This window comes from Callorhinus ursinus, unplaced genomic scaffold, assembly GCF_003265705.2.
Source record: "Callorhinus ursinus isolate GAN/ISIS: 27379988/994484 unplaced genomic scaffold, GSC_fseal_2.0 scaffold1, whole genome shotgun sequence".
NCBI classification, from domain to species: domain Eukaryota; kingdom Metazoa; phylum Chordata; class Mammalia; order Carnivora; family Otariidae; genus Callorhinus; species Callorhinus ursinus.
In genome coordinates this window covers 136119672-136263850 of record NW_027397063.1, presented here as the reverse complement: position 1 = coordinate 136263850, position 144179 = coordinate 136119672, and the positions used below count along the sequence as shown (strand labels likewise).

At 37.6% G+C, this 144179-nt stretch overlaps 2 protein-coding genes and 1 non-coding gene across 6 annotated transcripts in view; 2 read left to right on the top strand and 1 right to left on the bottom strand.

Moving 5' to 3' along the window:
• OSBPL10 (oxysterol binding protein like 10) overlaps nucleotides 1–16021 on the top strand; it is a 307228-nt gene extending 291207 nt beyond the window's left edge. For all 4 annotated transcript variants that reach the window (XM_073901191.1, XM_073901195.1, XM_025883402.2 and 1 more), the window contains 4 exons: nucleotides 7495–7681; nucleotides 9657–9839; nucleotides 12242–12395; nucleotides 14679–16021. In XM_073901191.1, the coding sequence (XP_073757292.1) occupies nucleotides 7495–7681; nucleotides 9657–9839; nucleotides 12242–12395; nucleotides 14679–14723 (569 nt within the window). In that variant the 3' untranslated portion in view covers nucleotides 14724–16021. The remainder of the gene's footprint in view (nucleotides 1–7494; nucleotides 7682–9656; nucleotides 9840–12241; nucleotides 12396–14678) is intronic.
• A 16836-nt stretch (nucleotides 16022–32857) lies between these two features.
• On the bottom strand, nucleotides 32858–140669 carry STT3B (STT3 oligosaccharyltransferase complex catalytic subunit B). Its single transcript, XM_025883384.2, has 16 exons — nucleotides 139850–140669; nucleotides 97702–97810; nucleotides 94036–94323; nucleotides 76716–76781; nucleotides 74919–75018; nucleotides 60277–60375; nucleotides 58568–58714; nucleotides 57598–57646; nucleotides 56104–56258; nucleotides 53898–54109; nucleotides 52008–52195; nucleotides 51246–51417; nucleotides 50199–50372; nucleotides 47234–47347; nucleotides 37533–37745; nucleotides 32858–34485 (listed from the first exon to the last, which is right to left on the bottom strand). The coding sequence occupies exons 1-16, from the start codon at nucleotides 140161–140163 to the stop codon at nucleotides 34405–34407; spliced, it is 2481 nt and encodes an 826-aa protein (XP_025739169.1). The 5' UTR covers nucleotides 140164–140669; the 3' UTR covers nucleotides 32858–34404.
• On the top strand, nucleotides 52964–53067 carry LOC112834528 (U6 spliceosomal RNA). The gene has a single exon (XR_003210940.1). It is a non-coding gene; the product is annotated as a U6 spliceosomal RNA (small nuclear RNA).
• Nucleotides 140670–144179: the final 3510 nt, after the last annotated feature.

The window sequence follows — 144179 nt, the reverse complement described above, 5'->3', positions numbered from 1 at the left end:
TTATGTTGATTGTGTGGGAAGGTGTGAGGTACTATGGAGAAAAATAAAGCAAGGGGGTTGGGAGCGGGGAGCAGTGGGGATGGGGCAGGGGGGCCTTGGGATGGGATGGGATGGTGTGTGTGGGTCAACCTGACCCACAGGTTGGTGGGATGGTGGCCTTCTGCCGGTTGCCAAAGGCCCACCTCATGCCCCATGGTCTGTACTGGTGAGGTCTTCCCTTGGCGTTAGAAACAAAAGTCCGGATTCAGACTTCAACCTGTTTCACTTCATTCCTTATCCTAAGTCGCCCACGGCGGGAATCCGAGGAAGGCGAAATGTTTGTGTGCTGCAGGGGGCGGAGCGTGGGGGCCGTTCGCACCTTCCCGTGCACCTGCCGCCCGCGTGCGCAGATGGCCGGCACCTTCTCCACAGACCCGTTTCCAGTGTGTTTCCTCCCTGCTCTCTAACGGGGCGGTTCAGTCTGTCGGCGGGGCTATTGGCTCACCTGGGAAATGCATGGTGCCGTGTCTGGTGGCAGGCACGCCGCCGTGCCCGGACCGGACAAGTCACCGAAGCACGAGGCACGTGCCGGCCAAGTGCCGGGGGACTGGCGCTGGCGGGACGGGGAGTGGGTGCCGCCACTGTTCCTAGGGCAGGCCTCCCCGAGAAGGCAGCCGTTGTTTTTGTTTTTTGTTTTTTTTAAAAGATTTTATTTATTTATTTGACGGAGAGCGTACAAGCAGCGGGAGTAGGAGTGGGAGAGGGAGAAGCAGGCTGCCCGCCGAGCAGGGAGCCCGATGCGGGGCTCGATCCCGGGACCCCGAGATCACGACCTGAGCCACCCAGGCGCCCCCAGAATGCAGCCTTTGAGACAGAGGAGCCGTGTGGCCGGCAGGAGGCAGGGCGCTCCAGGCCCAGAGAGCAGGAGGCTCGGATGCCCGGACGGAGCGTGTGAGGCGGGGCTGTTCTAGGAACTTCTGGCGGCTGCTGTGGCTGGAGCGGAGGAGACCGGTCAGAGAGGAGGCGCCCGGCCACCAGGGCTGGCTCGGGGGCTACAAGAACCCGGGCCTTTCCCCTGAGGGGGGTGCGAGTCCGGGGGCGGTGGACATGGCCGGACCGGCGTCCCCAGGGCTGCTGGGTGGAACAGACGGGCTGGGAGCGGGGAGGACCCGGGGGGCACAGGCGGGGGGAGACAGACAAGTTGTTTCTTTTCTCTTCCTCCCTCCCACACACACATACTTTCAGTCGGTGATTAGCCTGGCTAATCTTCCGGTAAAACCAGATGCATGTTCAGGTACACGGAGAATGTAGTCAAGTGCCTTTCTGGGGATTCCCCTGCGCTCCGCAGAAATCCCTGCTGCTCCGGGTCAAGGCAAGGCAAAGCCACAGATTCTTAAATAAGAGTACAGGGCAGGTACCTCCCAGTCTCTGGGCCCGGGAGTCAGGATTCTTGACTTTGGACAAAGATCTGGAAATTTCCCATAAAGGTGAAGATTTGCAAATCTAGGGATTCAGGGAATTCTTCAGTCAGTGAAACTCAGTCTCTCCCCAGCCATCCACCTCAGGAGTGGGCTCTGGTGAGGAGGCTGTGTACAGCCGTGTTGCCTTGTCGCCCTGTGTTGTCGTGCTAGCCCGGCCCTTCCAGCACATTCTGCGCCTCTCTCCCCTCTTCCCTGGGTCCTCTGTTACCCTGCTCCGTCCTGGGCTCCTTCCTTCACCCAGCCGCATACGGGACCTCCATTCCTCTCCTCTGGAACCACACTTGAGAATGGTGGGTCCTTCTGCCCCCACCATGTCCCTCACTCCCCACACCCTGAGGTGAGCCAACATCTTCACTTTGTCTTATTGCTGGTGGTTGATGAGTGAGAGTGTCTCAGGGTGTTCACTCCCCTGTCCCAACAGGCGGCGGATAGGGCCTGGGGCCTTTGATTCACTTGGCACAGCCCTGGGCCACTGGACGAGGCTCAGTGCAGTGGGAGGGAGATCACATAACACCCTCTCCTGAGACCCTCGCTGGAGCCGTCCCTGAAGTAGAATTAGAATCTGCTGCTCCCAGTTCTACCTGCTCGAAAATTCTACTTAGAACTTCTCAGTAGAATGCTGAAATCAGAAAGAAAATTCTGGAGGGAGACTCTGGAAGGGCCCTCCGTGGACATGGCCCTTTCTGGCCACCCAGTGCATTCCTACTGCAGATGGACCTGGGAAGGGTCAGGGGACAGACCCTTGGCTCATTCTTGTGAGGCCTTAAGTTTCCCCAAATCCTTCCAGAAACTACACCCCCCTTTCATATTAATTAAATGTGCACTCTGTAACACCCAGGATCCTTATTTTTCCCAGAAAATACTTAAAAAAAAAAGATTTTATTTATTTATTTGAGGGAGAGCGAGAGAGAGGGAAAGCACAGAGGGAGGGTCAGAGGGAGAAGCAGGCTCCCCGCTGAGCAGGGAGCCCGAGGTGGGGCTCGATCCCAGGACCCTGGGATCATGACCTGAGCCGAAGGCAGATGCTTAACTGACTGGGCCACCCAGGTGCCCCACCCCCCGAAAATACTTTTAAGAGTCCCCAAATATTGGAGCAAAAGGTTCTGGTTCCTGTAGTCAGAGCTCCTTTGTGGGGCTGGGGGAATGGGAAGCCAGGATGTTTTTCTTTTCCTCACTAATTCCTTGCCCTGATCTAGCACATTCCATGAATTTGTTGATTGGGTCTGAAGTAATGTTTTTTCCACCCCCTCATTTTAAAAATTAGATCTTCAGTGGGTCCACAGGAAATTTTTGTATGTAAATACATGGGCTTATCTTTTAAAATACTGCCTTTAGGCCGTGCCCTATTTGGCTACAATAAAGTGCCATTATACAGTGCTTCATTACACCTTGAACTCACTTAGGTGGCAGCTTAGAGACTGCTCCCCCCTGCCCCTCCCCCAGGTCCCTCAGCCCTGGCACTCAGACCCCTAACTGAGACACTGTTCAGTCCACCCCACAGCTCGGTCCTTGGGGAAGCAAGGTCCCTCTGCTCATCACCTGCCCTGTGGGGGAGCCGAGGCGCTTTCAGCTGTTCTTGCGACCTGCTCCCCCCCCCAAAACTCCAGAGCCAGAGCCCAGGAAATGGCATGGCTTCTTAATTAAAGCCATGAGTCTGTGGGGAGAGGCAATTCGTTCTAGCTAGTTCTAGCGAGAGAATGCCATGTGGGCCGGGTGCTTGGGAGTCCCGATGCTGCCGAGCCTGCAGACCCATGCCGAGTTCCTTTTTGCCATTTGGTGCTTCCCAGAGGCAGTGTCCTACTGGAATAGTTTGGTTCCTCAGAATGAAAGCGGGTGTGAAATTATTTTAAAGTATCAGTTTGAAAATCTTAATGCTTTGCCTTATGTTTACTGGTAAATCAATATGTGGGATTTAAAATGGAAATCTTGCAGCTTGAAGGCTAACCATGGTGTGGAAGTATTGATTATTTGGCATTTTTTTGGCTTCTCCGAGCTCTGAGGCTCATTAAAAAGGAACTTTCATTTGTGAGCCCATCTGTAAGTCTAGTTTTAATATAGTCTTTATTTCATATTAGGGACAGATTTTTTTTTTTTTTTTTTAATGCAGCCCTGAAAGAAGAGTTAGGACTGAGAAGGCCTAATTGCAGGTGATTAATGAGAAAGCACCCATTTATGGATTTTTAGAGACGAGCTAAAGGAGTGTGGTCTCCCCTGTGTTTTCCTACCAACTCAGCTTTGGGGCTCACTGATTTCTGCGGACTTCAGGTTTGCAAGAGATTTTTCCATTTTCCTTTTTCTTTCTTCCGTTTTCTTTTTCCTTTTTTAAGTAGGCTCCACAGTGAAGCCCGACGCAGGGCTGAACTCACGACTCTGAGATCAAGAGTCAGACGCTTAACCGCCCAAGCCACCCAGGTGCCCCTGCAAGACATTTTTCTAAAGATGAGTAGTAAGAGGATGCCTCCCACCTACCTCTTCACCCACCGTGTGCAGCCTGCTGCCACTTTGTGATTCACTCTTTATTCCCAAATGGAAATACCACAGCTCAGAGTTCACCCACCAAGAAAGCCACCCCAGAGAGCGAGGAGTAGTTAGGATATAAAACCTCCAGGATTCTGGCTGTTTGCCAGGCTGATGCTTTTAGCTGAGCTCTAGAATCACCTCCTCCTCCTCACCACAGCCCTGTGAGGTACATCACACATCCCTGTGTCATGGATAAGGAAGCAGGGACACAGAGAAGTTAAGGTTGCCAGGCTGCTGCGTGAGGGCTTGGAAGGACCCCGATGCCCCCTCCAGAGATCTCCATCTCATCCAGCTCTTTATGAAAATTTGGGGCACAGGATCCATGTGACTATGTTGTGAAGAGAGTATCAGCGGTAGAACCCTACACCACAAGATTTACGTTGGTGAGTAAGGCCAGGAAGGTGCAGCACGTGGAGCTCAGGATGTGTGGCCCTGGCCTGCAGAAAGGCTGCTGGTGGGCTGGGCGGCTGGGTGCGGGCCCCCAGGGCGCTCCCAGCTGAGGCCTGGAAGGGCTGACCACCCAGGGACGCTGTAGTCATCGGAGCCGAGGTGGGGCTCTTGAGGACACGGCCACCTTGGAAGGGTTCTACGAGCAAGTAGTCCCTTAGCACAGAGGCCGGGGATGGGGGACAGGGAAGCCTCTTGTCCGGGACCTCAGAGGCAGGCTGGCCGAGGGCCTGGCAGTCGCCTCTGCAGGGACCCAAGGTCCTCTCCCAGCTGCCACAGGCCCAGAGACCGTGTGAATGTGGCTGACCCTGGAGCACCTGGAAGCTTGTGGGTAGAACTGGGGCAGAGAGGAAAGCCTGAGATGGCCTCTCTCTCTCTCTCTCTCTCTCTCTCTCTCTCTCTCTCTCTCCCCAATTCTTCTTGTCTGTTGGCGTCCTGTGTCTGGTATTAGCTGCGATTTTCCACCTGCTCTGGGCTGTCTTCTCAAGCAGCCGAACATGAGGAAGTCAGACACACAAAGTGGGCTTCGAAACCAAAAGTGTGTCAGCCCCAGCTGCTCTCCTCCAAGGGTCCTGCTGAGAAGCTGTAAGAACTGAGCCAGCAAAGGGTATTTCTCTCGCCAGACACACTGTCCCTGTGTGCACAGGGCAGGGCCTCGGGCCATCTGGGGAGGCTACTCGCCGCCCCTTCGGAGGAGGGACGAGGGTCTGCAGGAGAGCATTTGATGGCCTGGGGGCTTTACTTTCAAGGGAGATGCCTTAATTCAGTTACCAGAGTTAAGGCAAGGTGGCCAAGTGGGGAGGAGGTCCGCTCTGATGTTCAGTGTATTTGGCGTAGTAGAGCCATGTTCTTTGTGTGTTTATGTTCTATATATTCAGTTATACTCCTGGGAGGAGGGGAGGGAAGGAGAGAGAGAGGTTGATTGAGATTTAAGTGCTGCCATGATATCTGTCCTCTAGTCCTGCCCACGTGATCATGAGTGACCCAGAAATCTGTTTTTCCCTGATGGTCTCAGCTCCTGCATGTGCCTGGCCACGTGTGTGAGCATCCCTCCACTCTGGGGGTGCTCGAGACCCCTACACACACCTGAGCATGTCACTCCGGATTTGCAGGCCAGTTCTCTGTTTCTGGGGGTTAGCAGAGCTGACTTTACTGGAGGTAACAGAGAGGGCTTCTGCTGGTTCCAGAAGAGCACCGTCGGTTAATCTGCAGATGGTAGCACATCCGCGAGTAAGGGGATGTCAAGGGTAAATTGAGTTATAGTTGTACACGCCTTCATGCTGACTTTAGCGACTCGGCATTCAGGACCCCTCTGTACAATTTAGTCCCATCTGTCCTCAGGCCCCTGGGCAAGCTCGTCAGTACTAAGAACCACACTGACTCTACTGGGCACATTCTAGCTCTAGTTGATACAGATGCTTGTCTTAGCCTGAGAGGGAAGTACTGACCAGCCAAATTACTTAAACCTGAATTTCTGTTTCCTCCTTCTTACTTAAAAATGATAATTATTGCCAAATGGAGTCGTCATGAAACTTAACCAACATAATGCATGGGAAGCCCCCAGGAATGCCTGGCAGCCAGAAAGTGCCAACACACATGGGCACCCCTGACCCACGGGGGGCTGGGGAGGGGCCACCACCAGGGAGGGGCGAAAGGGCAGCACGTTCCTTCCTGCGACGCACAGTGCACCTGCTGATTGCCAGGCTGGGAATGAGCTGGGAGAGAGGCGAGGCCGTGTGCAGGTCCCTGAGCCCCAGGGCTGGAGTGGGAGGCCGAGAAGTTTCCTTGCACGGAACACATGTCAGCTGTAGCCTGGTTCTTGGGGCCTCTGCCAGCCTGTCTGGGCTTCGGGGTGCAGCGAAATGCTGCCCGATTGTGGGTGCCCAGCCCGGCAGGCCATAGCAAGGGCTGGATTTCAGGCCTCACAGAACAGCACCTTGTGTGGCACATAAACTGTACAATAGTGTACAGCTAGGCTCCCAGCCCTGGGAGTCTGTGCATTTAAAGGCTGGTCATGCCAGCCTTTGAGAACTTGACGAAGACTGTGGCCCCTTTCCCTAGAAAATAGACAAACCCACACAATTTTGCATTGTTCCAGAAGACTAAGACCTGTCCACACCTAATGCTTGGATCCTGGGTTGGAGAAGCCCTCATCTAGAGGGGCGTTGCCCATGTGGCTAGTGCCTGCCCTGGGTTGCTGACAGCAGTGTCCCGTCTGAGTTCTCCAGCTTCATGAGAACCGTGAAGGTCTGTGCTGCTCTCAGGAAAAGGCAGAACTCCTTTACATGCTATTTCAAAGCCTTTTTTTTTTTTTTTTTAGATTTTATTTATTTATTTGACAGAGACACAGCAAGAGAGGGAACACAAGCAGGGGGAGTGGGAAAGGGAGAAGCAGGCTTCCCGCGGAGCAGGGAGCCTGATGCGGGGCTCGATCCCAGGACTCTGGGATCATGACCTGAGCCACAGGCAGACGCTTAACGACTGAGCCACCAGGTGCCCCACATGCTATTTCAAAGCTTAAAAGAAGGTCTGGCCCCTGCCGAATTGGCCAGCCTGCACACCCTACACCTACTCCCTCGCTTTGTGCACGTGGGCCCTTCCCTCAGCCTTTCCCTGCTCCCCAGGCTCCTTCCCACCACAGGCCCTTTGCACATGCTCTTCCCTCTGTCTGGACTATTTCCCTCTCCTCTTTACCTTCTCAACTCTTACCCAGTCCAAATGTCCCTTCCTTAGGGAGAACTCTGTTTCCAGGTCAACTCCCATCAGAGGCCCCCATGGCACTGGGCACTTCGCCTTCCTGCCTTCGTCACAGTTGGTGATTAATGGCCACCTTCCTGTTCTCCTTGGAGGAAGAAAGTGGGTCTGCTCACTGTTGTATTCGCAGCAGGTCTGGCACCCCGGAGGGCCGGGGATAACTAAATACGTGGCCAGTGAGCGGCCGACCTTTGCAGGGGTGGGAAATGCGACGTCTGTTGCCAGAGGCTGTTGGGTTTGTCATCTTGATGCCTTTTGATCCCTGGCTGCCCTCTTCTTGTGTGCCTGACTCTCTCCTCCTCTCTCCCTGGAGGTGTGCTGAGGCTCCTGGAACACGGGGAGGAGTACGTGTTCACCCTGCCCAGTGCCTATGCGCGCTCCATTCTCACCATCCCCTGGGTGGAGCTCGGAGGCAAAGTCAGCATCAGCTGTGCGAAGACCGGCTACTCGGCGACGGTGATATTCCACACGAAGCCTTTTTACGGAGGGAAAGTGCACAGGTGGGAAGGAGGTGGCCACCGAGGCTGTGTGTCTGTCTTCACTCCATGCCCTGATTTTCTTTCCTCCAGAGGGAGCTGGGCTTCCCACCCTGGGAGGAGCTGAAACTCAATATAAAGTTAACAGATCTTGTTTAAAAGAGGCGCCTCTTTCCCATCACCACCCCAGGCCCCCTTCATGTGGCAGTTTTTTGAAGCCCTCCCCAGTCTACTCTTCCAGTGAAATCCTTTGGTGATCGAGTCACAGGACCCACAGCGGGGAATGAAAGCTGCTTCCATTTCTCAAGATAACCTCTCCCTTCCGAGGCCACAGCCCGTTTCTCTGCTCTGAAGCAATTTCATCTGTGAGCTCAGACGCTGCCCGAGAGCTCTTTAAAACAACAACAACAACAACAACAAAAGATTGTATTTATTTGAGAGAGAGAGAATACAAACGGGGAGGGACAGAGGGAGAGGGAGAAGCAGGGTCCCCGCTGAGCAGGGAGCCCCACGTGGGACTCGATCCCAGGACCCTGAGATCATGACCTGAGCCCAAGGCAGTCGCTTAACCGACTGAGCCACCCAGGCGCCCCTGAAAGCTCATTTCATGTTAGGTTGGTTGCATGAAATATCTCGAACCCCGTATCATCTATGAAATCAGGACCACTTTAGAAGCTTGGAAGCCTGATCCTAGGAAATTGAAGGGAAAGTCTGTTTGAGGGGAGCCTTAAGTTGTTCTTATTGCTGCAGTTACAGATCACTGTATAAGCAGGCTCCCATCTTGGCCCTTTCTCCTGGGAAGTGTTCTTCCGTATGGCGTTCATGCGAGGTGTCCGGGTGCCCTCCAGGAACGGGGGTGCCCACGGTGGCCGTTTCCCAGGCACGCGTGCCAGCTCGCACAAGCTGACGGTGTGCGTTTGTTTCTCCACGGCTCCACCGTCCCTCAGACCCTGTCAGTAGCTTGAGATCAGCTGTGGAGGGCACCCCCGAAGATAGCAGACCTTGCAAATCAGGTGTTTTTCCCTTTGGAGAACCATTTATTAAAGCCCTGCCAGCGCCCCACTAGCACCCTTCCACTACATGCAGCCAGAAGATTCCTGATGCCGCCCATGAGCCTTGACCTCGGCACCCAGGAGCCATGGCTGTGTTCAGGCTCAGGGAGAGAGCTTCCAAGCCTGTGTTTGAAAACTCTGGGTTTAGCCTGAGCTGGGCCATTAGAAAGAGAGGAGCTTAGCCCCTTCCTACCCTTGGCTGCTTCGGAGCGGGCTGTCCTGTTGGCACTGCGTGACTCTGACCGAGGGTCAAGCTTCCAGGTGGAGAGGGAGCTGGGGTCAGCTTTCTCCCGGAGAGCTGCAGACCTGGACCCCCCTCGGGCCAGGCAGGAGAAGCAGGGGTGGGCACAGACCTCCACAAAGGCCCTTGTAAAGGTGGTCTCTCGGAGCTACTGCTGGGAGGAGGATGGTGTTCAGTGCCGAGAGTCGAGGTTTTTGCTCCGCTTTCGCTCAGAGGAATGTGCGGGTGCCAGGGTGAAGGGTTCCCTCCTTTTTCCCTGGGGTCTCAGGCCGATTGTGGGCAGTCCTGTTTGCCCTGCAGTTGTGGGTGTACTCTCAGGCCCTGTTGGTGGTTAAAATGTAGCACTATTCAATGCTATTTTAGGGAAAAGTATATACTTTGTTTCTACTGAATTGCCTGATTTCCACCCCAATAAAAACACACCACCTTTGTGTGTTTATCAAAATTAAGCAATTAGCATTGCTGCATTGGGATCGACTAACCTACAGACCCTCACCAGTTTGTCTACCAAGGCTTGCTTTCTCTGATCAAGAATAGTAGGTCACATTTTAAGAGCTAGTCTTTAAGCAAAGTGGCAAAACGCAATCCCTCCCCCTTGCAACCCCATGAAAAAGAATCTCTACATGTGAGTACAGCTTTTCAAGTGTGAGCCTCTGTTTTGATAATCTCGCAAAGTTGTGTTCATTTGACTCATTCATTCATTCAGGGTCACGGCCGAAGTGAAGCACAACCCAACCAACACCATTGTTTGTAAAGCCCACGGGGAATGGAACGGTACCTTAGAGTTCACGTACAACAGTGGAGAGACCAGGATCATCGACACGACCACGCTGCCAGTGTACCCCAAGAAGATCAGACCCCTGGAGAAGCAGGGGCCCATGGAGTCCAGGTGGGGCCCGGTGGGGTGTATCTTCGGGGCTGGGCTCTCCTCAGCACCTGACCCTAGGGACAGAGAAGAAGCTGCTGAGTGCTCAGCTGATGGAAATGGGCCAGGAATAGTGTTCTTGCTTGAATTTCTCACTGCGTGTGGCTTTGGAGTAGATCCTTTGTAGCTTTCAGCTCAGTTCTTCTGTAAGTAGGGGTGGGTTGTGAGGATAGTCTGCACTAGACTTTTAACGCTCGTCCTGAAAGCGTTTGTCCACTCAGCTGGTCTGTTGCTTGATCGCAGAGTTCGGTTCGGGGCTGCTGGTCATCAAAGAACTGTGCCTAGAAGCCATGAGAGCCTGTGTTTTTCTCACTAGATTAGCAACATGATTAATAAAAAACAATGCAGCAGTGGCAAGAATGGGATCAAATTGATACTCTGTACCTACCCTCCACTTACAGTGACAGTGTGTGCAGTGTAGCTGCATGGGTCCCTGGTTTCAAATTCATGAATTCACTTTAATTTTGTAGTCTCAAATTAAATTTGTAGGGATCTCTTCTGAAGGAGAATTCTTAAATTCAGAAAGGGTTTTAAGTATAAAACTGGGTATTTTTTTTTCTAAAAAGAAAACTAATAAAGAAGAAACCACCTACCTGTCCAACAATAGGAAAATGGTTAAAGTAAATTATGGAGTATCCCCCCAATTAATATGTCTACTCTATGCTATGAATATACTGCAGGCACTTAAAGGGATGTTTATGCAGGTACAGAAGCAGAATCTTCTTAGAATATGCCTTTTTAAATTTTTTAGTCCCGGAGGTTAGCAAACTATAGCCCATGGGCCACGTCCAGCCCATGGCTGATTTTTGTAAAATTTTGGGGAACCACAGCTGTGATCCTTAATTTACATACCGTTTATGGCTGCCCCTTTGCGCGGCACTTAAGCAGTTGCGACCAAGACCACACGGCCTGCAAAGCCTACCATGTTTGCTCTCTGACCCTTTAAAGAAAATGTTTGCTGACCTCTTTCAGGGGGCTCTGCCCTCTAAATTTGGGACCACTAGCTTACGATGAGACTCATCATGGGAGGTCCTGCCCTTGAGAGCACCCCCACCTTGGATGCCATTGTGCCCAGCTTGTCCCTCAGCTCTAGATGTGTGTGGGAGGTGCGGCTGATGAAAAGGCCATGATTTGACCCAGCACCCTTCCCTCACTCTTTCCTCCCCTCCCCTCGCTGTTTTGGCCGGTGGGACCTAGCTTTATAGTCCAATTCTAGAAGTTCCTCGTGCTGTAAAATGGAAGCCAGAGCATTGTTCTCCCTGGGGCTGTGTATGGTGGGACTCAGGACAGGTCCAGTGGGCAGGCTGAGCTTACAGCAGGAGCTCGCCCCTTGTCAGCTGCCTGATTCTGCTCCTCTTCAGAAGGGGTTGCTGGCAGCCTTGTCTGCCTTTTCTTGGCATCATCACGCCAGCACTCTGTGCTTCCCGCTGTTCTGGCCCTCCCGTGGACAAGGCCGAGGGTACTGTGGGAGTGCTCCCTGGCCGTGGATCTAATTATGGAATGTTTGCTTACTCCTGGCTGCAGAGGTGTCTTTTCCCCAAAGTCAGGGGGGGAGTCCTGGGCAGCTGAGAGTCCTTTTATGCAAAATCCCAAACTGCCCAGAAGCATTTACATGAGGAAGTGCCCGGGTGATAGTATCCTGCTCTACCTCAGTCCCTTTCCTCCCTCTCTAGAGCAGAGTATGAATCAGGGATGGTCCTGGGACATCCCGAGGCGGGGAAAGCTATCCATCAGAAGGAGCCATTCTAGGCTGCCTTCTGCAGTGAATGAATGAAGAGGCAGAGAAGTGATTTTCCATGTAGACATGGGTACGTGATGGATTGTGCCACATAAACACACACAGCCACTCCCCCCAGTCTACAACTCCTAATACCGGGTTCCCCTGTGGATCAATAGCCATTGTTCATATTTGTCAGCTTGCTGACCTTGGGCCCGTCACTTTACGTGCATCTTATTTTTCTCTTTAAAATGGGGATGGTAATATAGCATCCATGCCACTGGGTGGTTGTGATGATGAAATGAGCTAAGATATACGTACAGTGTTAGAAACATGTTATGCAGTGTGTCTGCTGTGACAGTTGTTGTGATAGTAGGGTATTCATACTGCTGACCACTGCTGTTATGACTAGATTCCACTGCTAGACACTCAGAGCCCGGAGAGAGGCATGCTGCTCAGGACAAGAGGGGACTGGAAACTTGGGCACCTGTTAGCCCTGGGTTCTCGTCCTGGCTCTAGGGGTCTTTGAGGCACCTGGGATGCGCTCCACTGCCCAAATGCCCTCCCCAATCTCAGGTCCTGCTGAGAACCACCCTTGTCAAGCCAGTTGTCCCTGCCCGACCACTTCCTCTCCTCCATGCATCCCCAGGAACCTCTGGCAGGAGGTGACCAGATACCTGCGGCTGGGGAACATTGATGCTGCCACTGAGCAGAAGCGGCGCCTGGAGGAGAAGCAGCGGGTGGAGGAGCGGAAACGGGAGAACCTCCACACACCGTGGCAGCCCAAGTATTTCATCCAGGAGGTAACTCTGCCACCTGCCTTTGGGGACTTGTCCCAAGCGAGAGGTGGATGGGTTTGTCTTGCCAGTGCAGCCTTTTGGATGGATGAGGTCCTGGGAAGGTTTGGGGTGGCTTTGCTCAGCCCCAGCTTAGGGGCAGAACTGAGCGCCTGACGCTTCCCCTCTGACATCTAATGTCAGAATAGCCCATCAGCCTGGCGGGGAGTGCAAGGAATGAATGGGGTGGAGATCTGGATGCTGTCCTGTTTAAAAAAACAAAACCAAAAACACACCCCCTGCTCCTTTATCGTCAGTAACAAATTAGCTGTGAAGCACCTCAAATGGGCCAAAGGGGATGGACATGCCAGGAAAGGCCAGCATGAGTCCCGGGTCCTCAGTACCTCTGCTGTCACCCGGGAAAGGGACACTGGAAGAGTTATAGCCACCAGGCTGCCCACCCCTTGGGCAGTTGGGCAAGGTACCCCGGGGCCCAATGAGGTTCTTAGCTTTTCAAGTTGTTTGCGGAGCAGTTGGGAAGCTTTCTGAGAACAGGATTAGGAACAATGCAAGTGTGGCAGCCACAATTTTTAATGCAGGCCCTCAGGAGCCTGGCAGCATCAATGAGAGAAGGACCTGTGAGGACTGGGGCAGACACAGGAGTCCATAAAGGGAGTGGAGGCCACTTAACCACCAGGCGATCACAGACTGTCCCGTTCTTCACAAGAAGTGAGAAATCGCATATTCACATGGGAGCAAGGAATTTTAGCAAGTTGCAACCCTGAGAGCCCATCGAAGTATGTCGAGGCTTTCTTTGGCCCAGGTGCAGCTCGTGTCTGACTTGAGCTACAAGGAAGGGTTACTCTGTGTAGCAGGAAGGCGGCAGGGCAAGTTCGGAGCTATGAGGTGGACTTCTGGTCGGGAACAGAAGCAGCGGCTGTTCTCCCCACAGGCAGGGACTCCGAGACTCCAAGGTTGGATTCTGGTTCAGACAGGAAGCCTGCTTGAGCAGACTGCCTTATGGAGGCTCTGAGCGAGAACCATGTTGGGAAGCCTTGCCTAGGTTAGGCGAATCTGTATTAGCCAGAGATTAGCCATTCTCTCCAGAGAAACAATAGAAACAGAAGCATGAGATGTAAATACATAGAGATTTGTTATGAGGAATTGGTTCCTGAGATGATGGAGGCTGAAGATCCTCAGGATCTGCCATTTGCAAGCTGAACCCTAGGAAGGCCACTGGTAGAATTCAGTTGAGTCCAAAGGCAGGAGATGTCCCAACTCAAGAAGTGAGGCAGAAGAAAAAAAAAGGGGGGTGGTGAATTCCTCCTTCTTTTACCTTTTTTTGTTTTCGGGCCCTCAGTCGATCGGATCATGCTCACCCACTCTAGGCAGGGAAATCAACTTGACTGAGTGCTTATTATCTGGAAACACCCTCACAGACACATTCAGAGATAATGTTGAATCTGGGGCCCATGGCCAATCAAGTTGATACACAAAATTAAACATCACAAAATCAGTCAAGGAGCCTTTGGTGAGGTGGATCTGGTCTCTCTGAGACAACTAGTTTGCCTGGCTTCTGGGAAAAGTTGGACATAGAAAAACCCATAAGATGACAAAACCAAACCAAACCCCAGAAACCCACACAGTTCTTCTGGGGTTTAATAAAAAGCCAGTATGTTCATAACAGAAAGCTTGAGGATATGTAAAGAATAAAAATCATCCCAATACCAGAATCGTTACCATTCAGTACATCCCCCTCTAGGTAAGCCCCAGATTGTGTATACCATTTTGATTCTTGCCCTTTTTCTGATACTTGGTATCCTTTCTTGTGTGTGCTGATTTGGCTAGGCACTCCCCTCCAGGCTGGTGGGCTGTAAATCACCGGTTTGGGCAAATTCCTCAGGGGCAGGCCTTGCCTTCTCTCTTCTGTCTGCTCATCGGACCACCCTCTTTTTTTTCTTTTGCTCCACTGTTTCAAAGAGCTTTTCTGGCCAACTAATCTTACGTGATATAAACCAACAAAGCCCCCCTTCTTATGTTATTTTGGTTATTTTGTGGGGTTTCCTCCTGAAATGCCAAGATGTGAGGATTTATGGTATCTACAGAGCAGCCGGGTGGAGGAGGGGTAGTGAGACCACCAGCATGGCGTGGCTGCGAGCTGCATTAATGGCAGTCCTGAACGGATGCTAAGGGAGCACTGCTTTGCTTGGTACTCGGCTTTTAACGTAGCAGAGGCTGGGGAAATAGCTTTGCTTCTCCCCTTGCCCAGCTGAGAGGTCTTCATAAAATGTCTCCTTCCTTCTCTTACAGGGTGACGGCTGGGTATACTTCAATCCTCTTTGGAAGGCACACTGATGGGGTGGAGGTGTAGAGCTTTCAGAAATAGCCCTGTTTTTGTAGGAATTAAAGTGGTACAGTATCAAGGTTCTGCTGGTATTCACTAAGACCTCTTGATATCATTCAAGAAATGGTACCTGAGAGAGAAATGATATACTGTGAAATATGCACCACCAAACCACTCTAGGATTGAGTTTATTTAAGAGCCATTTGGGGCATGTGTGTGTACCCAGGTCTGTGTGTGAGCTCTCAGTACACCGTATGTTCACACACATGCACTATATACACATGTCTCCTGGGTATGATTACACATGTAAATACTGCACTTACCAAGATTTAAGTGGGTAATTATGAGCTCCTTTTTATCAATGAGGTTTGAAGTTTTCTATTTTTCACTTTGCCAAAAATGTTTTGCACTCACAAAAGTATTCTCGTGTAGTCAGCTCCTGTCGAAACAGAGGTGAATTGGCATGGCCCAGGTGAGGTCCCTATGGTAGAAAGTGGCTCATTCCTGGGAGAAGTGTAGGGGGTTCTCACTTTACCATTAGTGTTGTGATTCTCACCTCTCTCCTCACTTGAGCATTTTGTTTGTCCTTAAGAAAGAGAAGCTATTTCCTGCTGAATGGCGAGTGGGCAAGAAGCTGTTAAAGGTTTATGCCAGAGCCTTCCAAGATGGAGCACCTTTGGGAGAAGCAGACCCATCTTGGAATTTGCCTCTCGTGTCCTTGCCCCAGAATCTTTCTGACAATTTCTCCTGCGCAAAGCGTTAGACGTTTTTCAGAAGCTGCTGCTTTTACAGTAGAAAACAAGTCAGATGAAGACTTCACTACTTTTGTGATGAAAAAGGGCTTTAGAAGTTAAATACACGCATGCATGTACAAAACTGCACAACCATAGCCTCAATTTTGTATTTAGTTTGGGGAAAGAGAAAAGAACTTCCTGTGGGTTTTTTTTTTTTTTTTTTTAAGTGTGCCTCTCTTGTTTGACCCAAACTCGGCAAGAAAACCACTGTGATTAAATGACACACGCATAAAGCCTGCAAAAGCGTTCCATGGTTTCAGCTGAATTTCAGTCCTCAGCCTTTACAAATGAGGTCAAGACATGACTAGAATATAAAGCAAGGAGAAAATGAAGAAGTATTTGATTTTTTGCTCAATGCTTAATTTATTTTTTACTGTGCCACTCAGAATATTTATAAAAATCCAGTAGCATGAATGCTTCTCTGTAGTAATACTGATTTTGTGCCTTTTGTCTGCTTTCTTAAGACCAATTGTTAACTTTGTAGATATTAGACAATATATTTCGATTAAGTACTATACCTGTGTGTTTGTATTTTATTTGTAGGGATCCAAAATTTCAATTGGAACTGGTGGCTCTGAATGAGCTCAGATTTTATTGGTTAGATATTGCTAATTTGATGTGAACAGCAATCATATTTAGATCAAAATGGTGTTTTAAACACAGTAAAAAAAATCTACCAGATAAACATTATTTATGGAAATGTTCTGACAAGTTGATATGAACATTTAACTCCTATCTAGTGAATTTTATGGTTTGTGAGAAGTAACTACTGGCCAAAGTCCTAATGTAGTAGGCCTGTTCAGGTTCATAGTCTTAAGACATCTGGGAGAATAAAGTGTGTGGAACCATTTTATTTCTGAGAAGGAAAACAGATGCTATTCTGAGGAAGAAAATCTTCAAAGAGAAGACTGCAAAATAATCACTGTGGTGTGTTTAAATTTTTCCACTCTTACATTATGCCAAAGTATGAACCATCTGGGAAATTAAACATGGACAAGGTTCACTTTCTTTTCTGTTTTGGGTGGGAGAGGGTTCAATTTGCCTTTTTAAAAAATTGTGAAATATATACAGAAGATTTATATAAAATATATTACAGTTCCAAGAATAAGCACCCACGTGCCCAGTGCCTAAGTAAAGACACCCAAGTTTGCTAGTACCTTAAACACCACATTTGTGTCCCTGGAAAACTGTATCCCCTCCTTGACCATGGAGGTAACACTACCACTGTCCTGATTTTTGGAGTAATTTTTTTTTTTTTTTTAAACCACCACACATGCTCTGTGGGTTTATAAAGAGCATGCTTGGTTTTGCCTATTAGAGCTAACATTTTGTTTATAGGTCAATCTATGTTATGAGTTACTCTATTTGTTCGCTTTTCTGTTTTTTGCTGAATTCACATTTTGTTTTATACTTTCATTGTGGCAAAATGTATGTAACATAAAATTTACCATTTTAGCAATTTTTAAGTATACAGTTCATTGGCATTAAATACATTCCCAATATTGTGTGACCAGCACCACCATCTGTGTCTGTAGTTTCCATCTTCCCGAACTGCAACTCCCTGCACATTAAACAATGACTCTGCGTTCCTATCCCCCCATCTCTGTAGCCCTTAACAACCACCATTGTACTTTGTTTTTATTGACTACTCTAAGTACCTCATATAAGTGGAATCATTCTACACGTATCCTTTTGTGTCTGGCTTATTTTACTTGACATGTGTTCAAAGCTCATCAGAATTTTCTTTCTTTTTAGGACTGAATAATATTCCATTGTATGTATACATATACCATATTTTGTTCATCTCTTTACCTATCCATGAACATTTGGGTCGTTTACATCTCTTGGCTATTGTGAATAATGCTGCTGTGAACATGCGAGTGCAAATATCTGAGTAATACCTGCTTTCAATTCTTTTGGGGATACACGTATCCAGAAGTAGAAGTACTGTATCATATGAAAATTCCTTGTTTAACTTTCCAGTACCTGCCATACTGCTTTCCACAGTGCCTCCATCATTTTGCAGTCCTACCAGCAATGCATAAGGGTTTGAATTTTTCCACAGCCTCCCCAACACTTTTTTTTTTTTTTTTTTATAATCATCATCATAAAGGGTGTGAAGTGCCATCTCATTGGGGTTTTGCTTTGCATTTCTCTAATGATTAGTGATGTTGAGCATCTTTTCATGTGCCTATTGGCCATTTCTGTATCTTCTTTGGAGAAATGTGTTTTTAAGTCCTTTGCCCATTTTCTAATTAGGTTTTGTGTGTTGAGTTGTAGTTCTTTATAAATTCTGGATATTCTTTATCAGATTATAATTTCTGATTTATAATTTTATCAGATATATAATGCTTCTTCCATTCTGTAGGTTGCCTTTTTACTCTGTTGATAGGGTTCATGATGTACCAAAGTATTTAGTTTTGGCGGAGTCCAGTTTATCTACTTTTTCTTTTGTAGCTTGTACTTTTAATTGTCCTATCCAAGAAATCATTGACAAATCTAACTTCATGGAGCTTTTCTTTCTTTCCCTCCCTCCCTCCCTCCCTTCCTTCCTTTTCTTTCTCTTTCTCTTTCTTCTTTTTCTTCTTCTTCCTTCCTTCCTTCCCTCCTTCCTTCCTTCCTTCCTCTCTCTTTCATCTTTTTCTTTTTTTTTTAAGATTTCATTTATTTATTTGAGGAGGGGAGGGGCAGGGAGGGAGAAGCAGACTCTCCCCGCTGAGCAGGGAGTCTGACATGGAGCTCAATCCCAGGACCCTGGGATCATGACCCGAGCCGAAGGCAGACGCTTAACCAACTGAACCACCCAGGCGCACCCCCATGTAGCTTTTCCCCTACGATTTCTTCTAACAGTTTTATATTTTAAGCTCTTATGTTTAGGGTTTTGATCCATTTTAAGTTAATTTTTGTATATGGTGTAAAGGGTCCAACTTCATTATTTAGCATATGGATATCCTGTTTTCCTAGGACCATTTGTTGAAAAGACTCTCCTTTCTCCATTGAATGGTATTGGTACCCTTAACAAAAATCATTTGACCAAGATGCAAGGGCTTATTCCTGGGCCCTTCATTCTATTACATTGGTCTAGATATCTGTTTTTATGCCAGTACCACAGTTTTGATTACTATAGCTTTTTGAAATTTTTGAAAATAGGAAGTGAGAGACTTTCAACTTTTTTCTTTTTCAAGATTGTTTTGGCTACCAGGGGTCCCTTGAGATTCCATATGAATTTTAGGATGGAATTTTCTAGATTTGTTAAAAACATCACTGGAATTTTGATAGGTTAGGCATTGCACTGACCCTGTAGATTACTTTGCACAGTATTGACATCTTAACAATATTGTCTTCTAATCCATAAACACAGGTGACCTTTCCATTTACTTGTTTCATCTTCCATTTCTTCAGAAATATTTTGTGGTTTTCATTTTCATTTTATTGCATTTTGCTTTATTGTGCTTTGCAGATACTGCTTTTTTATAGTTGAAGGTTTGTGGCAGACTTCCTTAAGGTAGGGCTATCAGCACCATTTTACCAATAGCATTTGCTCACTTTATGTCTCTGTGTCACATTTTGTAATTTTTGCAATATTTTAATCTTTTTCATTATTTTACTTGTTATGGTGATCTGTGATCACTGATCTTTGATCTTACTATTGTAACTGTTTGGGGGTGCCAAGAACTGCACCCAGTGAGGTGGCAGGCTTATTGGATAAATGTTAAAAGTTGTGTATGTTCTGACTGCTACACCAACCATCTGACCCCCCACCTCTCTTCCTCTGCTTGGACCTCCTTATTCTGAGACAGACAATATTGGAATTAATAACCTCCCAATGGCCTCTAAGTGTTCAAGTAGAAGAAAGAGTCACACATCTCTTATTTTAAATCAGAAGCTAGAAATGATTACCCTTGGCGAGGAAGGCATGTTGAAAACTGAGAGAGGCCAAAAGCTAGGCCTCTTGGACCAGTTAGCCAAGTTGTGAACGCAAAGGAAAGGTTCTTGAAGGAAATTAAACATGCTACTCCAATGAATGCAAATGATAAGAAAGCAAAACAGCCTTATTGCTGATGTGGAGAAAGTTTTAGTGGTCTGGGCAGAAGGTCAAATCAGCTACAACACTGTCCCTTTAGCCAAAGCCTAATCCAGAGCAAGACCCTACCTCTCCTTCTAGGAAGACTGAGAGAGGTTAGGAAGCTGCAGAAGAAAAGTCTGAAGCTAGCAGAGGGTGGTTCACAAGGTTTAAGGAAAGAAATTGAAGCCGTAACATAAAAGTGCAAGGGGAAGCAGCAAATACTGATGTAGAAGCTGCAGCAAATTATCCAGAAGATAATTAATGCTAAATAATGAAGGTGGCTACACTAAACAACAAATTTGCAGTGTAGATGAAACAGACTTCTATTGGAAGAAGATGCCACCTAGGACTAGTGGGGAGAAGTCAATGCCTGGCCTCAAAGGACAGGCTGAGACTCGTTAGGAGCTAATGTAGCTGGTGACTTAAGTGGAAGCCAATGCTCATTTACTATATTCTAAAAATCCTAGGGCCCTTAAGATCTACTCTGCTTATCCTCTAGAAATGGAACAACAAAGCCTAGATGACAGCGCGTCAATACAACATGGCTTACTGCATATTTTAGGCCCACTATTGAGAACTGCTCAGAAAAAAGATTTCTTTCAAAATATTACTGCTTATTGAAAATACACCTGGTTATCCAAGAACTCTGATGGAAATATACAAGACGTTTTTATGCCTGCTAATACAACATCCATTCTGCAGCCCATGGATCAAGGGGTAATTTTAATTTTGAGGTCTTATTTAAGAAATACATTTTGTAAGGCTATAACTGCTATAGATAGTGATTCCTTTGATGGATCTGAGCATAGTATATTGAAAACCTTGAAAGGCTTCACCGTCCTAGACACCATTAAGACCATTCATGATTCATAGGAAGAGGTAAAAATATCAACACTTAGGGGAGTTTGAAAGTTGATTCCAATCCTCATGGGATGACTTTGAGGGGTTCAAGCCTTCAGTAGAAGTAACTGCAGATGTGGTGGAAATAGCAAGAGAACTAGAAATAGAAATGGAGCCTGAATTTGTGACTGGATTGCTGTAATTTCATGAAAAAATTTTAATGGATGAGAAGTTGCTACTTACAGATCGTCAAGCAATCTTACAGATGGTTTCATGAGGTGGAACCTATACCTGGTGCAGATGCTGTGAAAATCGTTGAAATGACAATAAAGGATTTAGAATATCATAAACTTAGGTGATAAAGCCGTGGCAAGGTTTGAGAGGATTGATTACAATGTTCTACTGGTGGGTAAAATGGTATCAAATAGCATTAGATGCTACAAAGAAATTGTTCATGAGAGAACCGATGCAGCAAACTTGTCTTATTTTAAGAAATTGGCCACAGCCACTCCAATCTTCAGCAACTGCCAATCTGATCAGTCAGCAGCCATCAACATCAGCAACAAAGCAAGATCTTCACCAGCAAAAAAAATAGGACTTGCTGAAAGCTCAGATGGTTAGCATTTCCTTAGCAAAAAGTGTTTTTTAGTTTAGGTGTACGTACCTTGCTTTTTAGACACTATGCTGTTGCACACTTAATAAAATAGTGTAGTTTTAACTTTTATATGCACTGAAAAACCAGGAAGGTTATTTGGTTTGCTTTAGTGAGGTATTTGCTTTGTTGTGGAGGTCTGGAACTGAAACTGCAGTACCCCTGAGGTATGCCTATACGAGACTTTTGCCTCCTTAGGTTATTGCTAAGTATTTTACTCTTATGGATTGTTCATTGTTAGAATACAGAAACAATTGATTTTAATGTGTTGACTTTGTATCCTGCAGTTCTGCTGTATTTATTCCAACATTTTTGTATGGAATCTTTAGAGTTTTCCAGATATAAAATTGTATCTTTTGTGAAGAGTTTTACTACTACTTTTCCAATCTGGATGACTTTTATTTCCTTTTCTTGCCTAATAGCTCTGGATAGAACTTCCAGTACATGAAAGGAAGCGGCAAAGCTGGTATCTTGATTCTTAAGAGGAAGAACTTTCAAGCTTTCATTGTTTGCTGTGCTTTTTTCATATACAACCTTTACTGAGATAGCTTCCTTCTATTCCTAGTTGAGTATTTTTATCATGAAAGATTTGTGGAATTTTGTCAAATGGTTTTCCTGCATTTTATTGAGATGTGTTTTTCCCTTTGTTCTGGTAAAGTGTGGTGTATAACTTTGATTTCATATTTTGAATCATCCTTGCATTCAGAGAATCCCACTTTGTCATGATATGTAATACTTCTAATATGTTATGGAATTTACTATTAGGATTTTTTGCATCAATATTCGTAAGGGATACTGATCTATAATCTTACTGTAGTATCCTTTTTTGGCTTAGGTATCAGGATACTGCCTTCATAGAATGAGTTAGGAAGTGTTCCCTTTTCAGTTTTTTGGAAGAGTTTGAGGATTGGTGGTTAATTCTTATTTAAACATTTGGTAGAATTCACCAGTGAAGTCATATGGTCCTGGGTTTTTCTCAGGAGGTTTTAAATTGCAGTCCAATCTCATTCTGGATATTGGTCTTCTTCATATTTTGATTCTTGATGAATCAGTCTTGGGTAGGTAATGTTTCTAGGAATTTGTTCCATTTGTTGATGTATAATTCATCTAGATCATCCCAATTTATTGATGTACAGTTGTTCATGGTATTTATTCTTATAAGCCTTTTGCTTATACAAAATTGGTTGTAATGGCCCCACTTTCATTTGATTTTTTTCTTAGTCTAGTTAATGCTTTGTCAATTTTGTTGATCTTTTTTGAAGGAAGTTTTTAATTTCATTTTTGTATTTTTTTCTCTATTTTAGTTATTTCTGCTCTAGTCTTTTAATATTTCTTTCCTTCTGCTAGCTGTGGGTTTCGTTATTTTTTTTAGTTCCTTAAGGTTCAAAATTAGATTGTTGGTATTAGATCTTTACATGTGTTTACAGCTATATATTTCCTTTTAGCACTGCTTTCACAGCATCCCATTTTGGTGCTTTTATTTTTATGTCTTGAGATATGTTCTAATTTCTCTTGTGATTTCTTCTTTGACCCACTGGTTAAGAGTGTGTTTAATTTCCACATGTTTGTGGATTACCCAGTTTTCCTTCTGCTGTTAATTTCTAGTTTCATTGAATAGTGACTGGAAAAGATACTTTGTATGGTTTGTCTTAAAATTTATTGACTTGTTTTGTGAGCTAGCACATGGTCTGTCCTGGAGAACGTCCCATGCACACTTAAGAAAAATGAATATTCTGCTCTTACTGGGTGGAGCCATCTGTATAAGCATGTTAGGTCCAGCTGGCCTTACAGAGTTGTTCAAGTCTTCTATTTCCTTTTTGATCCTGCATAGTTGTTTTATTATGGATTGTGGGGTATTGAAGTCTCCTATTATTGTAGGGCAATTTCTCCCTCAATTCTGTAAATGTTTGCTTCCCATATTTTGGAGCTCTGATATTTGGTGCTTCTATGTTTATGTTATAGTAGCAAGTTAATTTTTATCTCTGTGTAATGACCTTGTGTCTTATAAATGTTTGACTTTGTTGTCTGATATTAGTATAGTCAATCCTGATTGTTTTCATGAAATATTTTTCCTATCCTTTCACTTTGAATGCATGTGTCCTTAGATCTTAAATGAGTCTCTTGTAGACAGCATAATTATTGGATCTCTTCTGCCAGTGTTGGTCTTTGATTGGTGAGTGTCATCTAAATTAATTACAGATAAGGACTTACTGTGTGTCATTTTATGTTTTCCAACTTCATTTGTCTCTCATTTCCTCAATTATCTTCCTTTGTATTTTTTTTGTAGTGCTACATTTTTATTCTCATTTTATCTGTTATCTAGTCGTCTCTGTGGTTATCAAGAGATTACACAGAACGTCCTAAAGTAACAGCCATCTATTTTAAATTAATACCAACTTCAGTGACATAAACTCTACTCCTTTACAGTTCTACCCTTGTTACTGATGTCACAAATTACATCTTTCTACGTGTATCCATGGACTTACTATTATTTTTATGCACTTTTAAGTCCTGTAGAATTACAGGACTGGAATTATGACCCAAAACCATAATACTGGTTTTCATATTTGCCCATGTATTTACCTGTGTAGTTTTGTATACCTTTGAGTTATCTAAAGCCTTCTATTTCTACTTAAAAGACTTAATTCCTTATAGGCAAGGGTAGTGGTTATGGACTCCATCAGCTTTTGCTATGTGGAGATTTCTTAACTTCTCCATTTTTGAAGGGCAGTGCTGACAGGTATAGATTTCTTGGTTTACAATTATTTTTGTTCAACACTACTGCTTCCTGACCTGAGTTTCTGCTGAGAAACCCACTGATAATCCAAACGCTTTTATGTTATAAATCACTTTTCTCTTGCTTCCAAGATGCTCTTTGCTTTTGGCTTTTGACAGTTTGATTATAATGTCTCAGTGTGGTCTGTGGGTTCCTTTGGGTTTAACGTACTTGGGAGTTCAGTGAGCTGCTTGAATTTGTAGATTCCTACCTTTCCTCAAATTTGGGGAATTTTCTGCCACAATTTCTTCAAATCTTGTTGCAGGTTTCTCTCTTTTCCTTCTGGGACTCCCATAATGTATTTTCATCCATTTAATGGTGGCCTGTAGGCGGTTTTCAGATTTCTAAAATTTTTTGTTCTCCTGAGACCAAATAACTTCAGTTGACCGGTTTTCTTGATTTTTCTGTTCCAGTGTTGTTAAACCCCCAACTTTTCATTTTTCAGCCACAGAATTTGATTTTCTAAAAAGATTAATTCCTATTTTAGTTGATATTTTGTTGTTTTCAGTTTAGTTTGTTGACTGTTTTTACTTTTAGCATATTTAAGACTGTTGGTTTAAAGTCTTTAGTGTGTCTGATGCCTGTTTGTTAACAGATGAGTCCTGTCACATTATGTTCTTCCTTTGACTAGGCCATGTTTTTGTTTCTTCATGTGCATTGTGATCTTTTGCTGAAAATTAGGCATCTGAAAAAATTGTCTCTTCCAGTCTTTTCAAACTGGCTCTGTGCCAGAAAGACCTTCATTAACTTGCAGTGTCTGAGCCTTGGGATCAGCCGAGGGGGAGACTGAAGGTCATCTCAGGTCTTCTCTGGCCATGTCTTCCTTAGGGCTGCGTGCTGTTTTTTTATTCCCCTTTTATACGTGGCCTTAGCTGTTCTCGTTCCTGGACCTGTAATTTCTCGCCTGGTCATCTCCAGGTCTGTAGTATCCCTGCAGCTTTCCCCAGCCTATAACACTTTTCCCTGAGCCAAGTTAGGCAAAAACCAGACCAGTTTTTCAGGCAGCCCTAGACACATGACAGTGTTGCAAATAAGGTCTGTCCTGTTCCCTGCTATTTGAGAAAGATCACTGGGAGCTGGAAGACTGCTTTCTCCTGATCATGCCACGAGGGTGGAGGGGGGGCAGACAAAGGTTGAATAAAAACATGACATTTTTGAATGTGACTTTGTCTTGATTGGACATTTACTCAGTGCTATCGACCACTGCTGGTTTTCTGGGAAAGTTAGTGGGTTTGGTTTTGTTTTTAACACTTTCATGAAAGAAATGAGCGCCTAGAGCCTCCTAGTCTACAACCTTGCTCTCATTTTGTGTGCAGTATAATACAAGCACAATACAAAAATCAAATGTACAGTGTAATAAAGCAGACACATGTAACCACACTCCAACTCAAGAAACAGAACATTATCACCACTCCAGAACCACTCTCCTTACCCATTTGTAATCAAAGCCCCCAAATTATCCCTTCTACCTCCACAAAAAAATAATCACATCCTGCCTTGCCTTATAGCTTTAACACTGTTACATTCCTAAACACCATATATTAGTTTTTTTGGAACTGTATATAAATGAAATCTTATATAATCCTTTAGTCTTTTAAACTCGTTTTTAAGATCAGTTATTTCTTATAAATGTAGTTCATTCTTTTTCATTTTATCCTATTCCCTTATATGAACATACTGCTACCAATCAGCTGTTTTTGCCAGACTTAGAATTACTGGGCAATGGGGAATGTGTATTTTCAGAGTGGTTTTAAGTTTCACCAACAATATGGGACACTTTTTGTACATCCTAACTTACTTTACGCATTTTAGCTAACCTGATAGTATGTTTCTTTACATATACTGCCATCTGGATTTCTTCTGTTCTTAAGAACGACACAAACTCTAGATATGTCAGTTGCAGGTTAGGTGATGATACATAACTGCGTTGCCCAAAATGCCCAGTGTGTTTGTGGGCCTAGGGTAAGTATTAAAAGGCCATTAACAAAGGTATAGGACTCATATTACCAGATTTCAAGACTTAAAGTTAGTATATAGTTTGTATGTGGCTCCTACATCAAGCCATATACAAAAAGTTAACTCAACAGATTACAAACCTAAAAGTTAATTCTATATAACTGAAAGATACAAAATGGAAAGTGGGCTTGCCTCCTGTAATGTTTGCTAGTGTAGTCTTTTTGTCAATAGGGCCATAAAAACATTTTAAAAAGTATGTATTTCCTTCAGCAGGCTGTAGGCCTGAGCTCTGATCCATGCTAATCTCAATTTGCAAAGAACAGAAGATGTTTTAATCTATCTAGCTTGTTTGAATAATTAAGATAGTGTGCTCAGTTTATAAGAGAATGCACAGTATCACACTTCGTCACTCTGGTTCCCATTTGATCTCCAGCTTTCACTGAAGCCAATTTCACAGAAGCAGAGACTTGATTTGACCTCCAGGTTCTTTTTAAGATTTAAGAATAACTCTCCAAGAAAATTCCATATTTTCTAAGTATTCCTGACAGTGGTGGATTAGGGAGTTTGGGCCAATTCCTGGGCTAAGGACAAGTAGAAAAGCTAGACAAGACATAACATCTGCTTTAAGACTTCATAGAACGAGGACAGTAATCACCAGCCCAGAATCTAGGAAAAGATGGAAATCCTGAGAGAGAAGCTTGGCATTTGGGGCCATTTCCTCCTGGAAATTGGGAGACACCAATTTCAGTAACTTTGCAGAACTAAGAGGATAAATGCTGATATTTAAATCTGCATGGGTACGATCCTTGAAGAGTTTCAATCTAAGAATAATGAGCTAGCCCTTACCTAGGGGCGGCAGGCTAGCTTTGTATATCATCCCTTAAATTGCATAAAGGTCATTCTGGCTTGGTTTCCTAGATAACCTAGCAGAAACCAAATCCTCTCTAGAAAGGAAAACAACCTAGGCCTGAACTTCCTCATACAATTTCTTCAATATGTTTAGAACACACAAAAACGCCTGCACTTTGGGAGATAAGATCACATGAATGACAGGAAAAAATCCCCACGCAATAGAAACAAGACCCACAGAGCTCTAGACCATGGATTTATTCATATAAGCTTAAAACAACTATGCCCACTATGTTAAATAAAAGATTGAAAATGTCATTGGCTCAGCTGTAAACCTTAAGAAAAAAAAAAAAAAAACCGGTTGGGATAAATTCTAGAACTGAAAAACAGAATAAAGTAAAATGAAATCAGTGAATGAGTTTAACATCAGATCAGCCATAAGTAATGAGAGAATTTAAGGAGAAAATACACAGAATGGAGGAGCAAAAGGAGAGACCCAAATAAAGAGGGTTTGTGTTTAATCAGAATCTCAGAAGGCAAAGAGAATGGAGGAGAAGCAATATTTAAAAAGATGACTAAGAATTTTAAACCTTGCTGTTGAAAACCCAACAAGCTTAAGAGATCCAAAGTAGGACTATTAGGAGTCTGAAAATGATACATCATGCAATCATCTTAATAAAGCTGATAAAACACTGTTATTTATCAGACAAAAGAGGCTGTAACAAAAAGTGTTACTGAAGATTTGGTATTCCCAAAAAACTGAAGCTTCAATTTACCAAGAAAGTTCCAAGTGTATGTAACACCTAATAATATAGGTTCAAAACACATAAAGAAAAATTGACAGCTCAAGGACAATTAGGCAAACTTGTTAATTGCCTACAATTTTAACACATCATCTTCAGCAAGTAATAAGTTTCAGGGACATTTATACACACACCTGTATAGACTATATGTTGGGCCACAGAGCAAATTTCAGCCATTTTCAAAGGGCTAAAGTCAGATTATCTGACCACGATGCAATTAAGGTAAAAACAATAATAAAAGGATAACTAGAAAATCACTACATTTGAGTATCAAGAAATGTACATCTAACCCATGGTTCAAGGAAAGTACAATGGAAATTAAAATATACATTAAACTGAATAATAGTTCACATCAAAAATTTGTAAGAATGGACTTAAGCTGTATTTGGAGTAAACTTCTAACTTTAAATTCATATATTGGGAAAAGAAATCAACACATTAAAAAGAACACCTCCTGTCCAAAGAAATAGAAAATTGACACAAATTAATGAAATAAAACACATACTGTAGAAAGTGTCAGCAAAGCCATAAACTGGTTTTTGAAAGGAAAAAAATTAACAAAATTGATTAAGAACTGCCAAAGCAAATGAACATGGTAATGAGGGAGAGAACAGACAGAGACAGAAACACACAGGGATGTGAGACAAAAAAAGAAAACCAATGTTAGGAATGAAAAGGACATCATTATAGAATCTGAAAACATTAAAATTAAGGGACATGATTTTAACTTGAAAATTTAGATGAAATGGACAAATTCCTTGAGAAACACAATTTCAACAAAACTGACAAGTAAAAAACCAAATCATCCTATGTCTATAAAATAACTAAATCTGCAATTACAAACCTTTACACAGAGAGAAATCTAGGCCCAAATGTTTTACTAGCAAATTTTTTTTTTTTAAAGATTTTTATTTATTCGAGAGAGTGAGAGAGAGAGAAAGCACAAGAGGGGGTAGGGTCAGAGGGAGAAGCAGACTCCCCACTAAGCAAGGAGGCTGATGTGGGACTCAATCCCGGGACTCCGGGATCATGACCTGAGCCGAAGGCAGTCGCTTAACCGAGCCACCCAGGTGCCCCTTACTAGCAAATTCTATCACTTTTATTTCAAGCATGCAAATTTAGTTTAACACTGTGAACAAAAAGTCTCTAATTCACTACATTAACAGAATAAAAGAGAAAAATCAGAATTGTCGCAGTAAATGAAAAAAAAAGCCCATGTGATAAGATTCATTCATGATAAAAACTCAGCATATGGAAAAATACCAAAAATTTCCCATGTGAGGTGCCTGGGTGGCTCAGTGGGTTAAGTGTCTGCCTTTGGCTCAGGTCATGATCCAAGGAACTGAGCTGGCATCCCTGCATCAGATTCCCTGCTCAGCGGGGAGCCTGCTTCTCCCTCCCCTCCCTGCTTGTTGCTCATTCATTCTCTCCTGTCGCTCTCTCTCTCTCAAATAAATAAAATCTTAAAAAAAATTAAAAAATGGGCGCCTAGGTGACTCAGTAGGTTGAGCATCTGCCTTCAGCTCAGGTCATGATTCTGGGGTCCTGGGATCGAGTCCCAAGTCGGGCTCCCTGCTCGGTGGGGAGTCTGCTTCTCCCTCTCCTCCCTGCTTGCGCTCTCTCTCCCGCTATCTCTGTCACTGTCTCTCTCAAATAAAATCTTCCCATATGAGACAGGACAAAACACAAATGTTACTTTTTTTTTTTTAAAGATTTTATTTATTTGAGAGAGAGAAAGAGAGCATGAGAGGGGGAAGGGTCAGAGGGAGAAGCAGACTCCCCGCTGAGCAGGGAGCCTAATGTGGGACTCGATCCCGGGACTCCAGGATCATGACCTGAGCCGAAGGCAGTTGCCCAACCAACTGAGCCACCGAGGCGCCCCCAAATGTTACCTTTTCTATGCAGTACTCTACTAGATGTCCTATCGGTGCAGCATAAGAAAAAAAAATGTAACCACTATAAAGGGAGAGATAAAACTGCCATTATTCCTCAATTATGATGGCACATGTTTATAATAATCTGAATTGTTAAGAATTTAACAGGTTGTGGAGTATAATTTCAACATACAAAACCAAACTTCCTATACGCTGACAATTGAAATATAAAATTTTGTAAGACATCAAAAAACAACATATATTGTAATAAAACTTATGAAAATGTGCAAGGCCTATTTAAAAACTGGAAATAAGAAATTAAAGATGACCAAGCCCTAAATAAATTGAAGGATATTCCATGTTCACACACAGAAGACACAATATTTTAAAGGTGTTCAGATTATTTTACAGTTTCAATGCCCAATCAAAAGCCTGACAAGATTTCTTTTTCTTTCTTTTTATGGTGTTACTTAACAACATGGTTCTGAAATTTATACAGAAAAGCAAAATAGGGCAATAAACAGCCAAGGAAGATTAAAGAACAAGGTTGGGATGGGAGAGGGACTTGCTTTACTGTATCTTAGTTATCTTAAGCCTACAGTAAGTCAAGACCCAAAGGTACGAACTCTCTGTAGACTCATGGACCCTTGGTTTATACCGCAGAGGAGTACTGCAAAGGTGTAGGAAAAGGATATTTTTTTTTCAAGAAATGGTGCATAATTATATATACATATGCAAAACAAAACAAAAAGCATCCAAAAACAGTTCACACTACTCAACAAATGAATTCCAGGTGGACTACAAAGCTAAATACAAAAGATAAACTTTCTGGAAAAGAATACAAGAGACTATCTTCACATCTCAGGTTTTTTATACAGGGTATAGAAAGCTACAGGCATACAAAAAATTGAAAAATAAGGCTACATTAAAATGTAGCCGTTTCTTGTCTGCGATGCTGAAACCTGGCCTACCCAGCACCACATAGAAGTCCAGGCCGTAGATACCAATGCTAGGGTCATATTTGATCCCCAGATCAATGTGCTCCTGGATCCCAAAGCCAAAGTTTCCAGTATCTTAGGCAGTTTGCAACACAAATGATGAAGGGCCTATATACAAGATATATAAAGAACTATGACAAATAATAAGAAACCAGAAAAATGGACTAGAATCAAAACCTATATAAAAGGATTTCCAAATGGCCATCCTCACCAGTAACCTGGAAAAGGCAAATTAAACAAAATGAGAAATCATTATTCACCCACCAGAAAGGGAAAATTAGAAACATTAATATGGGCTAATTAGGATGTGAGAATTGCAAGAACCTTCATATCCTACTTAACAATTCTACTTTATTAGGTAAATACCCACCAAAAAATGTATGCATATATGCTCTGAGAGAGAGGCAAAAGGATATTCCTATAGTATTTGTAATATCCTCAAACTGGAAACAATGCAAATATCTACCAACAACAGAATATGTGTGAAGCGGGGTGAAGAGAAAGAAAGTGACACACACAAGGAATACTATTTATCAGTGAAAATAAAAACATTGCATGCAACATTCTGGATCGATTTCATAAAAACTGAGGAAAAGAATACAAAAAATACTTTGATTCCATTTACGCCGTTTAAAATGTAGGTGCAATTAGTTATGTTTAGAAAGAAATACTTAAGTATTAGAATCAGAAATCCATAATTACTATGAAAGCTAGGGGAGTGGTTACCTTTCGGACAGGGGACTGGGACAGGCCCGTGACTGGATTACAGCCGAGGAAACTTCTGGAGTACTGGCACAATTCTGTTCTCTTGACCTGGGCTGTGGTTACAAAGTTGCTTATTTTGTGGTAATTCACTAAGGTATAGTTTTGTGTTATTCTGTGTTACATATTCACAGTAACAGAAGTTTATTTAAAGAGAATTAAACATCATGACATTTGTGTAGGGATGGTTTGTCTCAATTTCCTACCATCTCAATTGCAACTGCTGTTGAACTATCCATCTATCCACTATTCCACCTAAGTACCTTAATTGAGGATTATGGGCAGCAAGGTAGATGTCTGACAAAACCCACATCAAGAAGCAGCAGTTCCAGCAAGGTGAAGAGCATTCTGGAGACTGGCTGCATGACAGTGTACTCAAAAGTACTGAACTGTACATTTAAGAATGTACAGTTGTGAGATGGTAAATTGTTATATATTTTTTGCCACAAATATAAAAAAAAAAAGGAAGAAGGTGCAGTAGCTTCAAATCTCATCTTATGGCCCTTTAGCTATGAAAACAGTAATACTCTAGAAGATGCTTTTATACTATCTAAGCCCTCTGGCCTCTTGGTCATGGCTTAGGGACTCAAATGAGGTAAATTTCTACAAATGCAAACTCAAGTAGGTAATAATGTAAGTTTGAAAACTGAATTTTATCTTTGGATTTGCTGTCTCACGGACTTATTTTTATTCCAAAGCACTCAGCTTTTTCAATTCTAAAACGTGGAAAAACAAAAGCTGTTTTATAGCCTAAATTCAAAGCTATGATCTTTAATACGTCCCTCTGTGATGTGGGGTTAGTGATCACACATGAATTTAGAGATTTAAAGAATATTCTGAGCCAATAACTGTATATTCCAATGTATTTAAACTACTGTAATTTCACTTTTGTGCTACAATAAAACCACACATGCAGTTACAGTATGGTGTTTTACTGAACCACTGAACCAAAATGGTGTTCCGTAAAACTGAGAAAGGTGGAAGATCATTTCTGCTTTAATGAGAAAATTCTACAATGAAGACTTGACTGGTTATATACTTTATGGAGCCCCGCTTTTGTTAAAGACCTGTCCTCATTTAAAGGAGATAAAGTTCCTACTGGGCTATCTTCCCCCCTCCTCTCCCCTTCACTCATTCATAAAAAGTCAAAATGAGATTTTAATTCTTGAGTATAAAGAAGGAAAAATAAAATAGTAGGTCGAGGTTGAAGTAATCTAGAACTTCTTTTCTACAACAGTCCTCCCATTATCTGAGGGGGACATGTTCTAAGACCTCCAGTGGATACCTAAGCATGTGGACAGTACCCAACCCTATACATTCATTCTGTATTTCCCTACACATAATACCTATAATAAAGTTTAATTTATAAATTAGGCACAATGATTAACAAAATAGAATGACAAAAATCTACTGTAATAAAAGTTAGTGTGAATGTGGTCTCTGTCTTAAAAGATTGTATTGCACTCACCCTTCTCGTGATGATGTGAGATAAAATATCTACGTGATGAGATGATGTGGGGTGAATGATGTAGGCATTGTGATGTGAGTTAGGCTACTATTTACCTTCTGAAGATGCATCATAAGGAGGATCATTTGCTTCTGGATCACAGTTGACTGTGGGAAACTGAAACTGAGGAAAGCCAAACCACAAACAAGGGGGGAGGACTACTGTACACATATTCTCTAAAATCTTTGTAAAGGTGAACAAGGAAGGAATTACGCGTTCAGTACTCTGTAACTCCCTTCAAAAATGAAATTTTTATCAAAGACAACACTTAACACAAAATTTGAATTAACTTTATTTCCCCTACAGTCAACAACTTCTCTGCACTGAATTTTAAAGCAACAAAGTAAAATAAAATCCCCCAAATGACAAGGTATCAGAAATCCAGATTTAGTTACACTTTATTTGTGAAAATGTTCAGCCATTTTATTGGTCTGTAAAAGAACCATCATCTGGGTCAAAAATGAATTCTATAAATCAAAGAATATTCTACACTTTGGAAAAGAAAATCAGCAGTAACATTCTCACTGAATATTGTAAATTACACTTTTCTTCATAAAAGGTACATACTATTCTGCACTTTTCCACCAAAAGCAGTGGTAAGTTATGCTTGTTTATATAAAAAAAAGTTATATCCTGTGGCAGGAAAAACCCTTTCTCTTTCACTTACTAAACAACTGGAGAAAATTTTCAAGTCTATATAAAGTTGCCTATAAGCTGGAAATGAACATGTTCAATCTCCATTTATATTTTAGTGCATTTTTTGACAACTGTCACATTTTTAATAAAAGTAAGAAAATGCATATAGCATTAAAGAGTGTTTCATCAAATGCTTCAGGGATTAAAAAAATAAATGGAGCAGAGGATAAAATCATTGTGATGGATGAAACTATTATAAAATGAAAGAAATACAGGCAAAGTTTACAAATCCTTTGTCATTTTGAAGAGTCACAGAAAATGAACTTTGGATACCTGTCCACTTTAAGGGTTTTTTCCTTAATCTTTTGCATGTAAACATAGTGCTAATCTCAGTGATACCAAACCCCATCCTGGTAAGCAACATTCTGTGCAGTTGCCATGCCTTCCAAAGGATATAAATTTAGCCCTTGAATGAACAATGCATGAGATCTGCTCTGTTAAGTACCTGGTGAAAACAACTGCTAACAGCAGCAATGTGTCAACATAAAAGACTATTTGCATCAATTAGTTACTCAGAGGTCCACCTTTGAAACAGCAGCTGCTTCTTTGACAGAGCAAACAGTAAGCAACAGAAAATGTACATTTGATGAAACAATCTTTGCATTGGAGAAACATGAAAATAAATATAGTTCAAGGAAGTATAATTATTTTTCTAATACCTCTTTATCAGACCTGTACTAGTTTACTGGTTCAAGAAACTCACATCACATTTTGTCATTTGTATTTTACATATTGCTATTTGGGTAATTCAAATAAAATGTAGGTCTTGTAAAAAATAAAAACATTGACAAGTATGCATGTGCCAGGGACCAAATTAGAGGGTTCTTTGGTGCAATTAGTCCAAATTCTCAGATCTGAAGGATAATATGTACCAATAAAAAAAATCTGCTGTTAGACATTTACAGCAGTGCTCTGTCTTGCTTCACATTACAAATAGAAAATAGCTGTTCTCAATAAGCCAATTTTATTTTTTAAATCAGGCATTGCCAGAAAATTTTGTACATTAATCTGGACCAGTGATGGTTCTGTACCCTCTGTTGTGAAACATGACATGAGCTAAAGGCAAAGACCGGTTCTCACAAGGACAACTGCTTCAAGTTAGGAACCAGAACAGTGTATTTAAACAGTCTTCTTAGATATTTTCTTGCCCTTCTTAACAACTAGCTTATTTTTAATGTAGCCACGCTTCCTTTTTGTAGTCTAAAAAAGAAAACAGAACAGATGATATTAGTGTAGGTTTCCCACAGATTAAAAAATATATACACACATGGTTTATAGCATTGTGATGAAGACTGCCTTAATAAAGCCCTTAGTTTGTCCTATGACTGGACTGCTTGAACAATGAGCACCAATAATAGTTCTATGTGAAGTATGCTGAGAGATCCAAGGTAAACTGGACTAGGTTCCTAGCTTTAAGATGAAAGCAGTACCACAGCATGCCTCAAATGCATATCATAATATTCCTTACCATCAGGTAAATGAACTCTTCTTCCCCTCTCAACCACTAAATGCTTAGCTGTAAGCTAAGCCAAGCATGACAGAATATGACACTAGACTAAGGAATCAGGAAATGTTAATACGGCTCCTGGTTTGGCCTCTAAGAATTAGCTGTGTATGTGTATCGGAAACACAAATTAACTTAGGAACTTTCATTATGTGTAAGATGAGGATGATTGTACCTATCTACAAAAATGAAAGAAATAAAATTACTTGGCATATTCTCCCAATTTAGGTAGAAAAATAAGAACTTAAAACAAAAACCAAACACCAAGAAAAAAAAGCTGTAACACTGAGTTTCATAGATCTTTAAAAAATAACATTTTTCTAAACACTTCAGGATCCTACTAAAATACTTTCAACAGATGTTTTCTGGTGTAAGAAACAAATCACTACAAATGTTGTTAGAACTTATTGCAAAAATATTTGCTATGTTAGAATCTTAGAAGACAAATCATACAGACACATGTGTCTGCCACTCTGACACAGCCACAGATACTGAAAAGAGCAAATACTTTTTGCAAACAAATAATTTAAAGCACTTAGAAAAGGCTGAAGACTTAAAAACTGCTGCAGGTGGTTTCAGAAATTTAGGGTAAATGTTAAGTCATGTAATTTATGATGTCAGTTTAAAACAATTTATATTTTTTTTTCTAACAGGCACAAGAATAAAAGGCAAAATGCAGTCCTTCCTAAGGTTATAAAAATTAGCTTCTGCTAACTTGTCCATAATTTATGTTACTTCATTTTTAATTTATAAAGGCAAAAAAGTAAAAAATTTCAGAGGGCACAATTTAAAAAGATTCAAACCAAGTCAAAGTGTTAGTTTCCTTATCATCATCACCTAAAGATTTCTAACATGAAAGCTTTTCTATAAGATCTTGTAAAATGCCCCAGGTCTATGTAAGTATGTAACTAGACTTCAGTGACCCATGTCAAAAAGTCTTTTTTTCCAGCCCCGGACTACGTAACAATTCCTAATGCCTCAGCCTTGTCAGCTTTGTAGTAGCAGGAATAAGTCCTCAAATGACTATACAGCCCAAAAGTAAAAACTGGGGTGGAGAGAGGAAAGCAAATATTCCTCTAGTGCTAGTATAAAACAGAATATAAAGACATGGAAACCTGAAATTCAAAATCCATGTTGTTGGCTATTAGAATGTATGTTTTGGGCATACAAGGCACACTAATTTTTATTTATCCATTCATTTACTGATTTTAGAGAGATGATGGGAAGACAAAAGAGCTCAGATTAAGAAAATTCACTATCGGAGGACTGTAAAAAAAAAAAAAAAATTCACTATCATCACTTAGACAGCTAGTCCAGTGGCTTTGTTTCTCAGAAAGGGTAGACTTTAACTGGGCTTAGATGTCTCAGGAGTAAGTGCCTTGAGACTAGCAGCATTTGTTTTGACTTCACTGATGTGACTCACCAGTTTCTCCACCCACATGGCTATGAAAAACCAGATCATTTGATCTGTCATTTGATGTAAATACTGTTCAATGAATTTGATATGACTAACACATGCATGTCAGCTCCATGTGACATATTTTATCAGTCTAGATAGGGCAATTTATATCTGACAAAGTATTAGTTTAAAAAGTTTCTATTTATATATCATACAGTTCATATTTAGCCCTTTTACAATACACATTGAAATAATCTGTACTTTGAATATATTTTAAGTATATTTTAAGTAACGCAAAGGGAAAGACAATTGCTTTAATGATTTAAAAAAAACTCATCCAAGCAATGTAAACCTAAGCATTTTTCTAAGACTTAAGACTGAAATGGGTCTAATAATTAGTATTATAAGAGTAGTACCTTAAAATACAACCTTAATATTTTACCTGACTGCTCATTATTTCCCATCTCCCATAGAGAGCAACCTATATAAATACTCATTTTTACTAGCCTATTAGAGCAAAGATTAGATCTATTTGGCTTAAGTGAGCAATAATGACCTTCAATAAAATACTTCATATCTTATTAAATATTTATTACAAAAGGACTATAATAGTCTCATCATCATAATTCCCATCTACAACCTTTGTCATGATAATTACATTTAAAAGTAATTATCTTAAGATAAATGATTTTTTTAAATCCAAGACTCTACTAATTCAGACTTAGTCTTTACTCAGTGAGTAATATAGTAGCAACATACTAAGAATGGAACATGAAAATGCAATATAAATTTGCTTTGACCAAAAGATGAGAAACCAATTACATTTTTACTTTCACAAAAGTTTGGAAAGTGATGGCCACAGATATATCTTACTTTCAAGTAAGTCTTACTAATGGGAATGACCCAAACTAAAAGCCAGAATGCCTCTGGAAAATCTCAGCTTGGTTCACTGATAATCACAATGCTATCCAGAAAAGGCTGCTGCTTGGGATATCTCAAGTGCTCAGTTTGAAAGGAATGGCCCTAATAGGCTAGTTTGATACTTTGTATATAAGCTATAGTCTACACAGATCTGGCAAATGAAATTTTTTTTTTGTATAAAACTGTATCTTCTTTATTTTGCATACTCTAATCTCAGAACAAAACAAACAAACAAACAAAAAAACCCACAATACACATCCAAACCCTGTCAAGTATCGGAAGGGACAGGGCTTGAGGGCCTTCTTTCCCGCCTCAAAGACAGGAGAGACAAATGAAAATTAGTAACTTTTAGTAACTGTTTTCCAGACAAACCAACCAACTTTGAGTTACCCTTTTATAGACATGATTTCCCTTGGCACCCACCTTCTTTGACAAATACTTCTGTTTTGGGAAAATGTTGGTGACTCGAGGTTTATGGTCTAGTGTCTCCCTGTTATCAGGTGCTTTCACTTTATATATCCTCACAAGCCAGTGTTCTGATGTAAAGGCTTCCTCCAAATGTTTGAATTTAATGTCCTTGTTTCCAATCTCAGCATTACGTGTTCGGTCAAAACCTGGGGGTGTACGAAAATCCAGCTGCAAAAGTGGCATTAATATGAGATGTTAACTGTATTGGAAAACATTCGGTATTAGAAGATAGTAAATGTTATAATCAGAGCGAAACTCTCCGTTTAAACTAGGAAAACAAAATCAGAGCAATATATCATAACATTTCTCATATGTTGCTAACTAGATAAGAAGAAATCAGGAAGAGAGAAATTAAATAGAGCAGAATTAGAATTTCACTGAACCCTTAGAGTACATGAGCAGCCTACGGGCATAAAAAACCGAAACAGCCAACCAAAGGAAATCCATCAAAGCCCTTTTTATAGGTAACAGAAACACACAGAAGGGACTTCTTCTCTGTTTCAGGGCCTTGCTCTATCTACTCTCTCAGCCTTAAAGTTCTTCATTCAGCTCTTCTGCTAGGCTGGCTCCTTTCTATCTTTTGGTCTCAGCTGAAACACCCATCTATTTAGAGACATATTTTCTTCAAATTGGTGGTTGAGAAGTCTCCCTCTATTGTTTCCTCATCTTTTACTCTACAGTATTCACTGCTAAAGCTTGTTATTTATTTATTTTTAAAATTTTCTATTGTTATGTCAATCACCATACATCATTAGTTTTTGATGTAGTGTTCCATGACTGATTGATTGTGCATAACACCCAGTGCTCCACGCAGAACGTGCCTTTTTCTTGTTTTAAGATTTTATTTATTTGACAGAGAGAGACACAGCGAGAGAGGGAACACAAACAGGGGGAGTGGGAGAGGGAGAAGCAGGCTTCCCATGGAGCAGGGAGCCCGATGCGGGGCTCAATCCCAGGACCCTGAGATCATGACCTGAGCTGAAGGCAGACGCTTAACGACTGAGCCACCCAGGCGCCCCGTGCCCTCTTTAATACCCATCACCAGGCTAACCCATCCCCCAACACCGTCCCCTCTAGAAACCTGTTTATTTTTCAGAGTCCATCGTCTCTCATGGTTCGTCTCCCCCTCCAACTTACTCCCCTTCATTCTTCCCCTCCTGCTATCTTTTTTTTTCTCTTAACATATATTGCATTATTTGTTTCAGAAGTGCCGATCTGTGATTCAACAGTCTTGCACAATTCACAGCGCTCACCATACCACATACCCTCCCCAATGTCTGTCACCCAGCCACCCCATCCCTCCCACCCCCCACCACTCCAGCAACCCTCAGTTTGTTTCCTGAGGTTAAAAATTCCTCCTATCAGTGAGGTCGTATGATACATGTCTTTCTCTGACTGACTTATTTCACTCGGCATAACACCCTCCAGTTCCATCCACGTCGTTGCAAATGGCAAGATCTCATTCCTTTTGATGACTGCATAATATTCCATTGTGTATATATACCACTTCTTCTTTATCCATTCATCTGTCAATGGACATCTTGGCTCTTTCCACACTTTGGCTATTGTGGACATTGCTGCTATAAACACTGGGGTGCAAATACCCCTTCAGATCCCTACATTTGTATCTTTGGGGTAAATACCCAGTAGTGCAATTGCTGGATCGTATGGTAGCTCTTATTTTCAACTGTTTGAGGAACCTCCATACTGTTTTCCAGAGGGGTTGCACCAGCTTGCATTCCCACCAACAGTGTAGGAGGGTTCCCCTTTCTCCACATCCCCGCCAACATCTGTCGTTTCCTGACTTGTTAATTCTAGCCACTCTGACTGGTGTGAGGTGGTATCTCATTGAGGTTTTGATTTAGATTTCCCTGATGTCGAGCGATGTTGAGCACTTTTTCATGTGTCTGTTGGCCATTTGGATGTCTTCTTTGGAAAAATGTCTGTTCATGTCATCTGCCCATTTCTTGATTGGATCATTTGTTCTTTGGGTGTTGAGTTTGATAAGTTCTTTATAGATTTTGGATATTAGCCCTTTATCTGATATGTCATTTGCAAATATCTTCTCCCATTCTGTCGGTTGTCTTTTGGTTTTGTGGACTGTTTCTTTTGTTTTGCAAAAGCTTTTTATCTTGATGAAATCCCAATAGTTCATTTTTGCCCTTGCTTCCCTTGCCTTTGGCAAGGTTTCTAGGAAGAAGATGCTGCGGCTGAGGTCGAAGAGATTGCTACCTGTGTTCTCCTTTAGGATTTTGATGGACTCCTGTCTCACGTTTAGGTCTTTCAACCATTTGGAGTCTATTTTTGTGTGTGGTGTAAGGAAATGGTCCAGTTTCATTCTTCTGCACGTGGCTGTCCAAGTTTCCCAACACCATTTGTTGAAGAGACTGTCTTTATTCCATTGGACATTCTTTCCTGCTTTGTGAAAGATTAGTTGACCATAGAGTTGAGGGTCCATTTCTGGGCTCTCGATTCTGTTACACTGATCTATGTGTCTGTTCTTGTGCCAGTACCATACTGTCTTGATGATGACAGCTTTGTAATAGAGCTGGAAGTCTGGAATTGTGATGCCACCAGCTTTGCTTTTCTTTTTCAATATTCCTCTGGCTATTCAGGGTCTCTTCTGGTTCCATACAAATTTGTTCCATTTCTTTGAAAACAGTGGATGGGATTTTGATGGGGAATGCATTGAATGTGTAGATTGCTCTAGGTAGCATTGACATCTTCACAATGTTGGTTCTCCCAATCCATGAGCATGGAATGTTTTTCCATTTCTTTGTGTCTTCTTCAATTTCTTTCATGAGTATTTTATAGTTTTCTGAGTACAGATCCTTTGCCTCTTTGGTTAAATTTATTCCTAGGTTATCTTAAGGTTTTAGGTGCAATTGTAAATGGGATCAACTCCTTGATTTGTCTCTCTTCTGTCTTGTTGCTGGTGGATAGGAATGCCACTGATTTCTGTGCATTGATTTTTATATCCTGCTCCTTTACTGAATTTCTGTATGAGTTCTAGCAGTTTTGGGGTGGAGTCTTTTGGGTTTTCCACATACAGTATCATATCATCTGCAAAGAGTGAGAGTTTGACTTCCTCTTTGCCGATTTGGATGCCTTTGATTTCTTTTTGTTGTCTGATTGCTGTGGCTAGGACTTCTAATACTATGTTGAATAGCAGTGGTGATAGTGGACATCCCTGCCGCGTTCCTGACCTTCTTTTCCCCATTGAGAATGATATTCACTGTAGGTTTTCCAAAGATGGCTTTTATGATATTGAGGTATGTACCCTCTATCCCTATACTCTGAAGAGTTTGGACCAAGAAAGGATGCTGTACTTTGTCAAATGCTTTTTCTGCATCTATTGAGAGGATCATGTGACTCTTGTTCTTTCTTTTGTTAATGTATTGTATCACGTTGATTGATTTGCGGATGTTGAACCAACCTTGCAGCCCAGGGATAAATCCCACTTGGTCGTGGTGAATAATCCTTTTAATGTACTGTTGGATCCTATTGGCTAGTATTTTGGTGAGAATTTTTGCATCCATGTTCATCAAGGATATTGGTCTGTAATTCTTTTTGACGGGGTCTTTGTCTGGTTTTGGGATGAAGGTAATGGTGGCCTCATAAAATGAGTTTGGAAGTTTTCCTTCCATTTCTATTTCTTGGAACAGTTTCAGGAGAATAGGTATTAATTCTTCTTTAAATGTTTGATAGAATTCCCCTGGGAAGCCATCTGGCCCTGGGCTTTTGTTGGGAGATTTTTGATGACTGCTTCAATTTCTAGTGGTTATAGGTCTGTTCAGGTTTTCTATTTCTTCCTGGTTCAGTTTTGGTAGTTGATACATGTCTAGGAATGCACCCATTTCTTCCAGGTTATCTAATTTGCTGGCAAAGAGTTGCTCATAATATATTCTTATAATTGTATTTCTTTGGTGTTGGTTGTGATCTCTCCTCTTTCATTCATGATTTTGTTGATTTGGGTCCTTTCTCTTTTCTTTTTGATAAGTCTGGCCAGCGGTTTATCAATCTTGTTAATTCTTTCAAAGAACCAGCTCCTAGTTTCGTTGATCTGTTCTACTGTTCTTTTGGTTTCTATTTCATTGATTTCTGCTCTGATCTTTATTATTTCTCTTCTCCTACTGGGTTTAGGCTTTATTTGCTGTTCTTTCTCCAGCTCCTTTAGGTGTAGGGTTAAGTTGTATATTTGAGACCTTTCTTGTTTCTTGAGAAAGGCTTGTATTGCTATATACTTTCCTCTCAGGACTGCCTTTGCTGTATCCCAAAGATTTTGAACAGTTGTGTTTTCATTTTCATGGGTTTCCATGAATTTTTTTAATTCTTCTTTAATTTCCTGGTTGACCCATTCATTCTTTAGTAGGATGCTCTTTAGCCTCCATGTATTTGAGTTCTTTCCGACTTTCCTCTTGTGATTGAGTTCTAGTTTCAAAGCACTGTGTTCTGAAAACATGCAGGGAATGATCCCAATCTTTTGGTATCTGTTGAGACCTGATTTGTGACCTAGGATGTGATCAATTCTGGAGAATGTTCCATGGGCACTAGAGAAGAATGTGTATTCCGTTGCTTTGGGATGGAATGTTCTGAGTATGTCTGTGAAGTCCATTTGGTCCAGTGTGTCATTTAAAGTCTTTATTTCCTTGTTGATCTTTTGCTTAGATGATCTGTCCATTTCAGTCAGGGGGGTGTTAAAGTCCCCCAGTATTATTGTATTGCTGTCAATGTGTTTCTTTGCTTTTGTTATTAATTGCCTTATAAAAGTGGCTGCTCCCATGTTTGGGGCATAGATATTTACAATTGTTAGATCTTCTTGTTGGAGAGACCCTTTAAGTAAGATTTAGTGTCCTTCTTCATCTCTTATTACAGTCTTTGGTTTAAAATCTAATTTGTCTGATATAAGAATTGCCACCCCACCCCAGCTTTCTTTTGGTGTCCATTAGCATGGTAAATTGTTTTTCACCCCCTCACTTTCAATCTGGGGGTGTCTTTGGGTCTAAAATGAGTCTCTTGCAGATAGCATATGGATGGGTCTTGTTTTTTAATCCAATCTGATAGCCTGTGTCTTTTTATTGGGGCATTTAGCCCATTTACGTTCAGGGTAACAATTGAAAGATAGGAATTTAGTGTCATTGTATTGCCTGTAAGGTGACTGTGACTGTATATTGTCTGTGTTCCTTTCTGATCTATGCTGCTTTTAGGCTCTCTCTTTGCTTAGAGGAGCCCTTTCAATATTTCTTGTAGGGTTGGTTTTGTGTTTGCAAATTCCTTTAATTTTTGTTTGTCCTGGAAGCTTTTTACCTCTCCTTCTATTTTCAATGACAGCCTTGCTGGACATAATATTCTTGGCTGCATATTTTTCTCGTTTAGTGCTCTAAAGATATCATGCCAGTCCTTTCTGGCCTGCCAGGTCTCCGTGGATAGGTCTGTTGCCAATCTAATGTTTCTACCATTGTAGGTTACGTATCTCTTCTCCCGAGCTGCTTTCAGGATTTTCTCTTTGTCTCTGAGACTCGTAAGTTTTACTATTAGATGTCGGGGTGTTGACCTATTTTTATTGATTTTGAAAGGGGTTCTCTGTGCCTCCTGGATTTTGATGCCTGTTTCCTTCCCCACATTAGGGAAGTTCTCTGCTATAATTTGGTCCAATATACCTTCTGCCCCTCTCTCTCTTTCTTCTTCTTCTGGGATCCAATTATTCTAATATTGTTTTGTCTTATCGTTTCGCTTATCTCTCGAATTCTGCTCTCGTGATCCTGTAGTTGTTTCTCTTTTTCTCAGCCTCTTTATTTTCCATCATTTGGTCTTCTATATCGCTGATTCTCTCTTCTGCCTCATTTATCCTAGCAGCTAGTGCCCCCATTTTTGATTGCACCTCATTAAAACCCTTTTTGATTTCAACTTGGTTAGATTTTCGTTCTTTTATTTCTCCAGAAAGGGTTTCTCTAATAACTTCCACGCTTTTTTCAAGCCCAGCTAGTATCTTTAAAGTCATGATTCTGAACTCTACGTCCGACATCGTACTAATGTCCGTATTGAGTAGGTTCCTGGCAGACGGTACTACCTCTTGTTCTTTTTGCTGCGGTGATTTTTTTCGTCTTGTCATTTTGTCCAGGGGAGAATAGATGAATGAGAGAACAGAATGCTAACAGGTTAACAACATCCCCAGCAAATACACTCTATACAAATCAGAAAAGACCTGAAACCAGGGGAAAAGAAAGGGAAAGAAAGAAAAAAGAAAGAGAAATAAAAGAAAAAGATAAAAACAAACAAAAACAAAACAAAAAAAAATATGATCAAATATGATCAGGCTAGTGCATAGATCAGTGCCACACACTAGATTTTGGGTGTATTTTGGTCTGTTAGAAGAAGTGCCTCCTAAAATTTTAAAGGAAGAAAGACTTATATATGTGCAAAATAAGGGTTGATACAATGAAGGGATGGAAGATGACTATAAAGATGAAACTCATAAAAGGTTTTATAAACAGAATTGATAAGATGTTGTTTGAAAGAAGGAAGATTTTAAAAAAAGAAAAAAGAAAAGAAAAAACATGGGAGAGACTGATCAGGCAGGAGACTAGAACAAAGCCATACACTAGTGATTTAGGGTATATTTTGATCTGTTAGAAGAAACTGTATATCAAAATTTTAAAGAGAGAAGAACTTATATATATATATGCCAAAAATAAGGGTAACTACTATGAAGGGATAAAATACGACTGTAAAAATGGAAAATAAAAAATGTTTTTTTAAAAAAGGGATTGATAAGATGTTGGTTGAAAAAGGGAAAAAGAAAAATTAAAAAAAAAAAAAAACCCAAAAACAGTTAAAAAAATTAACTTTGAAAAACTAATGAATCATGGCAAAAAGCCATGAATTTTATGTGCAGTATTCCCCTAGCGCTGGAGTTCTCCCGTTCTCCTTGATCGGTAAACTTGGTCTTGGCTTGCTGGCTGTTGGTGCTGATCTTCTGGGGGAGGGGCCTGTTGCCGTGGTTTCCAAATGTCTTTGCCGGAGGCGGAATTGCCCTGCCCTTGCCGTCGGGGCTAACCAAGCTGCTCGGGTTTGCTCTCAGGAGCTTTTGTTCCCTGCAAGCTCTCGGTACGGCTTTGGAGGACAAGAGTGAAAATGGTGGCCTCCCAAACTCCGCCCGGAGGAGTTGAGAACTCGGAGCCCCGCTCCTCAGTGTGCCCCCAGAGAAAGGCAGTCAGTCACTCCCGTGTCCTGGTCTCCAGCCCCACTCCGTGCTCATCTGGCCTGTGACCGAGTGTTTCTCTCTGGCACCCGACCCCGTGTGGAGTCTCCAAACTCAGCAGATCCCTGCGGTGCGCTCCCGTGCCGCTCCTCCCGGGGGAGGAAGGGGAGTCTCCCCGGATCTGCCGCTTGTTGGGTCCCTGCTGGAGGAGCAGTGGCCTGTGTCACTGATCACAGTTTATGGCAACCCTGAGCTGAGAGCCCGCACCTCGGCTCCGTCTCTGCAGCCGGCTTCCCCGCTCCGATACCTGGGAGCTCTGGCGCACTCAGGCACCCCCGGTCTTTCTGTGACCCCAAGGGTCCTGAGTGAACACTGTCCTGCGAGGTTTCCACGTCCCGCTTAGCCACTGGAGCGACGTCCCTCTGTGGAACCGACTTCTAAAAATTCCGATTTTGTGCTCCGCGGCTCTATCACTTGCCAGAACTGGCCGATGGAGGCCCCCTCCCCCGCCGTCTATCCTCCTGAATATCGCCTCGGATTCACTTCTCCACATGTCCTACCTTCCAGTAAGTGGTTGCTTCTCTGTTCAAAGAGTTGTTGCTAACTCTCTTCTTCGATCTCCTGTTGAGTTTGTAGGTGTTCAGAATGGTTTGATCCCTATTCAGCTGAATTCCTGAGACCAGACGAAATCCAGGTCTCCCACTCCTCCGCCATCTTGCTCCGCCCCCCTATAGCTTGTTATTTATTTTTAAAATTACCTGTATCCTCCACCAGGATGTAAGCTGCATGATGACTTTATCTTATTCAGAGTGTGGCTTTATCTCCCCAGTGTTATTTGTTAAATAAATGCACAAGTAAGCAGCGATACTACATCCAGAAAGTGGAAACTATAAAGGAAGTTAGAAAAGCCAAACCATGGGAGGATTTATGAGGAATGAAAAAAGGAAAAAATGGGGGAAGGGGAGAAGATTTTAAGAAATTCTCAGAATAAGTTTATGTTCACACAGAGCATAAGCAAATTCAACTTGAAAGCAAAAACAAACACTAATAAGGGCGTAACTTGTTGCATATCTATATGAAAGAAAAGTTGTACTCATATCTCAAAAATTTATTTTTAATAGGGAAGACATCAGAATGAATGCATGCTAGAAGCATGACTTGAAACTGTTGATAAATTTAAAGGACATACACACGAAAAAGTCTTTTGATGCTATCATTATGACCAGAAAAACTAATCTTTGACCCATTTTCTTAGAGAGCTAATTATCATGGTTTAAGTGCTTCCTTCTTACATGAGTTTAGAGACCACACAGTTGCCTTCAAAGAAAACTGAAACACAAACAAAACCCTAAATCTTGTAGTAAAATTATTGTCTATTTTTTTAAAGCCACCTGTAGAGTATAGTCAATGGTACTGTAATAGCATTGTATAGTGACGATGGTAGCTACACTTGTGAACACAATGTCTAATCTTGTCCAATTACTACACTGTATACCTGAAACTAATGTAATATTATGTTGTCAACTGTACTTAAAAACAAAACAAAACGAAAAAAAAAACCAGAAACAGAAAAAAAGCCACCTATAGAGTAATTCTGAATGAATAATAATTACCTTGATCCCTGCATAAAGTTCAACAAGCAATTTTTCCTCTACCTTCTAGGATCAATCAGAAAGCAATATGAGATCAGGCAGTTTTCACTAAAATCTTAGTATGAAGGTCTAACTTGGCATTACAGTCATATAATCTAAGAGAGCTATGAAGAACCCCAGAAATCAAGTCATTAGTCCAGCACCTATATATATAAAGACAAGGAAAAAAATGAGTCCAGGGAGGATGTGACTTGTCCAAGGGTTACATAACCTGACAGAGCCAGATCTAAAACCCAGGTATTATGGCAGGAAGTCCACTGTTTTCATTTTGTCACAATGCCTCTTTGCATATTCACTCATTGTCGGGACCCTTAAGCTTTTGTACGCACATCATTCTAATATTCTAGGAAACTCTTACCCAGACAGTCCCAGCCAGCTGTGGTAACAGAACAGTGAGAGAATATCTGAAGTGACTATATCTTGACTCTTTAAGTTCAGGCTTTCTCCCACCAAACAGCAAAGTAGCCTACTTAAGATCATGTGGTTTCCTACCTAGAAGACTCTCCCCTACAGAAAAATGTCTTCCAAAAGCATGAGACCAAAAGGTAAGATGGCAAGCGAAGGCTGAATTTGAGCCTAGCGTTAATATTTTGGGAAGAAGTCTTTGCTCTAAAAAAATTTCCCCCCTTTTTACAAAGTAGTTTCAGAAATCTAAATTTAAGGGGGTGTGTGGAATCTTTAGATAGCATATTTTTCTTTAGAGCACAACTAAAACATTCATTATCCTGTTTTCTGAAGGCAAACAAGACTACTTTAAAAATATTCCTTTGAATAAAGATTATAGGAAAACTGATATAACCAACCTGCATTTCTCCAAATCTGTAGTACGACATTTTATACATAAGGCAATTCAACAACGTGGGGGATCCTGCTTTGTCCACACGGAATTCTCCTTGTGGGGTGAAATAGTCACTTTCCTACAAAAAAAAAAAAAAATCAAATTTCTGTGTCAGTTCAATTTAACACATTCAAAGCTACCAGTTTCCCCCTCTCAATTCCCCATAAGTAGCTCTTGAGGTATCTTCAAAAAGCCATTATTTGGTTATCTCAAAAAAATATGGTATTAGAAGATTAACTCATAAATTTAACATGACCACTAAAAGAAACCTGCAAAAACTATCATGGGTGTTTTTTTTTAAACTGAGTCTAGAAATCATGTATAAAAAATAAACAAAGAGTGTCTAAGAAAACACAAGAAAAGAACAAGTCTTTGTTGGATGAGAGAGGGCAGATTTTAAACCATGTTATAAAATCTCAATTATTTAAAAAGAATGGTGCCAATGCCATGGTTTAATACCAGGTAGGCTAGCTCTCTCCAACTGCTCCATCCTCAACCCCATTACACATTTTCAGAGTTTTCCTAAAAGTTACTTATTTTTCCTTATGAACTCTAATCAGTTCTTTGGTTGGAGAGGAGAAATGTCTAAAAAAACTGTGGTAGTTTTTATTGGGATTACATAAAATTTATAAATTAACCTCTAAGAGGGTCAATTGGCAATATAGATAGAAATTTCTCATCTAGGAATTTATCCTACAGAGATATTTATATATGGACAAAATAATGAGTATAGAAAGTTATTTATTACACCACTGTTTATAAGACTAAAAACCTGGAAATAACCTAAGTATCCATCAAGAGGGAAAGGTTAAATAAATCATGGTGCACACACACAACCGAGCAACCACTTGGAGAGGCAATCTGACAGAGAAGGGGACCTCAGGATGGCTCCTTGAATGGTGGTGGGTGAGGATAATGCCATTCCTTTAGGTGCAGATGTGCAATAAAGGAATGAAGAAGGCTCTCCACATATTCTAATATGGAAAGATCTCCAAGATATATTGCAAAGTAAGAAAGCAAAAACAAAGTGTATACTTTGCTACTAGTTACCTGCTTGAATAAGAATCATAAGAAAATAAAACATGGGCATTTTTTTTCTTTTCTTGGGGGAGGGGATACATTTTTATTGTATATCTCTTTATATTTTATTTATTTATTTTTAAAGATTTTATGGGGTGTCTGGGTGGTTCAGGTCATGGTCCCAGGGTCCTGGGATTGAGCCCCACATTGTCAGGCTCCTTGCTCAGCAGGGAGCCTGCTTTTTCCCTCTTCCTCTACTCCTCCTGCCAGTCGTGCTCTCTCCCTCAAATAAATAAATAAAATCTTAAAAAAAATTAACATTTTATTTGAGAGAGAGAGAGAGAGAGAGAGAGAGAGAGAGAGAGACAGAGCACGAGTTGGGGGTAGGGGGAGAGGGAGAAGCAGACTCCCCAACTCCCTACTGAGCAGAGAGCCAGATGAGGGGCTTGACCCCAGGACTTTGAGACAGGGACACTTAATTGACTGACCCACCCAGGCGCCCTTATATTTTATTTTTTGAACCATGTGAATGTATTATCTATTCTCAAAGTTCAAAGATACCCAGTTTGAAAGCATGGTAACTGGATCTATCATATGTCACAATTTTAACACTGCTAAAGCAAATAAATGAAAATCACATACTGGAAAAATTAAATTAATACAATGAAGTAGTGTTTTAAAATCATGGTTAAGGGAAAACATCACAGCATTTACATTTGAACAGAAAGTTGGGAGCTCTACTTCATCCCTGTCACATGACACACATACATACATTTTCCCAAAAGTTTCTTTTATTCTGGATCAGTGGTGAATCTTACTCTCCTCTTTTGTCCCTTCATCATGTAACCACAATGCTGGGTGCCCATCCTCTATGAACTCACAACTGAGAGGGAGAGATATCTTAGAATCTATTAACAAAACAGGCTGCATGTGATTTGATGATAAACACACAGATGCACCAGAGAAGGGCTTCTGGAGAGTGGAAAACCTGTGGTAGGGAAAGTATTCCAAGAAAGAGGAGAGTATATAAACCCAGGTATCACATAAGTCAAAGAAAGAAACCACAAGGCAAATTTCACAGGCTAGAGTAGATTGACGGATAGAAAAAAGTTGATAGAGGGACAAGATACCAGCAAAGGAAAGTATTAAGGGGTTTACATTCCAAGTGAAGGAGTTTGGATTTTATACCACTGTTTCATTACAGAGATTATTTCATATCAACCCCTAGGCTGAGCTTCATCTACATCCCTACAAATTTTCACAATAGCACCACAAATTAATTATTCCTGACCTCCCCATTAGTGACAATCTTATGCTACCTTAGTCACCATCATAACACCAGAGCCAAGAATGCGACCTAGTATTCAAGCATGTAATGCTGCCTGGCCAAAAATAAGCTGCCCATAGCACCAAGCTGACAGTGGCAGGGTTTTAGTCCTAACTCCTATCTCTCTGATTTCATGACCCTTAATCTACTGAGGCTTTTAAGTTGGACAATGATATGATCAATGTCATGTTAGATAGGAACAGGAAACAAGATTAAGGCAAAGAGAGCAATCTCAAGGTTACTGTCCCATTTCAGGTTTATAATCATTAGGGTTGGTATCACAGTGGAAGCAATGTAAATGGAAAGAAAGGGCAGAACTGAGAGGCTATAAAGGAGTAAAAAGCAAGAGTCTTGAGAGGGGACAGTTTCATAGGGAAGAACAGTCGTATCAATGAATTTCAAAAGTTTTAAACCTGGAAAAATGCTCAATGCTTTACTATTTCAATAAATAGTAAAGTCAGAGTAAGGGACTAATTTAGGGGATAAGATGATAAAGACAAATACAATATAATTAGCAAGATAAGAAAATTACTTGGACACTGACAGCTGTCTCTCACACATGTAGAATGATCTAGTTTCTTACCCGAATGTCTTTTGGATGTTCCCCTTCAGCTATCCTAACCATCCAGAGAAACTTGTTGATGTCATCACCAGAATAGCCAATAACTCCTCCAAAAATAACCAAAACATAATCTACATCCAGACTCCTCATGATTTTATAGGCTGCTGATTCATTTGAAGACATAGCTTTTCCCACCTATAGAATAAAAAATGACAATGTGTGTACTTAGTCCCACAGTACACTAAAAATAAAAATGAATGTACATTGGACAGAATGCACCTCAAGAGTTTGATTTACATGCAATTCTTTCTAAAGAGATGATTTCCTATGAATTCAACAAATTTACCAAGATCTATAAGCACCTCACTTACTATAACCAATTATAGCAGGAATGTCAACATCTGAATACATGTTCTAATATTGTGCTTAATAATTAAGCTTCATGAAATTAATATTTTAATATAAAAAAATACAATTTCTCATAACCTCAAGGCCAGGGATGACCAGCAATCTAGCTCATGCAAATATTTTCTTCTTCTCTGTCTACCAGATGATTAGCTACAATGCTAATACAAATAGAACTCATTTGCTTAACATCCATTATCTATTTAAAATCTTTAAAGAACAGAGTGGCGATTACCTTAATTTATGCAAATTACTTATTTAATAGAGTGAACGTCATTTACACGCTCATAAAAATGCAATATATTTGGCTTTATATACTTGCAAATAATTTTAATTTAAAAATGGAAAGTAAAAGTTAAACAATACTTAAAAGTTTCGGATTTTGCCTAATTCTCCGTGAGCTAAGTTTATCATGTGATATACCAGAAATCAGCCTACAATTCTGAATATTTAAATAAGTAGATACCATTCTTAAAAACAAAGTATATTAGCATACCTTGAATTCACTTTATTGAATAAATGTGTGAAATATTATTTTGAGAATTCAGCAAGTAAAGAATACTTTTACCCACATTTTCCCTACTCAAACACAAAGTGAAGCCTGATTGCTAAGTAGTAAATAAAGATTTGTAATTTTTAATCTTTTGTTTATCAAATTCTTACCAGTGCTATGTGGCTGTTATTCCAGGTGTTATTATCCACCAAAGTAGTTCTGTTAGCCATTCCAGCTATCTGATAGCCATAATCCCACCAAGACATCACTCGGGCATGTTCATCTGTATTTTGCCTTAGCCAAAAGTAAGCTTCTCTAAAATCATCTAAGATATTCCTGGTGCTGAAAAGAATCATAATGTTCTTTTAAATAAGATCTTAAATATGAAGAGGGTCACTTAAAATCTTGAGGGGCTAAGCCATTAGGTAGTTTCACACTTTAAAAGCCTCAACAACAGGGGGGGGAAAAATCCATGAAGACCTAGACCAGTGCTTTTTAAACTGTAATATGCACACAAATCACCTGGCCATCTTGAAAAAAAGCAGATTCTGGTTTAGCAGTTCTGGGGTGGAAGTGTCCGTAGGGAGGTAAAAGAAAAACATGGTGGATTCAAATGCAGAGCCTCACAAACATCGTTCTATCTTTGAATTCTATCTTTTGAGACAGAAAAAAAGGGTAGGTAAAAAAATCCTTTTATAGCCAAGTTGCTTTCTTTTTATTTTACTTTATTTATTTGAGAGAGAGAAGAGAGTGAGAGAGCACAAGCAGCGGGAGCGGCAAAGGGAGAGGGAGAAGCAAACTCCCTGCTTGCTGAGCAGGGAGCCCAACGTGATGCTAGGCTCCATCCCAGGACCCCAGGATCATGACCCGAGCTGAAGGCAGACACTTAACCGACTGAGCCACCCAGGTGCCCCGCCAAGTTACTTTCTTACCCATCATGATTGTAAGAGGCCAGGACCACACTTGGACTGGAGTAGGCGTTGCTTGTGACCCAGGTACAGTGGACTGCAAACATCATCAGTAGCATCAGCATCAACATGGTGACGATACTTTTTATATTAGGACCTAATCCTTCTTCAGTTTTTTCCTGTTCAGTTACATGTTTCCTCACTTTACCTGCCTGAAAATAGAAAAACTGGTTAGACAAATTAATTATTTCACTTGTGTCATTAAGACATTCAGGGAAAATGTTGGGAGAATGTTAAATCAATTTAATTCTTTGAGGAGGAAAATGTATAACCATCAGGTATTCTTGCATGGGTGATATGTTTTCTAAAAATTATCAAGGTAGATTTTAAAGTCAAATGTGAATGAGAAGGACTTTTGGGACTATACCCAATTCAGGAGCTGATCACAAAGCAAAATACTTCTAGTATGAAGCTTTTGAACCCAGGTGCCCTTATGTTTTAACTTAAATACAAAGGGAGAAAACAAAACAAAGACAAGGGAGATAACTTTGGTTATCTCTAAATACTTGGCCTCATTCTGGCAACCTTTTCTTATAAAATCTGAATTTATCATCCTGAAAATGGCAATGTCGACCTATAATTCAGACTTGTAGGACTTTAGTATAGGGAAAACCTGCATTATCATAATCTTCTAATTACCAAAGCCTCAAAATAACAGGCTTGTTAGTTTGTTAAGATTGTTAAGATTACAATCTTGTTAAGATTACAATCTTGTTAAGATTACATTTTTGAAAACAACAAAATCCCACCAAAAACTGAGTCATAGGTTCTAAATTGCAAGGCTAGTTTTAAAAAACCACAAAACATAACAACCACAAAAGCAACAATGTGCTTTATTAACATAAATCTGCATGAATTCTATTGGACCTATAGAAAAGAAAGGAAGAACTTCAAAGTTAATACTTATAATGGGAAGTTTCATTGCTTACTGGTATTTAAAAACCTAGTGAATATTCAAATAGTGAAGTTTAACATGGCCCCTGCACAAGGATGACACGCAAATTCAGAAACATTCCATATTTTTTCATAAAAGGTTCTTTTTTGCCCCACTCATGAAAATAAGTAACATGGGATAAAAAAAAAAGTCACCCAAGACAAGTGCTCTTACAAGTCTTTTCTACACCTGCACCAAATATAATCCTGCTATGTTATGTGAGAGGCTAAAAGTAAATTACATTATACTGGACAGCCACCTGTTATTAACAAACTAGAGGCTTTTTTTTTTTTTTTTTTTTAAGAGAAGAAAAAAAGAAGGATGTTTACCCCCCCAAGCAAGGTGGGGGGGGGGGGGGGGGGGGGCTAGAGGGAGAGAGAATCTTAAGCAGGCTTCATGCCTAGCATGCAGCCTGATGGAGGGCTCAATCTCATGACCCAAGCCAAAATCAAGAGTCAGACACTAACCAACTGAGTCACCCAGGTGCTCAAGAGGCTTTTTTTTTTTTTTAAAGGCACTTTATTCCCTTTACTTTACTTTTCAATCAACCAAATATTTAAAAAGTTTAAAATATGGACCTAAAGGATTTATGCTTGTACACATCGTTTCAGAAGGGTTTATAGTGTGCTAAATTTTGTGTAATTAAGTAGAGCACGAGGTTTTTACTCTCAAAAGTGAAGGGATTTCAGATAAAACCTGACCAACAAAAAAAGAGAATTCCTTCTCTGATTACACTGTATTTTCTTATTCTAAGCTAAAAGACCAAAAGACCAAACAGGACCCAAATGTTCAGGCAAATAGTAGAGACCAACTAGAAATGTCACAGGTTGTCTAACTCCTTGTTTAATCATTTTTCTTAATATGTATAGTTGTTACCATGGTAGAAAAATAAAGCACATAAAAAGGCCTTAGATTCCCACCTTATCATACAAATTTCCTGGGTTTCTTTTATCATCCTCATCACTGCTGTCTTCCACAGGTGGGTTTTCCCTTTTCATGTCATCCCCCAAATAATGCTCAAAAACATTCGAGAAGGCAATTGCAGACAGCATACAGACGACCGGAGTCAGAGTCAACATCAGCCGCACCATCACTCCAGCAAAATAGACAGCACTGATTGCATACAGAGCAACTGCAAAGACAAGTTCGCTTATAACACTTCAGAAAATGTCCACAGAAAACTGAACTCAGTATTTAATACTACATTATAAACCAAAGCTAAAAAGAGACACACACACATCCATAAAGAGCTAATTGTTTTTAAATTGATAATACAGACCAACTGATTTAACAGTCATATTCAGAAATTATAAGGCAAGTTGACTGAACACTACATTTCAACAGTTTTAGGTTAATGTATCATGACTCAAATTTAATTGTTATGGGAAAGATGACAATTTAGTATTTGTCAGTAGCATCACACATTAGAAAATCCATAGCTAATAGACAAAAACATACTTGTTGAATTGTATTATTAGGCACAGTAAGTTTACAGAATCAAATAGTCTATGAAAAGCCAATGCAAATATCTGGCATAAAGCCTGCTTTAAAGTAGGAATGGGATGAAAAGAATATAATTTATTAACCAAAGGAGGAACTTGTAAAGTTACTGCCAAGAGACTTAAAAAAATTTTTTTGAAAGTAATTTTTAACAGTCAAAGCCTTCTAGATAATGTGCTAACCAAGGGCAAGGCTCCACCAATTCTGGCTAAAGGCTCTATGACTTTAGAAAGTCAGTGGTCATCAGAGCTCTTATTTCATTTGAAACTAAATTTTTTTCTGACCACAGATTTATTATATTCTTAAGTGTACAGCTCAATGAATTTTTACATATGTGCATACCTATGCAATTACTACCCATATCAAAATATAGAACATTTGTATATCTCCCTCAGAAGGAATGCTCATGCTTCTTCCCAGTTAATAGCTGCCCTCCCTCCTCCCTATCAAAAAAGGTGATCACTATTATTTGAACTTCTAAAGCATTATTTCGGTTTTCTTTATTCTTGAACTTCTTAAAATGAAATTATATAAAAATGTTCTCTTTTGTACTGGCTTCTTTTATTTACCCATGCTATTCTTTTATTAAATGCTGTGTTATATTACATTGTACAAATACATCAGAATTTATTTGTTCTACTGCTGATAACCTTTGGAAGGTTTCTAATTAGGGGCTATATTATGGATAAATTTGCTATGTACATTCTTAAACATGTCCTTTGTTGGACATACACACTTGTTTCTCTTGGGTATATACCTGGGTTTGGGACTGCTGACTAATGAGGTGGGCAAAATGTTTAAGAGAATTCTATTATTCTTCTGAATGACAGAATATTAACAAGACCTTATCTAAAGTCACTGATCTATATAAACAGGACAAAAATGAATGTTATCCTCCGTTATAACTCATGCAGGTGCTATTTTTCTCTCCCGACTTTACTCTAGAATAGTAACTTGAGTGTCACTCATGGCTCATACATCATACTTGCACAAGTTCAAGTGTGCATGTTACAAATATTTTTTAAAGTTTCAGGTTTTAACACATACTTCTTATGATGACTTAATCATGTAAAGGTCTTTAGTATCTGCTTATTTTGTCTACTTATATCTTGAATGTCAAATCTTAAACACTTGGCTTTAAAATAGTTTGAAAATACCACCTTGTTAGTTGGAAATAAACACAAATCTATCAGTGAAGAGGATGTTAACTTAAAGGTGATTCTTACGCCATTACAAAATGACTTTACACTGAAATTTGGACAACGGATGAGGCTGTGAACTTCTTCCTACTTAACCAGATCTAATTCAGAAAATAAAGACTATATTGTCAACAAAGTTATAATTTCCAATTCTCAGCCACAGACTATAGTAATATTAATCTCTCAGAAAACATACTCAATTGAATGAAAATTTTATATAACTGTTCTAAATTAATTTAAAACATTTTAATATGAGTATATATAATGCAAATTGAATTTTTCTTCACTAAACACTTATGCAAAATGAGAGAGGATATTTATCTTGAATATGCATAGACTCAAGCAAAGAAAAATAAAACTTTAAAGTGATAACCTCAATAAAGAAAATAAATGTTTCAAATTGAAGTATTTATTAAAAATCTCTTACCAAATACTCTTTCATCGTTGATATTTTTAATGCAGAACCATAGGCCTGCTGGGAAGGTACACACAAGAATATGTAGATCAAAGAAGAAAGATACCCAAGTCGTAGGTTGATGTTCAGACACTGATGCAATAATTGGAATGTGTATTTTTGCATACCTGGCATTTAAAAAGTTAATATTGTTTAAAATTAAATAAAACAGGAGTTTCTTTTAGATGAAGAAATTTCCTTTGACTATAAATATGGTTCCTATCCCCCATCCCTTCTTGCTTGAAAGTATATTCCAATGTAACCTACAAATGGAAATAAATCTCGTCCACACTGGTAAACTAAAAACCAACATGCCACTCCTAAAATTGGAAGACTTATCTAAAGCCAGTTATAAAAGTGTTGGCTCTGACTTTTAATACAAAAATCTTTGTTCAAATACGAATTTTCTGCAGTTTTGCTTAGCATCTCCTACGTTTGTTATCAACAAGTTTCACATCTTTTAGACTTATTACTAGCAGAAATACCTTATCCTGTAAAATACCGTATTGCCACAATACCTTTCTTAACAAGATGGCACAAAGGCAGCTGAGGGAAACTGAAGACAAATTGCTCCTGAAACGCCCTGAGATTCCAAAATAGTCAATTAAATAAGAATGACTTATAAAAATTTGACCTAGTAATTTAACCTCATCAGAATAACTGTCTACAACCAGGGTTCTCCCTCAAACTTTTTGGTGATCCACAGGCTGATCTCTTGAAATAGGTGTCTAAATGTTAGCTTGTCATTTATACATAATTTGCTTACGCCTTTAATTTGGACCTGGGCATGAGCCCTTTTGGTGTTGTGTCAACAGGCCCAATCAGTAAGTTGTTTATTGGTAGGTTTACTGGGCCACACAGGAAGTAATAAAGAAGAGAGATAAACTATCATCAACAGATTATATTCTTACTCTTAGGAAAACATTTTAGAGACAAAAAGTTTTACTAAACTGGTTGACTAATTTAAAACCAAAATTTTTTTCATTTTATAATAGCACTCTTTAAAAATGCAAAAATATTCTCTAGTGTATTTGATTAAAAATATCAACTTAATGTGTTATTAAGGAAAAAGTTAAATTTTTTCATCACTACAGCATATGGGTTTATAACATAGCACCTTAAGAATTAAAAATTAAGTATTACTTAAGATGGAAACTGAATGGTTAAAAGCAAAATTCAATTATTAAAAGGGCACAAATGTTACCTGCAATGTTTTGACAAACAGAGCTAAAATAAGGAGTTGACCACGGAGAACAGAAATGTATGACTTACATATATCATACTAAAGGTGCATTCTAAACAGGACTTTTAAATAAATTCCAAGGGATGATTCAAAATTTATTAAACTAGCATATGCTAGGTACGTCAGAAATGTTGCCCAAGTACTGACAGAGATACTGAAATATAGCAACAGAGGAAAAAGGTACTTTAAAATAATATTAGGGCAAATAACTTATCTGCACTTACCCAGTGTCCCACAATGAGTAAAACCTGCCACTCCATGGTGCAATGTAACCTTGGAAGGAAAAATGTAGAGGAAGTCAATCTGCCTTTTTATTGTTTATGTTAACTGACTGTTATGGACTAATGTAAATTAATACTAAAAGAATTTCAGTTTTCTTTTGTAGGTGACAACATATTTCATATAGCTGGCAGTCAGATAAAATAAGGTTAGTAATTATATAAAAACAAATATCCATGGAGATCACATTTCCAGAGAAATACAAGTTGATAGATAAAATTATAGAAAGTTTTCCCATTCTCCTTTAAACTTCTAGTTGACTAGTAAAATAAAGCTAAGACATTAAGATAGCATTTGATAATTTAAAAAGGGGGAAGATGTCTAAATTATCTAATCCAAATTTAGATAAAGTGCAAAGATGATTTTAAACATTCTTGCGTTCACTCTTGTCAATTAATCCTTCTTGATTTTGAGCTAGGCAAGTACATTAATTTGACAGATGGAATACCTTTAGAGAGAATCTGATTTGTTTCTAGGGACTACTGAAGTTCAGGATTAGAAAGTTACTTGGAATCTAGACGCAGATGGAAACTGATTTGGCTGAGTGTTTAAAAGTTGGAAAGAGAACGAGTGTATGCACAGAGTAAGGGAAAGCTGACAGTAGGTAACACTGGAAACTCTGAATTTTATGTACTTTGGGGCTATTTATCTAGCAAGAGAAGGATGCTTGAAAGTGTATTTATCTGGGACCGAAACATTAAAGTTAAGATACAGATTAAAAAAAAAAATCACAATTTGTAGTGCTATTCACATTTTAGAACCTTTGACTATTATTTTCATATTGTTCGTAAAGACTACAACCACAGTATTTAACCTACCAGGATAAATAGAAAATGTACAAAATTTGTAAAATAATTACCTTTTTCAATAATCTAAGGACAAGATTCACAGTCTACAGGTGATGATGACACCTACCTGTATAAGTCAAATAGATGACACTAAGGAACACAGCACCTGCAGCTAGTGATACACCCAAAAAGAAAAGTGTCTGGAACTCTTGTTTTGTTAATCGGTCTCTCAGATACTGCAAGAAAGCATAAGCTTGCAGCAATGCAAAGACACCTAATTAAAGAAAAGGGTGATATAAATAATCAACAAAGCACTTTTCCAAAGATACTTAAAAAGGTTAATTTAAAGAGCTTCTTGGAAATACCCTGTATTATACATATCAAAGACTAGTCATTTCATCTAACCAACATTTCCTTTGTTAAAAACACTTAAAAAATTGTTTGACATTTTTAAAAATGATCAGAATCCCCATATATAGACCAGATACGAAAAATCTCATTTCCATAACTAGAGTCTATTTATCCATTAAATTCCTCCCTTGTCCCATATTTTAGTGACAGGTTTTCCTAGGGGTAAAAAAAAAACAGAATTGTCAACACAAAAAGAATCCTTAGATTTACTGAAGGATACAAATGACTTGGATCAGGAGAATCCTGATAGTTACTCTTTATGACTGAGTGATAGGATGTGACCTTAGTTACACGCTTATATAAGATTCTAAATTACTAAATATAAGGGTGAGTGCTAAAATAAAATTAGAGCAGGAACAGCAAAAAGTATTTAATTGTTAAAATATACAAAACATAATACAAAAGCACTAGGTGTAAAAATAAAAGACATGAGAGAATCCTAAACCCATATGGCATATTGATTTTTCTTTTAAAAAATTTATTTTTCAGAATTTTAGAACTGTAACCATTTTAGAATGATTAAAAGTAAGTATAATCATAGATTTAGATTTTAGGAAATATAATAACCCATATAAACAGAAAAAGTCAGGTGACTGTATCTTTACACACATTGCTATAAAGGATTATATACTCAAAACTGGACATACATTTCTTGCATATAAAATTACCCGGTAATTTTATAATATCAAATTAGAAATGTAAGTAAAAGTATTCATAAAGTGCTATGTAACAGTAAGGTGTGGGTTCTTAACTTTTTTGAGGGGGGAGTTCAAGATTCTAACTTAGAATCTGATAAAAGCTATGGAATATCATATCAGAGTTAAATATACTGATAATTTATAAAATGTTGCAAATAAAATACCCACAGGAAGTCTGTGGGTCTCATGGACCTTGTGTTAAGAATCTCTGTTAAAGTTTTATTCAAAGGTCTCCCATTACCTTGTTAATTGTGACCTAGATTAATAATGGCAAAGTAGTCTGCTCATATAGAAAGCAATTATATTACTTCATAATCAATATAAAAGTCATTAATTTCAGTTAGTAGATAAAATATTTTAGGGAGATGTAAGGGACATAAAAATAAAATGTTCCATCTAAATTTGCTGAAATGCAGTACATTCAGTGTAGATACACTGTTTAATATTTGTTTAAACCAAGCATATGTTATTTAGTGTTTGCAAAGAACATGGAGTGTGCAAAAAGGAATATTTTCCCTTTTCAAAACAACAGTGCTGGTAAAATAGGCACATTTGGGAACACAGTATCAGAAAGTCTCAATAAAACTCTATGACTTCATATTTTATAGTGGCAATGTTTTAGAATTATATGATGAAAATGAAAAAAAAAAACTTAATTCCCTTGAAGACTGGCTGGTAATACATTCATATATTCTTTAGAAAAAGGAAAATACGTATTTTTTCATACCAGCAGCTGCCATGTGTTCACTTGTCCTGATTGGCTGGAATCCCACAAAGGGTATCTGCATGGATAATATTAAACCCACAATGTAGAAAGTGCTATATGCTATAAAGACAAAATAGGAAACAAGGATAATTTACTACTACCATTAAGTACTTCAAACATAAATGTATACAATAGCTCACATTTTTAGCAAAGTTTTAACTAACTTAATTTTAAGAATAGAATCTTGAAATGACTGCTCTATTTGATATATATTTGCTGGTTAATTGCATATTATAAATCATGAAAATTCTTTCTACCAATCTTTAAAGTACTTTATTTTGCAAAATATCACTTAGAACAGTTTAGAAGACTGGTGCTGCTTTCCTTTTCCTAAAATGGAATCAAGTTTTCAATCTATCAATAATAAGTGACATGCCCCAGAAACTATGTAATATATAAATAATTAAAAACTATTCCTATTGGCATTACTCTGAAGCATGACCTAAAGAATACCGATCCTCATCATATATAAATAGCTGCTATCGTCTCAAAAACTCTCAAGTATTCCACATCATTTTTATAGTCTGACACTTTGCAGAGTACCTCTCAGTAAGAAACAACCCCCACCATGTCTGTCCACCAAGTTTTCTGTCATAAAAGAAAAAGACTAAGTATACAAAAGTCAAGCCATAAAACAGACTAGTTTCTGAATTTACAAGGGTCTAATAAAGGAAAACTATTTGCTCTTGGCATTGAGTAAACTATAATATTCTTGGCTTATATCAACATAAATGTAGGGACATGGGGGAGGGATTAGAATTTGTGTAATAACTTGTTTTGCATTTAGGGGTTCACAGATCACTATTTTCTCTCTTTTTAAAGATTTTATTTATTTATTTGACACAGAGAGATTTAAGTTCATCACAGAGAAAGTTAGAATTGGGAATGATTATAATTGGAAGTTATTTAGAAATGAAGATAAAACCCATCTCAAATAAGTTAACATGAAAATTATTCCGTTTATAATAGCTTATTCACATTATTTTATGAAACACAATCCATAGTTGTTGGCAAATAAACTATTCTATTAGGAAAAAAGGCCGTGGTGTATTTAGGAAGAGAACTGTTATAGTGTATCTATCCATATTCTACACTGTATGTAGCACAGCATTCAGCATACACTTCTCTTTCCCCCAACTCAGCTGAGAAAGAATGTTTATTTGCTTTCAAAAGAAATCCATCTATGGAAGGTAAACCATGGGCTAATGGTTCAAATGTTAAGTTGACTTAGAGATGACTACAGTGTTAGGAAAAGAGTAAGAAGCTCAAGTAAATTTAATAGGAAGGACCAGTGAATGTGAATAAGGTTTCCAATATGCTCACGATAATGGAGAACTGGTTGTCTAGAGGAGACTACAAAAACATTCCAGGAATATTAATTATGGAATGGAAGTATTCTCAGTGAGGTACTTGAACACAAATGCATAAAAGTTAAGTAAATCAGAATTTATTATGTGACTTAAACTGTCAATCAGTTTGGTTAATGGGATTTCTAGTATCAGCGTGTTTCTATCAGTGTTGTGTAGATGCACTGGCAAAGAATCAAGAGGCAGAAATCAGAAAAAAATGGAAACAAGTGATCTTGATCTTGAACACCTACTTAAAAAATTTCAGTTTTCTCACTACAGAATGAGGGGTTTGGACAAAAAGATTTGTAGATCGACCCCCACTCTTACAATAATAACCTAAGAGTCTATGACCAACAGGCCTTACTAGACACCTACTGCTGAGAAATCAAACCCTAGACAAATACTGAACACACAAAGGCACACTAAAAGGGCCAGGCCTGGGAAAACCTTATGTCATTTATGTATTTTTGGTTAAGTCGACTTATGTCCAAACAGCATCATCACCTCTTAGGCTAGATTTCTTTTTCTTATAAACACTAATGAACACTGAATGTTATAATACTGTCACAGAATTTGTATTAAATATGATAAATGGCACATGATGAATAAAAAATAAAGCCTTTTTAAAAAAACTTGAGATATTTATGTATAATCATTTAAAAGTGAACATTTTAGAGGTATTTAGTACATTCACAATGTTATGCAAATACCACCGCTCTCTAGTCCCAAAATGTTTTCATCACCCCAAAAGAAAACCTCACACTCATTAAGCAGCTGCTCCCCATTCCCCCCATCCTAGTGCAAGGTGAACACAAATCTTCATTTGTTCCTATGAGTTACTAGTATGTTCTAATTGCAAAGGCAGTATGTTTTGTGTTTTAGAAAGAAATAGAAAGTAGAAAGTCTCTAGCCCATTTACTTCTTTAAGTCACATTTTCCAGAAATAATCACTAAAATGTATGGTGAGCACACATAAACATATTCATATTCTCTCTTTTCAAACTGGACTATTATATGCTTGGCAATGTAAAAACTTAAGCAATCACTTGCTTGGGAACTATCGAAGTTTCCTCTCAGGGATCTGCTCATTTCCAGACTTATTCAAAAAGAAGAATAAACCTCACAATATTCTCAATTCAGTGGTTTTATGCAACTCCACAGACACTGTCATTGCTAAAGAAAAAGCTCTTCATATAGAAAAAGATGCACTAGAATTCAAGTTATTTAATAAGAATGATGGAGAGTTGTTCAAGAAAAAGAACCTCAATCTCAGAAAACATAAAAGACCAGGTGGGACTTTAATTTGTATTACTTTGTAAACATAGGTTAATATAAAAAAAATGAATTAATAGAAAGAGGTAAGTTCAACAGTATTTTACCTTTGAATGCCCTTATCCATATTAGATATGCACCAATGATACAAAGCTGGTAAATGATATATGTAATAATCCAAAGTCACCATTTTCTTCTAAGAGAACTGGATTCATGTTTTCCCTAATTTTATATTTTTTGGATCACTGATCCTGTGATGTTTACATAGGGGGATATATGTTCCTCCTCACAGCACTTTTTACCACACAGACAAGTATTTCTATTAAAAAAAGTCAGGACTACTTGCCAGGTAATATAAAATATCACAGACTCATCTTGCTTAATATTGTCCTTCTCCTTGACTCTGTGTAAAATTAAATATGCATTTCTGTACCTCAATTTAAATTCCATTTACAAAGCTATGTTTTTTAAAACACAGAAAATAAGAATTAGATATACCTGGGTGGAAAGAAATAGTGAAGTGACTCTCAATTCTTAAAAATAAACAAAATCTTCACTATAAAGTGAAAACATTTCCCTCCAGGCTTTGTACAAAAGCATCTAACAGTGTGTTTAAAAATTACCTAAGTAATTCATTCAAATATAAACTTTATGTCATTATGGTCAAGGCATTCTAAGAATACAAAAAAGCTATTAAGATCAATTCCATCCTCTAAGAGTTAGACATCTAATTGGGAAAATCAGAGATGTACATAACTACAACACAATGAAGCAAGTACATGTCACATCAGTGAAAAAGCCTGGCTCTACAAAAACTCCAGGAGGGAGAGATCTCTTCTTGACATCAACACTGAAGAGGCAGTGGAAACCATCTCTACCATTCTCTTATGTTCTCAGAAGACCTCAACACCACAAACCCACAGATAGCCATCATTACCCACTAATTCTTCCTATGAACTCTCCAAGGAAACTTGACCAAATTACTTACTCTCCACATCTATCACGACTTTCTATCCATCCATGTTAACCTACTTTTTTTTACCCTTTAAACTAGAAGAACAAAGATTTCCATCAAAGTAGTGAACTCTAAGAAAATGCACAACGCCAAAGATGTTGTAAATCATTTATTACATCATGAAAATGTTACCACACTGCCATCCTGTGGAAGCACAGTTACTGGCATTCACTACTGCACATGATATTCTCAATGTATTTGAAGAATTCCAGAAAAAAACTGCCATTAGATATTTATAAGGTATACTATTCTGTTTGATTATTTCCAGTCAAAGAAAATCTCTTTGACTTGGGTCAAATACTAATCTTCTAAACAGAGCCTAAACATCTTTCACTGTTAAAATACCTTAATTTATTTTTTATGCAAGAGTATGTATGAGGTAGGGCCAAGGCCAAAATGAAACAGAGAACTACCGTCCTTGACTTAAGGCATACAAATGAGTTGTTCTATAAAATAAAAGGTACTGAAACTTCTGATTCAAGCTCCATTAAAATTTTAAGTTTTCAAGAAGCTCCTGTTGTTCCCCAAAATAACCTTTAAGAACCCTCTCCCTGACAAAGCAAAGACTTATGTTGACGGTACTCTTTATACTTATAAGATACTGTTGTATTTCCTTTTACTTGAAGTTGGAAAAGGTTTTGTGAATAATATATTTCCATTAACTAGGATCCACCATTGCTGGAATGGTGGGGGGTGGGAGGGATGGGGTGGCTGAGTGACAGACATCGGGGAGGGTATGTGCTATGGTGAGCGCTGTGAATTGTCTAAGACTGTTGAATCACAGACCTGTACCTCTGAAACAAATAATACATTCTATGTTAAAAAAAAAAAAAAGATAGCAGGAAGGGAAAAATGAAGGGGGGGAAATCGGAGGGGGAGACGAACCATGAGAGACTATGGACTGAGAAACTGAGGGTTCTAGAAGGGAGGGGGGTGGGGGGATGGGTTGGCCTGGTGATGTTTATTAAAGAGGGCGCGTACTGAATGGAGCACTGGGTGTTATACGCAAACAGTGAATCATGGAACACTACATCAAAAACTAATGATGTAATGTATGGTGATTAACATAATAAAAACAAAACAAAACTAGGATCCACCATTACATCACTGTAGCATTTCTGAGTTCCTTCATCTCCTGGTTGATATTTAATGTAAAGGGCTAACAAAACATTCCTTTGCCATTCTTCTTCTCTCTCAACCAAAACAGTATTAACCAAAAGAAACACCGTGAGGAAATATTTGAAAATCCAACCAATTTTGTTTTATTATTAACAAATATGATTAAAAGACTGTAAGACTGCTGAAGCCTTTTCATAAAGATACTCTACTACTTGGTTACTGCGAATCCTGGGTAAATAAGCAGGATGAAGAATGGTAAGAAACTTATATGCTATGAATTAAAGCTTAAAAAAACCCACATAAAAATATGAATTCTTCTTCTTAATGATTAACAAACATATAAAATAAGGAAAGTAATTTTTCTTTTCCAAAAACACTGCCCATCATTATGGAGAGAATGAATCTTTGTGGGGTTTTTTTTCAAGATTTTATTTATTTATTTGTGATAGTGAGAGCGAGCGAGAGCACGAGCTTGGAGGCAGAGAGGGAGAGGAAGAGGGAGAAGCAGGCTCCCCCTGAGCAGGGAGCCCAACTCAGGGCTTGACCCCAGGACTCTGGGATCATGACCCGAACGGAAGGCAGACACTTAACCGACTGAGCCACTCAGGCGCCCCAAGAATGAATCTTTGAAACAGATATTTTATAAGCTCGATTTGTAAAAAGCAGCAATGACTTGTTCAAAACACTTGATAGAGAGACACTTAACTTTTAAAAATAGCATGTATATTTCATACTGATACCTTAAATAACATCAAGGATAGTACAGCAGAAAATAAACAAACATCTGGGTTTGAGTTTTATTCTATCACGTGAAAGCAGTAATCATTTAATTTCTGGCAATGGTTAATGAGTTACCAAAGTACATTAAAAAATAAAGTGTGTTCAAAGACCATATGAAGAACTCATGAAATATATATAATTTTTATATAATTTAGAAGTATTAGATAATATTCCCACATAAATGATTAATTCCTTTAGAGTTAAAATTAGTTACTAAACTTAATATGCAAAGAAGCAGTAAGAGACAAATATCAGCAACCTTAATTCACTCATAAACTAAGTAAAACAAACAAAATGAAGAATTTAAACCATGCAGAGTCACAAATCACGTTATCACTAAAAAACTAAATTTGTTTAGGTTCTTCTTAATGTATCTCTTAATGTCAACTACTATTGCTAACTAGGTTTCTAAATTCATTTATATAATACCACCAAGAATCTGTTAATTTATACTACACAAAAGCAAGTCTTCCAGACTATGAAACAAGATTCTCAGTAAGAACAGATCCTTAAAGGAAATCTCAGATCTATTCTTCTAGATGAGTATAAAATGATTCACTGCTTCTGTTTAGTTTGTAGAACATGAACATTCATTGTTTCTATTCACTGAAGAAACCTTTTTGATTAAGCTAATGATTACTGCTAAATCATAGGTAAGACTCTTGTTCTATATATCCTGGGTCTTAAAATAAGAAGACAGTAGAAGACTAATCCTTTGCAAACTAAGTAATATTAATAATACAAATAGCAGAAGCAACAGATCTTCAAGTGCACACCTAGATATAAAATTTCCCCCCAAATAACCTTTAAAGTACCCACTGAAAAAGTTGTAAAAGGAATCCTTAGGTATTATAATCTAGTCTAAGAAAAATTTCCCCGTCCCTTTCCTCCAATAATTAGTTTCAATGCCTACTACAGGACAGTCATCTGGAAAACTCACTTTATTGAACTAATACTGCAATAGAACTTTAAAATGAACACTTTGTACAAAAATTTGGGGGGGGGGACAAATTGCCAAATTTAGGCAATTATGGTAGTCCCTGTTTGTCTGTCTGCTCTTGGCTCATGTTCCCTTGAAGGTACAATAAAGAAGAAAGGCAAACCAATTAACTCAAGATAAAACATCACTGACAAATTGAACATTCTAGGTAGCATGGGAAAATCATGCTTCAGTGTTATATGGAGGTATTCAATCCTTATAAAAATCTATTTATAGGCTATAAATGTAATCTTTCATTGTGGTAAAAATTTATCTGCCACAAATATAAAACTTTTATACTTTATTACTTTCAATATCTCAGATCAAAACTACCCACATGATTTTAGTTTATTTACATACGGAATCCCTTTTAGCAATTATTTTATAAAAAAAGTTACTATTTAAAGTAGGTTTTAAAGATGTTCTATTACCTATAACTGTGTATCAGCACAAAAGGGAAAGACACCACTTTGATATTTAGCATTTCTAGCCCATAAACTGTTACTGGCAATTAAAAAAATTATTTCTGTATAAGAAACATAATTCTTATGTTGTTTTTTGAATTCTCAGCTGATTTAGAGATGTAATTTTAGAAAAAATTATTCTATGTCTAGGTGTGATTTTTTTCTTCTCTGAGTTTTCATTTATTTAACTGTAAAATGCAGGTAACTCTAATTTCTTGGGAAAATTACCCTGTAAGACAAAAGAAGTTATGTGCAAGACCAGGAATGACACTTCTATTCCATCAATTACCATGCATCTACCTCAGTATGCTACTGCCCTATAGTCTTTGATTCATAATACCCCTAAGGCCTTAGAATGGGATATGTTAATAAAGATAAGTATTAGTACAGATAATAAAGAGTCAGTGTCATAAATACTTTACCTGTTAAATTTCATGTGAACAAATTGGAGCTGTTTCTGATCTTAAGCCAACAAAATTAAAGCCTGTCATAGTGTTTTTCAACGGACATTACCAAAACAAAGAATTCTATGTATTTCAAAAAATAAAATTGGTAGTCTTCCCTATTTAAGCAGATATCAGATTTTATTTTATTTTTTTAAAGATTTTATTTATTTATTCATGAGAGACAGAGAGAGAGAGAGAGAGAGAGAGAGAGAGGCAGAGGGAGAAGCAGGCTCCCCGCCGAGCAGGGAACCCGATGTGGGACTCGATCCCAGGACCCTGGGATCATGACCTGAGCCGAAGGCAGACGCTTAACCATCTGAGCCACCCAGGCGCCCTATCAGATTTTATTTTTAACAAGAATGCATTTAGGAGCAGGGATAGAAAAGTGTATTTGTGTCTAAGTAGAAATTAATGATGGTAGCTAAATCTTAAAAGGGTAGATATTGGAAAATAAAAATCAAGAAATAGGAGTTTCAAGTTGTGCTACTATGTTTTATAAGAAGAAATATATATTTGGTCTTCATCCACTGTTCCTGGCACAGAGCTCCTAAAACCGTTGGAATTTCCTAAGTGATGAGAATGATTAAGGTGTCTTTTATTATGTTTCTGAGGTGACTTTTGCATCTCACATAAGGATAAAGACTGGCTGCCACAGGGAACCACATGATTAGTGGGTTGGAATATCAATCCCACCCCCCTGACCTCCAGGGATGGGTGAGAGGTTTAAGACTGAATTCAATTACCAATGGCCAATGGTTTAATCAATCATGACTATGTAATGAACCTCCATAAAAGCTCAAAAGGACAGGGTTTCAAGAGCTTCGGGTTGAATAAGTGGAATTTGGGGAAAGTGGAGTGCCTGGCAAGAGCATGGAAGCAACAGCATGGAAGTTCCATGCTCTTTCCCCATACCTGGCCCAATGCATCTCTTCTATCTGGCTGTTCCTGAATTACATCCTTTTATAATATACCTGTAATCTTATAATTACTCTAGTAAATTAGTCAAACCAAGGAGGGGATCATGGGAACCTCTGATTCACAGCCATATGGTCAGAAGCACAGGTAACAAAACCTGGACTTGTGACTGGCATATAAAGCAGAGGCCAGTCTTGTGGGACTGAACCCTTAGCCTATGGCATCTATTGCTACCTAAGGATAGATGGTATCAGAATTGAGTTGAGTGGTAGGACACTCTGCTGGTGTCAGAGAACTGTCTGATGGTGTGGGAAAACCACCTCCACACGTTGGAACTGATCACAGGAACCCTTTAGAAGCTTATTAGTGGTAAAAACCAAAAGAAACCACTGAAAGAACTGAAAGTGACTGTCTCACATAAGAATTTTGGGAGTGAGCCAATTCAGAAAATGGAAAAAAAGACCTGTTGATTTTACTTATAAGCCTTGTAGTAATATCTGACTTTCTCAATTATATACATTATCTTAAATTTTAAAATTATAAATAAAAATAAGCACACCACTCTATTATTAGTGTTTTAGTTGCTATTTGGTACTTTATGTAACAGACCAGTGTTATTCCTCTATTTTTCTCATAATCAAAAATAGTTGTAGTGAAAGTTTATTTTCATAAAAAAAAAAAAGGAACAATCTTTAGACATCCTCAGTCTTTATAATCACCTCTCGGCCTCTGGAACTCTTTCTTCCTGTCTAGTTATTCCTTTTTAATTTTAACATCAACAGCAAGAGGCAAACACTTAAATAACACTTTTCATTTAACCTTAAAATTCTGCAAGGTGTGAATTATCTCCATTTGATTCATGAAGACATTAAGGCATAAAGAAAGTAAGTAATCTGCCCGAAGTTGCACCACTAGTAAGTGACTAGACCAGGAATTGAATCCTGTTAATTTGGCTCTGCAGTTCATATTCTTACCCCATTATGGCACCTCTCATTTATGGTTATATCATCACAAACCCTCTGTAAGTCTGTTTCTATACTATTTTCTCCTCTCAAGATCAAGATTTATCTCTAAAACTTTCAGGACATAGTCAGTTGGAAAGCCTAACAAGACTTTCCTGAAACTCAAAAGTCAAAACTGATTTTCACAGACTCCTTCCCATTTCCATTTTGTTAATATGCTATAATTACATTGTAATAATGAAATTACATTGTATAATATAAGCTCCCTAGAAAAAGACCATCTTTTGATCATCTGTGCATCCTGACGGCTAGCACAAAACGTAGTATCTATTAAGTATCTAATTCTCTAGTGAACCGATTTGCTTAAATTTCCTCCAAAAAAAGGTAAAATTAGACAAACTAAATTTTAGTGCTCCCAGCTTTTGTATCCTAGAATTTTTACAGGCAATTTTTCTTTTTAAGTTTTTCTGCTGTTTAGCATTAGATATATTTTGTTTATATACGCCAAGTATAAATATGATGCCTAAAATTTTTATTTTTTGGTTTTACTTTTTAATTGAAAAATTTTTAAGTAAGCTCTATGCCTAATGTGGAGCTTGAACTCATGACCCTGAGATCAAGAGTTACATGCTCCATGCAATGAGCCAGCCAGGTGCTTTTCTAGTTTTAATTCACTTAATATTAATAGCGGGATTCTCTTTCTTCACTCACAAACTCTACAATCCTAGAATAATTTGTACAGAACTAAAGTATATGGTATTCTATAATACTTAACTTTTTATATGATTGTTCCACCAGTAAGTATTACCATAAGAATACAGTTTAAATACAAAAAGTGATTCTGTTAAAAAAAAAAAAGTGATTCTGTTACTCTTACTCAAATGAGCTTACTAAACAGACAATAAACAAATTCCTCAGTGACATTTAAAAATCATTTATCAATACTAGAAACTAATTTCTTCCTTCTCCTTAAATTATTATTCTAATTAATGAGACCCTTAAAAACCATCAGAGATAAAATTCACATTCCTGTAAATAAAAAAGCAAGTCTCATTTATTGTGAATTCAGTACATGCTCATTGTAGAAAATCTGGAAAGCAGAGAAAAATATGAAGAAAAAGAATCAGTAGTAATCCTTACTGTCTTCCTTTTTATTAACATTTTCCTATATCATCAAATACCAACTTTAATGATGCCATAATATTTCATATGATATGGCAACACTACAATTTAAGTGTAACTTAAATGTCCAATGGAGAAAATAAAATTTAAATCTGGGCATTTAAACTCTTTTCACAATTATAACTTACATCATAGTGAACACCCCTATGTCTTCATATCTTTAATAATTTATGATAAAAAGTGTGATAAACTTTATAAAGGTTAAATAATTTTACATCCCATTAGTGTTATGTGATACCTGCAAACCAGTCTTTCTATAAATGCAAAATAAGATACGGGTGTTCTTTTTTCTTGTTAAAACATCAGAATCCTATTTGTAACATAATTTTGTATAATTCACATTTCAATATAGTGACATACACCAAGTCCAAAATATAACTTCACAAAATAATTTAACTTTATACAACAATTCCACCCCACCCAAATTTCAAGTAGTAGGGGCTTTTCTCATCCCTTAGCCCCCCAAATCCCCCCACTCCTGTGCCACACCTACCCTATACAACCACATTATCTTCCATGTGCCCCCCTTTCCACATATGAACAAACTTGAGTTTTCCCTGGCTTACCAACAGATTCTAAATACTCATGCAAAAAATTTACTGAAAGGGAAAACCATTTTTCATAATTATTTGAAATGATTCATTTTTACTTCATTTAATTTGATACTGAGAACCCAATCAAACGTATGGTTATGAGTTTGCCATTTATCAATCATTATTTCTTTATCTAAATGCTTCTACTCATAAGGAGAGACAACTACAAAGGATGTTATGTGGTAAAATCAGAGGACAACCTGTATATATACTTTATAATGCTTTCATATTTTTCAGGACCATTAGGTTAAACTGAACTTAAATCTTGATAAATTTAGGATAAAGAAAGAGAACTGACTGTTCTATACCATCACTTTCCATCTATTTAGAAGTAAACTATGAAAGAGCATAAAAATCACCTAAAATACTCTTAGTTATATGAATGGAATAAACGATTAAGGAACAAGGAAGGTGGTGTAGAGTTTGAATACTATGAAATTACCTGAGGCATTCACTAATCTAACTTCACACATATATATAATATGCCCAAACTATTTTATTTTTCCTCCCCCTGAAAAGAAGAAATATTTTCAAGAACCAACTAAAGCAGTATTGAGTACTTTTGTAAAGTTACCAGAGAAATCCTATTCATCAAATACAAGGTCTTTTCTTAATTCTCACCCTACTAGATCTCAGTGCTAATACTCAAGGGAATTGGACAATGCTCATGTTTTAAACTTTTATGTAGAAAATTCTTTCATTTGACCTCTTTAACAATGTATTTATCTGGCTACTTCTGACTACTTTGGCTCTTCCTCCTCTCCCTGATTCAAGGACATTTAACAAGTCTATCCCTTAATCTGCTCCCCACTCTATTCCCCTGACCATTAAATTTTCAAGACCTGGGGCACCTGCATGGCTCAGCTGGTTGGGCATATTACTCTTGATTTTGGTGCAGGTCGTGATCCTGGGGTCATTGGATTGAGCTCTGTGCTCGACCGAGGGTCAGCCTGAGATTCTCTCTCTCCCTCTGCCACCCCCTAAAATAAATACATAAATCTCTGGGGAAAAAATTTTTTTTCAGGACCCAAAAGTTTTTAAACAACCTCACAGTTCCCCCCATTACCATTTAATTTAAAAAAAAAATCCTGTTGAAACTTATAGTTGAATCTATCATTCTCCTTTCTGGATCCCAAAGACTGTTTACAGTGTGTTCAGAGTAGAAATATATCACAGGTTGATGTATTTCAACAGTAAGGTATTTATTTATATGGTAGGCACACAGTTATAGTAATTTTTAGCATCATGGGTTATGCAGCCGTAAGTTCAAGCTTCACCCATATGATCTTGAGCAAATTACATCCTTTCTTGTTTCTTCATCTGTAAAATGACAGTAACGGTATATACTACACACAGTGTAGTTATGAAAATTAGAGTTAAATACATGTAAAAAACTGAGGACAGTTTGTGGTGTAAAATAAGCACTCAATATATATTAATAATTTCAGTAGTGACTGTAATAAAGTATGATAAAAATGACTATATATGAATTTAATTGATATGATTCATATACTATAAAATTCACCCTTTTAAATGTACCATTGAGCGGTTTTTTTTTATTATAGTCACAAAGTTGTGTATCTATCACCACTATCTAATTCCAGAACATTTCCTTATCCCAAAAGAAACCCCATACCCAATAGCAGTCACTCTTCCACTCCCCAAGCCCCTGGTAACCACTAACCCTACTTTCTGTCTCTCTCTTTTTAAAAATATTTTTATTTATTTGTCAGAGAGAGAGCAGAAGGAGGGGGGAGCATCAGGCAGAGGGAGAAGCAGGCTCCCCACTGAGCAAGAAGCCTGATGTGGGACTTAATCCCAGGACCCTGGGATCATGACCTGAGCTAAAGGCAGACATTTAACTGAATGAGCCACCAGGCGTCCCCCACTTTCTGTCTGTAAGGATTTGTCTATTCTGAACATTTCATACAAAAAGAATCCTACAATACATGGCCTTATGCATCTGGCTTATTTTACTTAGCGTAATGTTTTCAAGGCTCATGATGTATCAGTACTTCATTCCTTTTTGTGGCTAAATATTCCACTGTATGAATATACCATACTTCATTTATCCATTCACCAGTTGATGGACATTGGGCTGTCTTCACTTTTTGGCTATTAGAAATAATGAATACTACTATGAACATTAGTGTACAAGTTTTTGTGTGAATAATTACTTTCAATTCTCTAGGGTATATATGTGGGAATAGAACTGCTGGGTCATATGGGAACTCTATGATTAAGTTTTTGAGGAGCTGCCAAACTACTATGTTTTTTTTTCCTTTAATTAATAAGCTTTATATATATTTACATATAAGTGTTACTGCTTACCAACAACATTACCATAATGGAATTGTATTATTTTACTAAGACACTGGGTTCAGACCACAACTTCTGATTAATTCAACACATAAAAGTTCTGTCACAGAAAATGAGCTCTAAGATTTGAGACATCTATCATTAAGCATCTTATTCAAAAGACATGTTTTAAAACCTAGAGAGAAAAATAAAGATTTCATAGAAAAAAGGTTCAGTCTATCTATGCTATTGTCTGAATGAGTGTGTCATCCCCCCAACCCCCCAAATTCTTAAGTTTAAAACCTAATGCCCAAGGTGATGGTATTAGGAGGTAGCCTTTGGGAGGTAATAAGGTACTGTGGGGCTCCAGGGAATAGTATCCTTTTAAAAGAGGTCCAGAGAACTAGTTCATCCCTTCTATCATGTAAGGACAAAGCAAAAAGGGATGAGCTACGAACCAGGAAAGGAGCCATCACTAGAATGTGACAATTCTGGTACCTTAATCTTGGGACTTTCCAGCAACCTCCAGAACTGTGAGAAATTTTTTTTTTTTTTAAAGATTTTGTTTATTTAACAGAGAGACACACAGTGAGAGAGGGAACACAAGCAGGGGGAGTGGGAGAGGGAAAAGCAAGCTTCCGTGGAGCAGGTAGCTCGATGTGGGGCTTGATCCCATGACTTGAGCCGAAGGCAGACGCTTAATGACTGAGCCACCCAGGCGCCACCAGAAATTTCTGTTGTTTATATGCCACCTAGCCTGTAGTATTTTGTTTTAGCAGCCCAAATGGACCAAGATTGCCATATATTATACAGAGAGGGCTTTCAAAAGTTTATAAAACTGTTTACTTTGAGGATGTTCAATCTCATAGTGACTAAGCCGAATCTGAACAATACATATATATGACTGATTTTCACGATAAAATGTCCACTCCCCCAAATAAGAAATAATAATAATAAAAAAAAGGCTAGGCTGACAAATATTAAATCTAGTATGTGTAGACTAATTTCTACAAAAACAAAAGAAAAGCTCATCAAGGAAAAGTTGGTAACAATGCACTCGGGTAAAAATGCCTGACCCACCTTATTAATACAAAAAAAGCAAAAAAAAAAATACGAAATTATTTTTACCTTCTTATGGGTAATATGGCCAAACAGAATAGCTGTTCAATGAAAAGAATGTATATGAAACATCTCTTACAAGCTGAAATTTCAAAAGTCAAATCACTTACCTATATAGACTCTCTTGCTGTATCTCTGCATCAGTAATAACACGAATACATGCAGTGGAATAAGGTTGATAATAAACACATAGCCACCCCAAGCAGAGACCTAGGAGTTAAGAAATACAAAGTTAAATAATTTAAGATGTTTGGTAAGTTTTATTTGTCATGACAATCTAAACATACAATGAATAGACAAACCCTAGGATTCTTAGCAATTGTGAAATATGCTTAAAATTGATTTATATAACCTACAAAAAAGCTATTTTTACTTATTTTTACTGATTATTAAAATAATACAATCCCATAAATCCAACATGCTTTTCTATGATCACTGGAGAAATGGTCAAATTAAACTAAGAACACTTCTAGGAACACTAATTTGTGAATCAGTAGTAAAAAGTCTTTCATGAAGGTAAGGATAGTTGGGATATAGATCATAAATTTTTAAAAGAAAAAAAGGGTTTTACTTCCCCCATTTTTGATAAGTACATTGCAAGAAGCTTGACTAAGAATAAGAACATGTTAGCATCAGCCAACAAGTGAAATACAAGGAACACTCAGATAATCTGGATATGCTTTGAGATACTCAAAAGTGCTACCTTGAGTATAAATTATTGCCTACTAATGGATTACAAATCAAGATTCCATTTTAATGTTTAGCATGTATCATAAAATTAGAATAGCCTATTTAATCAGAATAAATGAGTATGTTCTGGTCTAATTTTTTTATGTAATCCTTTATTTTATTTTTTAAGTAAGCTATATGCCCAAAGTGGGGCTTGAACTCACGACACTGAGATCAAGAGTCGCATGCTCTACCAACTGAGTCAGCCAGCCATCCCTATTCTGGTCTAAATTCACAAAAATTCTAAAGATAAGGTTTATTCTCAACCAGTAGCATTACCTTTTTGAGTACATTTAATAGACAATAAGCTCTTGTCAGGATCAAAGTTTTAGGTGTACTCTAATAATTAAAAGCTTAGAAGAACCATTTTACCAACAGTCATATCAGGAGACTAGATGTTCACATATATATTGTAACAATGCTACCCTTGTCTAAAATATCTCAGGACCACTTGTAATGAACTACCTGTCCTCAGTGTGCAATGCATATAAGAATATCAGTTTAGTGCTTCAGTCACATGCTATTTTGCACCAAAAACAATGTTACTCTGATTGAGCACAAGTCCTAACTGAAGGACTTCAAATTATCTTCAAAATTTAAATGTAAGCTTCGAAGACAATGAGTTTGCTAGTACTTGGGTATAGCTGCACAGAATGTGTCTCAGGCTTCAACCATTTTAAAGGGGGCATGGGTAATTTGGATGCATAAATTCCATGATAGTTGTTTAAAAACAGAAAAAAAGCTACCTAAAATTATCACTAATTTTCAGCACAAGATTACTATATAGGCTGTGCTGTGGGGAAAAAAGGCAGGAAAATGAAGAGGTAATTCTGAGCCCCAATCTTATCTATTGAAAAAAGTATGTAGGTAAGTTTTCCTAGAGGATAGGAACATAATTTAGATAAATTACACATGTGAAAAGGAAAATTTTTGTTTCACTTCCTGCAAATATTGTATCTGAGGGCTTGAGTATTAGCCCTCCCACACACCCCAAGGATGGGGGCAGAGAAGAGGATGGCAGTAATGAATGGGAATAGATTAAAATTAGGATCCTAAAAATTTCAGGAGAAAGGAAGTGAAGAACTAGTCCAGATGAGAAGAAAATGATGAAGAAGAGGAACTGGTCTAATTTCCAAATACTTACTAGACCTCATATAGTTTCAAATATGAATTCTTACCATATAGAAATACGATAAGCAGCAGCACACTGTCCAAAAAACTGACCCAGTTTTTACAGATTTTACCTAAAACACAAACAAGCAAATGTTTACAAATGTTCCTGCTATTCAAACAAAGTTAAATATTTAGTACACTTGTACTACAAAAAGCCAAAGTTATATATTTCAAAAAAGTACAGTGGTTATTCAGATATTCAGATCCACTTAATATATGCATTTAGAACAGGCAACAGACATTTTATGAATAGCCCTGATTTTTCTGTTATGCAGTTTTCAGTAAAAAGAATCATCTTAGAAGAAGGAAAACTATATTTTTCTATTTGCTTTATTTTCTATTTTAAAATGATTAATATCAACAAATTGAGATTTTAACTAAATAAATTGTTCAGCAAATCTACATTTTTACATATGGTTGATTTTCTATATAATTCTAATTATAAGCATCCATTTTTGAAAACCTATCATCTAGGAATTTTCATATACCATAACCAATAACAATGATCAATAAATAATCTATATCCTCAAGAAACTGACAGTCCTACAATAATTTCTAGGATATGTCAGTAAAATTCTCAATTACTCTGAACCAGAAAGAGAACCTGCAACCAATGAAAGGTTCAAAAAATGACAAATCTCTACCATCTAAAAAAAAAAACTAACCAAAGAAATAATTCCCAGATAAGTTTATATGTTCCTCCGAAAATAATGGTTTGGTTCAGAAAACTGAATTTTAAATTTCAAAAAACACAAGTTCTAAATACTTATTTATGCCAAGAGCAAAATGTCATCTTTATTTAAGAACTATATATATACTTGATCTCAAGGAATTTACTTTTAAAATGAGTCTCTACTAGTACATTAAAACAAACTACAGGTGACATGTAATCTTTGGGGGAACTGTAAAGCAAACACATGCACACACATGTGCACACACACACACACACACACACACACAGAGGAATGAAAAGGGGGAGAGAGGAAGGAAAGAGAAAACACTCCTAGTTTACAGCACTTAAAGATATTAGCAGGCTGACTTCTATTAGACTAATGAAAGACTGCTTTGAATTCAACATCATAGTATATGTGTGTGACAAAAGACACCCCCCCTTCCCCCACTGAAACCAGCTTGATCTATGTTAAAACGTGTCAATATATTAAAATACGGACATTTTAAAAGTGAAAAAACCTACCAGGACTGATTAGAAATTATTCCTATAATATCCAATCTCTACAGAGTGGAGAAGTGAGTTGGAACCAAGTGCTAATGCCAAAATCACAGAGACCAAAAAATAAATTAGAGAGACCAAAGATGATTTTTAGAAAGGAAAGCAGCTACCAGGGAAATGAGAAAGAAAAGAATGTTCAGAAAGGCCTAATTATTTTTTTTTAAGATTTTATTTATTTGAGAAGGAAAGAACATGAGGGGGGAAGGGGGCGCGGGGCAGAGGCAGAGGGAGAAGCAGGCTCTCTGCAGAGCAAGGAGCCCGAGGACGCAGGGCTTGACCCCAGGACCTTGGATCATGACCTGAGCCACCCAGGTGCCCCAGAAAGGCCTAATTCTAAATGGAGAGACTAGAAGAAATAGTGTTCTCAGAGGACAAGATGTTCCAGAAACAAAAAGGAAACCCAAGAACAGGGGCACAAAGGCTATGGCAGGTAGATCAACAGAATAAAGAAGAAAAAAAATGATTCTACCTAGTGACAGAGAAAAAAGGCTATCCAGTGCACTGGAGGTAGAGAAGATAAATGCTGGCAGAGAAAGCTTGCAAATGACCATTCAGTGCTTTACATTTGTGTGTCAGTTATCATTTTATTGCCTCTTAGCTCCAAATGCACCCTTCAATATATGTTCTATGATAAACAACAGAATACTTTCTAAGTAGTTCTCCTTTAAAGTAAGTATGATGTTAAGTTTTCTCGGTAGAGGGTGCTGAAGGAACACTGCAGTAGAGGCTCTCCAATCATTTCTGGTGTAGGCTGGCATTGGTGGTATGGGTGTGAGAACATCTGGCGGTGCTGACTCCAGCCACAGGGCAGAACACAGTCCTTCTGTGACTTTGCACCCTTGGTCTAGTAATAACTTTTCTGCAGTCCTCTTGACATGGTAACCAAAAGCCCCATACACAGTCTAAAAGCTTCCTGCCCGTGCCAGTACCCAGACTCCCACTGCACACTGTGCTACAGGTTACCAACTCCCTACTCCTGAATGCCTACACTCCAGAGGGTAGTCAATCGCCTGTCGGGCAGCTCCAAAGAAGCTCTAGGCTGGCCTAACCATCAAACTTCTCTGGGGTTGGTGGGCTGAACCACACCCTAATGAAATCTGAATCCTAAGTTTGTCCTTCCTTGAGTACTTTCCCTTAGCCTTAGCATATCATATAGGGCTTCCTTCTGTATTACTCTTCTATCATGGTTAATACTTCTTTTTCTAAAACTCCCCTTATGTAATCTACTGTGACTGATTAGGCCCATTCCTGCTACAATCTATTACCAAAAAATCAAAATATACTTATAACCATTAAATATAGTTCATACCCTGAAATTTCCTCAAACCCCAAAACCAACTGTATAGGCTGAGAGAGAATGAGAAAAGGAATCAAACATATTCTGCTGTATTTACTAATACACACAAAACTCTGCAAGGCTATGTTGGACACACAAATTATAACTCAGTCATGCCCCAAATGGAGAGGTAAGACACAAAAGCAAGAACTACAGTCAAAGCACAATATGACAGAAACCACATGGGTGAGTATAGACACTGAGTGGCATAAGGTCCTTATAGATCCTGTTGGTAACAGAAATACAAGTCAGGAGGATGGTATATGACTAAGTGAGTGTTGAGGTCCAAATTTACAGTGGTAGGAATGTAGACATAAAGGAGAGGCTATGTTTAAGGGCCAAATCAACATTTTTTTGGTGAACTACTAGAATTAGTAGTAGAGAAAAAGAAGTTGAGAACTCCTAGTTTCCTGCCTTGAGGTACTACCCATCAGTGGGGAAGAGGAAGACCAAGAGAGGGTAGGTTTGGACAGGTGGTTTTTGAACTCAGTGTTTGACACGTTAATATTAAAACTCTTGAATTAGAAATCTTCAACAATGGAACTAGAAATCAAGAGAAAAAAAAGGCTGGGAAATTCCAAATATTAGGAAACTAAACAACACGCTTCTAAAGAACCCATGGGTCAAAGAAGAAATCAAGAATTAGAAAAATATTTTAACTACATGACAATGAGAACACAACATACTGAAATATACAGAATACAGCTAAAGCAATGATGAAAGTATAATTTAAATTTCATATTAGGGGGCGCCTGGGTGGCTCAGTCGTTAAGCGTCTGCCTTCGGCTCAGGTCATGGTCCCAGGGTCCTGGGATCGAGCCCCGCATCGGGCTCCCTGCTCAGCGGGAAGCCTGCTTCTCCCTCTCCCACTCCTCCTGTTTGTGTTTCCTCTCTCGCTGTGTGACTGATTAGGCCCATTCCTGCTACAATCTATTACCAAAAAATCAAAATATACTTATATTTCCTCTCCCTCTCCTCCTGTTTGTGTTTCCTCTCTCGCTGTGTCTCTCTGTTAAATAAATAAAATCTTTAAGAATAAAAAAAAAATAAATTTCCTATTAGAAAAACAGAAATAGCTAAAATAACTTAGGCTTCAACCTCAAGAAGCTATAAAGGAGCAAACCAAATACAAAATAGAATAATAAAAGTCAAGAATTCAATGAAATAGAAACCAAATACAGAGAAAAATAAATGAAACCAAAAGTTGAATAAACTGTAGACTGACCAAGAAAGAAGATACAAATGACCAATACTAGGAATGAGAGGTAACATCATGGACTGTACAGAAATTCAAAGAATTATAAAGGAGTATGATGAATAATTTGTGCCAATATCATATACATGAAAAGAAAAACTTCAAAAAAGAAATACTTTACCAAATTATCCATAAAGAAACAAAATCAGAACAGAACTATGTCAATAAAAATTGAATTAGTAATTAAAAATCTTCCCAGGTTCAGCTTGCTTCACTGGTGAAAAGTATCAACAGTTAAGGAAGACATAATACCAATCCTACAAAGATTCTTTCAGAAAAGAGAGGAGAAGGAAACACTTCCCTCATTATTTTAAGAGCCCAGTATTAACTCTGATATCAAAGCCAGATAGGGGCGCCTGGGTAGCTCAGTCAGTTAAGCATCTGCCTTGGGCTCTGGTCATGATCCTGGGGTCCTGGGATCAAGCCCCTGGGACTGAACCCCACACCAGGCTCCCTGCTCAGCAGGGAGTCTGCTTCTCCCTCTCCTCTTGCCCCTCCCCCGCTTGTGCTCGCTCGCACGCGTGCGTGCACGCTCTCTCAAGAAATAAAATCTTAAAAAAACAAAAAAAACAAACCAAAAACCAAAGCCAGACAAAGATATCACAAGAAAAGAAAAACTACATGTTAATATCCCTCATGGATACAGATGAAAAAATTCTTAACAAAATATAAATACAAAACCAACAATATAAAAAAAAGGATTATGTGTCATGAACAAGTGGAACTGATTCCATGAATTCAAGGTTGTTTTAACATCTGAAAAAAAAAAGAAAAATGCAGTGGTTCCCGAGTGAGGAATAGGGAGAAAGTACTCCTGGTATCTTGTGTGTGGAGGTAAGGGATGCGCTAAACACTCCACAACACAAGAAATAACTGCCTGTCCCCAAATGTCAATAGTATTAAAGTAGAGAAACTTTGAATTAATGTAATTAAGGACAAAACCATATGATTATCTCAATAGACATAAAAAAGCTATTGACAAAATCTAACACCCATTTGTGATAAAAATTCTCAAACTGAAAATTAGAAAGCTTCCTTCAGTTATGATAAAGGACATCTATAAAAAACAACTAACATCATACTTAATGGTGAAAGCTTGAATGCTTTCCCTTTAAAATCAGGAAGGAAAGGATAAAAAAATTCTCAATGTTTCTACTGAACACTGTGTTAGAGGTTCCAACCAGTATATAATGAGGCAAGAAAAAAAATTTAATTTCTGCTCTTAGAAAGATATTGTTAAAAAAATAAAAGGACAAGCTACAAACCGGGAGCAAATGTTTACAAAACATACATCTGATAGAGAACTTGTTTCCAAAATATATAAAGAACTCTTACAGCTCAATAATAAGAAAACAACCCAACCAAAACATAGGCAAAAGGTATGAACAGACATTTCACCAAAGAAGAATCAGAATGGAAAATAAGCACATGAAAACATGCTCAACTGTTACTCACTGGAGAAAACCAAATTAAAACCATGAGATACCACTACACACCTACTAGAATGGCTGAAATTTAAAAATCTGAACATATCACATGTTGGTAAAAGCAGAGTAAATGCAATGCCTCATACTTTGGTGGAGGGAAATAGCTATTTATAAAATTAAACATGTACTTATTTTACAAACCAGCAACCCCACAGACCTAGGCATCTGTCCAAAAGGAATACTAATATATGCCCATATGCAGAACTGTATGCAAATATTTATAGCTAGTTTATTCATAAATGCCAAAAATTGGGAAACAAAATAAGCAATAGTATATCCATATAGTACCCCCATACTACTCAGCAATAAAAAGTAACAAACTACTAAAACATCAACAACATGGATAACTCTCAAAAGTCTTTTGTTAAGTGAAGTAAGTCATACATAAAGGGGTCACCCCTCACTGTATGTTTCTACAACATGGCATTATGGAAAACAAACTCCCAAAAATATGAAGACAGAAATCAGATCTGCAGTTGCAAGAAATATGGGTTAAGGAGAGGACTGATTACAAAGACAGGGGAAAAAAACCTTAAAAGAAAAATTCTGTAGGACGCAACGATATGTACTGTTCTCAGTACTATTTTACCTGCATCAGCTCTGCTGTTGGTGAGTGGTAACACAGAGGTAAAAACAAACATGTACTCAATTCCTGTGTTCCTATAATGTTCTACACATTAACTTATTTAAACCATATAAGGTAGGTACTATTATTACTTCCATTTTATAGTTGATTTAATAGACATGGGGGTGGTTTAAATAACTCCTAGTGATAAGAACTGAAATCCAGGAAACAGGAAACCAGACCAGGGCAGTTTGGCTCCAAAGACTCTACTCTTAAGCACTTGATCCTGACAAAAAAAAGGTTAGAAACTATAGAACACAAATTAGCATATTCAAAAATGTCTGGAAATGGTGCTTTGAAAACAGAGTATTTAAAAACTTTTAAAGACTGTTAAGCAGTTTAAAAATAAACACACCAGATGAGGAACTGGTAGACAATTTAATGTAAAATGTTTTCAACTTCATGTCATTTGGCTACAAAAAACTTTTCAGAGCAGTCAGAGCTGTTATTATATTTACTTTCAATTGGTAAAGATCAAATTTGACATAAATGTAATTATCTAATGCAACTCTGTAGCTAAAACATTTTTTACATTTCATTTATAAGAAAAGTGAAGGAGAGTAAAGTGTCAAACACCTTGCCACAAGTCAGAAAATGAGTTTTAATGCCAGAACTCCAAACCAACTCCTCATTTCAAATACTGGAGCTGCTTCTACTTTAAACCTAGTTTATTTTAAATATGTTGCTTTAAAAAACAGAACAAAGGAAAAACTCACAAAATCATCTTTTAGTCCTGAGTATGCTTTATCATTCTGTCAAGCTATTATTAAAAGCAACAGGATACTCATAATTTCCCCTACCAGCTCATCAACTTCATTTAAGTCTGTATAATCAACATATAAAATAGTACCAGTTCCACACTGTGTTCTACAAAATTATCTGTTGAATTAATAAAAAAAAAAATTGTGCCACTTAAAAAACAATGTTATAATGGAGAATCCGATGCAAAATTCATATGGAAATACAAAGGACCTTAAATGTCCAAACAAAAATTACCAGGGTATAAAAGCTAGCATTATTTTAACTTTGATTTGTAACTCCAAATTTAGTTTTCTACATACTTTAAGAGACTAATACAATTAAAACAATTATTAGTTTGTTTTTGCACACACATGTATAAAAATTTAATTTTGTGACATCAACAACCAAAAGGGGTAGGAGGAGAGTTGTAAGGAGATTTTTTTATATACTATTGAAGATGAGCTAATATAAATTGAAATAAGAGTTTTATAATATTAGAATGCTAAATGTAACCCCCATGGTAACCACAAAGAAAACAGCAATATAATATACACCAAAAGGAAATGAGAAAGGCATTTAAACAATTCACTACAAAAAAAATCAACTCAACACAAAAGACAGTAATAAAGGAAATGAGGGACAGAAAAGCTACCGGGCATATAGAAAATAAATAGCAAAATGACAAGTAAGATCTTTCTTATCAGGAATAAACGTAAATGGTTTACGTCAAACTCTCCAATCAAAAGATAAAGACTGGCATAATGGATAAAAACACATGGTCTAAATATATGCTCTCCACCAGGCACTCACTTTAGATCCAAAGACACAAATATATTCAAAGTTAAAGGATGGAAAAAGATATTCTATGCAAACAGTAACTAAAAGAGAACAGGTAACTATACTAATGACAGACACAACAAACTTTAAATCAAAAAAGGCTGCAAGACAAAAAAGGACAATGTATATTAATAAAACACTCAATACTCCAAGTGTAATGATTACAACATTTAGACACTTAATGAAAGACCATCAAAATATATGAAGCAAAAACTGACAGAAATTAAGAAATAGTTTTATAATAGTTGGAGACTTCAATACCCCACTCTCAACTGGTAGAACTAGGCATAAGGAAAGAAAGAGAGGACTTCACTCAATAGACCAACTAGACCCAGTAAGATTAGGATACACATTCTTCTCAAGTGCACATGAACATTTTCTAGGACAGACCATATGTTAGGCTACAAATTAATTCTAAAGAGCCAGAGATCATAAAAAGTATATTCTCTGACCACAATGGGATGAAATTTGAAATCAGTAACAGAAGTGAAATTAGAAAATTCACACATTCGTGGAAATGAAACACTTAAACAACCAATGGGTGAAGAAGGAATAACAAGAAATTTAAAAAATAAAGAGGAATGAAAACAAAAACACAACACACCAAAACTTATGGGATGCTGCGAAGCACTGCTAAGAGAAAAATGTATACCTATAAACATATACATTAAAAAACAGATCTCAAATTAACAACCTAACTGTAAAATTTAAGGAACTAGAAAGAGAACAAACTAAACCCAAAACTACTAGAATAAATAACATAATAAGTAAACTAGAGAATAAAAAATAATAAAATTAGGACACCTGGGTGGCTCAGTTAATGTCTGCCTTTAGCTCAGGTCATGATCCCAGGGTCCTGGGATCAAGTCCCACATCTGGCTCATTGCTCAGTGGGGAGCCTGCTTCTCCCTCTACTACCTGCTGTTCCCCCTGCTTGTGTGCTCTCTCTGACAAATAAATAAATAAATCTTTAAAAAAATAATGAAATCAATAAAACCAAAAAGTAGTTCTTTGAAAGTATCAACAAAATTGACAAATCTTTAGCTAGATGGACTAAGAAAAGAGAAAGTCAAATTACTAAATCAGAAATAAAAATGGAAATGTTACTAATTCTGTAGATATTAAAAGGATTATAAGGCAGTGCTATGAGTAACTGTACTCCAACAAAGTGGATAACCTAGATGAAATGGGACGAATTCCTATAAATATAAAACCTACCATACTAAATCATACAGAAATAGAAAATCTGAACAGACCTGTAACTAATAGATTGGATCGGTAATCAAAAATCTTTCAACAAGGAAAAGCCTGGGACTTGATGGCTTCATTGGTAAATTCTATAAAACATTAAAAGAATGAATATCAATCCTCAAACTTTTCCAAAAACAGCTGAAGAGGATGAAATCGTTCCTAATTTATTCTATCAGGCCAGCATTACCCTGGTATCAAAAACAGACAAAAAACACAAGAAGAAAACCTACTGACCAGTTATCACCTATGAACACTAATGTAGAAACCCTCAACAGAATACTAATAACCAAATTCAGCAGCATGTTATAAGGAGAGACTGAAAACAGCCAAGATAAAGAAAAAGAGTCATAAACCAAGTGATAATAGAAGACACTTAGAAAATCCAAGAAAAACAGTGGAACAAACTGGTATTTAAAACTACAATCAAAAACAACTTCTCAGAGGGGCACCTGGTTGACTCAGTTGGTTAAGAATCTGCGTTCAGCTCAGGTCATGATCCCAGAGTCCTGGGAATGAGCCTCGCTCAGCAGGGAGCCTGCTTCTCCCTCTCCCTTTGCCTCTCCCCCTGCCCATGCGTGCCTGTGCTCACTCTCTCAAATAAATAAAATCTTAAAAACAAATAAACAAGCAAAAACAACAGCAACAAAACAACTTCTCAGAAATAATATCAATCTACATGTTGAAAGGGATCAACATTACCAGAAAGGTCAGCTTTCAGACACATCTAGAAAATTTATTACTTTACTGATACAGAAAAAAAATCTCTATTACTTCAGGATTAGAAGACATTTCTTCCTTTTTTTTTGCCCAAGAAGATTTTTTTTAAGTTTATTTATTTATTTATTTGAGGGAGAGAGAGAGAGAGAGCATGCACGAGTTGGCTGGGGGGGGGATAGGGAGAGAGGGAGAAGCAGACTCCCTGCTGAGCAGGAGTCCAATGAGAGGCTCAATCCCAAGACCCGGAGAGCATGACCTGAGCCAAAGGCAGATGCTTAACTGACTGAGCCACCCAGGCACCCTCATGTTTCTTATTAATAAAATTAGGTTCTTGACAGTAGGAAGCAAAATAGAGTGAGGGTGGTACAATTTCAAGAAATTCAAGCAAAGACTATATGGCCTAGAATTTTATATCAGTCCAACTATCAAGTATGAGGCTACAGAAAAACAGGTTTAAACATGCAAGGACTTGAGAAATACTGTACTTTGAGACCTTCCTAAGATGTCTACTAGAGGAATACCTTGGTCCAACTGAGAAATATACATAAAAAATATTTTAAGGGGCACCTGGGTGGCTCAGTCTGTTGAGCAACCGACTCTTGGTTTCAGTTCAGGTCCTGATCTCATGGGTGGTGGGACTGGGCCACATCGGGCTCTGTGCTCAGTGGGGGGGGTCTGCTTGAAGATTCTCTCCCTCTGCCCCTCCCCCGACACGCACATGTGTGTGGAACACGTGCTCTAAAATAAAACCTTTAAAAATATTTTTAAAAATATTAATATACAAAATATGTATCTATATCGCATACTTAATAACATTACGTTAATATACAACATATAATATAAAAGCCATATATGAAAAACCCACAGCAAACATACTCAACAGTGAAAGACTGAAGTTTTTCCTGTAAGATCAGGAATAAGACAAGGCCCACTTTTGCAACTTCTATTCAACATAATACAGTTGGCCCTTGAACAATGCAGGGGGGTTAGGGGCACTGACCCCCACACAGCTGCAAATCTGCATATAACTTTTGACCCTCAAAAACTTAGCTACTAATAGCCTACTGTAGACTGGAATCTTACCCCTAATATAATCAGCTGGCTGACACATATTTTATATGTTACATGTATTTTACAATGTATTCTTATAATAAAGCCAAAGAAAATATTTTAAAAATCATAAGGAGAATACATTTATATACTGTACTGTATTTCTTGAAAAAAAAAAATCCACTTAAGTGGATCCTCACAGTTCAAATCTGGGTTGTTCAAGGGTCAGCTGTACTTGAAGTTCTAGTCAGAGCAATCACGCAAGAAAAACAAAAGGCATGCAAATTAGAAAGAAGAAAAATGATTCCTATTTGCAGATAATATGATTTCATATGTAGAAAACCCTAGATTCCACACACAGAAACTGTCAGACCTGACAAATGAATTCAGCTAAGCTGCAGGATACAAAGTCAATATACAAATATCAGTTGTATTTCTATACCAACAATGAACAATCTGAAAAGGAAATTACTGAAAAAATTCAATTACAATAGCATCAAAAAGAATAAAATACTTACGAATTAACTAATGAGATAAGACTTATTACAATGAAAACTCTAAAACACTGCTGTAAAAAATTAAAGACATAAATGGAAACATCCCATGTTCATTCATGAATTCAAAGACAGTATTAAGATGATACTACTACTCAAAGTGATCTACAAAGTCAATGTAATCTGATTTAACATCCCAATGATGTTTTTTGCAGAAGTAAAAAATCCATTCTAAAATTCATATAGCATCTCTAAAGGCCCCTAATAAACAAAAGCATCTTGAAAAAGTTTAAGGTAGAGAAAACACACTTCCTGATTTTCAACCAGGGTGCCAAGACCATTCAATGGGGAAAGGACAATCTTCAATAAATGGTGCTGGGAAAGCTGGACATCTGTGCAAAATAATGAAGTTGAACCCTTACTTAACACCATATACAAGATTAACTCAAAAAGATCTAAATGTAAGACCTAAAACTCTTAGAAGAAAACACAGGGCAAAAAGCTTCATCACATTAAATTTGGCAATGATTTCTCAGATAAGACACCAAAGGCAAAGCAGCAAAAGAAAACACAGACAAATTGGACTTCAGGGAAAATAAAAAATTGTCAAAAGACAATACAATAAAAAAGGAATGGGAGAAAATGGAATGGGAGAAAATCTTCAGAAGTCATGTATCTTATAATGGATTCATATTGAGAATATATAGAGAACTCCTAAAACTGATCAACAACAAAAACCTGATTCAAAAATGGGCAAAGGACTTGAATAAACATTTCCCCAGATATACAAATGGCCTTTTAACCACAAGCAAAGATGCTCAACATCATTAGGTACCAGGAAAGTGAAAACCAAAACCAAAACTACAATGAGATACCATCTCATACCCATTAAGATAGCTACTATCCAAAAAAAAAAGAAAAAGAAAAAAAAGAAAGAAAATAACAGGTGTTGACAAGGATGTGGAAAAACTGGAACCCTTGTGTACTGCTGATGGGAATGTAAACTGGTACAGGGGCTATGGAAAACAGAATGGTAGTTCTTCAAAAAATGGAAAACAGAATTATCACATGATCTGGCATTTCACTTCTGGGTATATACCGCAAAGAAATGCAAACAGTATTTCACAGATATCTGTACACCTATGTTCATAACAACATTATTCACAATAGTTAAAATACAAAACAACCCATGTGTCCATCAACAGATGAATGGATAAACAAAATGTGGTATATAAACAGAACGGAATGTTATTCAGCCTTAAAAAGGAAGGAAATTCTGACATATGCTTACAACATTTATGAACCTTGAGGACATTATATTATGCTAAGTAAAATGACAAAAAGCCAAAAACCGTGTGATTCCACTTATATGAGATACTCAGGGTAATCAAAACCACAGAGACCAAAAGTAGAATGGTGGTTGTCCGGGGAAAGGGGAGGAAGAATGGGGAATTACTGTTTAATGGATACAGTTTCAAGTTTCATAAGGTGAAAAGTTACAGGGATGGACGGTAGTGATGGTGAATGTATTTAATGTACTTATAAATGGTTAAATTTTATGTGTATTTTACCATAATAAAAACAAACCATGAGATATGACCTCATACCAACAGGTGACATATTAAAAACACACACACAGAAAAAATTATGTATTGGCAAGAATTTAGAGAAATTAAAACTTTCCTAAATTGTTGGTAGGAATGTAGCATGGTGCCACCAAGGCACCCCAGGATATATTATTTTTTAATTATTATTATTATTTTTTAAATTACAAAATATATAGAAGAGTAAAGAATAGCCATCCAGACTTCTAAATGAGAATACTTATTTGCTTCAGATGATTTTATTAAAAATTTTAACAACACAGTTGAACCTCCCTTAAAATTCCTTCCTTAAAATCACTCACGCATACTGAGAATACCTACTACCATGAAGTTGGTGTACATGATGGATATATATGCTATATTTTTATACACAACATATGGTATGATTTGTATTGATTAAAATTTAAATAAAGATATCATACTGTACATATTGCACCTCAACTTATTTTTCCACTTGGCATTATATTATAAAGATCTATCAACATTCATACATACTTTAAAAATTTAAAAAAATTATATGTTAAAAGGCCTCAGATGTTCCAAATTTTGTGTTTTTTCTTCATATGCACAAAATAAACACTATGTTTTTAAACATTTTTGGATGAATACAGCAGCATTAGCAGCATCCTACTGCTTGTCATCATACTCATCTCCGGGTGTTTTCTTCTGAAACTCAAAATCAAGCAACCATCTACATTGTTGACTAAAACATTCTCCTCTGAAATTTCTTGCCAAAGTAAAAATTTCCAAGGGCTAAGTAATTTTAAAAGACGTAATTATTAAAGAGAAAATAACACTTCCAATTCACCTAGATACCTAAAAATATACTTAACATATAAAAAAGTATTCACATGTAAAAATTTGGCAATTTTCAACAATGAAAAAGTATTAGCATAGGCTACAGGTAAAATAAAATAAATGCAACCCTTAAGTTAAAGCCAGTACTAAGTAACTTCCTTTTACATGTTAAAAAGAACATTAAGTTTAGATAACTTGGCAACATACTTCTGGTTTCTGGTTCCAAATGTAAGGGAACCATTCTATCCTAACAAAAAGTAAAAAGCTGAACAGTTGAAAAATCAACAACTCTAATCAACAAGATTAGAGACACACAGAGGCGCGTGGGTGGATCAGTCATTTAAGCATCTGCCTTGGGCTCAGGTCATGATCCCGGGGTCCTGGGATGGAGTCCCACATCAAGCTCCCTGCTCAGTGGGGAGCCTGCTTCTACCTCTGCCTGCTGCTCTCTCTCTCCCCCACAAATAAATAAATAAATAAATCTTAAAAAAAAAAAAAAAAGAGAGAGAGAGATTAGAGACACACATGCAAACACACAGTCACACCAGTGGAAATTGATATGGGAAACAGTATGAGACACAGAACCTAGGAAAACATAGACTGTTTGAGGAATGGCTGGAAGCTCAGTGTGGGAACTTAAAAAGTACAGGGTGGACCCAGTCATACAAAGGCCCCCACAATTCTGTGGGATTTACCTCCAGGATCTCCACCAGGTTCTTACAGTAAATGTAAGAAACAAATTCCCTTGTTTCCAGCACAAGGAAGGGAAAAGGAACCATTCTGAAATATGCCTGAGCATTCTGTTCTTAACAAGGCCTATCCTGGGGCACCTGGGTGGCTCAGTTGGTTAAGCAACTGCCTTCAGCTCAGGTCACGATCCCAGGGTCCTGGGATCAAGCCCTGCGTCGGGCTCCCTGCTCATCGGGGAGTCTGCTTCTCCCTCTCCCTGCCGCTCTGCCTACTTCTGCTCTCTATCTCTCTGTCAAATAAATAAATAAATAAATAAATCTTAAAAAAACAAAACAAAACAAAACAAGGCCTATCCTTCGAGAAACTTACATCAGGGAGGGGAATATCCAACTCCAGTCAGCTCCAGCCAACCCTGTCTACTTAAGTAAGGCAGCGGGGAGGAGGGCAACACACAAAGTTTACAATCCTGCTTATTAAAAGACTCAGACCTAATCTTAACAACTACAGAATGCTTTCCCTCTCCACACACCTTAACTCCTCATTACTAAAGGCTTATTTACCATAATTCCTTTTACCTAGTACATGAGAAGAAAGAGAGAAAGAAGAGTATTTGAAACAATAATGACAGAGTATTTCCCCAAACTAATGTCAGACACCAAACCACAGATCCAGGAAATTCAAGCACTAAAGAATAAATGCCCAAAAAATCCAACTACCCTGTACCAGGCACATCTCTGTCAAACTACAGAAAATTAAAAATAAAAATTCTGAAAGAAGCCAGAAGACACCTTACCTAGAAAGGAACAAAGAATTATATGACATCTACTCAGAAACCAACCAAGCAAGCAAAAATAGAACAGAATCAGATATTTAAAGTACTGAGAGGGAAAAACACCAACCCAGAATTCTGTATATGTTGTCCGCAAGAAACCTAGTTTAAACATAAAGATACATATAAATTAAAAATAAACAGATGGCAAAAAAAGTACCATGCTAACACTAATCAAAAGAAAGCAGGAGTAGCTATATTAATTTCAGATCAGACTTCAAAGCAAGTAAAGTTATCAGGGATAAGAAAAGGCATTACATAATGATAAAGGAATTAATTCTCCAAGAAGATATAACAATCCTTAACGTCTATGCATAAAACAATAGAGCATCAAACTAAGCAAGGAAAAAACTGATAGAAATGCAAGGAGAAATGGATGAATCCACTATCATAATTGGAGACTTCAAAACCTCTGTCTCTCAGAAACGGACAGGAGCAGCAGCTAATCAGTAAGGATGTAGGTGAACTCAAAATCATCAATAAACTAGGTATCCTGGATCTACAAACTACTCCATCCACAACCAGGAAAATATACATTCTTCTCAAGGCCACATGGAACATTCACTATAACATACATCTTAACAAATTTAAAGAATAGAAGTCACATAATGTGCATTCTTAGCCCACAAAGGAATCAAACTAAAAAATCAGTAACAGAAAGATAACTAAAGAACTGGGATTAAACAACATGCTTCTAAGTAACACATGGGTCAAAGATTAACTCCCAAGAAAAAATTAAAAATATTAACTAAGTTAAAAATAAAAACACAACTTATTAAAATTTGTGGGATACAGAAATAGCAGTGCTTACAGGGAAATTTACAGCACTGAAAGCATATATATTAAAAAAGAAAGATCTTAATCAGTAACCTAAGTTTCTACCTTAGGAAACTAGAAAAAAAAAAAAAAGGACAATTTAAATCCAAAGGAAGTAGAAGAAAAAGGAATTACAATGGAAATAAAAAAACTGAAAAGAGAGGAAAAAAAAATCAATGAAACCAAAGACTGGTTCTTTGAAAGATCAACAAAATCAATAAGCCTCTAGACAAAGAAAAAAAAAGAGGACATAAATTACTACTAGAAATAAAAGAAGTGATGTCACTACAGATCCCACACACAGTTTATTAAAAGGATAGTAAAGGAATACTAGGAACAATCTAATGCCCACAAATTTGATAACCTAAATGAAATGGACCAATTCCTTGAAAGAGAAATCTGCCAAAACTCGCACAAAGAGACAATCTAACAATCTAAATAAGCCTGCATCTATTAAAGAAATTCACCCCGTAATTAATACCCTTCCAAAATAGAAAGCACCAGGCCAAAGTGGGTTCATTGGTGAATTCTACCAAACATTTAAGGAAGAAATTATACCAACTCTCTATAATCTTTCAGAAAATATAAGTGAAGGGAATACTTTCCTAACTCATTCTGTGAGACCAGTATTATCCTAATATCAAAACCAGGCAAAAACATTACAAGAAAACTACAGACCGATATGTATCATAAATACAGATGTAAAAATCCTCAACAGAATAAAAGAAATCAAATCCAACAATGTATCATAAGAATTATATGCCATGACCAAGTGAGATTTATCTCTGGTATGAAAAGCTGGTTCAACATTTGAAAATTAATTAATGTATCACATCAAAAAAAGGGAGGGAAATTACCAATAGATACAGAAAAAAATCTGACACAATCCATCCATTCATGATAAAAATCTATCAGCAAGCTAATAATAGAGTGGAACTTCCTCAAGTTGATAAATATCTACCAAAAATCTGCAGCTAACATCATACTTAATGTTGAGAAGCTCAAAGCTTTCCCACTAAGCTGAAGAACAAGGCAAGGATGTTCCCTCTCACCACTTCTTTTGACCATTGTACTGTAAGTAGTAGCTAATGCAAAAAGACAGTAACAGGTATATAGATTGGGAAGAAATAACTTGGAAACAGCAAAATAATGCTAGTTTTGCAACAGAATTCAAAATCCCAAGTCATTAAATCACATTTCAACTTTCCTAAGTATTTTTGGCCCCTTTCCCCACTCAAAAAGAAACAAATCACTAGATGGCTTTTTGATAACCTCTTCTTTGGAGCTATGACATATAAAGTAAGGATATATTATCATCATCTGTAAAACAGGCATAACAGGATTGTTGAAAACGATCATATACACATGGGGGGTCAGGGGTGAGGGAGAGCGTGCACAGCAGCAGTACATGACATTTTTAAATGTTATTCATTATTAAGTTTACTATGAACAGTAATAGATCCCTGTATGGAACTATAATTGATAAAGGACAAATGTGTACAACTTACAGCATCTCCACACAAAGTTCATGAGTATTAAATGGAAGCAAAATATTGTTACTTACCCACAAGTAGTATGTGAACTGAAGTGCAAAAATAGCAATGCCTTCATTATCAAAGGAGCCAGCTACTGACCGAGAAATGTAACCTGGTACAATAGCAATAAAACAAGCAGCTAAAAGTCCTGCTCCTTGGTTCCAAAGTTCTCTGGTAAGCAGGAAAGTAGATATAGATGTAAGGCCGCTAAAAGTCGGTGCAAGGAACACACATACATCTCTTATATGAACTGTTATGTTCAACGTATTTAAAATCCAATGGATAAGGCCAGCTGTTATCATCAACCCTGGGTAAACCTAGGAAGATAAAAATGGAAAATTTGATTACATATAAAATAAGGTAGCTCAAAACACTAACATGAGTTCTTTTATTATTACACAGTTTTTTATAGTAAGCTTGAGAATAAGATCTCAAAACAGTTTGCCTTCTTCACCACATTCCTATACTACAAAATTAAATGTTCTTTTATATTCGATACAAAGGAAAAGCTCATATATGAAGCAATAGATATTTAAATAAAGATAAGAAAGAATGAATCATTAAAAATGAAAATGTTTAGAAATGAAAAACGGTAGGCAACTTTCTTATTAATTCTACTATTTTTTCACTATAAAACAGGGTCCTAGTCTAACTTACTCTTAAGTTTAGGGTTTTAACATGCTCCAACTTTGCCCACACTTTTATGTATATAAGGGAATGAGAAAAAAAGGGAAGATAAGAAAAATTATGTGCAATATTATGTAAGTATCTTCCCTCCCTTCAAAGCCAAGATATGGAATGTAAACAACTCTAGCTAGGGACAAACAACCTAGCCAGCTGATGAATTCAAAGAAATGTTTTGGGACTCTTGGAAGGTTGAACATTTTTACACCACTTAAGGTATTTAAGGATAGAAGAGAGTAATAACAATAAACTAGAAGAAGCCAGTTAACAGTTATACTCCTTACCCTCATCCTGAAAGAGGAAGATGAGAAAAATAAGTAGGATATTATTTTTGAGCTATTCACAGGTGATTGAAATGTGTAATTACATTTTCATCCTTATCTAAATCCTAAAAGATTCTTTCCTTTCTCCATCACAGAAACTACAAAAAAAAAGTTATAAATTTCCTTTCCTAGCAATACTATTTAAAACTGTAAGCTCCCTATGGTCTTTATCCCTTTCCCTTGCTTTTTCTCCCTCATACTTATCACCATTTCACATACTTTTTATGTTACTTGCTTTATTACCTATTAACTCAACACCCTCACAAGAACATAAGCTCTGGAAGAGCAGGAAAATTTTCCTCAGCACCCAGAACAATGATTGGCACAAAATGGATGCACAATACCTGTTGAGTTGCATGGAAGGAGGATGGAATTAAAGGGTGTAAAGTGTGGCAATCATCACAATTAATTTAATTTAATTAACATTAAAATTTTGTTCCTTTTCACATATAATACCAGGTTCCAGTGTATGATTTTGACAGTCATATTCAAAGAAAATGAAAATAAATCCAAATACCTCTAAAGGTAGTCAATACATCCATGATAATATGGCAGACTAAACTGACACAAAATATAGCCAAAACACATACAACTATAGGATCAAAGGACCTTAAAAACCAGCCAACCAAAAAACCTGCCTAACAGCAACAAAAAAACATATTTAAGCTCAAAAGAAAGAGAACTCTCCAAAAATAAAGAGGGAATTCAAAGTAGGTACTGAAGCCAAGGGAGCCCAAAAGAGGAAAAAAACACTCCAGGCCGATATACACCTTAGGGACTGACCGTTGGTAGGATTTTTGCTCAATACAGGGATCAGAAAAATGCCTAATTCCCGGCACAAATCCAGGGCCTGTTTATGAAACTAGAGAAGTTATACCCATCCACCAAGGGAAGCAGTAAGGAACTTTATGCCTTACTTCCAAAGCTTTGAATAGAAACAAAATGAGAAATAAACTCATTCAATACATTTGTGAATATGGGTTCCACATTTGTAACAACTTCAGGTGTGAGAAACTTCAAGCTCAGAAATAACCTCTGAAAACTGTCCTAGAACCAGTGAAACCCCTATGGGCTGTAGTGAAAGCAAATGAGAAAGATTATTATAGAAATGGTCCTAAATACTAGGGACACCAGGAGTCTCAGAAGACAAACCTCCAGTATGCATTCAAAATAAAAAGTTATAAACACACCCAGAAACAAACTGTAGTCATCAAATATTACAATAAGGTACATAACAGAATTAGTACCATGAAGTGCAGATAATAGCCATCTATCACATCTCTTACCACTCAATACCTTCCTAATCTGCCCTGGAGACCATGACTCCTCTCCTTCTACCTCTGTTTACATCAAGAATAAGGAAATGCCTCAGATTAGAAACAACACCTTACTATCAGGGAGAACACATTCTTTCCAAACAGAGAGGGAACATTTAAAAATGTGGGCTATATGCTAGGCCACAAATCAAGTCTCAATAAATTTCAAAGGACTGAAATTACAGAATTTGCTCCCTAACCATAATATAAAGCAAAAAAAGATAACTAGGAAGTCCTCTTACGTTTAAAAGTTAAATACAATTCTAAATAACCCATGAAGCAGCAGGAATGATAATGGGAATTGAAATAAATTTCAACTTGAATGAAAATAAAAGTACTATGTATCAAAACTTAGGCATTATAAATGTAGCAAAAACAGTGATTTGTGGGAATTTATAGCTTTAAAATAAATACATTAATAACAAAGAACAGTTAATGAGCAAACTATATCAAGAAGTCAGAAAAACATCAAAATAAACTCAAAAAAATGGGAGAAAGGAAATAAATTGAAATACAATAAAAAACAAACACATAATAATCAACAAAGTCAGTTTCTTTGGGTTAAGAGATCTAATAAAATTGATAAACCTCCGACAAAATATCAAGAAAAAAATAAGACTAAACATATATTTCCCCAAAGACATCTATCTTGCACTTTCTCTTCAACATTCTCCTTACATTCCAGACCATAAAAATATTTCCCTTATGTCACATTCTGAATATAATCACTCTATGAGCTATATGATCAGTACTCAATTACCTGAAATAATTTAGGGCAGCTTTAGGACCTAAAAATTAAAATTATCTGGGGACGCCTGGGTGGCTAAGTCGGTTAAATGTCTGACTCTTGATTTCAGCTCAGGTCATGGTCTCTGGGTTGTGACATTGCGCCCCACGTTGGGCTCTGCACTGGGCATGGAGACTGCTTAAGATTCTCTCTTCCCCCTTTCCCTCTGCTGCCTCCACCCCCCAAAATAAATAAATAAAATTATCTGATTCTCTTAAATTTGTATTTTCTTCCAAAAAATATTTTTTTCAATGAAGTTGCTATAGAACAAAACCACAAATAACCTGAACTTAAGATGTACTATGACAAGAAATGTCCCCTCCCAGCCTCCACTTGTCAGAAATAATGGCTAGTGTGAGATAACCCAACCAAGTGCAAGGAAAGGAGTGGGGGAACAGAATGGAATGTCCAAAAGAGATTTAGTATATTAAATACTAATCAGTCACAGAAAACTGTATTAGTTAACTATACAAAGGTTTCAAGAATCTCCATCACCTTCGCAACTAATGATTTACTCAAATAGCTATAAAAACTTTATGATTAACATAACTACTATGATTAACAAATAACTGCAGATATACTTACAGTACCACCTACTATTCTTCCTAGTGGATACCATGCTCTTTCATCAAACCAATTTAAAAATTCATAGAACCCATGAGATGCAAGATGATGTGTTGATCTATAGTTAAACCTAGAGAAAAGAGGAAAAAAGGAAATGTTATAAAAGTTTGCTTAGTAGAAAGAAATAGCCCTATCTATTATAAATGTAAATATCTTTATATTTAACTGTATGGCTACATACATAATTCTTTCATAGAAATTGACATTATTCTCCAAGGAATAGGCTTATATCACTTATCTAAAACCAAAAACAAAGACCCCCCCCCAAAAAAAACCATGCCTACAAAATTAATAATGCTCAAATTAACATTTGGCCATTGTTAGCGTACAGGATGCGGTACACAACTATGCATTTGAACAAAAAACAGTGAGGGAACACAGAATTCACCACATGGTCCAAGTCAATGACTCTCAAAAGATTAAGAACCACTAACAAAAGACAGCATCAAAATGAAAGGAGCACACTTGACATGATCGCCTCCAATCCTACAACCTTAAAAATTACAGGAATAAAGAATAAATTATAATAGCACTAAAACCATAAGAGAACAAACTACAAATAAACTATAAGACCACTGTGAAACAAGAATATGACCTTCAGGAATGAGAAATTTAATCAATGGAAGACAAAAGACAAATGAGAAGAAATGCACTGCAGCATTTTCAGATAAATTTCATCAAAAACAAAAATAAGCACACCCCCAAACCAAACACTGGAGAAAAGTGAACACGAAAGTTATGCAACAAAAACAAATGGAAGAATACCATAGGAAGCAGAAATACGACTATCTGCAGAGACTAAGACAAGCCACAGCACCTGAAAGGATGTAACAACTGTAAATATATACACACTCAACATCAGAGTACCTAAATATATTAAGCAAATGTAGCAGATCCAAAAGCAGAAAGAGACAGCAATGCAGTAATATTAGAGGACTTCAATACCTACTTTCAATACTGGAGAGATCATACAAAAAGAGTATCAATAAGGTGATATTGGACTTGAACCACACTTCAAACCAAATGGATCTAACAGATTAATACAGAACATTACATCTGACAGTGGCAGAACACATACTATTCTCAGGCACACACAGAATTTCTCCAGAACATATATGTTAGGCCACAAAACAAGTCTTAACGAATTTAAGAAGACTGAAATTATATCAAGTATCTTTTTCAACCACCATGGTAGGACTCTAGAAATCAAAAAAGTGGAAAATTCACAAACATGTGGAAATTGAAAATACAGTCCTGAACAATCAATAGGCCAAAGGAGAAATAAAAAGGACAATAAAAAATATCTTGAGACAAACACAAATGGAAATGCAACATAGTAAAACTTGCAGAATGTATCAAAAGCAGGTTTAAGAGGGAAGTTTAGAGCAACAAATATCTACATTAATATAAAACCAGATCTCAAACAACCTAACTTTACACTTCAAGGAACTAGAAAAAGAACAACCTAACTTTACACTTCAAGGAACTAGAAAAAGAATAAACTACTGGGGCGCCTGGGTGGCTCGGTTGTTAAACATCTGCCTTCGGCTCAGGTCTTGATCCTGGGATCCTGGGATCCCGGGATCAAGCCCCGCATCGGGCTCCCTGCTCAGCGGGAAGACTGCTTCTCCCTCTCCCACTCCCCCTGCTTGTGTTCCCTCTCTCGCTGTGTCTCTATCAGATAAATAAATAAAATATTTAAAAAAAAGAATAAACTATTCCCAAAGTTAGCAGAAGAAAGGAAATAACAAAGATCAGAGCAAAGATAAATGAAATAGAGACTAGAAACATAAAAGAAAGATCAACAAAACTAAGAGTTTTTCCTCTAAGATCAGGAACAAGACAAGCACTCTTCCACTTCTATTTAACACAAAACTAAAGTCCTAGCCAGAGTAATTAGGCAAGAAAAAGAGATAAAAGGCATCCAAGCTGAGAAAGAAGAAGCAAAACTGTTTTCAGAGAACACAATCTTATATACAGAAAAACCTAAAGACTCCGCCAAATAACTGTCAGAACTAATAAAGAGGATTCAGTAAAGGTGCAGGTTACAAAATCATCATTCAAAACTCAGTTGCATTTCTATGCACTAACTGTGAAATATCTCAAAGAGAAATTAAGAAAACAATCCCATTTATAATAGTATTAAAGTCAATAAAATACTTAGGAATAAATTTAACCAAAGTAAAACACCTGTTCACTGAAACTATAAGATGATGAAAGACACAAGTAAATGGAAAGATATTCCATGTTCTTGGATTGAACCATTAATATTGTTAAAATGTTCACAGTGCCCAAAGCAATCTATAAATTCGATACAATCTCTATAAAAATTACATTTTTCACAGAAATTAAAAAAAAATCCAAAAATGTATACGGAACCACAAAAGACTTTGAATATCCAAAAATCTTGACAAAGAAGAAGGTGGTATCACAAAGGTGGAGGAATCATACTTCCTGACTTCAAACTCTATTACAAAGCAAAAGTAATTGAGACAGTATGGTACTGGCATTAAAAAAAAAAAAAGAAAGAAAGAAAAAAAAGAAATAGACCACTGGAACAGAATACAGGGCCAAGAAATAAACCCACACACATGGGAGTCAACTAATCTTTGACAAGGGTGCTAAGAACAGTAACAGGGAAAGAACAGTCTCTTCGATAATGGTTTTGGAAAAACTGGATATTATATGTGAAAGAATAAAAGTGGACCCTTATCTTACACCATACAAAAAATTAACTCAAAATGCATTATAGACTTACATGTAATACCTGAAACCATAAAACTCTAAAACAAACAAACAAAAAACAGAAAAAGTTCCGACATGGCCTTTGGCAATGATTGGGAGGGGGAGGGTACCAAAAACAAGCAACACAAGCAACAAAATTGAGACTGTATCAAACCAAAAAGTTTGTGCAAACAAAGAAAAAAACAATATGAAAAGGCAATCTATGGAAAGAGAGTAATATCTAAAATATAAAAGGAACTCATGCCACTCAATAACAATAAAAACCTCCCCAAATCAAAAATCTGATTTAAAAATGGAGCCAAACAGACATTTTTCCAAAGATATACATATGATCAACAGGTATATGAAAAGGTGCTCAACATCACTACCCATCAGGGAAATGCAAACCAAAACCACAATGAGATACACCTCACACCTATTAGGATGGCTATCATCAAAAAGATAAGAGGTAACAAATGTCAAGGGTTTGAGAAAAGGAAACCTTGTACAGGGATGGTGGGAATATAAATTAGTGTATTCATTATGGAAAACAGTATGGAGGCTCCTCAAGAAATTAAAATGGAACCACCAGCAACCCTATTCCTGAGTATATACCCTAAAGAAGAAATCAGTATCTGAAAGAGATCCCTGAACTCCCACGTTCATTGTAGCATTTTTCCTAATAGTGGAGATATGGAAACAACCTAAATGTCTGTCAATGGATGAATGGAAAAAGAAAATGTAAATATATATAATGGAATCTTATTCTGCCACAAAGCAGAAGGAAATCTTGTCATTTGGTTTGTAACAACATGGATGAAACTAGAGGGTATTATGTTATGAAAAAATAAGCCAGACAGAGAGAAAAATACTATCACTCATAAGTGGACTACTATAAAAAAAAAAAAAAAAGTTTAACTCAGTAGAATGGTGATTGCCAGGGGATGTGGGAATGGACAAACGGGGAGATGATCAAAAGGTACAAACTTTCAGTTATAACATGAATAAATTCTAAGGATTTAATGTACAACATGGTGACTACAGTTAGTAATAATATACTATATACTTGAAATTTGTTGAGTAGATCTTCAGGGCCCTCACCCAAGCAATGCATATGTTTGTTAAATTGATTGTGGTAATTATTTCACAATGTAGGGCTATCAAATCATCAAGCGGTACATTTTATACAATTTCATCAATTTTATTTCAATAAAGCTGGAAAAAGTATTATGAAAAAAATTAAGAAATCTAAAGATAAATCCAGAAGTTTTTACATTTCTCTTAACTGGGAAAAAGAAACCGCATACACACCTCAATAAATTTCAGAACACTAAGGATTACTACGTCTCCAGATTTTTACCCCACATCTCCACGCCTCTTCCTGCTTTCTGTACGGACAGCCTCCTTTACCCTCTTATTAACTCACTCTAACTCTCCCCCAAGACATGTCAGTTACACCTGGGTCTCTTCAGTAATACCAGCATGCCCAACAATTTACCAATCCTTTCTCCCTGCCTACATCAGTTTTTTTGTTTGAGTTTGGTTTTGTCTTTGAATGTCACAAAGGCATCTCAAACTCAATATCCAACTAAACTCATGATCAGACTCCTCCAAACATACATAATATACACTCTGTCTGCTTTTAGGGTGTTCTACCACCTAAGTTAAAGACAAAAATTTAGATGTCATCCTTGATAGTTCCTTCCCTCTCACATCCTATACACAGATCATAATCAAGTTGTCATTTTACTTCTTAAGTACCGCTGAAATTTGTCCACTATAACTGATATCACAAAAATACAAAAGATCATAACAGACTACTATGAACAAGTATACACCAACAAACTGGACAATCTGTCCACTCTTTTCCTACCCTGATACTAGTACTCTAATCCAAGCTATCATCTTAACTAGACTATAGTGGTAGTCTCCAATTCATCTCCCTAGATCCATTTTGCCTATCTCCTAAATTTCCAATCTGTATACATCTCAACAAAGAAAATCTTTTCAAAATGCAAATGTGATCATATTGCAACCTTCTGCTAAACTATTCAAAGGCTTCCTCTCTTAAAAGTAAAAAAAAAATTTTTAAGGGAAGGAACCTCCACTTAACATAAAGCCACACACACTCTAGCTCTTACATAACACTACAGTCTCATTTCATACCTTACTATCTCTCTACTTCCCATATACAGTAGCCCCCCTTATCTGTGAGGGATAGATTCCAAGACCCCCCCAGTGATTACCTGAAACTGCAGAGAGTATGGAACCCTATATATATTACATTTTGTCATATACATACCTAAGATGATAAAGTTTAACTTATAAATTAGGCACAGTTAGAGATTAATAATAATAAAATAGAATTATAACAATATACTATAATAAAAGTAATGTGAATGTGGTCTCTCAAAATATCTTATTGTGTGGTACCACTCCTTCTTCTTATAATGATTTGAGATGATAAACTGCCTATGCGAGGAGATAAAGTGAGGTGAATGATGTAGGCATTGTGAAGTAGCATTAGGCTAGTGCTGACCTTCTGACAGGAGGATCATCTGCAGTTGACCAGTTAACTGAAACCACAGAAAGTGAAATCACATATTAAGGGGGGGCGGAATTACTGTACCATCTTTCAGTTCTCCAGACTTACTTTATTCCTTCCTAAGATCTTCAGACTGCTAATTCCCTCTCCCTGGATCACTAGTATCTCCCTCTTCTTAGCCTAAATAACTCATCCTTCAAACTTCAGCACATTTCTAGGGATGCTATTCTAAAATGGTTCAGTGTACTTTTCTTCCTAGCACTTGCCACAGATCTAATTTCACATTAGTTCACTTAATATTTACCTCACTAGATAAATACTCCCACTAGGATACCACTGTGTCTCCAACATCTGGTGCAGCACGTAACACATAGTAGCCCTCAAATATGTTAAATGAATAACGGATTTCATAAATATGTTTTTCAGTGGGGGTGAGATACAATCAAGCTATCTTGATAGGTACCTAATGCCAATTTTAAATGGTATCCCCAAATTAAAGACAAAGACAGATTTAACTATACTTCTGAGATCCAAGCCTGAAGGCATAATTATAAAAGTCAGAATAAACAAGAAAGCTCATTAAGATTCTATTGAAAACCTAGTCAAGGTACCTAAAAACTAAACATAAACGTAAGTAGAAGGTGTTTAGTCCAATTTTATCCCAAAGATCAAGTTTCTCCTGGTATGCAAGACTCCCAGAACTCCTTTATGGATTCTTACACACACATTCTCTTTGATTTTCAGTTAACTTCCTCCTGCCTGAATTGTCATTTGCTTTTCTATCCATTTCCTGGCTCAGGTTCCAACCCATCACTATGAATGTTCTTCTGAATGCCCTTACAGCTTTCATCTTTTACCTCCTGGAAGTGAAACAACAGGACTATAAAAGGCAGTACACTCATTTCACAGGGCACTTTCAGTGTTAGTCACTAGTTTTTTTAGACCCATAATATGGTACTCCATTCTCATCCTTCCCCCACACAACATACCACTCAACTAATCAAAGCCCAGTGTGATAGCTAAATTAGCTATGACTATGGGGATAAATAAATAAAAAGTGGACACTCTATCCAAGAGTTCTTGTTGCTTAGTAATATTACCAACACAGAATTACCAAAGTTAATTCTTGCCAACAATGGTAACTGTTTGAAATTTCCATGAGAACTCCTGAGGTTGAATACTTTTCACATATTTACTGGTCATTAAAATTTCCTCTTGGGTAGAGTGTGTGTTGAAATACTTCGCACACTTTTTTTTCTAGGTGATTTAAGTAAGTTTTTTTATAAGCTATAAGCTTCTTTCCATGGCTTCTCTTTTCACTTGCAATGGTATTTAAAAGAATAGAAATTCTTTTTTTTTTTAAAGATTTTATTTATTTGACAGAGAGAGAGAAAGCACAAGTAGGGGGAGCAGCAGGTAGAGGGAGAGGGAGAAGCAGGCTCCCCACTGAGGAGGGAGCCCGATGCGGGGCTCGGTCCCAGGACCCTGGGATCATGACCTGAGCCAAAGGCAGCTGCTGTACCAAATGAGCCATCCAGGCACCCCAAAAGAATAGAAATTCTTGACATAAACCTAATTTACCAACTTTCTGCTATAGGGTTAGTGCTTTACTCCTGGTTAACAATAAAGTCCTTCCCTACCCCAAAGTCATAAGGATTTTGTTTTATTTTCTTCCTCGTGATAATTTCAACTTACTTATTTAGGTCTCTACTACACCTGGAATGGGTTATTTCACATGGTATGAAATAAGGATTCAATTTTATTTTTATTTTCTCCTTATAAATAATCATTCCACCATCATTTGTCAAAACAACTACCTCTTCACTGCTCTACAGTTGCACCTCCATCATATATTAAGGGTTCATTAATGTGCAAATCTGTTTTTGGATTCTTTTTTGTTCAGGTGGTCTTTATGTCTATCCTTGCATCAATAACATGTAAGCTTCATTACTGGAGCTTTAAATTGTATCTTGATACCTGGTAGAACTTTTTTTTTTAACTGTGTTTTTTATTTTGTCCTTTTGCATTTCTATATAAATTTTAAAATAAGCCTGTCAATTCCACCAAAAAAAGAAAAAAAAGTGAGGTGTTGACTAAAAGTCCATTAACTCCACACAACAGTTTGGGGAGAATTAACATCTTTACAATACTGACTCATCAAACCTATTAATATAGTTTACCTCCTTCATTTAAATCTTCTTTAATGTCACTCCAGAAAATATATAACTTAACCTTAGAGGTCTTGCACATCTTTGCTTAGATTTATTCCTATCTTTAATGGTATCTTCATTTAATTTTTTAAAAATTCTGTTTGACATTGACATGAAATCTCTTGATATTTTTACATTGATTTTGTAACCAGAAACCTTGCAAATGCTTATTAATTCTAATAATTTATCACTACATTCCTTCAGACTTTAAATGTGAAAATCAATAAACTTCCCTGTGACTGTTAAAAACAAATAGATGTGTCAAAGACAACTTGACAAACTTTAGGTTTTGAAAGCCCTGTTATAAGAGGTAATAGGTTTGTTTCCATTTTGTTCTATCCAATCAGCCCCTACAACTGACAATCTTTTCAATTAGCAGAAAAATAGAATACTAATTTCATTCAAAGTAAACAAACTGAAATAGCTAAAATATACAGTATGAAATTCCAAAATGGAATAAGCTACTGCATTTCAAACTTTAAAGGCATGGAAACTTTATTCAAATAAAATCTTTATGAAAAATAAAGGAAAAAGTATACTTTTCAATAGTAATTTAAGTTAAAATTTATAATTACTTATAAAGTCAATCAGTAAGAACAATTAGATGCTTTCAGTGAACACAGAATCTTACATTTGAGGCTACATATCATAGTTGCAAAGATGTTAACCATGTCATCTATTTCAGTATTTTGGTTCACAAAACTGATACCTATCAGTCAAAATTTTTACAAGCATGAATCATCTTTAAAATAGTTTTCCTTGTTGTTAAAGATATTGTCCAATTGAGTGATGCAGAAGTTTGTTTGGAGCCCAACAGAAAATGCTGATTCAAGACTGAATAACTACATAATTGTATTTCTCATTGTGCATGTGTATGTATATACACATACATATAAATTGTATTTATAAGAATTGAACCAGTATGCAAATCTAAATTTATAAAATATCGTGACACTGTGTTGCCAATTCAGTTGTTAGTATAGTTTGATTATTTTATGTGAATTCCCAGGACACCTCTTTGGAGTATTAAAAACCCAATCCAACCTAAACAGATATTTTTCCAAAGAAGACATACAAATGACAACAGGTATATGAAAAGATATTCAACATCACTAACTACTAGGGAAATGCAAATCAAAACCATGAGATATCACCTCACACCTGTTAGAATGACTTATTTTTAAAAAGACAAGAAATGACAAGTATTGGCGAGGATATGGAGAAAAGGGCACCTTTGCGCACACTGTTATAGGGATGCTGTGGCCACTATGGAAAACAGTATGGAGGTTACTCAAAAGACTAAAAATAGAACTACCCTTTGATCCAGCAATTCCACTTTTGGGTATTTATCTGCAGGAAACAAAATCACCATCTCAAAAAGATATCTGCACCCCCCCATGTTCAGCTAAGACACGGAGACAATTTCGTCATCAATAATGAATAAAGAAAATATAGTTTGTACACACACGCACACAAATATTATTCAGCCATTAAAAAGAAGAAAATACTGCCATTTGTGATAACAAGGATCCACCCAGAAGCTATTATGCTAAGTAAAATAAGACAGAGAAAGACAAATACTGTATGATTTCACTTACATACATGTAGAATCTAAAAAAAACCCCTCATAATTAGAGAGAAGACTGGTAGTTGCCAGAGGTAGGGGATGGGGGAGGGTGAAATGGGTGAAGATGGTCAAAAGGTACAAACTTCCAGTTATATGATAAATAAGTCCTGGGATGTAATGTACAGCCTGATAACTACAGTTAACAATACTGTACTGTATATTTGGAAGTTGCTGGGAGAGATCTTAAAAAGTTCTCATCACAAAAAAAAAAAATCTGTAAGTGTGGTGATGGATGTTAACTAAATTTATTGTGGTAGTTCAAATAATTATGCTGTATACCTAAAACTAACAGATTGTTATATGTTAAATGATCTCAATTTTTTAAAAAAAAGAACCCAGGGGGGAAAAGTTAATAACTTAGGAGAAAAAACAAACATCCTAATCCAAACAAATATAAAAAGCATTTGGATTGACAACACAACTACTCTTGATTCTATTATAGTAAATAACTGAAAAATAAATATATCTATCAACTTTTAGTTTTACCTTCTTGTGTAATTTTAGCATGGTCATTCTCAGGTCTTTGTTCCATCTACACAGAAACCCACTACAGCCACACATTTTACTTCATGCAATCCTCTCAAACCTGAAATTCACTCTTGAAGAACCTTCTTTAACATTCCATCCTGTCCTCCCCAGTCCACTTTCACCTGTGCCTTGAAAACATCATGCTGGAACCTCTACCCTAGTTCACCTTATAATGAAATATCTTTTCTTAGTGATTTTTGTATCCTTGGAGGTATCTCATAGTTCCTGGTACTTCACTCATGAGGCTCAACTAATGTTTAGTTAATTCTCTTTTTTTGGCACAGCAATAATTAGAACACTGACTTATTTTGTCTTCTATTCCTCTCTTCATTAAACTCAAGCAATTGTGTGCACAAAAGCAGTCTTCAATTTTAGCATGTCCAGTTTACATATTAAAAAATTTTTAAGTAGCTGGAGTGTTACAGACAAAAGGACCATCAAGTGGTAACTGTTGAAGCTGGGTGATACATACCTGGAAGTTCATTATAGTATTAGATCTACTTCTGTGTATGTTTGAAATTGTCCATGATACTGTGTGTGTGTATACATATAGTTTACATATACACACATAGGTATGTATTTAATTGTAATAAAATTTATATACAGATAGACACATTATTTACATAATTATACAAGGAACACTTTATTATTATATATTATTCTTTATTCCTATTTTCTTACTTTTCATTGTTTCCTATAGATATAGGGAAAGGCAATTATGTGTCTCTGAATAGTCACACAATACATATATATGTAAACTTTATTATCACAGTATATGCCGGATATTTATAATATCACACACACACTCTCATATATCCAGATTATAGTTTTCCCCAAGTAAAACTAGGTAAACAGACTGAAAAATGATGTATTAAAGGTTAGAAATCACCAAAAAAATGGAATAAAAGAAACACAAGTGGTAAAATAACATCTATCTTAAAATAGCCCAAGAACACTATCAGATTTTACATATATCTTTTCTTTTATTAATATTGTCAAGTAACTTTCAGTATTTTAACTTCAATAAAATACTTTGCTTTGAAACAAGTATGACAAAAGATGATAACTATTAAGTACAGATGGTAGCTACATGAGGTTCATTATGGTTCTATCTACTTTTGGTTTATGTAACATTTTCATGAAAGTTTTTTTAAAAAAATAATGAATGCCTCTCCCAAATTCTCTCAACCCAATCTCTAGAGCCATTCTGCAATTCCAATGTGCGGAAACATGACTTTATTAAGACAGACAAAATAATTTTCATATGGACATTTTTACTTTCTGAAAAGAGCGTATCAATAATTCCACTACTTCCCAGTAACAAGCAAACTGACAGTTTCAACATATAAGAAAAAAAAGGGGATGAAAGAGTACAATGTGATTTTTAAATGTGATATAGAAAGAGCAACAGCCATATTACAAATTAAAAGAAGTCTTAAGAGATCCACTTTTATGCAGAAGCTAAGATATACTAATTTTGTTTTCACCTGCAATGGATATTAGACCTAAGTGTCCTTTGGCTATTCAAAGTCACTGCATTTTATAATTGCCTTTCCCTGTATCTACAGGAAACAATGAAAAGAAAATAGGAATAAAGAACTTACTTCTGGAAGCCAGGCACCTGTTTTGTTTTTTTTAATCCTTGCAAATCCCATAGTTTATTATTTCTTCATCACAACAAACCCTTCAGAAGTTAAGAAAAGTTTATGTACTTGATTTAGGGAGAAAAGACTAACTCCTAAAGTAGCAACATGAGATTAAATGATGGAATCTTATTCATGAAAAAAAGGTTGTACTTCTTGGGTTCTAGTAGAGATATTACTATAATGCTGTATTCAAAACATTACAGCTTAAAAAGAATTTTACAAGCTGGTTTAAGGTTTATCCAGCATATACTGTATTGTTTTCTTATGAAAACAAAAACTAAATTCCATCCCATTTGTAAACTGATACTAACTACCTTTATGAACAAGAAGAAAAAGCCACTAACAGCTGCCTCTGCATTTTCCTTCTATAAATCTTTTTGGAGATGTAACCACTTGTACATTTGATTTTGGATTTATTTCATCTAAATGAATTACCTAATGTACACGCAAAACAATAAAAACAAAAACAGAATCTCATGATTATGAAGCAACATACCACAATATACCCTTAATCTTAAAGAGGGTTAAAAAAAAAATTATGCCTCAGCCCTAAAATTAACCTACAGCTTTTCTACTTTGGAGAAGAAACCTTTGTGGAGGGGCAGCGGAAAGGAGAAGAAACAACAGAAACCTCTGAGGTGGGAAAGGGTTTTGTATGTTTAACATTTCCAATTCTCTACAAAAATATGGCAGTGTGTCAGAAAAAAATATTAACATAATTGGAAAATGCCTAAGAATAAATTAAGGGGAAAAACAGTCAGTATATTGTTACCCTTAATGCTATGACCAACCTCAAGGCACCTAATACTTACCCTGTGACTAGCTTTTGAAACGTAATATATGGTATGTGTAGAATTTGAATTGGAAAAGCTAAGAAATAAAAGCTTCACTTAATTTATAGGAGGAAATAAAAGACAAAGTTCTAGCCTAAAGACAGCAGTTAAAGGCAGCACTGAAAGTAAAACACAAGTTTTCCAAGGGCCAGTTCTGTCATTCTTTTCCCTAAATCATGTTCCTTCTCTAAAACTATCTACCAAATGCATACAAATAATTAAATCTTTAAAGTCTGCTATTTGACATTTCTGGAGAAGGGAGGTGAGGGCAGGCGATGTTGCTGTTTATAACACAGACATTAAACTGATTGTCTCAAATAAGTGCCTGCTATAATAATTCCTACCTTTTTCCTATATAGATACAAGATTGATACACTTTTAAATAAACACAGTAAAAATGTCAGAACTTTAGAAACCAGGACTTATAGAATAGATTCAAACTAGAAGTAACCAGTATAAATACAGAGGCGACAAGAGACAAACATGTTCCACCTCCCAAGTGTTCAGTCCACAAATCTAATTTTCTTAAGACAACACAAGTCTAGTTTAACTCGGCCTTTGCAAATAAAATCTTAAGAAACAGAAGAAATCAATCAGAAACAGAAAGGAGGAAAGAAACAAAAGAGAGGCAAGTGGCTTTGATCAATGAGGGTGCTAAAGAACAACAAATACAAGTAGCAAATGAGGGAAGGAAGGGAGGGATATAGAGCAAAAGGAGAGTGAGGTGGTGGAGTACTATACCAAGTATTACCACATCTCAACACAGTCCCATTAGGACAGAAGCCTTGAATCACCCTAGTGGTTTAATTTGCCTTGAGATAAGAAACCAGATTCACTAAACTTAAGTTTCTATCAAAAATAAGGATACACAGACTCCAAGTGAGAGCTCAGGGTTGTCCTCTATGGATAGATAACATCTCAATTTGACACCATGTCCTTCAAAACCTCCCCAAAACTCTTGCCCGTCAAAACATAGTATGTGCCTCTAAGGGTGGCTACTCTATACTGGTTTTCATTTTTGAAAGATAAATTTTTTTTTTTTTAATTTTTGAGCAACAAATATGCACCAGGTTTCTGCTGGGCCCTAGGAACAGAGCACTGAGAAGGCCAGGCAAAGTCACAGCTCTCCTGGAGCTTAAGTGCAATAAACACAAACCAGGTCATTACAGATTGAAACAAGAGCTTTGGAAGAAATTAAAGGGACAAAATAAAAGAGTGAAATAGGAAGAAGGGAAAGAGGGAGGAAGGGGTAAAGACTTCTTTAAGCAAGGTGTAAGTGGAGTCTTATAATATTTGTGAGACTTTTCAGGATGGGAGTAACCACCCATTCCAGAAGGGGAAATGAGCTGTCCCTAGATAGAGAAACAACCAAGGGCAAAGACCTTAAGGTGTGTGTGTTGAGCATGTTTAAAAAGTAAGGGAAAGAGGTTTAAGAAGGGGAGTGGTAAGAAGACAAGTTTTGGGCCCTATTTATTTACTATTATTTTTAAAAATTGTTAACAATTGTCAGGTACTATAAAAGACTAGCTTTCATTTAATCCTCACACACAAAAATAAAACCTTTGAGGTAGGACAGGATTCTATGCCCAGTCTATATATGATTAGACTAAGGCACAAAGATATCAAATCCAAAGTCATACAGCAATTAAGGGATCAAACTGTGATTTGAACTAGGGAGCTTTGACTCTGGTGGGCACGGTGAACCTTATAAATGGATTTCAAAGTTCCCTATACCTCAGGGATTCCAAAGTGCCCCTCTAGAACTACATTTCTGACATGAGCCAGGTATAAATTTTGAAGGGAGTGGAATACACACTTTAGAAAAGGGCACCGTCCTATTTAATATACTTGTTTATATATTAGATTCTTGTGTAAATTCTCACTTGAAGAAAGGGTTCAAAAAAGCTGAAACAAGTAAGTATTTGAAAAACAGTGGTATGTTTAAAATTATATACACAAAAAAACCATTAGCACAGTTCTCTTAAGATGTGTTAAGATGAAACTTTGAATCCTGAAGTTTATGCCCTCTCTTAAGTCACTTTGGAAGCAAAAGGACAGAGAAGACCAATATATCACTGATTATATCCTTTTAGGTTTCAATTCTTTGGTACAAATCACCTTTTAAACAATCACAGCCAGAATACCCATGAACTTGAATGTTACAATCATTCTGCCAGAGAGAGAACTTTAGAAGATGGAGCACAACAAATTCTCAACTGGGAAGAAATACGTATCATTTATACTCTCAATTCATTGACCAGTTCTAGTCACATGGCTCCCTTGTGCTCCGAAAACAGGGAAAGCAGGCATTAGTGAACAGCACTAACGGCTACCATATATGTCATGCTGTTTTGTAGATGAAGCAAAATTCATTAATATATATGATCCTATTCATGCCAATAACTTAAAAGTTGCATGTGCATGTATATGCACATAAATATTTCAAAGACTGGGTATCCTTCAAAAAAATCCAAGGAGGCTACATAATGAGTTGTCAATAGATTGTGCCTCATTCTTTGACTTTTTTTTTTTTTGAAGATTTTTTATTTATTTATTCATGAGAGACAGAGGGAGAGAGAGAGGGGGAGAGAGAGAGAGAAGCAGAGGGAGAAGTAGGCTCCCAAGGAGCAGGGAGCCCGATGCGGGACTCGATCCCAGGACCCTGGGATCATGACCTGAGCCGAAGGCAGACGCTTAACCATCTGAGCCACCCAGGTGCCCAAACTTTTTTTTGAAACAATGAGCAATTGTTAAAGAAAAAATAGAAAGAAAAAAAAAAACACAAAAAGCCTAGATAAAGAAAATCATAGCCAGAAAACATTATTAAGTACTGTCTGGCCGATAATAACAATTATCACACCATCTTATTACCATCACACGATCTACAAAATGCTTTTACCAAACCCTTCAACAAATATTACTCTCATAAAGGAGATAAAAAGCAAGTGGTCCTCATCTCTGCCTCAAATTTCTTCCCTTCTTGGCACCTTTCTTATGCTTCATGTATTAAATCAACCACTGTGTGTCTCCAGACAACCATACTCTTCTCAGTATGCTATAATTTTTTTTTTATGATTTTATTATTTTTTTGAGAGAGAAAGGGCATGCAAAGGAGCAGGGGAAAGAACATAGTGGCGGGGGGAGGGAGAGGGACGGGTAGAGAATCTCAAGCAAAGTCCAGGCTCAGTGCGGAGCCCAACTCAGGGCTCAATCCCAGGACCCAAGATCATGACTGAACCAAAACCAAGAATTGGATGCTTAACCAACTGAGCCACCCATGTGCCGCATACACAATAATTTCTAATCTTTACTCCCTCAAAGTCTATTTCTCATCTTAAAAAGTTATATGTAAGCATGGGTACACATAATTTTCCAAAACACTTGCAATCCCTCCTTTCCCTTCCACTATCAACACAGGCTTGTTTTTCCCAATTTTTCCTCCCTTATAGACAAGCTTGCCACATAAATGTTAAACAACTACTCCGGGACAATGTCTAATGATAACATGAAAATAATGTCTGCTATCATTTGCATATTCAATGTATGAAAAAGAAACGAGAAAGGATGGGAAAGTATTTTTTCTCACACAGTTTTCTCCTTCATGGTTTTAAAACTGTTTACAAGGTATAAAACAAGAGAATTAGGAATTCCTATTTGACCTAAACAGGCTGTTTCACTTTTATAATATACATGGATCAAAAACTTATTGGGTAGAAAGCAAAGTCTCAGTTCTCATGAGAAGAAAGAATGCAAGAGATACACGTTAAGTTAATTCTACTGTTTCTACTGCCCATTACTGCAACATCTCCCAAGAGATATACAACTTCCATTATTATCACCATAATCATCTATCAATATTTTGACCTGAACAAACTACTTATGAGATTTAAAGTTTAACAATTTGTTTTGAATTTCTTCCTCTTTCCCCTCTCATCAAGTATTTTCTAATTCCATAGGAATTTCAAGTATGGTTCTTTCTTTCTTCATTGAATTTAAAAATCCCACTTTACTCTTTGTACCATTTTTCATTAAATCTTTAAACAATCTTGCTACTAACAAGTCAGAAAATCATTCATATACCCATTTCAGAAATGAAGTCTATAAATGGCTTATTTTGTCTGTTTTAAGTCATTCTCCCTCTTTCTGAAGGAAAAAAGTGCCAAAAATTTGTAGAAGTGGCTAATTTGCAGGTCCTTTTGGCTTTCACTCTTAGTGTCATATATGACACTATCTATCTAAAAATACAATCTCCACCCTAAGTGAAGCAATGGAAGTTCACCTTCTCCATTACATATGTCCAATACTTAACTATTTAAATTCGGCTCTTTTCTTCCTAGCATTAATCTAGGTCTTCCATAAGAGAAAAAGACTTTTTCTATTTCTTCAACTATTGTAGCAAAAACTGCAGTATGAAAACACAAGAAGAAAAAGCACTGTCTTTTAAAGAAGGCACTGTTTTTACAGAGAAGACCTATTTTTCTAATTTTAGAATTCTATACTGCTTCCTAAAGAATGCTATTTAACCATGATCAGCTTTATTAAAATGAGAAAATCTGTGCTAACTATATAAAAGGTTGGCTCTGTCCTAAGGAAGACCATCTGAATACCAAAATTCCAAATGAGACACAATTCACCAAAGCATCGTAAGATGTGAATTGTAATTTCTATCCCTGAAGCTGACCTCTGTTCATTTTTCTCTTCTCAACTAATACTTACTTTTCTGCTCTACCTCATGCTTTAGAGTTCATAAGATCGTCTTTATAATTTTTTTGACTTGCTCTCATAAATATCTTAGGATATATATTAGTACCTTAAAGATAAATTTGCTATGCTTGATCTCTACAGATTATGACACAGCAAACAAACTTTTAAGAACTGAAATTGTCAGAAAGAATCATGGAGTTGTCTCAGTAACATGTATTTTACTTGTTCTCTTTAGAGAAAGCACAGTTATTTCCACACCAACACTGTGAACTGTGCCTTCATCTGGAACCCTAGATTTTCACACCTTAGGGCAACATATAGGACAGGTGAGTGATATGCTTTCCTCTTATAAAACGGCTGATGGATGACGGCAATAAGATATGGGGAAAAAAATCAGCATGATGCCTAAACTTCAGTTTTACGTAAAGAAGCTGAAAATATGAAAATTAATTCTTTTACAAGTGTCACATGCCCTTAAATCCCTTGGATGAAAAAACTGAGGGCCAGGGACAGAGATTTTCTTAGTCACAATGCTAAATGGCTCCAAATGCTCGATGTCAAAGCTTGGTCTTCACTGTTTTCTTTTCACTATTACCTCTCCTCTTTCCCTTGTCCATTTCCTGAACTTTGACTACAATGTATAATAAGTACGCAATTCCTTTTTCTAAATTCTAAATCTATATATTGAACAGCCTACTTGAGTATCTACTTAGATGTCTCCACAGATATGATATTCAACATACTTAAAATTGAATTCATCATTTATTCTGCCCTCTACTAATAAAGTAGCTCTTGGGGTTCCTGGGTGGCTCAGTCCGTTAAATATCCAACTCTTGATTTCAGCTCAGGTCATGATCTCAGGGTAGTGAGATCTAGCCCTGCAGGGCTCTGAGCTGGGTGTAGAGCCTGCTTAACACTCTCTCTCACTCTCCCCTTGCCCCACTCTAAAAAAGTTAATTAAAAAAAGTTGCTTTCTATCTTAGTTAAAATGTTACCATTATCACTGGTATCTTATCTGGGAATCATACAATCCTCACTCCCTATACCCAGCTCTTAAATTCCCCTAGTTAAAGTTCTCTTCATATTTTATCTAGACTATTTCACTTGCCTTCTTACAGACTTCCTAGCTTCTGGTATTTCCTTCCAACCTTACAATCCATCCCCCACACAAGAGAAAAATTTCTAAAATGATTATATCGATCCTTCAACTGTTTCCCAAAATCTACAGGATAAAGTCCTAATGTTTTTAAGACTCCCTTCCCTATCCTTACCCTGAAATGGCTCCTCCCTAATTCTCTCTCACCTTATATACCTCAACGTCAGGTTTTTCACTAAACAAATACTATTCATGATTTCTCATACTTCCATACCTGTGCACAAGCTGTTCTTGTTACCTGAAGAGCAAATCCTCCTTTAGTATCCTCCCACACCTATCCTTCAAGACCTAACTCAAGACACCTCTTTCTAAGCCTTAACTATCCTTTTCAGATAAGAGCTGGCACTTCCCCCCTTTATACCTCGATCTTGCACTTTTCGTTTTACCTTTTTCAATGCAACATACTAAACAGAATTAATTTACTAGTAGTAGGTTCTAACATAAGTAAATAATAACAAATAGTGAACATTTAATGAGTGATTATGAATTATACACTGTTCTAAGTACCTTCATTTGTATTAATTTAATCATGACAACTTATTGATATAGATATTATTGTCATTCCCAATTCACAGATGAAAAGACAAATGATGAGGTTAAGTAACTTGCTCAAGGTCATTCAACTAATGAATAGCAAAGCCCAGAGTCTATTTCACTTGATCTCTAGGCAAAGATAAATGAATTGATCTTCCTACCCCTAGCACCAAGCACACTGCCTGGCATGTAGTAAGTTCAATAAATGTTTGTTAAAGTGCCTCTGAACATTTTATATATCATCCAATTGTAAAACATTTTCCACAAATGTCCAGAGTTAAGTGAGTTAGTGCTAGTATGAGGTTAGGAGTTGTATAAAATGTTTTAACTCCCACTCGAAGGTAAACTATTCTTTCTATAAAAATATACTATTCAGGTAGAAGGTAATAAAAGTAGTGTAACTGATTTAATTATATTTTCATGTGTGAACACTCCATATACTTGAGTCAATGCATTTGGATCCCTTTTTATGTTCTGGCTTCTAAAGCCTTTCATCACTCATAAAACTACTCAGGATTGTATGTAGAAATGAAAAACACCTGCTGCAACCAAAAGAATTTCTGTTCCACTTATTCTTTTTTTTTTTGAAATTCTGATTAAGAGTTTAACTTCCATAATTACCAATCTCAGCATTTGATCTGGCCCTATCCTAATACTATCCATACCATATACGTCACTATCTCCTAGCCTTGTGGGCCTTATTTTGTCCATTCACCATGCCAACGTGTTCCTGGTTGGAGGGATGCTCTTAATTTTAAGATCCTCACAGGGTTAGGTAACTCCTTGTCATTTTGATCTTAGCTTAAATATCACCTCAAAAAGGCCTCTTCACTTCCATATCTACAGTGGTAGTCCCAAAGCCACATCCCAGACACTAGCTACCATATTATTTTTTTCATAGCCTTTCTCACAACTGAAATTACCTAGATCTTTGTTTACATGTTTACCTGCCAGAAAATAAGTTCCACTACAACAGAGACCCCTATAAATATATTCCTAATCCTTGGTACTGTGCCTGCACAGTTATCACACAATAAATATTTGTTAAAATGACTTGAAAGTTGAATGTACTGTTAGTACTAAAAGCTTTTGTAATCAAAGCCTATAAAAAATTATTTTTAAAATCCTAAGATCTGTAAGACATCTTAATTTATCTCTTATTCCACAAAAACAAATAATTATATAATAAAATAAAGGTAACACAAGATAAAGGACAAGAGAAGTATAGATATAAAAATTCAAGACTACATAAAAACACACAAAAATGTTAAGTCATAACGACACACATAAAATGTAGTCACATAACAGACTAAAACTAAACCTAACTTCATTTCCCAGGAATCAAAGCCAAGTAGGAGGGGGCACCTGGCTGGCTCAGGCGGTAGATCATGTGACTCTTGATCTCAGGGTCCTGAGTTCAAGCTCCATGTTGGGCATAGAGCTTACTTAAAAAAAAAAAAAAGAAAAATCCATGGTCTTTAACTACAATACTAAATTCTATTTGTTAAACTAAAATAGAATACAGATATCAAATCGCAGTGACTCTAACATGAATTTTCTTAATTTTTGCGATCATGATATTTTATCTTTTTACAGGTTTTTATAGCTAGGTACCACCTCAAAGATAAAAGCAACAAGATTAGAAATAGGAGAGTCAGGACAGAGTAAATTATCAGGTGACAGATAAGGTATGTATGCAGCCACATAGTTTAAGATTTTGATATACCTAAAAATCTTGCCAAGCATACATTTCCCCCACAAAACTGGTATAATAAATGAGAACAAGCATTTCTGACCAGAGAGTCCATAAAAAAAATGAAAAAAAATCAGGTTTACTAAAGGAAGTATTTCTTCTTCATCCTTCCTATACTCATATCTGGGATGGTTTGGAACACAGAAGCAAAGAGGGCAGTTATTATGATTTAGTTATGCAACTAAAAAGGTCTGAAAAACAGTCAAAACAACAATGAAGACATGAAGAGAACCAAAAGACATCAAATACACTTCCACAGTGTTCAGTACAGGTAAACACTCAATATGAAGGAATTAGTTGCTGACCTTAGAGTTGGTTGTTTCTGAGAAGTTGGCAAAACCATGGACTGGCAATGAAAAAGACCTCAAAAACAAAAACAACTCAGAGATTGAAATAGGTTTTGGAATTTTTCTGGGTGAGGGACTCTGAGAATCTGATGAAAACATAGATTCTCTCACCAGAAGAATGTGCATAAAAATTCTGCAGAATTTTAAACTTAATTTTAGAAGACCCCCAACACATAAGTCATATTAGAAAGGCATTTCTTTCCAGTACTGAAAAATCTGCTGTGAGTTACCTTGTTCAATAGTTTGGAAAAAACTACACCTATGATCCACTGAGGCAGTTTTGGGAAATCAAGACTATACTTATTTTTCAACCATGAAATCATTTAAAATGATATTATTTTAATAAGGGAAATAATAAGGGTCTCTTTCAAATTACTGTGGTGCATAAGGCTTTCTGTATTAAAAAGTAAAATAATAGGTTATCCTTTTTTTGCCCATTCTCAAAAAATTAAGGAGAGATGACAAAGATTCAGGAGAAAACAAGATTAATATTTAGTTTTCATTTGTTTTAGAGGAATAAAATACACTTCACATTTATAAAAAAGATTGGATTTTTAAATTTTGGTATATAAATATAGCCCTGTGCTATCTCAAACTGTGGTTGGCAAAGCTGTAATTGGAGCAAGATTACTCTACCAACACTTAAACAGATGTCTTTTGTGCATCCTAGAGTAGAAAAAGCTAGAAGCTACATAAAGAAAAACACTGAATACAAGATTCTGTAATAATGCAAATATTTTTCTTGAAAATGCAACCATAAAGTATAGACACCAACTTATGAATAGAGTTCACAAATAACTTTTCCCTCAGAGCCAATAAGCCTGGGCATTATGCATCCAAGTTCACAATTCTAAGAACCAAAGGCAAATTTGGTCTGTGACCTCATAAAGCTGACAATCTTTGACAACCTGGCAGGAGGGGCAGGCAACAAACAAAATCAAGCAGAGAAGGGAATAGAAGGGATACAAAAGGACATCTAACATTTCTCCGAAGAATTTATATAAAGCATTAAACTATACTGACCTTACATGTTTGATTCAATGAGTTTTGACAATTTTATATATACCATCAACCATAACTATCATGCAAAACCATCACCCAGAATGTTCCCATGTGAACCTTTCCTGTCACTTCTCCCTCCCAAACACTTTGAATTCTTTCACCATAGATTCATTTTGTTCTTAGATTTCATATAACTATAGCATAGGGGCACCTGGGTGGCTCAGTCAGCTGAGTGGCTCTTGGTTTCTGCTCAGGTCATGGTCTCAGGGTCATGAGATCCAGCCCCGTGTCAAGCTCTGTGCTCAGTGGGTAGATTGCTTGAGATTCTCTCCCTCTCCCTCACCCCACCCCCACCTCGCACTCATGTGCTCTCTCAAATAAATAAATCTTAATTAAGTAAATAAATATAGATCATAGATTCTACTTTCTATATAAGTGTCTGGTTTTTTTCATTCAACATGTTTTTGAGATTTATGTAGCAGCAGTTTGTTCTCTTTTTATTGCCGAGTCGTATTCCATTTTATGAATACTACAGTAAATTCCGTCTTGTTTAAGGACATGTTTTTATTTCTTTGGATAAATATTTAGCAATTCCACTCTTTTTTTGGATAAATATTTAACATTCCACTCAATAATCACTCTTAGATTATAGAGTCCACATATATTTAAAAACACCAAACAGTTCTCCAAAATAGGTGTACCATTAATACTTCCACCAGTAATGTATACTCTATCAATAGTTTTTGTTGTTTTTTCTTTTTTTTTTTTTAATGGGCCTACCTGAACTGTGCTAGGTACTGGAGAAACAGAACAGACCTGTCCTCATAAAGTTCCCTCATGGACCTTAACTGACATCTAACTTAAACCTGGATGGATTACTGAGCAAAACGGCAGGAAAGAATGTAAGCGTTTTAAAAAGAAGAAAGAGCATGTGCAAGGGCTAAAAAGTACACATAAGTTATTTTCATAATACAGGAAATAAAGCTAGGTCAAGTTTTGTGATGTCAAGATTATGCTAAAAAATGAGAAAACAACCTAGGAAGAGTAAGTTTTAAAAAGATCAATTAAGTCCTAAAGAGGTATTTATGTTTATCAGATGCTCTCATGGCATCATGGGTCTTCAGAGTATTTGTCCTTCTTAACGGTTACAAGTCTCTCTCTCCCCCAGACTAGAATCATTTCTATTTGGGCTCACACCACTGTATCCACAAGACCCTGGCAAACAGGCAACATTCAGAGATGTGAAAGGTTTATCAAGGGTATTTGCATTAATTTTCTTAAATTTTCTATTGCTGTATAACAAATTACAACAAAATCAATGGCTGAGAACAACACACATTATTTTGCGGTTTCATGGGTCACAAATCTAGACACAGCTTAACTGGATCCCCTGCTTAGGGTCTGAAGGTGAAATCAAGGAGTTAACAGGGTTAGGTTCTCATCTGGAGACTCATTCAGGGAATGAATTGACTTCCAAGCTTACTTAGGTTGCTGGCAGAATTCATTTTCTTGAGGCTATAGGACCAAGGGCCCTGGTTTCTTGCTGACTATTGGTTGGACCCTCTTAAGAGGCTTCTTGCAGTTCCTTGGACTTCAACAAGGCTGCTTACTTCATAAGCCAGCAAGGAGTCTCTGGTACAAGTCCACTAGTAACACAGTCTTACATAACATAATCCTGGAAGCTACATTCCCACCACCCTAGACTTTGTCCATCACTCTACTTTTCAAAGGCTATCAACAGGCTACTTTGAAAATAATATTCTGTAAAAAGATTCATTTAGTCAATTATAACTCTGAGTTTGTTTGCAAAGTGTAGTGTTAAGATTTTACAAAATTGGCCAAGTTAACATGTATTCACCTAGTAAATGAGAAGGCAACTAGTTCCACCAACAGAAACGACCAATTATGGATGCCAATGTAAGTGTAAGAGAATCAATAAAGGAAAAGACAGAATTCCACAAAGAAAAAATAAAAATAGAAGTAAAAAGCAAAGTATTAGAATACCAGTGATTATATCTAGGATTAAAGGTTTTCTGTTCCTTCTCCTTTACCCTGTCACTAGGCACACTCTCAGGCTACACGGTACCAGATCTACCTAAATCCCACTAGTTGAGAGACTTCATATATACCCCAAATTCAGCACTAATTGGAATAGAGAATGAAGGTAAAGGAAAAGTACAAAGCAGCTAAAGCCACCAGCTGAAGTTGGCATTTCAATCTACCATTTATTATTCCTGCCATCTAGTGGCAGGATCAAAAACAAAAGCATACCAGACTGACAGACTAAAACAGGTACACCTGGGAGAAAAAACAGGAGTTTACTAGGACTACTAAAACTAACAATCTAAACCCAGTCCTACCACCTCTACATATAAACACCATCTAGGTAACATATTAAACACATAGCCAATTTTATTAAACAATGAAAACTCCTGCAAGGATACATTCAAGCCTAGTAGGGTAACAGATTCATCACTGTTTAATTAACAACAGCAGAACACAAAATTTCAAAGAATTACTAATGATACGGAATAGAGTAGTCATTTTTTGTCTACCGTTTAACTTTTACTAGGTCAATTCTGAAGTTTGTAAAGACCCAGGAACACACAGATTGACCACTACCATGCCACCAAATCACCACTACTCATTTATATACAGGCAGTTCCAACTGGGTCTTAAGACTACTCTCACTAACCTCTCTGCTCTTAAAACTGATGAATCAGTCATAATGATTCAAGATCTTCCCCAAGCAGAGTTCATGCTGTATTTATTAGATGGACAAACTACCTGTTTTTCTATTTGAGCAACACATGGTAAAAACAAAACAAAACAAAAAAAAACCAAGGGCTGGGACACCTGGGTGGCTCAGTCGGTTAAGCATCTGCCTTTGGCTCAGGTCATGATCCCAGGGTCCTGGGATCGAGTCCCGCATCGGGCTCCTTGCTCATCCGGGAGCCTGCTTCTCCCTCTGCCTGCCGCTCCCTCCTGCTTGTGTCCTGTCTCTCTCTCTGACAAAAAAAAATAAAATCTTAAAAAAAGGGGGGGGTTTGTTTAAAAGCTGATACTGTCCTGCAGACTTTTTTCAGCTTCTCTCTATACCTTCTAACTTAAGATAAGATGCATTACAAATCAAAAAGATATTAGAACTCATAAGAACAAACAGAGCAAAACTCCCAAACATTATTAATTGAAAACAAGATCTGTTACAGTCCTATCTCTTAACTTCTGCTGTAACTGACCGTGACAGCTATCAATTTTCCTAAGTATTCATTTGAAAAAGGAGAGTCTGTCCTGCTTTAAAAAGGGCACTTAATAAACTAACTGGAAAAAAGGAAAGGACAATGAAAAGTTGGCACCAAAAAATTACATCAAAATAAGACTGATAAAAGTATTTTAATGCCATTCAAAAAAATCTGAAAAAATTCTAGGATCACATATAAAATAGTGGATTTGGGGGTAGCTGGGTGGCTCTCAGACGCTTAATTGATGAGCCACCCAGGAATCAAGCCCCAGGTTCGGCTCTGCACTCAGTGAGGAGTCTGCTTGGGATTTTTTCTCTCTCTCCCCCTACCTCCCTGCACCTCCCCTCCACTGGGGCATTCGCTCTCTCTCTCACAAATAAATAAATCTTTAAAAGAAATAAAACCAAATAATAAAATAGTGGATCTGATAAATTAAAACTATCCAATGATTTTTTTTGCTTAGTTAAATCCAGTATATACTGAAATCTAAAACACCTGGGCAAAAGGCAAGAGCTGCACACACTTGGGATATACTCTCTCTCCACAGAGCACACATACATGTGTATGTAATACATATTTAGGGCAGACACACATTCATATACTATAGAAATAAGATCTCCAACAAACATTATATAAACATATATATGTCATATTTACACTTACTTGTTATATACCTACTTATTGATATTATATAATTGCTATATATGTCATATAAATAACATTTCCAAATAAGCATTAAAAATGTAAATATGTATTATGTTACATATACTTAAGTCAGGACATATATTCATATTCTATGGAAATAAGATTTCCAACTAATAAACATTAAGTATGCATTGTTTGGAACACTTAAAAAAATCCTACAGTAATTCCTAAATTAAATATGGTAAACACCAGATTAAAGAAAATTAACACTGTACTGAAGAACATCTCAGCCTTTAACATGCTAATATGTATTATAAGTAAGTGGATGGGATATGCAGATTTTCCAAATTTCAATTATCAGAGGTTATTTTGTTTTGAACTACAATTCCTGGGATATGTATTCTGCAGAACATGCTTTGGCAACAACTCTAACAAGTAATTTCTATGATCTCTATGTTCTCTTCTAGGTATGAGGTTCATTCTATAGTCCAGAGAAACCAAAAGTGTTCCCATTTACCTAGTTTTTAATCAGAAACTTTCTCAAAGTATCAGCAAACGTAACTCAAGAACAGTCAGTCTTCTCTTCCCATTTGAAAGGGGTTGAAGGAGAGAGACAGAAAATACTGAACTATATGAAAACTTTGGTATCCTTCACATATCTAAAGTAATTTCAAAAAAAAATAAAAATAAAAAATAAAGTAATTTCAGCAATTTCTACAAAATAACATGTATTAAACTCCTCAGAGATAAGCATGTTTGGGGTATACTCTATTTTAAAATGTGTTTATTCTGAGAATTACAAGTGTTGTAAATGCATTTACTGAATTTTAAATGGACTTACCCCTTCTCCCCCTTTTCTTTTTTACAAATGGTGTTACATTATGTTCAACCTGGTGGAATCTGGCATTAGCTTTTTGCCAAATTACTGCACTTGACACCTATACTTTGTCTTGGTTAACACTGTATCAGTATTATAGCAAATACATTATACTTTAGTTTATTTCTTGAGGAAGGTAATTCCAATGCATGACACTGAAAGTGGAAGAATCTGGGGCAGGAAAGACTAAAATGAGTAAAAGGCTTGGTCATTCAATGGGTGGTATCTCTGGTGGAAAATGTTTCTGAGTCAAAGTCTAAAGATGCTCTGTGTTCCATTACATGTCAAAGAATTCCTCCAATAAGCAGATTATTATGACTTTCATTTCTGCCTTTGAATCTCGGATCCAAGAAATCTGAAGGGACATGAAAATAAGTCATGCTCCCTGAAGCATTGCTTTTACACTGGAGAGTTGTACTGAAGTGTCTCACTTCAACATACTTGAATTGTAATGATGGGAAACTTACACAGAACAATCTTCCTAACCTGAGAGCTGGGAAGTGTCTACAAGTTTATTTTTGTGTATTTTGTATTTGTTCAGGCATGATAGAAAATTGTCTCATTTTATTTAAAGCCTTGCATTATGGAATTCAGAATTGTTCTGTGGTATTTTCAGTTTTAAAAGCAACTCACTGCACTCAATGCCTAAAAGTGTGCTTTTTAAAATACATAAAGCAAATATTTGAATATTGGTTGGGACTCTCTGGCTTCTATTATTTTGAAAAAATATTCTGACAACACTTAAGAAACTTAATTTCCATGATAAAGTTTGGAAGTGGGATCAGTCAAGAAAATCTCAAATATCTGCCAATTCCTTACCACTGTCTTCTGAGATCTCCAGCGTACCCTCAAAGTGGGAGAACCAATAGCGGAACTAGTCTGGCTATCAAAAACACAAGTTTTGAAATGTGTTGGCAGATAGTGACTGATTGATACAACTGAATAATTTAGTGGGGAAAAAACTGAAATATGGGTATAGGCAAGACAGGTACGACTAGAAAAAACTTGGGAGATGAATGTACTGGTTCTAACTCTGTCACTCGGGCCAAGTCATTTCGCACCTTCCCGAGAATATTATAATAGATCATAAGTGAATAAATAACTTGTAAATTTCTCCAAACCTCATTCTTTTGGAAGTGGAGGGGTCTAATAAGTAGATGGATGGAAGCATCATGTCATTTCATAATTGCACACATTTGCACGTGCTATTTTTAAAACCAAAAATATCACCCGAGGCTTCTGACTTCACAAAGTATTCTCTCAATATACTAAGCAGTACTTCCTCTTCTCATCTGTAAAACGGGGTAATAAAATAACTATCTTAAAGTGCTTAAGGACCAATAAGTCACAAAAGGTATTAAAATTTGCAACAAATTTAGCCCAGACTTAGTATCCCTCCCCCCAAAATACAAAATAACTGAGTTAAAAAAAGAAAAGAAAACTGACCAGAGACACAAACATAAAACATAAAAGCACAAAGTCTTCTGTGAATGACAGAAGAAGAAATAAAAATAATACACTATGGTAACCAGTCTCCAAAGATGGTCTGAAATAATTCTGTCCCTAACAGTATACATGACTCTCTGATAGGCCTGTGTATATTTTGAACAATAAAATATAGTGGAAGTGACACTGATCATTCTATGCCTGGACCTTAATTGGACAAGCAGCTTTCTTGCTCTTGGAATGCTTTCTTAAAATTCAGCTGCCATGCTGTGAGGCAGCCTAAGCAGCCACATGAAGGAACTAAAAGCTGCAGCTGAGTTCCCAATCAAGACTCCAGATGACTCCTAAGCAGTATAGCATCCCAGCACTTCTAGCCCCAGCTGACTGCAGCCTGTTGAGTCTCCAGGTGACTCTCATCATCCTAGCACCACAGATGACATCGCTAAGCAGAAAAAACTCCCACTCCACCCACAGAATTGTGAAACAATGAAATGCTTTTTGTCACCAAGTTTTGGGGTGGTGTATTATATTTTTATGAATTGAAACAAAAATAATCACACAATTCCCAGGTATATACTCAAGCAAACATCCACACATATGCATCAGAAAATAGTCTTTAGTGTTCATAGTAGCATTATTCATAAAAGCAAAAAGTTGGAAACCCAAATAGTCATCAACTAGGAAATGTATAAATACAAATCAAAGAAAATTATATACAGAATACTATTTTTAAAGCTTCAAAGCAAAACTTAGCAATATATAGTCTAGAGACACAAACACATGTATATATATATTTTTAATAATGACAAAGGAGATGTTAAACACTCAGATAATGGTTTCTTAGTGCTAAGAGGAAAACCAGGAGGACAGGCTAGAGAAGAAATATGGATGGATTGAAATTGGTAACATCCTAGCTGGGTAGGGGTTTCACATGGGTGTTTGTAATTACATTCATAATTACATATACGGCATATACATTATTTTATATGTAATTTGCATTTTCAATATAGTTTGATTTATAAAAATTTTTATAGTTTTATATTATGTTGCAATTCATATCCAACAATTATAACAAGTACTTATAAACTTTTTAAAAGTCTGGAATTATTTTTACTTCAAAAGGAAAACCTTTTGTTTTAAATGCTATTTATATTTACACTTTATTTAAATGTGGTAAATTATTTAAACAATCAAAATAAAGTATACTAAACAAGAGAAAAGATCTCCCTTTCTGAAGAAGTGAGCCATTCATTTTAACAACCTTCAAAAAAATATTTAAAAGGATTTTAGTTGCAGGGCACCTGGGTGACTCAGTCTGTTAAGAGTTGGACTCTTGGCTTCGGGTAGGGTGGTGATCTCATGGATTGTGGGGTTGGAGCCCTGTGTGGTTTGCAGCCCTTTCACCACTCCACGCTGGGTGGGGAGTCCGCTTGGGGATCCTCTCTCTCTCTGCCCCTCCCCTTGCATGTGCTCTCCCCCTCTCAAATGAATAAATACATCTTAAAAAAAAATATATCTTCATTGCTTCTCAAGCTCATTTTTCTACTTTCAGTGAATAACTGGCCTTTATAGATTTAAGATTAGGTTTATTTCATCTACCACACATTGTTTCATTATCCTGTTTCTTCTAATGCCAGAAGCCGCTTGGCCTATTAAAATACAATTTTCTTTAGCTATGTATGGTGTAGAGTAAAAATGATTTTAGTATTAAAATAAAACTTCCATGAAGCTTATTAAAATTTAAAAATTAAGAACACATGCAATATTTTAATCGTCAGTACATTCAACAAACCCTGTTCAGTGTAACAGATTTAAAGGCACACACTGATGGATAAAGGTTTTTAAAAAAAAAAGTACACAAAAACATCTGATGAGACCATTACAACCTATCAGTTTTAGTACTCACAGGAATGTTGCTATCATTACATGGAATAGTATAAAGAGTTGACCAGTCATTTTCTTAAGAGTTCAATCCACAGTAAAAAAAAAAAAAAAAAAAAAAAAAAGGTAAAGGCTTGGGGCTCCTGGCTGGCTCGGTAGGAGGAGCACAAGACTCTTGATCTCAGGGTTGTGAGTTCGAGCCCCACATGGGGTGAAGAGATTACTTAAATAAATAAAAACTATTAAAAAAAAAAAAGGTAATGACTTTATATTTTGGCTTACTTAACTCTTGGGATCTACAAATTCAATGATCCTCCCAGTAATTAGACACAGACAAAGCTATTTCTATTGCAGAGACTTTATTGGAGACAGGCTATTTATTTAACCCCAATGAGTATTTTTATTTGGTATCCTTTAACCTCTTGTGGGAAGGTTTAAATGAAATCAGTCAGAGCTGTGATGGCTTCCTACAGTGTTGCTTAATTTCCAAATTAATTACCAATGGGGGCTTTTTGAAATTTCCCCTTCTGCCACTTCGCCTTCAACTTCACCACCAACCTACATTCGTACCTATTGTCAATAACCAAAAGAATCAAAGAGGATTTTCACTTTTATGGAAAATGGAAAAAAGGAAAAACAGGGTTCACTATTTGTTTTGCAGCATGCCATTAAGGAGGCAGCCTGCACCCTGAGCCGTGAGAATGGCACCATCAAGCTCCATTCCTTGGGAACAACACTCAGCATCAAGCCACCATAGTTTTGAATTGCGTCTGTCTATTCCTTATCTCTCTTTATTTTGTGCGTCCTTTAGGCTTAAGCCTCTTGTGCATCAGAAAAATGCAGGGTTATTTTTGGGGTCTAGGAAGACCAAAAACAATTTTTTCCACATAAATTAATGGTTCTTTGCTTTATGCATTTTTGGCTTACAAAAGTTTTTGTTGGAATGCTCTACTTTTGGATGGGGGATGCTGTAATCACAAAGTTAAATCAAGAGCCAAGAAAGCAAATGGATCATTAATCCAACCCCACCCAAACTCATCATTTGCATGAATTTAATGCCTACATACCAAATGATCCTTTCTATTCTTACTATTCCTCCACATCAAGATATATTTCTCAAGTTCAAACAAAATGCCACCTTGTAAACTTTACTTTTATTGCTGACATGTCTTTTTTCATTTATCAGCTCAAAAGTTAGCAGCATTAACTGGTCTGTCTTTTCTTATTCAATATTCCTTAACAGTGAGTTAAAACTTGAGACAGTTATCTGTACTTAGAAGAAATACTGAACTAAAATCTCCCTCCCTTAAAGTTCTTCTAGGATATTCAGCTAGCTCGTCATTTCCCAATTGCTGATGGCAATTACTCACATAAATTATTTTTCCATAAGCATTATCACCTCCTTTCTGCATCATCAACTCTTTCCTTCTTCTATAAGATTAAAATGACACCTTTATTGATGGTGAGATTATGATGTTCACTAAGAGGTCCACCAACAATTCCAATGAGGGGGTGGTGAGTTTCCAAACCAAAAATCACTTTTCTGACATCTTTGTCCTAAAAATCATCCTAATTCTGACACTAAGTTAGTGTTAAATCCCACAAAGGTTCAGTCCTACAAGACTGACCTCCCCAGGCCCCAATCTCCCACTTCACAATCCAATCACAAGTCCAAGTTGCCACCAGTGCTTCTAGCCAACTAGCTATAGACCAAAAGTTCTAGTGACCCCCTTTTTGGATTCAATTACTTTGGTAGAGCTGCTCACAGAACTGGAGAAAATATTTAACTTACTAGACCACAGATTTATTATAAAAGGACAGAACTCAGGAAAAGACTGATAAAAAGATTCACTGGGCAAGATTATGTGGGAAGGGGCACGAGGCTTCCATGCCCTCTCTTGAGTATACCACCCTCCCCAAATCTCATATTCACAAATATGGAAGTTCTCCAAACTCTGTCCTTTGGGGTTTTTATGAAGACTCCCATTACATTGGCATGATTGATTAAATTATTGGGGCCATTGGTGATTCAACCCTCCAGCCCTTCTCCCCTTCCCAGAGGTCAGGAGGAAGAACTTAACACTTCCAACCCTCTAATCACAGGGTAGGTTCCACTGGCAACCAACCCCTATCCTCAGGTGACCTAAGGGCTTTCCAAAATCACTCCATTAACATAACAAAAGATGCCACCCCCCTCCCATCACTTAGAAAATTACAAAGGTTTTAGGAGCTCTGTGCCAGAAACGAGGATGAAGACCAAACATATACTTCTTATTATGAATCACAATATCACCACACATGATTCTACTGATACAGTCAAATCCAAGGTTTATCAAGGTATTACACAATAGAGACTTCCTATGCTATTACTGTCATCACCGAAACATAAATTGTACCCACTACGTTCCTAATACAGTGTAGGATATTCTAGCATGATTAGAAATGATGTTCTTACCCTAAAGGATCTCATCTCTCTATAACAGTAAGTTATTATTATTCATTAGAAAGGGAATAAGAACCATATCACCATAACAGTATTTCACCACTTTAGGCAAAAAACAAATAACAACTTAAATCTCCTTGAATGTTTTTACATTACAGGTGTTAAAAAATCTTCAAAACGGATCTAGCCTATTTAGTTAAATGAACAGTCCTGAACAAAATTTAACTGAAGTAAAGTTTGTTCTATATTGGGATCAATAAAACCTGTACCTATACCTCTCACACAAGGCAGATAAACTATATTAGATTGTTATTTCTTAAAGAAGTATTCCTGGCATGTTTCCTAACAGTTAATACATTTCAAAAAAATTATCCCTACTTCCCTGGGGAATTCAAACAAGAGAAATACTAGAGGTATTAAAGAAGCTTAAATCATTAGGTTGGACCATTATCCAAATACAGCCTAATTCAAAGTCATTTATATTTCTCTTTGGCATATATTACAAGGGATATAGGGGGCAAGGGATAATAAGTATGTATATACCTTCCTTATGATACTTGGTTTAAATTTTAAGTTTGAATTCTGTAGAAATACTAGCTGACTAAATTGGGAGTTTGAAGAAAGGCAGTCCTAGATTTAAATTCTTCAACAATGCATTAACAATGAAACAAGTCTTTGTTCACAAAAGAAATCAACTGTTATCCATTCATGTAGCATGGGTTACATACTAACGGGCAGCAGAAAAATACCACCAAATTTGATCAAAATCATTCTGACCAATAAATAGACATGCATTAGAGAGCATTTTTGTTTACTATTTCACTTAAGACCGGCTTTCTAATTAAAAGAAAAGCTTACTTGGAAGAAATACTCACTGAACTAAAATCTTCCTCCCTTAAAGTTCTAGGATATCCAGCTAGCGAGTCATGGCCTAGAATCTCATTTCCAATATCCTTAATCATTTGCTAACACATAATGCCAAATTTCCACGCCCCAACAGATTTCAAGCTCCTACATAAATAATCATGTAGAATCCTACATAAAAAAATCATTTGCTTTATTATTCTCTTTTTTAATTGAAGTATAGTTGACATACAATGTTGTATTTGTTTCAGGTGTACAACATAGTCCTTAGACAATAGTATACATTACTCAATGCCTGACTTTTACTATTCTTTGAATAAAACTTTTTATCCCCTGAAGACAGTTTCTGAAAGGAACCTACTACTATCAAACTTCTCCTATTCCTGAAGACCAAGACAGTTACTAAATCAATAAAGGAAATAAAGATATGGGAAAGAAAAACAATAGTAGCCATGGAAGACTGGAAGAAGAATAGAGAGCGATCCTTTACAAATATACCAATACATTTTTAAACAGCCCATTCTTAGGGTTCTCCTAAATTCCTTCAGTTCAGATCTCTTTCCAACATTCTCTTTCCTTCTTTCTTTCAAGAACTAACAACCACTCCCTACCTTATATAAATTTTAATATGTTTTAAAGTGACAATAGTTGGCAAAAGCTATAGTTTAAAAACCAGTCCTCTGCATTTATCTGATTATTTATCATTTGTCTCCTGAATGACAGTGATGTCTCCTCCCTCACCCTCTCTTCCTTATAGTCTCAGTGTCTGCTGAAAGACTGAATCTCTCTGGCCAGTTAGTACTTTCTGAAAAGTTGTCAAGGTTATCTCTTGACAAGGCTGACTCCAGCTCAAAATATCAATCTTATGATTATTTTTGATCTCAAGTGAAGAGAAGGATGCTTTCCCTTTCCTACAAGTACTTCCTGCTGCGAAAGAGCAGGCAACCTTCTCAGGGGGGTAAGAAGCCTGGTTAATCAAATTATTGCTAAACCTTATTACCACATATTCTCCACAATCCTTTGATCAATGAAGATGGATCTTAAATACAATGTCGAGCAAAAAAAAGACACAAAAGCTCTAAGTGCATTTATCTCAAGTTTTAAAACAGGCAAAACTAAATTATATTATTTAGAAATGCACACAGAATTGTACCACCTATGAGGAAAAGTATGTAATTACTATACAAGTGGGGAGCAGGGAGGCAAGGACACATCAAGGCTTCTGAGGTGGTGGCAATGTTCTATTTCTTAATCTGGGTGATGATCACATGGGTGTTTATCTTATAATTAGTCATTACATTGTACATTTGGTTTATATACTTCTCAGAATGTGTTATATTTCACCATAAAAGAAAAACATTTTTAAAGACTGAAACCAAACATTTTCTCATCAAAAGCCTTTGCAGAACATTTTTCTCATGCTTATATAAACATTTAAGACATTTTCAAAGAACATCTCAAAAACTTCAAGAGTGCTGCCTTCCAATAATTCTGTGCTCCATTATTGTTCCTGTGGATTATACAAGTAAAATGGTTTAATAATTAACCTTAATAATAAAACCTACTTAAATAGAATTTATTCTACTTTAAGGAGTTACTGGCATTTTAAGAATAGGCATGAACTGCTAAGAGAGTAGGTCTTAAAAGTTTTCAACACAAAAAAATTTTCTGTAACTTTATATAAGGTGACAAATGTTAACATCTTATTATCATTTCAAAATGTATACAAATACCAAATCATTATGCTGTACACCTGAAATTAATGTCATGTCAATTATACTTCAATTTAAAAAAAAAGAATAGGCATGAAATAAACATGGTGGTTACAATTGAGTTTCCCTGTGGTGATTCCTTTCACCAATTCTACTCTGCCCATTTGGCCAGCAACAAACAATAATTTTAAGCTGTGCATATACAGGAACTTTATAAATTATGAATCGCTACATTTTAATTTAAAAATAGTATAGAAAACAGCATGTGCTACAATATTATCTATCCATCTATCTATGGAGAGAAAGACCCAATAACTTAAGTTTAAAAACCAAATTCATCTGAAGTCATGTGTAGGCTGGAAAGATTGCTAAATATCACTAAAGAAAAGAACACTGCATTGTGAAGAAAAATCTTCACTGGAGAAAAGCTGATAAACCCGTAAGGCATAAAAAGGAAATTAAAAGAAAACCTCAAAAGAAACATTATCAATTTAGTTATCAACTAATTATTTACACTTTATTAATATAAACATAAATTTTCTTTATGATTTTACGAATAGTCTTTCTCCTCAGATAGGAATGAATAAAAAAAGTTAAAAAAACGGAAAACCTAAAGCATGAAAACTATTAACTCAATGAAATTACAGATGAGTGAAGCACACAAGTTTTATATCACCAAAAGAAGTCAAACTTCACATAAAAATCGTTTCATAGCTAAACTTCAACCGCCAACATTTCCAATATTGTCAATTTAAAGTGAGTGGTAGACACAAACTTCCCTTCATCTTCTCAAGTAACATTTTTCAAACAACTCACAAAACGCCCTCTAATGCAAACAAAGGTGCAAAGAAAATGGAAAAGAATCTAGCCAAACTACAACCTTAGAAAAAGTACTTCACTCCTCTGGTGTTCAGCTTCTTCGCCCTGAAAACAAGCCAAGCCAGCAAATACTCTGGAAGCCCTGTAGACCATAGAATTCTGGGTCTACTCTGAACTCCCACCCTGTAAAAGTCCCTTAACTGAAATGGCTTAATATTTCCAACCTTATTACAATGAACTTTTTACAGACAAAATAAATCTAAATAAAACAACATTCACTTGGATTCATTCATCTTTTCTTCTCACTCAGCTATTCCCCTTAAAAGCCCCATCTCTGAAAACTCCCTAGTCATTCGGTTTAAAAACTTGAAGTCAGGGGCACTTGGGGTGGCTCAGGTCATGATCCCAGAGTCCTGGGATCAAGCCCCACGTCGGGCTCCCTGCTCAGTGGAAAGCCTGCTTCTCCCTTTGCCCCACCCCACCGCCCCGGACCCTGCTCCTCCTCTCTCTCCCTCACTCTATCTCAAATGAATAAATAAAATCTTAAAGTCATCATCAACTCTTCTCTTCCCTACATCAAAACAAGTAATTAGCCATCATCCAACTAGTGAGCTTAGTTAGCTAGGCATGGATTGTGCCCAGGCACTCTGATAGGCCAATATGTGAAGACTTAAATCAGGGCAGCTGATTAAAAAACATAAATTAAATGGAGGACACTTTCATTTAAGCCTGTCTTGAAGGCAGAAGATGCAGTAAAAAGGACATAGATTTTGGAGACAAGCAAACCTGTATTATTCAATTCTTAGTGGAATACTGAACTGAAGTACCTTTTATCTACAGAAATAAGAGATGTTACCTTATCTCCTTAATTCTAAGATCTAAAATCAAGTTGTAAGACACTGTAAAAACTAAGCATCTACTATCATTTAGAACGTATATTAAAGTTATCCTGCAGCACTAAGTTCCACAGAAAGAAAAAATGGTCACTAATGATATGGTCAATTTAACTAGTGTAGCAGTCACAATTCTTTAGAAATGTGTATTTCTAAAAATAGTATAAACTTGACCAACATAAAGGCATTCACCAACCTATGTATAGGTTATATTCCAAAGTATGTTTAGATGCCTTTCATTTGAAACTCTGAAGGTGTTTTTACAAAGAAATAAAATTCCAAGTCTACAAATGCCAGTTTACTTACATTTACCTAAAATTTGAGAACCTCTGGCAGTTGCTCCTATCTCTTCCAACCCTTACCTCCACCTAACACTTTTTATAAAAAAATCCTATGGTATTGACACTTTTTATCAATTTTTAAATCCCTGGAAATTATCTGTGTCTGAATTAGGTCAAGTGAGGACACAGAAACTTTCTCAGAAAAGAATAAGTGATTTAAAAACAAAAAATATCCACCAGAATCAGGTAAAGGAAGTAAGGGAGTTAAGATGGGGTAGCATGTTAACCATTTACATTTTCCCCCTTTCAACAGTATTAATTTGGCCCATAGATTGTATTCATGAGCCCTGTATTATTTGAAAATGTTTTCATTTTTTCCTATTTATTGTAGGGACTGAAAGAAGTGACTTTTGCAATTATGCATAAATTAAGCATTATTATCTGGACAAAAAAATGGCAATAAAATAGCATAAATATGACTCAGTAAGCAACAGGCGGACCGATAAAAGGCTTCTAATAACCCAAAAGGAATTTAGGTATTCCATAAAAATTAAGTCTAGTAAAACCAACATCAATACCCTCTAACAACTTCAGAGTTTCTTCTGTGACATGAGATTTGGCAGTCAGGTCATTTAACAGACATCATTGACTTATGATGTACTCAGGTAATTTATTAACTAAAACCTAGAAAGATTAAATCTTGATTCTAACCTGCAGTCCAACTGAGGGTGATACAGAAGCAGTATTTATACTCATTATGTTCAAGTATTATAGAAAACAAATGTTGTCCAGAAATAAGAGATCCTCCTAATTATGGAGTTGGAGAACAAAGATAACACTCTTCATGTTACCATGAACGATGTACTACCAGTGTCTACAAGCAGGATTTAAAAGCAGTATTAGAAAGATATGATAAGGCAAATTAAGTAAAACACTAACTGCAGAATCTAGGTTTAGGAGTGTTTACTATAAAATTCTTTCAACTTTTTTGTATGAAAATTTTTATAATGTAACAACTTAGCAATGTACAAATCTGTTGAATTGTGGGATGCTTTATAATTTGGGTTAACAGCAGTATGGTCTCTAAGAGCATTAAGTTTTCAAAGTAAACAAGTAAAAAATATGATTCAGTCACTCCAGAATATTAATCTTTCCATTTTTTCTGAGAGCATGTATGCACTAATGAATACTAAGAAATTACAATGAAGAAAACTTTTAACATTTTCTCATATCCCAAAGTACTCATAACTTATACGGAGCATAAAAATCAGAAGTAGATTAAGTACAGGCAGGCCAGTAAGTTTCCCCATATTCGTTAACAACTGGGTCAGAGCCATAATGAGCTTCTAATGCTTGGTGTACAACCAATGATGAATTTATGCAAACTACTCATGGCAGTAAGAGATCTGCAGTCTTACTCAAGTTAGCACTCAAAATACGAAAATCCGGAACAAAAAGAAAAAGTTCCAGTCTTTGCTGACAGATCCTAACTACCCCAGGACCTATTCTATATGCCTCATGAAATCTATGATTACTACCTATAAGAACCACCACACTTAAAACCAAACGGGAGCAAGTCTGATTCCATTATCCAATGCAGCAGGTCAAGACACTCCCTGCACTTCCTCTCTAAGTGTTCTTGTAACTTACAATGACTCTAGTGACAGAATACCTGTTCTGAAGCCCAGCTGGACTGCTGTTGCTTATGATTCTACAAAGTAACTTTTTAAGATTCGGGATGTTTTTTTCTAAAAGTGGTTTTGTTACCCATTTTGTCTTCTTCAGAACTGAGGTCAAGAGCCACTTTTTGTCATCTGCAAAGTGAAGAAAAACATGGAGACCTCAAAGTACAGGAACTAGTTCCCAGCTTACAAACAACTTATGTTCCAAAGGTTTATCAATCCTTTGAAAACATGTTTGCACTAATTAATCTATTTATGCCATAGTTTCTCTGAAAAATTGTATTCCAAGTTTCAATTCTAACTGCAGCTTTCTGCCCTGCAAGAAGATATCTGCTGCCCTTTTACAGCTAACTGCAGCCAAAACTCAGAGAGGCTCAGAGAATTCTCTCTAGGGCTCTAGGGAGAGCCCACTGCAACCTGTGCAGGCAGGGAAAAGGGCAGCTCTCCTTATCTAGGTAGCTTTTACATCACCTCTGCGGGAAAGCTACTACAATTTAACAAGATAACGGCTGTGAAAAAGGTACTTGGTTAATATAAAAGTATTAACAGCTACAACAAAAATAAGTAGAAACTACATTTTGCTCCAGATAAAAAGAAGATAAAATTAGGTGCTGTTAAACTAGTTGCTCAACCAAATGTTTGGCAAGTACAGACAACATACTCTCAAACTGCTTCCTCATGTCTGATCAACTCAAATGATAAGGGAGGAAATTATTAAAGTGGTGAGGAGATCATACCACAAATGTTGCTAAGTTCTAAAAAAGTGTAGTGTACTTTAAAATTCAATAAATCTGTAATAGTCAACATTATATACCACCACTTATAACAACTGCAAGATTTATAAAATAAATTGAGTGACAAATTTAAAAAACAAGTATAACTTTGTGACAATGAGTCACTTCTGGCAGCTAACTAGAGTCTTACGCAATTTAAGAACTACTGTAAAATTATAGAAATAACTCATAATCAAACAGAAAAAGTAAACTTTTCACTAAAAAGACTTCAGAAATGAAGTCAGTAACAGAGACATGAAAAAAGGAAACAGAGAAGGCCAGAACAAACTGATTTGTTGATATAAAATCTGAAAGAAACATTTAAATATTATTAAAGGTTCATGGCATTGCTGTATTATTAAATAGTAATCTGGGAGACTCCCAAGCTAGTATAACACTAGAGTATTAGATTAAAGATCAAAATACTGGTATTCTTAGTAGCTTGGAAGGAAAAACTGCTTAAAAATCCAGAGTAATAATGATAGACAATCTAACCCTTTTTCAAAATTTTTCAACAAGAATGGATTATAAGAATGAGATGCCTAACTACTTGAGATCTTCGAAAGATATGAAAAGAAAAACAAAAGTGAGCGAAGAAGGGATTTTTTTGGTCTAAAACCTAATTTTCTCATTAAGTCAACAAAAATTATACTTAGACATCAAATTTATATTGGCAAATCTCTGTTCACAGTAAGGGATAGGGACAATTCCTTTATTGTAAAAGGACTTTAATACTAATGACAATTATCTAATAGTATGAACAGAAGCATTTAATTAGGAATATGATAAAATGTAAATATCAAAACTATTAGTAAGCAGAACACCTCAAGTAGATCTTTAAGAATGAAGAGATATATATACTTTTAGATTAGCTTATATGAATTAAAGTTCAAATTTCATACATTCAGCTAAAAGACAGTGTTTCTGAAGTGTTTCTATACATAAAAAAATAGAAGTGAAACATATTTTCACGTGGATAAAAAGGGTTACGCTCTCCAAGCATATTCTTGAAACTTGAAAAAAGATCAACTTCTAATTCTTTGCCATACTTTAAAAAAAGAAAAAAGGAATATTATCGGTGAAACAACCTGGTAAGACTTCATGATTACAATACTCAATTTCAATAGTAATTTTGGGCTGACTTGATGCAGATTTCTAATCTTCCTTCAAAATAAGGAAAAATAACAAAATCGTCTCATCATTCAGTTCTGAATTTTTCTGCAATCCTTAATTGCAGCCTCAAAGTTACTACTAAACAATATTCAGCGTTTATAAAAATGATACTCTCTGTAGAAATACTCTTCACAATTTTTGTTACCCGTGATGTTTGGTTGCCATGCACTTCTGCTGTTGTAATCTAAAAAGACAACTTTCTCTTTTTACATTGTTCAGTAAAATATTAGTTTTCATTTTCCGGTTCCAATTTCATTTTTATCTAATTTGCTTAAGTGTTTCAAACCCAAGACTAATAAGAACACTGTACCTAGTTCCCAAGGCTTCACGGTATTTTCTTCTGTGATTCCAAGTAACATAAAGTTATTTTTTTTTAAATGTTAGAAAAAAATCAAAACCTCTTCGTTTCACAAAGAATGTCCCAGTAATTGTTTACCTAAACTGAATTTTCCATGAGTGGGCCCGTCGTGTTCAACAGATGCAGCACTACCAATTTTTCTATCCATAACAGAACTTCAATCCGGTATTTTAATATATGGGTAATTCACGACCCCAAATATTTGTAATCCATATATTAATAGCTCTCAAGAAGACTCTCTCTTTGTATTCAAATGATAAATATCCTAAAGTTTAGTTAGATCTAATTATTAGAATATAAGATTAACTCAAGACTGGCAAGTCGGTCAACATGAATTTAGTTTAAAAGGCACAGGCTCAGATATAAAGCAAAAACAAACAAAAACCAAATAGGCTGGGAAAGCTGGGGAAAAAATTAAAGCAATCTTCCTATCTATATAATTCACAAACCAGGGTAGTGCCTAAATTAGCTAGTGCTCTTAGTACGGTAATTTCCTAAAACATTCAGGTCAGTCCCGGATACCACGTGCAACTTCTGTAATATAACCTAAGGCTCCCCATCACTGTGGTAGTTCTCTTATCCACAAACCTTCCTGCAGAGACCAATACAGGAACTAATGCCATGCTTTCGGATATTGTGCATAACATACTGAGGGTGACAGTTGGGCTAACAGTAATGTTCTTGCTCTAAAAAGCAAACCAAGATAATTGTGGAACAGTGAAGTGCTGAGTGCACTTAGGGGCCTTGAAAAAAGCCACTCCTGAAAATATCTAGTGTTAAATAAATAAGAGTCCCTAGCTTTCGGATTACTTTCAGGGGTATTATTTCCTTTCCTACAACACCTCACTACTCACTCCCTTTTCCCCTTCTTGTATAAAAGAGGAGAAACATTAAAAGCGTAAAACTGCGAGGCTGAGTAGACAGGGCTCCTGCACATCTGGCCTCACCTCCAACGGCAACAGGGCAACCCCTGGGCGATCCCACCCCAACCAGCAAAAACGCGCCAGCAAAAACGAGAACGCGAAAGCCACGGGCGGGGAGGCGGGGAGTCCGCCACGAGTCGGCCGAGGAGAGACCTGCCGGCTCCCGGCGTGTCCACTCCGGACTGGGCAACCCAAGGAGGGCTGCGAGGGGGCTTCGCTCGCCCTCTCGGGAGGCGTCACACTTATTCGGCCGGGAGCCAAAGTCCCACTCGGGGACCCCGACGCCCCGCCTCGGGCTGCGCGGGGGAAACTTCGCCCACGGGCAGGGGGCGCGCCCGGAGCTCCGGGACCCGCGCTCGCCTCTGCAGGCGTGCGAGTGGGGATCGGCGGCGGCGCCGGGCCAAGTCCCGGGCGAGCCGCGGCGGGCAGAGGCGCCGGTCCCGGGTCTCCGCGGGCCGCGGGCGGGGGAGGGGCGGCGGGACACTTACCACGGGTCGAACTCGTGAATGATGCTTTCGAAGCGAATGACCGCGAAGAGGCGCGAGCTGAAGCCGGCAAGCCAGGCCAGGAAGAGGATGGTGAAGGAGAGCAGTGACTGCCAGCCGGCCGGCTGCGACAGCCCCCCGGACAGCCCCGCGGGGGCCGGCTTTGGCGGCGCCACGCCGCCCGCCGCCTTGTGCGCGCACTGGGCCCCGGGCCCGTGGTGGCCGTGCCGGCTGTTCCCCAGGGCCATGAGGCCGCTCCACGGGGACGAGTTGAGGGACGACTTGTGCTTGCTCTCCGGGGCCGAGGGCTCCGCCATGTTGTGCCCCGGCGGCGGGTCTCCGTCCTCGCCGCCGCCGCCGCCGCCGCCGCCGCCTGGTGCGAGGGGTGCTGGGCGGGGACCCGGAGGAGGAGGAGGAGGAGAAGGAGGAAGAAAAAAGGAGGAGGAGGGAAGAGCGCTGCGCGCTCCCGCCCTCAGCGCCGCGAGGCCGGGGTACAGGGGGTGGAGGCGGCGGCAGGGAGTCTCCGCCTCAGCAGCAGCCGCGACCGCCGCGCTCTCAACTCGGATGGCCCTTGCGCCCCATTAGCCATCCGTATCTCCCGTGCAGCTGCGGCAGCGGCGAAAGCCGACGGGACGAGGGCGCCAGAGAAGAAGCAGCAGACGGAAGCGGCACCACAGCTCGGAGCAGCAATGACATTCCCCCTCACACTCGCCACCCGCCCCGCGGTGAAGAGCAGTAGGAGGAGCCCCCTGGAGTCCGGGCGGAGCTCAGGCTACCTCTGACTCCGCCCCCGACCCAACAGGAACTGGCCCTTCCACCTGTCACAATGCGACAGGTCCGTTAGGGGGCGGGCACAGAACCGCGGTGCCCACCAATGGGGGCGCGAGCTGGGGCGTGGCTTAGCCGAACCGCTCTCCCCCACTCCCTCCTTCCTCCCGCCTCGCGCCCGTTCGCCCGGGGCTGCCGTGCTGCGCGGCTACGGCTTCATTGTCAGTTGAAAGACGCGGTTTCGCGCGCCTGTGTTTGTCGGCAAGGAAGGGTGCTAGGCGGTTCCGCCCGTTGCATGAAGCTGAGCCAGGACGAGGGGTCGGGAGGTGATCGAGAACAGCGGAGTAACCTCCATCAGAACCAGCTCAAGGAAGGCGAACAGCGCTGCGCCGACCGAACGGGCGCTCGCCGGCTCGCGGCGGTCGTGACTTTTAACCCGCTTTGCGCGGAGCGCCCCATCACGTGACTGAGCGCGCAGGCGCGTTACACTAGTCTTGCGCGCGTGGGACTGGCTGGCGGGGCTCTGCCGCCCGGGGCGCCCGACACAGCCTGCGCAGCCTGTGAGCGTCGGCGGCGGTGCGCGGGTCCACCCTGCCGGCTGCGCCAGGCGTCCTGCTAAAGAGGTTGTGAGCGACGACAACTTTGCCGGCGCTGAAAACTCTTCGGAGCCAGAAAACAAGCTCCCAGCTCCGAAGAGACCTAGGGGGCAGACAAAGTGCGACTTTCTCTCGCTTTTTTCCCTTCTTGTATCTAATTGGAAAGGTCGTGTTTGTTCCCTGGAAGTACGAGCAGATGCAGGGCTTCATTGTTAACGGGCTGCATACAGTCCACCGAACGAGTGAAACTTTATCAGCTGTTACTGAGTTTTCTTTAGTGAATCATAACGGACCGAAGATCCCTGTCCACAAAGTTTTGCACGTCTAGGTTGTATTTTTATACCTTCCTCCCCCTTCTGCTTGCTCCTCCCCCCCAAAGAAGGTGCCACCGGGGAGACTAAATTCAAGTCAGAATGAGTTTTAAACGAAAATGGAGTAGTGAGGAGACTAATACGCCCCGCGAAGGGCATGGAGCTTTGATTCCATAAATATTCGATTCACTTTTTATGTAAAGTAATTGTCCATTTTATTTAGGTGAATAACGTGAACTTAAAAGCCTGTGTTCGCATAATATTAAGAAAGAACTCAATTATTAAGCCATTAAATTTCAACACAGCGAACTTAAACATTTAGAAACTGTGTTTAAACTGTAGGTCTTGTTAGATAAATGAACGACTAAGTTTGAGATTGGTCTTTGAAACTAATGGATTCAGCTACTCTTTTAACCTAAGTGATTGACTTTTCTCTGGGTTCCTTACAAAAATAAGTAGATAGTCTCATTAAGGAAAGGATGAAAGGTTTCCAGAAGTAGACTTTCCCACCAACAATTTAATAGCTGACATTTATTGGACATCTAAATTTTAGTGAGAATTATCATAGAATATTAACCGAGACCTGTTATAGGAGAAAGGTGACATGCTCTTTCTCAGAGCCAAACTGTACATGCTAAAATGCCAGCATTTAGAGTATTGGTGCCCATGTTCCATGAACCAAAGTTCTATCAACCTAAAAATTTATTTTGTATTTTTATTTTAATTTATTTGGATATTCCTGTTTTACTATCTTTTGTATAGATGCTCTCTATTAAGTTATAAATTATCTTGCTTCCTTTTTGGTTTTTTAATCGCCAAAGTCCTGGTCTGAAAATTGACAAGACTCAGTTCTAGTTTCCCATTGTTGCTTACTAGCCACATAGCATTGGCCAAGTCACCTGCATGGGTTTACCCCTTCTACTCATAAAGTCAGTTCTTAATATCATGTGAGATAGCTTATCTGAAAATACTTTGAAAAATTATTAAGGATCATAAGCAAATGCAGCTTAGCAGTGAGTATAAAAGCAGTAGGAAAAAAACCCTGTTATTCTTGGTGTCTATTCACTTACTCACTAATGCATTCAACAAGTATTTATTGAGCTGCTTTATGCCAAGCACTATGTGGGCTCGGGATGCAGTAGGAAACATGAGAAGTGTGGTTCCTCCCTCATAGAACTCACCAGCCAGTCCTAGGGAGATGGGCATTGAGTAAACCATCACACTGCTAAGTACCAAAATGCAATGTGACAAATGCTATCAAAGAGAGACACATGGGGGATTTGATCTGCACAAGATGAGAATGTTACCCAGGGAAGCAGCCCTGGGGATAAGGATGAAATGACCAGGGGAAGAAGAAAGGAAAGAATTATCCAGACAGAGAAGCACATACAAAGGCCCGCTTTGGGTCTGGGGAGGCAGGTACAAGGAACCCAGAAAATGGCCAGTATGGCTGCAAAACAGTGGAACAACGTGAGAGAGGAGTTGAATAAATGGCCAGAGAGTATAGGTCATGTTAAGAGGTGTTTTTGTTTTGTTTCAATGGGAAACTAATAAGGAACCATGAAGGGATTTAAGCAGAATTTGGTGTGTATGAGATGGTGTGTCATCAGCTGTGTGTTTTGAAAAGATTACCAAGAGTGCAATGTGAAAAGCGTGTTGCAGAGAGGACCTCAGTCCACCTGTGCCAACATCTGAGATTATAGAGGTTACTTTTGTGAGGAATGCATTACAGAGGATCCACTAAGGAATCCATAAAAATAAGTTGCAATACGGTGAATTCTCAGTTTCCAGCCCATCAACATAGAAAAGTGACTCAGTTTGTGCATGAACTTGAGTATATTGTTTTGCCTCTTTGCACTTGAGCTTCTTGATCATCCTGCTAAGTGTTTTGGATGCTGAAACTGGGACAGTAGGGCCCAGAGAGGAAAGGATAGGGAAGATAGCAAAAGAGTGGAATCCAGAGGGACATAAGGCCAGCAGTGACACAGAGTGCAGAGAAGTGAATTCGCCAGCTACTGTAGCAAGGTCAATTTAGTGAAGTTGTAGGGAGCAGAAACCAGATGGCAGCGGGTAAGGAGGGTTTGGAAGCAAAGGATGTGGAGGCAGGGACTGTAAACCACCCTTTTTAGAAGTCTGGCTTTGAAAGTGCATAGAGAACCAAGTCAGACAAAGAGAAAGACAAAATGATCTTCAGCCCCTGGCTTCTCCCAGTATGGTCAAGAAAAGATTTGAGTGCAGAAAATGTGCCTCAGAAATGGCACAGGTCTAAGAGAAGGTTTCATTCTTCTTAGAGCAACAGAAACAACATGACACATACTCTTGCACCGGGCACTGGGCATAGTAGGGAGCTGCCAGAGTCTGGCATATAATTGGCATTCGTAAATATTTGGTGACTGAAGGACTTCTCTACCATCAAGTCCAGAGAAAGGTAGTTGCTGGTATTGATTCCACTGCTCAAAAATGTCTTCAGGTTTTTCTGTCTTTCCACTCTATGCTGGATTGTGTGGTGTCAACTCATTTTCACTCCCTTCTGTGGTCTCTGCATTGCTTGGGAGAAGCTGAGAACTACATTTCCCAGATCCTCTTCCCTGTATGGTTCCATGTCAGAGTTTGAGAGGAACACAGTCAAGATTTAGAAGACAGAAAAGAGAGGGAGGT

Coding starts and splice junctions, on each gene's coding strand:
- STT3B (XM_025883384.2), bottom strand. CDS start 140,163: ATGGCGGAGCCCTCGGCCCCGGAGAGCAAGCACAAGTCGTCCCTCAAC. Junction 97,811..139,849: donor ATTCACGAGTTCGACCCGTG/GTAAGTGTCCCG, acceptor TCTTTTCTCTAG/GTTTAACTATAGATCAACAC. Junction 58,715..60,276: donor TGAACACATGGCAGCTGCTG/GTATGAAAAAAT, acceptor TTCTTTAATTAG/GTGTCTTTGCATTGCTGCAA.